Here is a 144,179-nt window from a genome sequence, read left to right on the forward strand (position 1 = left end):
TTCCCATCATAGTCTCTCTCTCTCTCTCTCTCTCTCTCTCTCCCTCTCTCTCTCTCTCTCTCTCTCTCTCTCTCTTTCTCTCTTGCTCTTTTCTTGGAACAGTGATCCTAATCAAATAGAGCAAAATTTTGAAACATGAAAACAACTCACTAGAATCATCAGTGCATGAAAAAACATACAAGCCAAACAGAGATTTTTGACTCAATACAGATGTTTATTGGAGCAAATGTGTAGTTTCCCATAAGAACAGCAGCTTCTGTTGCTAATGAAATCCAGGGGCGATCACTAGTGCTAATAACAGCATTCATGGTATGAAATCACAGCTTCAGTTATCCAACTATATTCTAGGGAGGTGGATTTTGGTTGCATGGAAGAGAGACCTTTTTAGTTTTTGTTTTTGTTTTGGTACCGGGGTTGAACCCAGGGGTGCTTTCCCACTGAACCACATCCCCAGCCCTTTTAATTTTTTATTTTGAGCAGGATCTTGATAAGTTTCTTAGGGCTTCGCTAAGTTTCAGAGGCTAGTTTTGAACTTGCAATGTCCCTGCCTCAGCCTCCCAAGTCACTGAGATTAGAGGTGTGCACCACTATGCCCAAAGCGAGACCTTTTTAAGAGCAACATATTTTAAAGTTGGAACGGGCTGCATTTGGAGGTAGTGAGTTTCTCATCAGAAAGGCTCTGGGATGAGGTCATAGAGTTAGGATGGCCCTGACACGCCTATTCTCTACTGCTGTGTCTCTGTGAGATGTGTGGGTTTGCTGGACCTTAGCAGCAGTGCAGGACCTCACATTTAGTAAATGCTTATAGGTCAAGGGGAAGCCCAGGTTCCACTGCCTATTTCTACATTTTCTCTGAATAAGAATGAGGTTGCATTTGGAATAAACAGGATAAACTGGGTCCAGTCAGAAATCAGTGTCTTTACATAAGTCCACAGGCTATGTCCTGTTTAGTACTCTGACTCTAAGGATAAAGGCTCTTTTAGATATTGGTTCTCATCACAGGACACTGGTCTCCTGGATGTGCCATTTCATGGGAGAAGCTTTGGTAATTGAGGCAAGCATGAGTAAATGTTTACTCATGTAAATATTTCCTCCATCTGGAAGGCCTCCCTCTGTCTTACCCATTGAGATGCCTGCCCTCCTCAAAGCCATCTCCTCCTGGAAGCTTTTCTGGCATTTCCTTCCCCAGTACCTCCATAGCAGAATGGTTTTTCTTCGACCTCCGTGCTCTTCTAAACTTAGCACTTCGTGGGGTACATTCCCGTACACTGCAGTCACTTATCTATGTGTCACTGTCTCTCAGGAGGAGCTCCTGGAAGGCATGACTCACTGTCCCCTCATCCCACTACCCCTGCAGCAGCAGCGCAGTCTGAAATGGGAAAGGTACCGTGTCTTGGAATGCCTTGGGGTGATTTCAAAGCTTGGTGTCACAGTTATTCCTTGGTGTTTTATGCAGAGATCCAGCTCGCTGATTAGATCTGATGAAGCTGGGCCCCCTCATGATCTTCCCTTTACAGAAGGAAAAGCAGGGCACACAGAAGTAGAAGGACTTGCTTAGAGCAGAGGCAGATTCTGCATCCCTGTTCTGCACGTTCAACTGAGGGCTTAATGCCTCTAAGTACTTGCTCACTCCCTGTTGTCTTCCTCATTCAGCAAGAGACCCAGAATGACCATAGCAGCTGCAGTGCAGGTCAAGAGCTCAAATTCCCCATCAAGAGACATTCTGACAGAATGGAAGATAGGGACTTGGTGCTTCGGATCCCTGGAAAGCTTGTGTCTTGGAGTTCTGGAGTTGAGGAGGTCTCTCCAAGCTCGCTGGACGAGGAAGCAGTTCTTGGATGAGGGAGGAGTACTACTTGGGAACATTCATGACCTTGCAAAGCTAGGAGGCTCAGGGTGACGCACAGGGGGAGAAGTGGGGGAATGGCTGCCTGGGGCCATGTGTGGACCTGTGGACAGAAAGTGCAGGGGCCCTGCCAGCGCTCACCTGCCGCAGCCCAGTTCTAGGGAAGGCAAGGAGTCCAGGGACCAGAGCAGGTGCTCTTCTCAGGAATAAGGAAAGATCCCTTGGCTGCTCTTTGCCTGGGCTGTCTTTGGGAGGCAGGGTGTGGTGGGCAGCGGTGGAGGTCCCAGGAGCAGCAGCATTTTGTTTCCATCTAAGTTCTTTGGAAGTTAATGAAATTTTTGCCTTTGGGTTACTTTGGCTTTAACTCATCTCATCAGGGAAAACAGGACTTCATGGGGTCGTGGATTGTCCGAGCTGGGAGGGCCCTCTGAGATGAGGGGAAAGGACTTGCATAAGGACCCAGGACGAGCTGGGAGGGGGCACGAGCTGGTTCTAGCACCAGACATCTGACTTCCCAGTCCACCCTCCCCAGTCTCTCTCCTGGCCCTTGCTTCTCTGTCACTTTCATAATTTGGTACCTAGCTCAAGTGCATAACTGCCTTGCTGTGGGGCGTGCCGTAGGACTACATTGTCTGTTTTACCTCTTAGGGTGGGGGGCAGTTGGGGTTGGGAGAGCTGCATGTGGCAAAGAAGCACAGAACATTAGAGAGGGCAGCTTAGGAAGATGGTCAAGGTGTGGGGGAGGGGGAGGGGCAGCCTGTCACTAATCAGGCTGGAGACCCAGCCAGGGGCTTGCAAGGCAACTTCGTTTGCCTATAGACAATTGATCTAAGTCACATCTATTGGACACTTCATTTAGGCTATGCACTGGGTTAAGTGCTATGTATATATTAATTAATTTCTTTCTCATCAAACTTTTGTGAGGTAGGTAAGGTGTGTCACTTGCATCTTATGAATGAAGAAACAGAGTCAGAGGCTAAATCAGCTGTCTAGCATCCCTGAGCTTGTGCGTGACTGAGCCTGGATTTGGTCTTGAGTTCTGCCCACTCTGCTACTTTGCCTCTTTAAAGAGAGGGAAAGGAGGAAACATGCTGCCACTCTTGCTCTTTAACAGGAGGACTGAGGAGGTGAAGGGCGAGGGGCCAGGGAGAAATGGCTGCGTGCATTAGATCACTTTCTCTGCTGCTGACTGACCACAGAAGGTGGTGCTGGCTGAGAGCTGAACTCAGTTGCTCACCCCGGTGACCCTCTGGATCCAGTCCTTGTTGTGGTAGATGTCGGAATACACTCCGTAGCGGTCCTTCTTTCCACAGTCCTCGCCCCAGGACACCGTGCCCACCAGGTACCATTGGCCTGTCTCTCTATCCAGAGTCACCATGGGGCCTCCAGAGTCACCCGCACAGGCGTCCTTCCCCCCTGGATGTAAAGGAGGTGCAGATGAAAGTTAAGGTGCTCCCTTTGCCAGCCCAAATCCAGAGGAGGCATCCTTCTCCCCATGTCTGACTTGTACTTTAGAGAATTTGGCACTAGGGGGCGCAGCAGACCGTGTGACCCAAACCTGGGCTCTGAGCCTCAGAGCTCAAAATAATTTTAGAAAGTGCTGGTTCAAGGATGAAAATTCCTTAGCACTTTTCTCTTGGATGCAACAGAATCTCTCCTTCGCTGCTGGGTGCTGGTGCCCATGTTGTTTGTCAGCTTGACCTACCTTCCTTCTCCCCAGCACAGATCATGTCCTTGGTCACGTTCTTCTTCAGCGGAGCATAGGCTTCCTGGCAGGTATGGTGGTCAACAATCGGGATTTCAATCTGAAACACAAGGCTATTTTTGGTTCCCTCTTCCCTTGCCGTACTGACACCCCTGGAGCTGGTGTGGTCTCAGACACTGAACTGTGGTGCCCGTGAAGGAACAATTGAATGGAGCACCAGGGCTCATTCTGGTCCACTCTCAGCTCTGAACTTGCTACGTGACCTTGTACAAGTAACTTGCCCTCCCGGGGACTCAGTTCTTACATCTGTAAAATGGAGATACTATTACTTGTCTAGCACATGTATCAAATATGACATTATAAACAAAAAGCATAGTCTGTTTTCTTTCCCTTGCTCTTACTGTGAGAAGGGGCATATGACTTAATCACCATTTCTCCAAACTCCAAGGTTATTTCCTCATTCAAAAAGTGGGAGCCATAGTGTTTGACATACTAATCACATGGAGTTATTTGCATTTGAATGAGAGCTTTGTAAAGTATAAAAGCTGTAGCTATCAGGTACTTTAGGGGTCATCATGGCTTACTTTATAGCAAACATTCACTTGTGTTGTTTTCCCTCACTCCAGGATGAGCTTCTAGACACCAAGTCTGTATGTTGTCCATTTCTACGTTGCATAACTTGGAAAATAGTGGGCGCTCAATAATTTTTGAAAATCAGGGTGATAAATGGATACATAAAAGCAAGATATCGTGATCACCATCATTCTTGATTCAGCATGGGGTAAATGTCAGAGTAAATATCTGAACTAAAAAGGGGAAACGTGAGTCTCAGGACAAGAACTGAATGGACCCTGTGCTCTAACATACATCTTCTGTTGGTCCTTGTTAAGAGGAAACCAGAGCTGGGCACAGTGGGGCATGCCTGTAATCCCAGCAGCTTGGGAGGCTGAGACAGGAGGATTGAGAGTTCAAAGTCAGCCTCAGCAACAGTGAGGCACTAAGCAACTCAGGGAGATCCTGTCTCTAAATAAAATACAAAATAGGGCTGGGGATGTGGCTCAGTGGTTGAGTGCCCCTGAGTTTAATCCCCTGTATAAATAAATAAATAAATAAATAAACAAATAAACAAATAAGAGAGATCCAGAGGCCATTCAGATTCTTCTGGGCGGGGCCTTGCCTGGGTAAGTGGGAAGAGGAAGCCATGTGTGAGGGCATGTCCACAGTAAACTGTCGAGTACCTGATGAACCTCTGCTCATCTTTGAGCATCACTTAAGTGTCACGTCCTTCGGGAAGTCTTCCTCAACCCCCAAGACAAGATTGGATCCTCTGTTATACGTTCCAGAGCATCCTGGTCTTCTCCGTCATCGCCTTTATCACACCCATAAGTACTTTCTGCTGGACCCACTTGACTGTAAGCCCAAGGAGCCTGGGAACCAGATCTGTCCTTTCACCTGCCTTCCACCCAGCACACCTAACAGCTGCTATACAGGAGACACTCAGTAAATACCTGGGAGTTCAGGAAGGAAGGGATGACTGGTTGTTGCAGATACAGAATTTTAAAGTGTGTTAAAACAACGTATGGGTTTAGAAGCTAGCCGTGTCACAGAAGTCAGAGATGTTAGAGCCAGGCAGTTCTCAGAGATCACTAGTGTTGCCCATGAACTTGGCAGCTTGAAATTATATGCTATGGCCTAAAGAGGTAAAATGACTTTTTCATATAATCCAATAAATGAGTAGGAGCCAGGATGTGCAGCCATTGCTTGGCTCTCTATGTCTACTTCAGTGTTCTTTTCTAAAATGACAGGAGTGTGACCAAATTCAATAGTGAGGTCTAGTTCTGCAAGGACTGTGGTTCTCAAGAGCCTGTCCCATTCTTGGCTAAATTGGCATGTAGTCCTCATGATGTAGAGATGAATCCTGAACCTTTGGGGTGTCCAAACCTGTTGTTTTCTTGGAGAAGTTCCATAATCTGAGGCTTTACTAAGCTACCAAGGTCATTGAACAGCGTTTGAAGGTTAGAGTCCACAACCGGCAGAGTGAACAAATCGAGGTTTCTGAACTTTGGAGGGGAGCCTGGGCTTCTAGCATCTCTTTCACCAGCCTGCCCAAGTCTCCAAATCCCAAGGACTCATGTGAAGCACAAAGGCCAGGGAGGGCCAAGATGTCACTGTTTGTAGGATATGGATTGAACTTCACCTCCATCAGGGTCTCTGGGAACTTCTGCAAGAACTGCTTCCCCCAACCGCTGACGATGACCATGGTTCCTGGAACAGAGGAGGCACTGTCAGGACAAGGTGGCTGTCTGCGGGGTGTTCAGAGGACTGCATCTTGTAGTTTGATCCCCCTCTGCCTATAGAGGAAGGGCGGAGTTTGCTATTTAGAGAAAGGCAGCAAGGTGGAGAGGAAGGTGGGAAAGGCTGCTGGGTTGGAGGTGATCTGTGACAGAAGGGGGGATGTTTGTTTTTATGATATGTCACCTGATTGATTTGTTTGTCTATTTTCTTCCACCTGCAGCTAGCATGGAACCTAGGCTCTGTGAGAGCAGTAATTTCATCTGTCTTATTCACTATTGTATCCCCTAGCCTCTTATTTCTTTTAATTTTATTTTTTATTTTTATAGACTGCATTTTGATTCATTGTACACAAATGGGTACAACTTTTTGTTTCTATGGTTGTGCACCATGTAAATTCACACCATCTGTGAAATCATGCATGTACATAGGGTCATGTCTTTCATTCCACCATCTTTCCTACCCCCGTCCCCTCCCCCTCTCATTTCCCTCTACACAACCCAAAGCTCCTCCATTATAATGTTGGCACATAGTAGGTGCTCAATAAATGATTGTGAATAAATAAAAATCCTAGCCTAGCCAGCAATATGCTATGCTACCTTTAGGAAGACTTCTCTGCTCTTCTCTCCTAAGCCTCAGCCTCCTTATCCATAAGATGAGGAAACTAGACCTTCCATTCTCTAAATATTTTCTAGAAGCTATGAAGTTGGCAAATCTGGGGGCAATGTGGAAAGGGATTGAATGCTCACAGAGCAACTGTAATCTTGAGAAAGTCTGGATACTGAAAACAGTACTGGGCTTAAAGTCAGAAAACCTGGACACTAGCCTTGGATCTGCTTCTTATAAACTGTATATTGGAAGAATTACTTTACTTTGCTAAGTTCCAGTTTTCTCACTTATAAAATGGGGCTATACCACCAGCTTACAAGACTTTCATGAGTAGTAAGTGAAGGGATACAAAGTAACTGGCACGTGGTAAGTGCATGGCACCCAGTTAAAGTCAGCTGAACCCGTGCCTTTCCTGTCAGCTGACTTCCCCTAACTACATCTCAGATTCTATCTTGGCAAAATTTTTTATGCCTTTGAGCTAGTGGAGTGAATAATGAAGTGGTACCACTGAATTTAGAATGAAAAGGAAATCAACCAGCATGAGTTGGCCTCTTACTCTATGTTGGATTTATGTTGTCTCATTTATATTATCTATTTAAATATCACAAACACCCCAAGGGATATTGTCTGCAGTTTGGATGTAAGGGGCTAAGCATCTTCCTTAAGATCACCCAACTAGGAGAGGACAGCAATGGGATTGACTCTGTGCTGGTTATTAAGCTATTGTCCCTCAGCTTCAGACTTACCCATCTATGCTCTGCTTTGCTAGGAGTGAGACCCTGAAATGACTGACTGGTGTCCTAAAAATAGGGGCATTTTCAGGGAAATTGGAGGATTTGCTTAATGGTTTCTCACTCTGGTGGTGGTAATTGGTTTCAGCTTCTTTCCTTAACACATCAGCTTCTTCTGTAGAAGTCTATGTTCTAGCTCCAAAGGACCCCTCTCCAAGCCTCTAGATTCTATAATTCTAGCCTCTTCCTTTTTTCCCCCCAGACCTAGAGGTGGAAGTTTCTTTCTGTTGATAGTCAGCTTTACCTTATTATTTATTCTGCCAATACCCTAATAAATTCTGTAGCAATCACTAGTCTGGGTTTTGGCTTCCTATCTGGATCTGCAGGCCTTCCTGTCCACTATGTGCCCACCACTACCTGTACTACCTCCAAACCAGTCCTGACTTAGCTGTTTCAGGCCAGGCAGCCAGGGGAATATGCAGACACCAACTGCTGACTCAGTTGGCACTAGAGCCTCCCCAAGACTAGAGAACTCCCTGCTAAGATCCTAGTGACCCTGCAGAGGCGGGATCAGGGTCTGGGGAAGGTACCTTCCTGCGAGGGCTCCTTAGGCAGACATAGGGGCATCACGAAGTCGTTCAGCATTGGGCTTTCCAGCAGCTCCACCAGAGCCACATCATTCTCAAATGTGTTGGGGTTATACAGGGGATGGAGGATGACGTGTTTGACACCGAGATGCTGTTCATTTTCATCCGACCGGAGCCTCCAGTGCTTGCCTGTGTAAGAGGACACGTGAGGCATGAGGGTAATGGACCCTTCCCCTGCTCTTCACCCACCTTTACCCAGCCATCCTGTGTCACCCACCACTTCTCACATACTCCCAGATTCTCATCTCTGTTTTCATGTGCTGATCCCATTGCCTTAGTAAACTTTTCTTATGCCTCTTGCCACAGTCCAGTATCATTACCTCTCAGTGCCTGGGTCATGCACTGCCTCCTCCATGAAGCCTCTCAGACACTTTGGTTAGAAATCTTCCCCTTATCAACTCTCATGGCACTTCACCTGTCCCTCTCCTACTGAATGGATGGCTTCCTACCTTGGATTAGAAGGTCCTGCGCTTGTGTGTTGTTCCTCTGTTATTCTGTAGCTCCTTGTATGCAGGAGCTAGGTTTTAATGACACCATGTCTTTCAACCCTGGTAGAGTGCAGGTAGCTCAATTTTAATTGAATCAATAAATACCTGAATTGAATCAGGTATCAGTGTTATAAAGGAAAGCCTTGAAAAATGTCAGAAGCAGAACCCCATTCCAAGAACCACTACTGGTTTACTCCTCACTCACCCAAAATGATTTGAAAGTCAGAAGGGTTGAGCAAGTATGAGTCATCCAGGGTCAAGTCCTCTGAATCCAGCACCTGGTGGAGGCAGTGAGCAGCAGTCACAATCCAGCTGGAGCCTGGAGAACAGAACACACATCTGCCATGTCCTACACCACCCTGTCCTGCCTCCCATTGTCTTGAGTTGATGGACTGAAGACTTTTCCAGGGCACCCCTCCAGACCTTGTAAAGGCCACACCCCTCTCCATTGCATCTCACGGTCTCAAGTCAGATGATGACTTGATACTTGTTGGAAGATAAGGTGTAAAACCTGATTTCAATTCTCTGTCTCAACTCAGGCCAGGATTGAATGGTTTAAAAAGAATTTCAGGGTTCCCTTAAACCTATGATGGGGGTGAGTGCTGAATAGCCCAAAGTGGGCCCACAACGACCCTGTGTCCACTGGCTGCCTCTCAGGCCTTACTTCTCAAAGTGTGGTCCCTGGAACAGCAGCATCAGCCTCACCTGGGAACTCCTTCAAATTGAAAATCTCAGGGCCCACCTCAGATCTACCAAATCAGAGCTTATACTTTAGTAAGATCCCCAAATAATTCCTATGCTCATTAAAGTCTGAATAGAATGGTCAGGAGCTAGCAGCATGGTTTCACACTGAAATTACCAGGGGAATCAGAACAGAAAATGATTTGGTATTTGGTTCTGCATCCATTAAAGTTATGAGGGGCGGCCCAGGTGCAGACATGATTTAAAGGTTCCTTCAGGGTATTCTGCTACAATAGGATGAGAACCACTGTTTAGACCAAAGCCTCCTCTTTATAGTCATGGGCCCTGAGACCTGGAAGAGAGCAGTGTGGTCAGGGTCACCAGCAATGTTAGTGGCCCTGGGTCTCCTTGTGGTCAGCTTAATGTATTTCTTATGTCTCGACTATCTTCTTACTCTGGACAGACATATTTCTGACCTTTGTTTAATATAGGCCAGGCTGTCCTCTGAGTGGGACAGATGACAAGCCCATAAGTAGCTAAACTCAGCATACCCAGGATGAGTCAAGCAGAAAGAGGGGTCAGGGTCAGGGTTATTAGGTAAAGTTCAAGTCAAGGGCAGAGGTGCTTTTCTGGAGCAGACTGTAGTCTCCCCTCCCCTCTCAGAAGCAGCTATGTGCTCTGGTCCCTGGTTCTAAATAGAGCTCCCCAAGACCACCCTTTTTCCCCTCTAATTCTTGTCTGCTGTCCATGGTCAGGAGCTGTTGAGTTGAATTTGCAGGCAGGTAAATTTGGCTAATGTACCCAGGTTAAGGGAGCCTGCCTCAAAGTGGGACTCCGGGCTATTTTGACGAGACCAGCATTTTGCACTGACCAGTCTGCATGGCCTCGCTCTCCAGCTCTGCCAATCCCTCTGCCCAGCCTCTGTGTGGGTATCGAGACTGTGCTTTGTCCTTCAACTCCCTTCTGGGCTCCTCTGCCCTCTTCTACCTCTCACTCCCTCCGTAAGACGGAAGAAGAGCGGAAAGAGATTCTAGACGGGGAGAGCTCTGGGAGGGTGAAGTGTGAGGGAGCTCTTGGCTGAGGGTAGAGAAGTGAACTTCAAACAACTCTCACACATGAGTTGTAGGGAATAAATGCAAGAACGTTGATTTAAACACTTGAGGTTTTAAAAAACCAACTTAAGTTTAAAACAGAGCTCACATATCCATTTCTTTTATTTGCCTTCTAACAAAATTAATAAAATTGGGAATATCTGACGAGCAGCCTTGCCTGGCTTCAGCTTGCCTATTGCTCTTCCTCACCAGCTCTCCTCTCTTCTGACTCTGCATGTGGGGGTCTACCCTCCCTTTCTTCTTTCATAATTTCTCCTCTCCCTTGGGTATCTCACATCCTACCAGTCTGTCCTCTTCTTGTATCGAGACTTTTAATTTCTCTTATTCACTCCCCAGTCTCCTTTCTCTTATTTCCTAGGTCTCTCCTATTGTCCTCTGTCTCTCTTTCTGTCTCTTTATCTTCTCTACTGCTGACCCTCTCCCTCTGTTTATCTCCCTTTTCTCCCCTTTCTTGGTCTTCTTCCCAGCCCCGTTCCCCACTGGGTGGCCCCCAGCCACAGCTGGCCTTACTTCCCTCTCTTTGACACATTTGCTTGTTCTTCCTGTCTCATCAAGGCTCCATAGAGTGAGATCATTCATCTTTGCTCTTATGGGAATTAAAGTGGGGGCTCACATATCCCATTTGTGAATTCACCCATCCCTGGAGGTAAGAACCTGAACGAACCTGAGATCATCTACATCTAGACAAAACTGAGCAGGGAGAGCCACCAGTTGCTCCTTCCCCACCCTTGCTTTCACTCCCACCTACATTCAACCCTTTACAGAGCTGACCATCTTCTCTTCCAGTGCTTTCTAATCCGCCACCCTCATTTCCATCCCTCATGCCCTTACTTCTTACTTTGAGATTCATGACTTATCTTTCCACTATTGCAATAGTTACCACACTGAATTTCTGGCTTTTAGACTCCCTCCTTTTAGTGTAGATTGCCCCTAGAAAGAACTTTCCAGAACATGCTTATAAATCTGCAGCAATGCACAGGATCTGTTGTAAATTTCTAAATGTGGCATTCAAAGGTCTTTATAAATCTACCTTCCCTGACTTTCTGAGGGTGAGCTTCCTGGTTCTTCCTAATCATACGACTCTGTCATATACTGCCTGTGATTCAAGGTAAGTATCTTATATTGTAATCCATGTTTGATAGTCTGATTCCCTTCTAGGGTCAGAGACTAAGGAGGATTCAGGAGGTGTTTGGCTGGTTCCAGTGAAGAGGTCTTTCTACCACAGCAATTCTCAACAAAGAGATCTTAGTTGGCCTTCAGGAAGAAGATCGGGTCCCTTAGTCCTCACCCTGTCCTAGGTCCTTCACCCCTTCCACTCCTCCTTACCTACAAGGGTGCCCCCACAGAAGGGTTGCCCATTTGGATGAGACAGCATGGCAATCCAGGGAGTGGTGCCCTTCTGGGCTGGGCGTCCATTGAAGATCCTGGCCATCAGCTTCCGGGAGAACTTGGGCAGACCACACACTGCAGCCAAGGGAGGGAGGGACACATCACACTCTGGGTTCCATCTTGCCCATCACCGGGGTTACCAGCTGATCACCCTGTTAGGAACACCTGTTACTTTTGATGACCCAATATCCATTGCCCCTTCTGATGATAGACCATGAGTTTTCTTCAGAGTCCATTCTCGGCCTATGTAGCCTGAGTTGTACTGACCTCATCTCTGGTTTCAGTGAGAAGAATTGTGACTAATCAAAGTCCTGGATCCCCTGATCACAGTAGTTGCTCAGAGATGGGATGTGACCTTGGCCAATGAAAGCCTAGCTTGAAAATTTTGCTAAACATATTACAAAAAGAGAAGGTCATTTTCTATGGCAGATTGCTTGGCTGTTGGCCATAAGCCCACACCTGCCAGTGATCACTTCATGGAGAATCCGCTGAAAGTAATGCTATTCACCTGGAGGAAAGTGGGACTGGAAACGGGGAGAAGAGAGAGATTGTCTCCCAATGTTTGAACCCTTTGAACTAACCTTATTGAGACCATTTGAAGAAACTTTTTGTTATGGAAAACTATATGCTCTCTCTTTTTCTTCTTATGCCGTTTATGTTGTGTTTCTGTCATTTAGAAATGAAAGTCCTGACTTATAAAGAAACTTCATGCTCCAACTGCAGGGGCCTCTTCTCAGAGAAACCTGTGAGGTTGAAGCCCCCACAATGAGTATCTGTCTGCTCCATCCCCTATCTTCCACTGACTTGAGTTCACAAACATCCATGTGCAACACAACCTGACAAAAATCACAGATGAATAGGCTGCAACCTTGACTGAATCTCCAGCGTCTCCCAGCATCATTCTCTGTGCCCAGGTTCAGCTGCCCCACACTGATGTCCTGTCCCCATTCCGACCAGATGCTCAGGAGTCCATTGGGTGGGAGTTCCTTGGCTGTCCTCCTCCCCGTGTCCTCCTCCTGTCAACTTTCTTCTCTTCCTAACCAATCCTGTGCTCTGGATCTCCTGGGGACCTGGCCCAGCTTCTGAGTTTTCCATCTCTGCTTCTCCTATGCCTCTAAAACACAGTCAAGCATTTTCATCCTAAAAACCAACTTCTGTTTCCTTTCTTCCCTTTCATTTCACAGTCTCCTCTTCTCCTTCCCACAGTCAAGCTTCTGCACAGAGGGGTGGACACTCAGTCTTCCCTCTCCTTTGGAGCTGAATTTGGAAGAAGAAAGTGCCATATACTACACAAACTTAAAAATAAAGCAGTCGTTTGACTATTTACTAGATCTATACTCATGGCTGGCCCTGGGACCATAAATGAAACTTCAACAGTGGTATGTGCAGATAGAGGTTACTGCTGAAATTTGATTTGATGTATTCTTCACACCTGGGAGTGAATTCTCCTTGTCCCGTGGTTCCCCAACGATTGAAGCTGGGACACCCATTACAGTAGGGGAAGAATGGATAGGCTTTTGCCTTTGAAAGAGCAAAGCAGGAACCGAAGTCTAGAAACAGACTTTCATTTGCAGAGTTAGGCATTGTGGTAAGAATAAACAAACAAACAAAAAGTTGCATAGGCTGTAAGGAACCAAAACCCGGAGGGCTGAGTGCATAACTTTGACTGTATGTAATTGAGAAGGATGCAAGGACAGTTTCCTGCTTCTCTGGAAAGTGTTAAAGGCTCTTCTCAGACCCAGTGAAAAGGCTGGAGGAACAGAGGAGGGAGATACTCCCGGTGGAGGGACAGCAGGAGAGAGACATAATGCAACTGGAGGTCCTGCTCTCTATCCTTCCTGAGATGACCATTGAAACTGGGCCTGTGCTGGGGAACGTCCATCCCAAGGCCTTTGCCTGGCCCCTCAATGCCACTGAATTCTTCATCCTTCTTGACAATTTCCTGTCCCTGGATTCTGAAGCAATCTTCTTATTTTGGACCCCTCTTTTCTTTTTTTTCTCTCTCTTCTCCTTTCTACCTTCCTCCTTTTATGTTGTCCTTTCTTTTGGTCTATTTCTTCCTTGGGGCATCTCTTCATGATCTCCACGTTGGTATTTGCCTTGTTCAGCCCTTGGTTCCTTTTTCCTTTCTGCACATTTCCAGTAGATGACACCCTCTGCCTCTGTGCCACAGTCCACCTACATGCTAATGAATTTCATACCAATGTCTTGAAATCTGCCCTCTTCTCTGGAATTCACTGATCTTTACTGCCTACTTAACCTCTTCAAAGTTAGCGATGCTAAGCTCTGGCCACCAGCCTTCACGAACCTTCTCTGCTTGTTATCCAGACTTCTGTTAATGTCTGTACCCACCACATTTCTGTGGCCTCTCTTTTCTTCAACCCCCATCTCCAGTCAGTCCCTAAGCTGGTGTTAAATCAGTAGGAGAAGCAGCCCAACACATCTCTCCCACTCCATGTCCCAGCGTGCTCTCCATAGCACCTCAGTGTCTAGTATGGCACAACATAAAGTCCACATATCTAGAAGGAAACGAAAATCAGAAATGTAATAGAACACAAGATCTGACAGCCCTTGAAACTAGCAACATACAAAGCACGAAGTCTAATTAGGATTCTTTTAGTTCTTAATAGTGTAAAAAGCATGACATCAAACAGTGAAAGCATGATACAAGCTCAGAACAACGGCAAGCCATCCTTGTGTACCCTGAAGAGCCCTCACTCTCAGGTTGATTTGCATGGCCCTGTACCACCAAGCGTGCACAACCTCAAGAGATGCCTAAGTCAACCTCTGCTGGGAAAAACACTTAAACGGATTTAAACTTCCAGTCCCATGTCTGTACTGTCACAGTCCCTTGGTCTGGTGGGTTCTCCCCATCTCTTGCCAGTCTCAGTAACTTCCCAACCACTTGCTCTAGCTCAGTCTCCTTCCCTCCACTTTCCCCATCACACTGTCTGCTCTCAGACCTGCCAGATTCTCAATTTCCAGTGGGTGAGACCCGGGAATCTGCATTCCTAACAAGCACCTACCCCTATAATTCTGATGTACTCCAAACTTAGAAAGTCCCTTCTTACAGGACAGAGTGAGAGGACAGTTTTTAGATTCTTTCATCTCTCCCAGTGCCTACTGCTTCCACTCCAATCGTGGCCTGCTTTCCTGTTTTGATAACTGTGTTCACTCTGCTCCTTCCCGCCCATCTCCAAATGCATCTTTGAAGTCTCTGCAAAGCCATTCTGATCCCCTCTAGCTGTATGAAATTACACCCTCCTTTAATTAAGTTCCTATGATACTTAAATAGCAATTTCTCTTATGACATCCAACTCCTTTTTCCTATTTAAGACGTAAATAAACATGACTTTTTCTCGGGTGCTAGTGTGAACTCTTTGAAGTCAAGGATTCAAATGACAGGCACTTAAATGGAAGAGTGTTCCGCCTCTGAGAAGGGAACATATTAAAAACAAAGTCCTCTCTTCGACACCTTCTTGGATGACTCCCAGATGCAGATTTTGGCTTAATGAGGGGGCCAATTTAGAAAGTCAAAACAAATGGTCACACTTCAACAAATAACAAAAAACCCAAACTAAGGTTATTGGTTATCCACAGAGGGTTTATTTCCACTTTGGACCCCTGACCGCTGAGACAGAGTGCAGAGGCCCCCTTACAGAATAGCGAAGCATATGACATTAAATATACAAAATATAGCATCCTCTACATGCACCATTCCTAGGTATGGGAGTGTGTTTCAATGAACTTATGGGAAAAGTGGACATTTCCCAGTTGTTCTCTGGCTGCATTTGTCTGATGAAGATTCCCAGGGAAAAGAGCTCTGAGAAGGAGGGATGAACAATCAGCTTGTGACAGCCAGGGGGAGGCTGCTGGTAATCAGAGAAGTGCTGAATGCAAGAGATGGAAAGACCCTAAGAGGCTCTAATGACTTCCTTTTACAGTTAGGGAAACTGAGGCTCAAAGGAAAAATGATTTGTCAAAGGTTATATAACCAGTTGGGGTCAGAGATGGGGATAGAACCCAGGATTCATGTCTCTCCCCTGTCACAAATGAGTCTGCTTCCCTTGACCTCTGGTCCCTGGAAAACAAAGGACTGGATCCCTCTGAATGTCCTGCTGGGTGGATTCTCTGCTAAGCTCAGGTCCCGTGGTTATAGAGCAGGATGTGGGTGACTCCTGGAGTCCTGAGTTCACCCTTTCTTCTTTTTTCCTGCCCAGAAGCTCAGTGGGATGCACTGTGCATCTTCTCTTTTCCCAAGTAACAGCCATGTCTCCACATTTGTGCTTGGGGCTCAGGTAGTCTTTTCAGATGACCCATTTCAGGGCTGGAAGGCTACTTCATGCTTGTCTGGAGTGGTAGGTATTGATAGCTTGTGGTGTCAGCTGGTATTCAAGAGTGGCATATGGGCCCAGATGCTGTCCTGAGCCAAAAGTAGGAATTTTAGAGGCTTGGGGAAAGTCCCCCGCTATTGTCCTCCCTCGTCACCAGATTTCTCTTTGTCCTTTGACATTTCTTTAAAGGGGAATGTTTGAACTGCTAGAAGTTTGGACAGGAACCCCAGGAGCAAAAGTGCTCCGAGTTATTATACAAAAAGGTCCCTCAGGCTCTGATATCTGTCCCCCAAACCTGAATGGTTTTCTCCTAGAGGAGGGACTAGATTTGATAAAGGCCCAGAGTGCAGAGCTGGGCCAATATATGAATGCAGAGTTAAGTTCTATGCAAGGAGTCATTTCCTAACAATCAAGCTCACATATACCAACGGTGGGCCAATGGGTTTGATATATGATTAGGAGTGAATAAAGGCCACTGGCATAAAGCTTGCTCAGAGAGGAGTGCTAGATTGGTCTTCTGGTTCAGCTTCCCCTGTTGTATTACTGGAGAGAGTGAAGATCAGTGAGGGGAATGGAATCGGCCATGGTCATGGACCCTAGTCTCTTGCCTAGAACCTTTCCCTTACACACCACACTGCTGCCTCTCAGGGTCCTGGGGGCTGTCTTAGGAGGATGAGTGCCCCACTAGGTCAGTGTATTCCATTCTATTTGGTCTGGTAAGTAACATGGAGTGTGCTGCCGGAGGTGTGTGGTGTAGCCTCACTTGAGCTGGGGCGGGTAGACAGACCCTGAGGAAGTAAGTCAACTCACCGCTCCACCTGGAGCTCTCCCAAACCCTGTGGGGAGCCCATTTGCTCCCACACCCAGTCCACATAGTTGGAGACCTTTGTGTAGACTCCATATACTTGCTTGCTACCACATTCTTCAGGGCCCCCCCAGGATACAAGGCCTTGGGCCACCCAGTGCTGGCTCAAGTCATCAAGGATGACAAAGGCCCCACCACTATCTCCAAGGCATGTGTCCTTGCCACCCTCATAGTAGCCAGCACAGAACATGTTCTCTGTGACGCTGTAGTTGCCTGAGCGGGACTCATAGCTGGCTTTGCACTCAGCGTGTGGCACCACTGGTAACTTGACATACTGCAGGACATCTGACAAGGTTCGCGTGCCACTGCTGATGATCTCATCCACTGTCACATTGGGATTGGAGATGCCCCAGCCGGCCACCAGGCCCAGCACGTGGGGAGCCGGGCCTTCGGGCTCAGGCCTTGGCAGGCAGATAGGCATGACGTGGGGTCCCAGGGGCACAGGCTCCTGCAGCTGCACCAGAGCTATGTCATGATTGTAGTTCTGGATGTTGAAGTCTGGGTGGAGTACCACTCTGGAAGCTGAGCTGTTGACAGCTCCTGATTTGTCCCGAACATCATGCAGGCCCAGGTAGACAGTGACATGCTCCTTGGAGACCGGAATCACCGTGTTGTCCCTGCGCTGTGAGCGCAGCACATGAGCTGCTGTGAGAATCCAGGACTCAGAGAGTAGTGCTCCACTCCCGAACCACTTGTCATTCGGCACCCTTGAGGTATCCTCCACCACTATCAGGGCCTGCCATGGAAAGAGGCCAGGCTCAGCATTCCGGCCTCCAATGATTCGCTTGACCAGATTTGGCAGTGAGCGTGAGGGCTGACCACACACTGTAAGGAGAAGGACGGAGTAGGGACAAGAGACAGAGACTGGTTAAGACAACCATTTGAAAAGAGCCACTAAGAGAAATTCACATCTCACCCCTTGTGGATTATGCCACCATGGGACCCTAACGTATCTGAGTCATGCTAATCTGGGAGAGCTCTGTCCTAAGACAGTTTGCGTCTAGATCTCTATAGGATGACCCATTTCCCATGGAGATGGCAACCCAGTGGTTCCCAGAAGTTGTTCATACTATAGGAACTCAGAGAACTTCTGGAGGTTTTCTCTCCATGTTCATGAGCACAGAGAAATGAAAGGAACATAAAAGACAATCTAGCAGGCTACAGCAGTTTCTGGACTGGGTACCAACATACTTGGAGCCTTGACCTGGTTTTTCTATTTTCCATGTGATTTTGAGTCAGAACTTTTCCTCTCTTAATTTTAGTTTTTGATTTGCCAAATTAAATAGTCCATCAAGATGATCTCCAAGGATTTTTATATTCCAAATTTCTTTGAGTTTTATTTCATTTTCCCTTACAACCCCCAGTTTTTATGACTGAAGAGAGGTTAAGAGACTATCCCAAGATGACATGATTATCAAATTGAGTAGCAGGGTTTTAACTGGATTCTTAAGACAGTGCTACACATTAAGACCCTAGACTGAACTCACAAATCTTTTCTTCTCTGACAAAGGACCCATTGATGCCTGTGGTTAAGTCTCAGGACATAGTATGTAGGGGAAAAGTGGCATAATCCACAAGCAATGATGCATGGGCCCTGTTTAGGACCACACATCATTGCACCCAGGAGCCCTGTAGTACCTTCAAGGGAAGGAGAAAGGTCTGAGCAAACTTCATTCCACTGAGTTGCACCCCGAGCAGAGCATGCACATGCACCACCGGCCTCCTGCAGCCAAATGCCCCTGGCTCAGGAGCAGAGGGTCTTCAGTACCAGCCCTCCCACTGGCTAAGAACAAGCACACATGGGCAGGGTGCTTGTATCTGGGAGGTAGGCCTGCTGTGTGGAGGTCTCCTTCTGGTTACAAATGGCCAGGCTATACTCCTTGGTCCTGGATACGCTCAACAATCCTTTAGAGACCAAGGGACATTTGAGTTTTCTTTGTGACTTTAAGAGGGAAGGTTTTCAACAGCCTAATGTTCTTTGGATGCTCTTCCTGATGCCAAATGTTTCTTGTTTGATGGTGGAGCACCCTGACATTCACTCCAGGTCAGATGTGGATGGGACTTTGTGACTCTCTGAGACCTGACCTTTCAAAGTTGAGGGCTAGTCTCCTATTGGAAGCAGCAGTGTACAAGGTGACATCTCAAGGCAGGTCTATTCTTTTAGTGCTGAAAGGCCCTTATCTATTAAGGCACACTTCTGTGGCTCAATTCATGGTCACTACAAAGCCCATGGCCAGCACTGAATGGTATCTTCCTCCAAAGAAGGTGCTGGGGGCATACCCCAGGTCAAAGATCAGAATCAGAGCAACCTCACAGGATAGCTAATTTACAGATGGAGAATGGAGGGTTAGAAAAGGCAAGTGATTTACTCAAAATCATTATTGGTAGAGAAAGAAGTGGAACCCATTTCTCCTGACTCCAGCTTCTTTTTTCTCTTTGATATGCTCTTATCTTCTCATCAGGTTGAATGACACAATTCCTTGGGAGAGCTCATTGAAGTGGGGTCATTTTTGGTTTTGGGTTTTTATTTTTTAGATGGAGTCTTGCCATGTTATCCAGGCTGGCCCCAGACTACTGGGCTCAAACAATACTTTTGCCTTGAACCTGTGGGTAGCTGGAACTACAGGGCATGCCACTGCACCCAGCTGAAGTGGGGTCATTATTGGCTGTTGCCATTCTCCTTCCTGTCTTTTCTGGGACAGAGGTATAGCTTCAGCTGTGCTAAAGCCAGATTTGGACTGTTTAAGATGGTAGGCACTGAAGAAGGGCCCTTAAATAAAAAACTGATACTCTAGGACTCTGAGGATGGCATAAAAATGACTGACTCAAAGAGGGATCAACATTGCTTGTGTTGACATCAAAAGTCTCAAGTTCATCCTCCAGTTCTGCTCCTAATTCTCTTGCACAAATCGTTATACTATTCTGATCCTTACTTTTCTAAGTTTTATCTGTGAAACAAAGGGGCAACTCATATTTGCTTAGCAGTCCCCATGAAAGAAATACGATGCTAGGTAAAATGGCCTTCTCCCTCCTGGTTTGCATCACAGTTCCATTTCAGTATTTTGGGAGGAAAGAATTTGGAAATTTCTGGCCTGGTCCAATAGTACATCATAGTTCTGCCAAACCCTAGATGTTAAAAAAAATTTCATGACTCATTGTATCCTAGATGCTTTGTGTTAAACATAAAGAGTGATAATCATTACGAGTCATATAATGTGGTGGATCTGGCAGAATGTGTGGCTCCCTTACTTCTGAGGTGTGGAATCCCAGTCCTAGAGAGGTGAGATTACTTACTAAGGATTATAGTTAGGAAGCAGCAACACATGAGTAGCCCCAGGCCTCTGACTCCTAGCCCAGTGCATTTCCTTTCTAGCTGTTGCAACATGGCCTCCCAGGATGAAATCATCCCTAGTTTTCTTTGTCTGACATTAGTCTTTTAGCAAAAGAGAAAACTGAACCACCAGTTTGCCACATCTCCACTATTCTCTTCTTTGAGGCTTCTCCACCTGGAGTCCTTGGGTATGTTCGTGGTCAAGCCAAACTGAGGTGAGTGGGATCAGTGGAATGTGACCATGATGACCTTTCTTATTCCCCTCTTCATAGGTTCTTTCTTGGGCATAAAGACCTCTTATGTGAAGTCTTCTTTCCGGTGCTCACCTCTCCATTTCATGCCTATAACCAAGTGTAGTCAATTCCTCCTTCTCTGGGATGCCATTGCACCTGTGATGGCTGAGAACTGACTCTCGAAAGCTGACATGGTCTTCACTTCATGGGATCAATGGTAGAGAACTCCTGTGCCTTCCTTTTTAACATCTAACCTAACATCTAGAAGCCTACAGGGTGAATGTGTGCCATTTACATAATACACTTAGTGTACCCAGCTCTGTAAATCAGGGAAAAACAAAGGCTACTCCTGGCTTCAGCATACTCCAGAGCTCCTGCTGTTCATGCAAATGTGCATATGGAATCAGGAAGGACAATTAATTTTCAATGTTCTTTAATGCTGTCTGGGATGATGTATCACTTAATTACTGCTATTCTTGATTTTTTTTAAATTAAAAATGTATAAATTACTGTGTAATAAATATTAAATTTAATTTTTGTGAGTTATCTGTTTAACCCTACCATGTGCATTTTGGGGCTATAATTTTCTAAAGTTTATTTAAATAGTATGCATTTTGCTTGAAATGCAAATCATCTATACTTTTAATGCTAAAGAAAATATCCCCCAAAACTATATGCACAGTGACACTTCCTATTGCCACAAAATTCTCTTTCCATTTTTAAAGTGGGGTCTGCAGATAAAACACAGGGAAGGCAGAAATCAAAAAGACTTTCATGCATTGTTCTTTAAGAACTTCTTACGCTGTTCTACAGTTGTTTCTTATTTGAGCCTGGTGAGTGCTTGAGGACAGGGAGCCAGCTCTCTTCTTTGGCACAACACCAGGGTCACATACACAATTCGTGTTGGATGAAAACACCTGGTGGGAATGGAGAGGAACTGGACAGAAAGGCTCCAGGAGGCTCCAGGCACAACACACCAGGCTGAGTACAGAGGCTGGTTAGTTTGAGGTGTGAGACTAGGCTTCTCTGATCTTTAACCTTCTGAAGACATCTCTTTAAAAAATCAAAACATCTTCCCTCTCAACTCTCTGCTAACAACCTGGACACCTGGACCCCAGGGCTTTGAATGGGAGACTTCAAGGCAGAAGACTTGGAGGGTAAGGTACCTGGAAGACAGGTGGGCAGGCTTCTTCCCAGTAATTCATTTGTCCAGACTCCTTGAGCAGAGCAGGCATACATTCCTGGATGAGTGAAAAAGGGTGGAGAAGAGAAAGCAAATGATTGACAATTAGCACATGGAAAATAGATTTGGATTCTTAATTCCTCTGATGTGGATTATTGCAAAAATTCTTTCAAATTGCCTCCCTGAGCCAGTCCTCTTTGCAACGTACAGGATCTTTCTGAAATGGGAATCTAACCACAGTTCAAAATTACCAGTGAATCCTCACCGTCCTCAAAAATAAACACCATGCTCTTCAGCATGGTGTCCAACGCTCTGTGCAGTCTGACTCCTGCCTGCGCTTGAGGCTGCTCTCCTCCTGGCCCTGTGCTGTCCATCCCTTGGCAGGTTTCTCCTTCTCATTAGTCACAGTGACCTTGGTTCACACAGCTCTCTGCAGCACACATGTCCCTCAGCACTTAAACTCTTTAGTAAACCACATTTGTGTCCACCTTCTCATTTGAGTCTCACAGTAGCTCTGTGAGCGATATCACTGTTCCTTATTGAAAAGTGAAGGCTTGGAGACATAGAGAAATTAGGAGAGTTTTCTTAGTGCTCATTTTCCACAGAGGTGGGGAAGATGGGCCTTTCAATCTCTGAGAGGTTCTCTTTTCTGCTAGGACTGTGAAATGTGCAAGGGTGTTAGGGTGCCTCGAAGACTCACTCTAGGGTGAGGTGGGATACAGCTCCACGTAATTCTCTTTCCAGTTCTTCCCAAACCTTCCCTGTGACCAGTGGATTGGCCACTGCTGGCCCTTCAACCTTTGCCTGTTGTGTTTCTGCCAGACCTCTGGGGCAGCCACGAACCCTGCAGGTGGTGTGGATGATGACTGGACTGGGACACCTACAACTGTGTTGGAGTCTTGGTCAGGGCATGCACTGGGATACCTGGTGAGACAGATGGATCTGCTCCTCATTCCCCACTCCACCTGGACCCTGTGCATACTATAGGAATAGGTCTTTGAAAGAAGATTCCTACCAGGCCTGCCAAATGGCTCTGGTTTGGTCACATGTTATACTCAGCCTGAAACCAAGGCAGAGACTGGCTGAAATAGCAATGCTGGCCATTTTCTGGAAACTTCAGCTCAGCCTCAGGCAACCTGAAGCAATTCACTTTGCTCAGGTTTCCTTTAGGTTCTCATATCTTCCCTTTGTTGTATGTTCATGACTCCTTCATGCTTCACCAACAAGATCTATTTATTGGTAAAATTGGGGCTAGATTTAAAATGAGAAGAAGAAAAAAGGGTGGGGTGTTGGTCCTGAGACTCACTCTCTGCATCTTTAAATGAACACAATTACAGGAGTTCACAAATGAGAATCAGATGAGGGGATGAGTGAGAGGACAATTTTTGCATTGTGAGGAACCCCATACCTATGAGAACCTTTTTACAGAGATGTTTCAGCTCCCAACCTGCCCTAAGGCCCAGAGAGGGTGAGGTGGGAGTGGGGAGAGTTTAGTACGGAGGGCTCACCTGTGATGTTGTGAAGCATCTTGTAATAGGGCTGCTGGCAGGAGTATCTGATCTCAGATTTGTATGTGGTGAGGTTGTTCCTTGTGAAAAAGGTGACCAGTCCATGTTCCAGCTCTGTTGGGGCTCCACAGTCTACAACTGAGAGAGAAGGGAGACCCCTTAACAATCTTTTGCTCTTCCTCTTGGTCCCATCTGTTGGATTTGTCTTATACAGATGTGCAGGTTTTGCAATGGGCACAACTCCAGAGAGCAAAGTTATAGTCAAAGATGCCCCTAGAATTGTATAGGGTTCAAACTCTGCAGCTCTCAGTACCCCGACTTTAGGGGTCTTTCCATCATGACATTACTCTATGATCAACTCACCTGCTCTGGTGTCAATTTCAGGGCAGAGACAAGTCTGCTGAGATTTAAGCGACCCAAGTCTTTTTCCTACCATAACCTCTTTCCTTGACTTCCAGTTCTATTGTGAAATCCTTTCTGCTAATTTTGTCCAAGCACGAAGCCCATGCTCAGTTTGAAAATTCTGGCTGACCTGAACCAAATAATCTTCCATTCTTCCAGTCCCAACCACAGGCTGACTAAGATCAGTTAATGTGCTCATATTGGAGCTTGGCACACACACATACACACACAATACCAAACAAATAAAAAACCCAGTTCCTGCATCAGTACATAGCCCCACCCTGCTGGCTTTCTAGAGGCAGCTTGCTTGGCCACAGAAGGCAGGAGAGGGTCAGGGGTGAATCAAATCTTGGTCTCCAATTTTCTCCAGTTTTTGGTGGCTGGATATTGGGGCTGGTTGTAGTCACAAGTATAGGACATGACCAAAGATGCCTGCTTCTCAGAGATGGTCTTTGGGGAGCTCATGAGTCCTGCCAGGTCTTAGAGGATTTCCTGGCACTGAAGGAGCTCAGCATGAGTCAGCTCAGATTCAGGGCATCTCTTCATGGCTACATCAGAGGCTGAGAACCCAATTCATCAACATCTTCTCAGGGGACTCCTTTAAACAATGCTGCTAATTTCTTAGGAAATCTTCATATTTGGCATAACAAACCATGCCAAAGTTGAAGAAGCCTAGAGGAATTGTAGAGTTTTACAATTGGAAAGGAGTCTGGTGTAGCAGGAGTTTGATGGTAGCAATCTAGAATATCTTTTTTGTTTTGCATAAGCCCACAGAGAAGACTTGGCTATTCTAAAGTGACCCCAGTGAGTGACTGACAGAGTCACTCTGAGAGAGAACGAGCTCTTAAAGTCAGTGATCTTTTAGCAAATAGTATTGATATTCCCTCAGGATTGTTTTCTAGTTAAATGGCCTATGATGGATATTAACTGGTGAGTAGTGAAAATTTCTTATCAATATTTCCAGAATCCTGCTGAAATTTCCAAAGTTCTACCTCTTCCTAAATATCACCTGCTCACCTTGGGGAACAGAGTGGAGCTAGTCAGACTTTGTGATTTTAACTTCAGGGCTTCATATTCATCTTTTAAAGTTGACTAGGGAGTTATCTAAGTTAAAATATGTATGATTCCAGGTTTGAGGAAAGGGATGAAGGAAGGGCATAAATGGGTGTCCTTCTTATCCACAAGGGGGAAAAAAACAACAAAAAAATGACCTCCAGTCCCCTTGGACAAATCATTTCTACTTTCTTTTGATCACCCAAAAGTAGAAACGTTATAGTTTGTGAGATAAATTTGTGAAGGTTAACACCAGGATAATAAGAGGTAATAATATTTATTATTTAAAATCACAAATAGTTTTAAATTTATTTTTTTACTGAGACTCAAAGTGAACTTTCCCTCCTCTTTAGGAAGTGCCATCGATGGGTACCTAGATGTTGAGATCACTCTTGTCTCCCTTAACTTTCTGGCAATTCCTTACAGCATCATCAAGACCTAACTACCTGGTTCCTAGGGGAGGAATTCTAGGGCTGTCCTTGGGCTTGTGTGGCTGGTGCTGGTGGGGAGATATTTTCTGGGTAGAGGGGCTACTTTCACTTTACTCCAGAGAAACAGCTCTGTCCACTGATAGAACTGATCCTACAACCAGAGAGAGGGGGCCACAAACATTGGAAAAGAGAGGGTCATGTCAGCTAGTGAGTGATGAAAGGGCACACTTTTCTTCCTAGGTGTACAATGACAGGTCACAAGCCATGTCTCTTTGGGACCTTGAGGCAACTTCTCCTCACAAGGTCCCTGAGGAACTCTGCCTGGCACAACCAGCAGGTGTCAGATCCTGCATCCTCAGTTAGTCCATCTTTGCTTTACAAAGAGTCCCCTTGAGTTTTTCTCTGACCAATTCCACACACTGGAATCAAAACACACTTCTCTTTCCCATTTCCTTGCTCAACATTCTCTGGTGTGGGTGACATTACCCTACATCCTGTCTCCTCTGTCATCTCTTGCTGCTGTTTATTTTCCTCCAGATACACCTTTGTTAGCCTGCAGATACTTCTGAGCATCTTTACCACAACCTGGGGACTTCCTAGGAACTTCACATAATTAGCTCACCCTGGCACTCAGTCCAGGGATGAGGCTCCAGCCCCCGTCCCAGCCTGAACTTCTTCCCTCCCTCAGTGCACCCATCTTCCAGTGTCACCACTGCTGCTTTCTCCCATTCTGCCTCCCCTTCCATGGCTCCCTTGTGCCACCCTGCTGCCTGGGACACACCCTGTGATCAAACACTGCTTCTTCTTGAAAGCCTTTTTAAATCCTTCTAACTGGACAGGGCAGCTATCTTGTTCTGGAATTCTTTATCCATATCTCTCTGACGGCTTGAGCTTAAGTTCTCTGATTTTGCGATTGTTTGGGTACATATCAACTCTTCCTCTTAAATTGTGATTCTATTACACTGAGTATGAAGTCTGTTAATACTTTGTGAGTTCATGAACATTCATTCATCTGGCACTTGTCTTTCGTAGCCAGCCTATTTCCTCTTTCAGTGTTGTCTCTACCCTAGGATGGTACCCCAGTCTCCAGACTGCTCAATGTCCACACTTGGAGGGTTCTGTCTTCACCAAGTGGCCACTTAATCTTAAAATTTATTGGGTAGCCACCCTCTAATGCATTAGCACCCTTTAAAGATATTTGTGTCCAGACCTGTCCAGGCTGCGGATCCTCAGCCCTTTCTTCATCACTGTTTATGATCTAGTGATATCTGTGGTCCCAGAGCTGAGGACCATTGCTTCATGAGCAATTCCTGTGTTTCGAAGTTGTCAGTGGATTTTAGGAAACACCCAACTTGTAATCCCCAGGGGAAAGTACCTCTAGTGATGGAATTTCAGTGCTGTATGAAGTATGGGTGGAAGGGATACTTCTGTGAATGAGAAAATATCCAGATTCTCAAAACGCTTACCATTATGAGTTATTATTCATTTTACCTACTCATGGTTAAAAAAGTAACAATAGACAAAAAGTTTAATGTCATAAAGTAACTGGCATTCTGGCCTATTTGAACTTGAAATGTGGACCAGACTAGAAAACCAGTGCCCACTTTGATCTGGCTGACCACAGGACACATGATTGGGTATTAAATCTTGTGTTTCTAGAACGGAAGGAATTTTTCCTTTGAGAAAAACACAATCCACCTATAGATCCTAAAAAAAAAAAATGTTCACTGTCTTTTCATCATTTTCTGGAGTAATTTTGAATGGTGACCAAACCCTCAAGGGGATAATTTATTCTCATATGCACAGCAGCTTCCACTGCTGGGGCTGTGTGGCTGCTCTCAGCCTCCATCCTAATCCACACTGAAATGGGCAGTGGAGTGTTGGTGGGTGGGGGAGGGGTGGAGCAGCTCTGGGACCCCGGGGTCTTTGTGAGTGATCCGTTCCTGGATGTCTGCACTGTGTGGGGTTCTTGTCATTCACTCTGTCACTTGCTCTGACTCAGGTTCGCTCTCCAAATCGATCTCGCTTTCTGTCACCATGGTGAAGTCAAAGTGGGACCAGGAGACGCACAGAAAGGAAGCAGAGAGAGGAAGAGAAAAAGAGAAAGAAGAGAGAGAGAGAGAAAAGTTAGCAAGCAAAGCAGAAACAGTTCTTGCAGGAAATACAGAAACCATTCCATCAGAATTGATTAAGAATGCAGATTAGGGACAGCCAGTGTGAAGGAGAGATTGGGGTTGCTGAACTTGTACCATTCTGAGAATTTGCAATCATACTTGGTGGCTCCTAAGGATTATAGATTCTTTCTCTGCAGGGAGATTTGCATTCATCTGGTCCAAACCCTCATTTGACTGACAGCATTCAGAGAATAACAGGACTTGTCATCACAGTGAAGTGGAGGCAGGACGTGGACAACCATCCATAATTCCCACTTCCTGTTCTGGTGCACCTTTCTTTACCACAGACTGCACACTCCTTGTTTGTCCCCAGCCCCTTCTCCTACCATCCCAGAGACTTTTAATCCCTCAGTCTTGTCTTTGCATCTTCCCTAGGATCTAGCATAGTACATGGTACAGAGAAACGCCCAACAGTTAAGTACTGAGTAGGCAAAGATGCTGGGTGCATCTGAATGGGAGCTCTCCTAGTCCTAATCCAGCTTGCTCTTGAGTGCAAAATGACAAGGTATTCTGTTGCATTCTCACATAAGTCAAATAAAATAGTGCTAATACAGTAGTGCCTTACTCTATCAATGCTTTCATTACAACACAAAGCGTGTGTGTATTTCATCAGGGAAAAATGTTAATAATGTTTCCTACTTTCCAAAAGTGTGAATGAGAGACAACAAACCTCTTGGTAGTTAGGGGTGATGCTGGGGTTTGGAAAATATAAGCTTTTATTAAACTTTTGCTTATTCTCGGCACACTGCAGGTATGGTGTATATATATGTAAAACCAGTTAGTCCTCATCATAACCTTGAGGGAAGGAGACTGAGGCCAACAGAAAATGAGTAAATTGCAGAGGAATACTCAAATAGTAGAATCTGCATTTTAAATCTGGAATTTTCCAACTCCAGAGCCAGATTCTGAATATCTCAAATCCTTCTTTACCTTCTTCAAAATGACCCTGGCTTTGTCTTGCTGAGTGACTTGCTCAGGATCCAGTCACAGTACTACTAGAGGAGCAGTTGAGCCCCGTCCTATCTAGACCTTGACTTTTCTTTCTGAATTCTGGATTGAACTCAGCCTAGGCATCCAATAAATGTCTGCTGAAACTATGTTGAAGTCATAAGATGCCCCTCTTTTCCCACAATGGGACCTGATTGCAGCAGCGTCACCATATAAAAAAGAAAACAAGCACATTCTGCTTTCAGCTCTGCTTGGCTTTTGCCTCCAGAAGCCCTACTGCCTGCAAGCGCTCCCTAAGGGCAGTGGGAAGACATCCGTCTTCCTACTGGATGGGAGCCATTTAAAAGAAAAGAAGAGAATAGTACTCCTGGAATGTGGATGGATGAGAACAACTCCCAATTTTTTTTTTTTTTTTTTTTTTTTTTTGCGGGGGTGAGGGAGTGAGGGGGAGGGAGGGGGGAGGTGGTACTGAGGATTGAACTCAGGGGCACTCGACCACTGAGCCACGTCCCCAGCCGTATTTTGTATTTTATTTAGAGACAGGGTCTCACTGAGTTGTTGAGCACCTCACTTTTGCTGAGGTTGGCTTTGAACTCTCGATCCTTCTGCTTCAGTCTTCCTAGCCACTGGGATTACAGGCATGTGCCCCCATGCCTGGTTCCAACTCCAATTCTTGACTTTTCATTTCTGTATTCTAAAGCAAACCCCTACCCTCCTTCCTTCCTTCCTGACTCTTTCTGTCATTGTGTCTCTTCTCATTACTGTTTTGCCATACCTAAGTTTCTAAAATTGCTGTCCTTGCAACTCTTGTATTGAAATCACTTGGATGAGGAGGGAGAGTGCTAGCGTTTGGAAATCTGTATTTTTACAAAACTCAATAGATGATTTATATGGGCTATATTATTTTAGAACCACTGCATATGTTCTGCTAATCCAAATTCTTTATTGTAAAGTTTAGGTAAAGGATCTTGTTCATGATCTCAGAATAGGTCAGGGTCAAAGCCACTGCAAGAACTCTGGATCCCAAAAGTCAGTGAAGTTCTGTGTTCCCTGCCTCACCCAGGTCCACTATGCTGACCCCACAGTCATTTCTCCACAGCTTCAAACCAACCCAGAAGAGTTAGTGGACGTGGTGGTGGCTATAGAGAGATTAGCATGCTTACTGAGCTCTGGAAACCTGTACCACACTGTTTTCCTGAATTAGCAATTGCCAGAGCTGGCTTTAGACCTGGAGACATGTATTCCTCTAGCAAATCTGGCAACCTATCTGCAGGTTGAGGTAAAATTAGTGTTTGGAAAGCAAACTGGGGCCCACAAAAAATGTTTGTTTGGGGATGCTAAAGTCTTGCTGCTGAAAGGGGCGTTAATACTGTCTGTGTCTGGCTCCATGTGTCTGTCACCGGTCCCTCTTAGAAACTTCCTGCCAGGCTGTCACCTCTGCATGATTTTTGCTCTGATCCCAACAACAGGAGGGAATTCATTATCCTTATATTCAAGTCATTTGGTTTTCTTACTTTTACAGGTGGGAATCTTGTTACTCCATGTCCCATCCTTCAGACACTCGATCTGGAATGTGTCCATCTCCACATTATCCTGGAAGGAAACCAAAGAAGGGAATGGGAACAAGGAAGGGGTGGGATCAGTTGTTATTTCCCAGAAAAACTAAATCAAATTCCAAAACTCACTGTCCTTAACTGGGATTTTCCACCCAAGTCTCCAAGGTCAAGTTTGAAGATAAGGAGAGGCAAGGGCTGTGCACAAGAGGGGCTTGGGCAATTGTCTCTGAAGGAAAAACTTAGCCTTGACTCCTTTTCCAGAGCACTGGTTCTAAAACTGGAGCAAGAGGTCTCAGCACCACCTGGAGGGCTTATTAAAACAGACTGCTGACCCATGTCCTCAGAATTTCTGATTCAGTGGGTCTCACCCATCCAAGAATTAGCATTTGGAAACAGGTAACCAGGGATTGAACTCAGAGGCACTCAACTACTGAACCACATCCCCAGCCCTATTTTGTATTTTATTTAGTGACAAGGTCTCACTGAGTTGCTTAGTGCCTGGTTTTTGCTGAGGCTGGCTTTGAACTCTGGATCTTCCTGCCTCAGCCTCCCAAGCTGCTGGGATTACAGGTGTGCGCCACCACACCCACAAGAATTAGCATTTCTAATAAGTTCCCAAGTGATGCTGATACTGCTGGTCCAGAGACTTTCCACTGAGATTTATTCCTTGAGAGCAGTGGTCCTCTAGCTTAGTTACTTTAGGCTCATCTAGAGAACATTAAAAAAAAAAAAAAAAAAAAAAAAAGGCCAAGCACTGGTTTCAACTAAGACCTAGGAGACAATTTTTTAAAAAATAAATCTTTAAAACTAAGTAGGAAAACCACTGTTTCTTCAGGTATAAAAGTAAGGAGTATCTATCTGTCACCTTTGAAACCTATATTTCCCTTCCCAGGCCCCAGCCAACCCCATAAGCCTGATGAACTGTGTTGAGGTTGTTAGCCCTGATTAGAGAGCTGTGTAGACCCCCCCCCCTTTTTTTTAAATCCAAGTCAGCCCATTCTCTGATAAAAGACTTTTGTGTCACTTCCAGAAGTGAGAGACAGTCGGGGACACATGCTTTAGAATTTCTGGAACATTTGGGAGGCTTTTGTGGCAGCTAGGAAATACTGTGCTGGCACTCTGCCAAGTTCCAGCAGCCCATCTGCCCTGGGGAACTCTTGAGATTTTCTCTGGCCTTCACCCAGGCAGGCCCTGCACCTTCAGCACTTTGTAGCCTGTGTCACAGCTGATGAGCACTTGATCTTTGAAGGAATACGTGGCTTGCAAGGGCTCAATTTTCCCATGGACAGGAGGTTGTAGCTCAGGGCACTCGTTTCCTGGTGGGAAGCAAATGAAAGGACAGCAGGTGAGAAAACAAGGACAAGTGTGGCAGTCGAGGGCCAGCACCCACCCAGCAAGGCCTAGGAAGGAGGACAATTAATGCCCTGCGTGCTGGAGGCCTGCACCTCCTAGGCCTGCAGCAGACTCACTCTGAAACCAGAAGCAAGTCACTTTCCAAATTGCACGCCGCCCCCTCCCATCACTTATTATTAAAATTAAATGGTTGACCAGATGATTTCATTATAACTCAGGGTTGGGTGGAATATTAAGTGTCCTTGATTCCAACACTTTCCTGATGTTTTCTTTACAACATTCTCCATAGTAGACACCCAACATCTTTTTGCATTCCTATAGAGACAGGGAACCTAATTCCTCCCAAACCTATAACTGCCCCACATGGACTCCTCTGATTAAATGAACAGTGTCTTCCCATTTAGCTGGAATTTGTTCCACTGTACATTTTCCTCACTGGACCACTCAGGACCTCAATTGTCCTTTTTTCCCCAAGACCCTTCTTCAAAGCATTTAGAGACTGTGAATCATATACTTCTGAGTTCTCTTTTCAAAAGGTTCAGTCTGACAATATCCTCATGGCCTGAACTTATCCCTGACACTTTTTCCTGGACAAACTCTCCTTTGTTAATTTCCTGCTCACTCCTCTCCCCAGACCGGGCACTGGATGGGCGACCGCAGGCAGAGCCAGGGTTTCAGGGTCTATGAAGTCACACCTGGCTGCTGTCCACCTTCTTTCTTCTTGAGTTATTACAGACCTCTTGGGTCAAATGGCTCCAGCAGGGTTGAGCCAGGACTGGCTGCCTTGGGGTACTGAGGAATGGAACCTGTGGGTTTTGCCAGTTGAGGGGCCCACAGGGGCTCCACCATAAGGAAACATTGGAAATTACAGGCCCATGCTCAAATTCCAGTCTCAGACTTAGAGAAGGCTGGAGCTTAAAGGTCCCTTTCCAGGCCTAATGAATCACCGTGTGAGGGGTGGGGTTCAGGAAACAAGATTTCTTTTTTTAAGTCTCCCCACATGATGCTGAAATGCTGCCAGGTTCAAGTCTATTTCAAACCCAACATCATTGCTGTCCTGGTCCCCCTTTTATAGATAGGAAACTGAGTCAGGAGAGAGCATATGCCTTGGTCCCAAGTTACTCAGATGGGAGTCCTATCAGGTCCCCAGAGGAGTCCCAGGCTTGCATCCCCTCCCAACCACCCTCCCTGTGAAGCCTGAGCACAGAGGCTTGCTCAGGTGCTCGGAGAGGGGAGAGGTTACCTGCAGCCCTGTACGAGAGCCTCCAGCCCCGGTTCTCCCCCGAGTTGTCACTGCGGAACAGGATCTGGACACTGTGGCTCTGGGTACTGATGGGTTCTGGGGCTTTCTCTCCACAGAAGGGTCCCAACACCTTTGCACCAGCTTTAATCTAAGAAATGCAATATAGAGGAAGAGAAGAGTCACATCTGAGCTGCTGAGGGGGCTGCTGCAGGCAACGTTGCACTCTGGAGTTTTCTGGAAGCCTCGGCATGAATCCACAGTTTTCAGTCATGGTTGTAGTGGGCCTTTGCAGTCACCAAACGGTTTCATATCCACTCTCTCATTTTGTAATTTACAATGGCCTGGAGAGTGGACAAGTTAGGTTAAAAATCCTCTGCTCGAAGACAAACATATTGTGACTCAGAGGGCATCACCCTGTCCAGTGCACGAAACGGACGAGGTCTCTGCTATCAAAGAACCCATGGTCTTGTACAGGGAGACTAACAATAAACGATAAGCAAGGTAACTACAGGCTGTGATGTAATAGATATCTACGCCATCATTTATAGAATAGACAGTAGTATAATAGCTGGTAACTTTAAACGGTGTTCAAAGAGACTCTTACGATGAAGTAGCATTGAATCTGATGTTTAGGGTGAATAGGGACTTATTGTTTGAAGAGGAGGGAGGAACATTTTCCAGGCAGAGAAAATAGCTATGCAAAGGCCAAGGCTAAAGGTGGGAAAGAGCTTGGCAAGGGTGGAGCACAAGAAGGAAGCCCGTGTGGCTGGGGCAGAGGGAGAGGCATGGCCTGAGGTTGGAAGGACAGGCAAGGGCCACATTGCACTGAGCAATTTACGTATAATTCCAAGTAAAATCTTGAACTAATCTACTTCTTGAACTCTCAAGACTATGGGAAAATAGATTGTGTAGAGTGAGGCTGAAAGTCAGAAAACCGGTCGGGAAGTTTTGCAGTTGAGCAGAGGAGAGGTAATGGGGTTTGAACCAGGACAGAGGCAGTGGAAAAGGAGAGAAGGCAAAAGGCAGTATTAGATGACCCAGAGTCCCCACTCCCAGTCCTGGGTCCTCCCTGTGCATTTTAACTCCTTTCCTTCCATCTCTGGGGACCAGGACCCCTTAGGAGGCCTTTGGTGCTTCCACAATCCTGAGTGGCATCTTCATCTTATCTTGGAGAGGGGGAAAAATGAACCCCCAGGAAGTTAAGTGTCTGGCTGAGGCTCCCACACATAGTGCCTGGGAACTCTGTGTGGTAACCAGAATTCTAAGACAGCCCATGACCTTTGCTCCTGGTGTTATTTTGTGATTATATTTTCCTACATGGCAAAAGAGATTTTTTTCCCAGGGAACAGCAGAAAAAGACCTGAGAGCAAATTCTAGATGCTGAGAGACTCTAACAGAAAGAAGATGGGACTTCAGTCCTACAACAGTATGAGCTTTAGTCCTACAACTGCAAGGATTCCATCAGTAATTTAAATGATCTTGAAAATGGATTCTGTGCCAGAGTCTCAAGGTTAGAGTCCCATCCAGTTGAACCTTTGATTTTGAGCTAGTGAAATCCTAAATCAGAGAACCCAAGTGGGTCTTCTGATCTACAGAACAGTGTAATAAGAATTGCTGTAAGCTGTTGTGTTGGAGCAATTTATTACACCACAGTGAACACCCCTGCCCTGTTTCCTGCTATTCCACCCGTGGCCAAGCTGCTTCTTAACCTCTGAATTCAAGTAGGGCACAGGCCAGCCTCTAAGTTCTTGAGTTTCCTTTCATAGACTCTCAAACTTCTCCACTGTGAAGCTGTTCAAGCAGGATCAGCAGTATAACTTATGGGGTCCAGTGCCAGATGAAAATTATTCTTTGTTCAAAATATATTAAAAGGTTCAAGAAAGCAACAGCAGAACTTCAAACCAAGTATGGGTTCTTTCTGAGTATGGAACCTTGGGATACACGGACAGATTGCAGGTCCATGAAACTGAGGGTACCCCCAGGGACTTTTGCTAATACAGCTGTGACTCTTGGACTGTCCGTCTCAAACTACCCTGATGGCCAGGGAGCTTGTTCTGGATCATGGAAGACTCCTAGATTAGATCCAATTAAGCTGGTAGATGTTATTTTAATAATGACTTTGATAATCTAGCTGCCTGGCCTTCTATCTTGGGACAAGGAGAAAAGAGCAGAATATCAATTTCCCCAATTTGACCAAGATTTTCCAGCATCTCCTGGACAAACACCTCCTGCAGGCTCACCTTGATGTAGTCGTAGGGGCAGGGCACTTCAGGATGGTCCTCAATGTCAAAAATGTCCTCGAATTGCAAGCTGACCATGAACCCCTCCTCCAGCTCGATGTTGTAGAGGCATTCCGAGCTCTTGGGGTAAGGGTTGGGGTAGTCAGGGCTGGTGATCAGGCCGGTCCTCTGGGTAAACAGGTTGTCGCTGCACTCCACTGTGGGAAACATAGCAGAGAACATGGCACACCAACACCATAGCCATAGCAGACCCTTGCCTATGTCCCTAAGACCTTTTCAGTGGCAGGGAAGGAACCAGTATCCTCATTCATAGACGGGAACTGAGGCTCCATGAAGGGAAGTGACTTAGCCAAAGTTAGACACCTCATAATTTGCAGTCCAAACTCAAATGTGGACTTTTCTGTCTCTGTCCAGAGCTGTTTGATGGCACTTCCGTGGTACTCGAGCTGCCTGGCACCTGTGTGATGGCACCTCTCGGCAGATTCTCTGCTACTCTCTGAGAAGGGAGGGGTTGAGCTAGAGATGTCTGGACTCTGGCCATGCTCGCCCCTGGCCCAGACTTCATTCAGGTCTCTGCTCAAACCCTTCCTTGGTCCTTATTTGAATACAGGCCCCTCGCACATTCCCTCTCTCCCAGATCTGTCTTTCTTCTTTATTTTCCTTTATCATAATGTTCACATTTTAATTTTGCGTATTCATTTTGATTGTCTGCATGCAAGAACACCAACTAATCTATTTCAACATTAAGCCCATTTCTTTTGAAGCCAAGATAATTTTGTTATTTTGTGAAAGCAGTGGAGACTCATTTTTCAAGCCGCTTAAGGCATGATGCTTAAGGGTCAAGCTTGCTGCTCTGCCTGGCCCTCTGCTTCCTCTGAACCAAGTGGTGCCATCGAGTCTAAAAAGGCACACACTACACTATTTTCTCAGGCGTCAAAGACGGCATCCTAGTCTCCACAATACTGGCTTCTGTTGAAAATCTGAGGTGGTTGGTCGACTCTTTTCAGGAGCATTTTCTCTCATCCACTTCTGATTCTCTTCTTTGGCTGCAATACCTTTCTCTACAAAGCCGATTTTGTTGGCTTCTAAGAAACCAAGCACATCTTGCTGTTTCTTCTTAATTACCACAGAGCCAGAGGAAGAGGCAATGTATACAGGAATCACCATCCTGGGAATAGCGGTTGTCTGTCCTTTGGGTCCTGGAAAGGACCAAAGGCAGAGCAGCTGCAGCGATGGCCAGAATCCAGCCTGGACCGGAGCCCCACCCCGTCCTCCTTATTTCTCTCTTTGGTGTTGTCCATTGCCTGACATTATGTCACATATTCATTTGCTGATTTCTTTGGCCCACTAGACGGTGAGTTCCATCAGCTCAGGGATTCTACTTGGTTCTGTACTATACTTATTGCTACCAGAGACCTAAGTTCTGGCCTGGCCCTGAGTTAACCCTGCCCAGGCACCTTTATTTGCAGCTGAACTCTTGCCCCTGGCTGACCCATCCTAGAGCTGGGACGTCCATGCTTTCTAAGCCTTTGTTCATCCTACTCATTTGCAAATGAAGGAACTGTAGCCCAGAAAGGCGGGCTTGACTAACTGGAAGGCCCACAGAACAAGGTTTAGACTGAGGTCTCATGAAGGCTCAGCTGTTTTCATTTCTACCCAAGCAGCCTCGTGGGGTAATCTCACCCCAAAGAGGTTAAATTTTTTTCGGTAGGAAGTCTTACTGTTCTTATGCATAATGCATAGACATACAGTGCATTAGCAGGTAAACAGCAGATCTGTGGTATCAACAACAAAACAAAACAAAACAAAACAAAACAAAAGAGAGAAAGAAAGAAAAAGCATCCTGGGGGCTGAAAATAAAGAAAGATTGAGAAAACTTACTCTGCCTTCAACCCTCACTAGACTCAGTATATAGTAGATAGCTAATAAACACTTATCGAATAAGAATAGAAAATACAATCCTCCCCAGGAAAATATGCCTGTTGTTTTTGTTTTATACTGCTTTATTCTGATGGGTAGTTATGAGGGCTTTATTCAGAAACAAGCAGTTTTTGAAGGAGGAAGAAAAAGAGCTCTTGTCGACAGTCTTGTCTTCCTCCAATGTTACCTCACTCAGGTGCCAAGTGAGATCCCTGGGTCGCCTCATCTGCTGGCGGTTCCCCATGTGCCTCAAGTTCTATCACACCTCAGACTATTTGCAAAAGCTGTTCTCCCTGCATAGATCGCCCTCCTTCTCCTTATTCTTTCAACTCTGTCAAGGGTCATCATCTCGGGAGCCTCTGTCTAGTTTTCCAGGCCAACTCAGCTCTGGTTGAGCCCTGTCTACACTTCCTTCACAAAAGTGGAGCAAATGTAGTACTTACGGCATCTAATCATTTGCTTATGGGACTATTACCCCAGCAGCCTAGGGACTACTGCTGCAGAGAGGCTGAGCCTCCCTTCTCTCCATCCCTGCTGCGGCCCAAGACCACAGCACGGGAGCCACGTTGATGGGATTTGAAAACAGAGAGAGAGAGAGAAGGGGTGGGAAGTTTTCTTGCTGCTTCTATCTTTGCCTCTCTCCTCCTTCCTTCTTTTGCCATGAGTTTCTCTCCGTCATAGAGAAACTTAGAGGCTATCAAAAGCAAAGAGATGGATCAACAAATACATGAAACATCTCTAGCAATCAGAGAAATGCAAATCAAAACTACACTGAGATTTTTATCTCACTCCAGTCAGAAGGGCAATTATCAAGAATACAAGCAACAATAAGTGTTGGTGAGGATGTGGGGAAAAAGGTGGGAGTGCAAATTGGTGCAACCACTATGGAACTCATGCAATATGGAGATTCCTCATAAAATCTGGAATGGACCCACCATTTGACCCAGCTATCCCACTCCTTGGTTTATACCCAAAGGACTTCAAATCAGCATACTACAGTGATGCAGTCACATCAATGTTTATAGCTGCTCAATTCACAACAGTTGAACTAGGGAGTCAAACGAGGAGCCCTTCAACTGATGAATGGATAAATAAAATGTGGGATAAGCTGGGAGAGGTGGCACATGCCTGTAATCCCAGTGGCTCAGAGGCTGAGGCAGGAGGATTGTGAGTTCAAAGCCAGCCTCAACAACAGCGAGGTACTATGCAACTGAGTGAGACCCTATTTCTAACTAAAAATACAAAATAGGGCTGGGATGTGGCTCAGTGGTTGAGTGCCCCTGAGTTCAATCCCCAGTACCCAACCCCCCAAAAATGAGGTATATATACACAATGGAATATTACTTAGCCTTAAAGAAGAATGAAATTATGGCATTTGCTGGTAAATGGATGGAGCTGGAGAATATCATGCTAAGTGAAATAAGTCAATCCCGAAGAACCAAAGGTAAAATGTTTTCTCTGATATGTGGATATTAATTCATAATAAGGAGGGGGCTAGGGAAGAAGAGAGGTATTTTAGATTAGACAGAGGGGAGTGAAGGGAGGGGTGGAAGTCGGGGGTAGGAAGGACAGTAGAATGAACTGAACATTGTTACCCTATGTGCATATATGATTACACGACTGGTATAACTCTACATCATGTACAACCAGAAGAATGAAAAGTTATACTCTATTTATGTATGATGTGTGAAAACACATTCTACCGTCATGTATAACTAATTTGAACAAATTAAAAAAATATAAAACAAGATTTACATAAAACAAAAACAAAGAGAAAAAGAAACTGCTAGGAGAAGCTTATTCCATGGCTCAGAGAGAAAGGACTGGGGACCCCGGGTTTCTCCCTTCCTTGGTCAGGTGGTTCACCCGCTGGAGGAGAAGAGGCAGGGACCTATTCAGCAGACATTCTGCCCAGGAATAAAGGTGGCCTAGTAGTCAGACCTTTTCTTATGTTTCGTTGGAAACTGGAACCAGGCTTCCGGACGGAGGGAGACTTATTGCAGCACCTCGGTTCACATGGCATCTGAAGTGCACCTCTAACTCCATTGTCAATTGTCTCTGCTGTGCACCTGTCCTCTGAGCCCCTCCTAATTGAATTGGAAGGGGTGGCATGTCACAGCATTGTGTAGAATCAGCCCCGCGCCCTACCTCGGCAAGTCCTGTTGTCTGTGTGGAGGATGTAGCCGAAGCGGCAGGAGCAGTAGTAGCCGCCAATGTAGTTGTGGCAGTAGTGGTCGCAGGACAGCTCCTCATCCTCCCTCTCCTTACACTCGTCCACATCTGCAAAGCAGGAAGAGCCTCTCAGTCAGTCAGGGCATGCCTGACGATGACGATGACAGCCGACATACAGAGCACTTAGTGTGGGCGGCTCCCGGCGGGGGGTGTTCATGAGGTCGCATTTAATCATTGCATAAAGCCCAGAGCGAGCCACTGTCCTCATTTTACAGGTGAGAGAACTAACTGAGAAAAGTTGGTCCACTGATCCCGGATCTCAGAGGCTCAGTTCAAACCTGGGCAACCTGACTCCTGGTGGAAGCGCTATCCTTTAACAGCTGGGATAATTCTGCATGCCAGGCAGCAAGCTCTGGGCTGTTCCTACCCCATTTTATAGATGATGAAACTGAGCCATAGAGAATCGGGTGGGCTGGCTCAGAGCTTGAGCTCTTGACTTGGGCTCCGTGGAGCCTCCTTCCTTCTTTCTAAGCCCCCAATATGAGTCAAATCCTGTCCCCAGCATTGAATATACATTGCTCCTAAAGGGACACACGAATGGCCAACAAGCACATGAAAAGACATGAAAAGACACTTGACATTGTTAGTCATCAGGGGATGAGACTTAAGCCATTAGGAGGTACACTACATGCCCAGTGGAGTGGTTGATATTTAAAAACTGACAACACCTAACGCTGGTGAAGATATGGAGCAGCAAGAACTCCCAGACAGTGGTGGGCTTTCATGAAATGATGTGATTGCTTTGGAAAAGATCTGGCAATTTCTTATACAATTAAGCATAGCTATCCCATGACTCAGGAATTCTATTTCTAAATATTTACCCAATAGAAATGAAAGCATATTCATTTCTATTTACCCAATAGAAATGAAAGCATATTCAGTTCACAAAAAGACTTGTACAAGAAGATTCATAAAGATTTTATTAATGGAAACCAAACAAAAAAAAAAATGGGTAGAGCCTAGTTGTCTCTCAAAGGGAGAATGGATTAAAAAATCATAATATATTCATACAATGGAATACTATTCTGCCAGGAAAAGGAATAAATTACTGATGCGTGCAACAATATCAATGAATCTCAAAACCATAATGCTGAGAAAAATAATCTTTATCCCCCAAATATACTTTTTGTGTTCACTTATGTGACATTTTAGAAGAGACAAGATTAACCTATGGCAGAAAAAAAATCAGAACAGTTGTTTCCTCCAAGGGAATTGGGAATAGGGATTGACTGGGCAGGAACATGAGCCAACTTTCTGGGTTGATGGTTAAGTTCAATATCTTATTGGGGGTTTGGTTTACACACAAATACAAATTTTTCAAAATTTGACCAATATGTACTAAGATTTGTGCATTTCATTGTATGCTAATTTCACACTAAAAGAAAAATCTGTGAACAGATATCAAACTCTAGCAAAATTATAGTGCTGTTAGAGTATTTAGGAAGACGTGTACTGATGTTCATGATTACTTTGAAATGTATCAAAAAAGATGAGTTGATGGATGAACAGAAGATGGAGGGGTAGACGTGATGACATTTGCTTATGCTGCCTGATGTCCTGGGGAATCTGTGTGGTGAGTAAACAGGTGTTTGCTGTCTGGGAGAACAAGAGACCTGGGGATGAGCCACCCAGTCCCCCCACTTACCCACAGCCATGTAGTGGGCATCAAAGCCTGTGTATCGCTCCTCGTTGGAGAAATCTGACCGGAAAGTGACGGACATGAAGGAACCAGGGGAAAGGACCACTTCTTGGCCGGGGGTCTGCTCTGTGTCCGTGGTCTCCCTGCCACAGAAGGTTGCCAGCACCTGGTCTTCAGTTTCTACCTTTGAGGTCAAAGTGAAAGGGAACAAGATGAGCAGCTTCACAGTTAGTCCTGATCTCTGGGAAGAAAGAGGAAGGGGCTGCCCACAAGTGGACTAGGCAGCCTGGGAAACTCAAGGAAAGGGGATTAGGGATTCTTAGATTTGAGGAAAGATACGCGACAGCTTAAGTCAATGTGGCCGTCTGCTCAGTTGCATTCATACTGTTTAGTTCCATCAGAGCTAGCTTGATATTGGTCATTGTTGCTGCAATCAAGTATCTCAGTTATTGAAAATAACTCCATGTTAAAATTCAAAAAGGAGTGCTGTAACTTTGCAGATGGATTCTCTATACAATAGGGAAAACAAAAGGGACTTCATGTATAATATAAATCAAGCATTGGGCATCCAGCATGCCTGCCACTGACAGAGCATCATGAGGTGGGGATGGTGAGAGAAGAGGAAGACAGCGCTGTGCTCAGGAGAGCAGTGTCCAGAGTGAGGGCACAGAGCCAGCAGGGCTGAGACGCAGCCTGGCAAGTGCTTCCATAGGAGCACCAGGAGGAGGCGAGAGACCCCCACCAGGACCCGAGCTTCAGGAGATCAGGACTGGTCTTTATAGTTGTGTCCTTAGAGCGTGCAACAGGACATGGCACACAGCACTTGTCCCATACATATTTGTTAACAAGAACTAAAAGTGCAGACCTATTCTGAGAGCTACGAGAAGCCAGGGAGTCTGTGAAGACTGTAGGAAGAGAGGTACTTGGAAGGAAACGTAGAACGCAGATTATAGTGGATGCTGAATGCTGTTCATTCTGTGAGTAAGCTGGAAACTTTTGAACAGGAAGTCATGTAATTTAATAGGTAATCTTAAAAAATACAGAAACTGCTTATTGGAATCATCCAGAAAGTGTGCATGTGTGTGTGTGTGTGTGTGTCTAAGATCAGATGCAAAACGTTTGCATCCTTGCTGACAGAATCCCCTACTTTGGAAGAGCCCAAGGTTCTGTTTGTACTCAGAATGTAAAGCAGGAATCCTATCTGGTTTCCTAAAGCAGATTTTTTTGTGTCTGGTTTGGGAATCACAATGTGGAAGCTGGCTGGTATAGTTATTTGACTATGAATACCTGACCTACTCTATCATCTTACACCTAACTTAATTTTTTTAAAACTTGCATCGGTGTTTGCAGTCACTGGACTGATGTTTTAACACGATATAGGTGAAAATCTTCCTGGGAATAATTGTGGCTCCTTTTGAAGTCACTGAACGAAAGTTCTCTAAGGCTGTCTCTCTCTAGTAGCTTCTAATAAATTTGTTGTTCTGTTCATTAGCTTAGTATGCCAGAAGTATCTTGACATTTGACACTTCTGTTTTGAAACTAATGGTTTATTTATTTAAAATAAGAAGGAGTTTTAAAGAAAAACAATCTGCCCTGGCAACAAAACACAAGGACAATTAATCACTAACGCTGGGAATTGAAGTGTAAACAGAAAATGAGATCATGGCTTTGCTATTTTTTTCTCTGCAGATAGCAGCGAACTCACACCAGTCTCCTTATGCAGAATGTGCCCTTCTTCACACAGCTGAAAAGTCACTTCCTTGACTGTCCCAGTTGCTATGTTATTTTGGTTAACTGACTTGTCCAAATAGCCAAAAGTTCACCTAACTAATTCTTTTAGGTACAATATTTCTTTTTAAAAAATGCTTTATTCAAATCCCTGTCTGAAGCGAAGCATGCTAACCCTTTCTTGATGATCCATGGACATGCTATGGACTTCAAGTATCCTGATACTATGGTCCAAGAAGACGATTGGGGATGTTTTCCCTGCTGGAAATTACTGCCAGACATCATGTCTTTAGAGTTCTTATATCCTCTTTATGTAGTATTTCATTTTTTGTCTTTGAATCAACCAGTAGCTGCAGTTTTCTGTTTATTTTTAATATGCTATGAATTAGAAACCACTTGAGTTGCTCTTCTTGGAACTTTATAAAAAGAAGAGTAAATAAATAGACAGTGAGGACTTGGGAAAGGGACTCTTCCATGCATAACTGCATGAATCATGTGCTCCTATCTTGGTGACCTCGGCTTTGGAGTAATGTGAGTTGCATGAACCTCGTACTTGGAGGTCTTATGTCCTATTCCTAATTCTACCCCTAGACTACTCTATGACCACCCTGTCTCTAGCTCTAGCTATCCACCTGTAAGACAGGAGTTTCAACTTGTTGAACTCTAGTTTCCCTCCCAAGTGGGATATATTAGCATTCTTACAAATTGTCTTTGTCATATGTTTAATCAACCAACAATGAGCAAGAGCTTCAGCATAGATCGCTGCTGCTTGCTAATGAATTTAAGTTTATTTATGATTTATATCCATGTATTATGGTTTGGATGTGAGGTGTCCTCAAAAGCTCATGTGTTAGACAATGCAGGAAGGTTTGGAGGAGACATGATAGGGTGATGAGAGCCTTAAGCTAATCAGAGCGTTAATCCTCTGGTAGGGATTACTGGGTGGTCACTGAAGGCAGGTAGGGTGTGGCTGCAGGAGGGTCCCTGGGGCGTTGCCTTTGGGTATACATTCCGTAACTGGAGAGTGAGTCTCTCTGCTTCCTGATCATCATGTGAGCTGTTTCCCTCTGCCACACTCTTTTGCCATGATGTTCACCTCATCTCAAGCCAGGAGGAATGGTGGCGGCTATCTGTGGGCTGAGACCTCTGAAACTGGGAGTCCTCCAAATAAACTTTTCCTCCTCTGATTGTTCTTGTCAGGTCTTTTAGTCTCAGCAGTGAAAAAGCTGATAATGCACCATGTAATATAAAATTGGTTACCAATGAAGAGTCATGCCTTGAGCATTAATAATTCCAGCCACAGTAACTTCTTTCCTGTAACTCGGCATCCAAAGCAGTGTCTGGAACAGGGATGCTTTCAAATGAAACTGACCAGAGATTATTTAAATTGAAAAGAGACCTACTGAGGGTCTGTGATGAATATCTATCTTCCTCGTAACTTCTGGGCTTAAGGACTTTTTCATGATGAGAGATAAACACTCAACACCTGCAGAGCCACCCTATTCCAGAGGACAAAGAAGCATGTCCCCTCGAGAGCCAAAACTGAGTCTTATAAACTTGAGAAGCAGAGGAGAAGCACAGTAGCCTAGGACCATAGGAATTCAATCTGAAGCCCAGAATAGAGTCCTGGGATATCAGGGCAGGGAGGGACCTTTAAGAGTTATTTTAATCTCCCTTCTTCTAGAACAAACCAAAGTTCAGAAAGGCAGAGTGATTTGCACAAGGGTAAAGAGATAACCTGAGTATTTTCTGATATCAGTTTTGCTTTTGGAACTGTTCTTAGACTGGGGAAAGGAGCCACCAACCCAGAGAGTACATGACAAAAGACACAGACACTTGACCAAACAATTTTTTCTGGCTCAAGAGCCTCTTGAAACGTTATCTTGGGTGCATGGATTGTCTCCCAAAGAGGATGTGGCTCAGTGACAGCCTTAACCTAAACAGAGGGGTCAATGGCCCTGGTTAATACTTGCATGCCCTGCTATGGATTACAAAGTTCTTCAAAGATCATTTGTCTATGAGTAGGGATGAAGGATTGAGCCCTGGCTTCTGTTTGGCTTCTCCCATTTCTGAGGTTATCAAATCAACATGGAGGAAACTTATCTATTGAAGATGAAAATTTATAACAATAGAGAACCATGTGGCTGAGGACCATAGACACTTTGTTTTTGTATTTTTTTTTTTTTTTTTTTTTGTGGGCAACAGTATCCTTGCAGACTATTATTATTGAGGGTACCAGTATGTGGTTGTATGTAGTGAATTTGTTTTCTTTTAGCTCCATTTCACAAATATCTAGGCACTAAGTTTTGTCTGAACTGCAATGTGGACGATGTCAAAAATTACTTATTTTGTGATATGAGCTTAATTAGCACATCCCCTGCCTCTGGGAATGTGACATTTAGTAAGAAAAGATAAGTACTCAAATGTGTATATTAGGGTATTGTTGGTAAATAGTGACTGTAATGAAAGATGGGGAGACTCAGGGGCACATGCAAAGCCCTAGGTTTGATCCCCATCACCCCCAAAACCAAAATCAAACAAACAAAACAACACACGCGCACACACACACACACACACACACACACACACACACACAGAATTCAGAAAAAGAGAAAGTCCTCAGAGGTGAGGAATAACAGGTGAGTAGTATTTATCAGGGAGGAAGAGTAGGTGGAGGGTTGGAGTGGTGGGGAGAACATCTAGGCAGAGGGACTAGAGAAGCCTTGGGGTATCCATTGTCCCCTGCCCCAAATACCTGGTAGGAGAGGGGTTCTGTTGAAGGGAAGAGCTGGGAAGCAGGTCTCAGGACTAGAAGCCAAGGTCTTTGTTTTCCACGAGTTTTCTCAAACACAAAGTTCCCAGGAAAAACCGTGGCAAGGCAGCAAGAAATTGGTCACGTGTCTCTGGGAAGATAACTGCAGCTGCTCTCTAGACATGCACGGATTCATCATTTCATACCTGTGTTGACACCTACCAATCAACTCCTCAAATATATAGATAAAGCAGTTCAGGAATGATTGTTTTTATTTTATCGATAAAGAAATTGAAGCCCAGATAATTTAGATGAATTGGGCAAAATGAATGTGAATCCTGTAAGCAATGAATGATCTAGTGGTGAATGCACCTTTTGATTGGTAGGTCCAGGTCCCCAGTGGAAGCATCCAGATTCCCTAGAACTCCTTACATTTTAGACAAACAAGCTCCCCTACAGTCCAGATGCCTCAGGGTTTGGCGCATCAACATTTGAAAGCTGTACCATAGAGCCTTTCTGAAATCCACTATTGACTCTTGAAGAACATTTCAGACTTAATTTAGGGAGAATGGTGAATAATTTCATTAACAATTTGATTTGGGAGTCATATGCCCCAGAATTTACTCCCCTGTATGTTTCCAGGTTAGAGTTGGCCTAAAGAGGAATTTGTGCAAGTTTGGAAAGCACATTATTCAGTGAAGCTTGTTTGGACAGATGCAGTTGTGCCAATAAGTTTTAAATTGTCTTCATGTTCCTCTACTCTGCATCTCATACTTCCTTTCAACCACTGGCTCTGATGACCAAGAGTGGTCCATGTCTACCACCAGATACTTGCTTGTGGTTCCACAGAAGCTTCTTTGAGCTAACAGTTTTCAGGGACTTCTTTCCTTGAGTTTTTCATTCAAAGAAATTTGGCCCTTTAGATAGATTTGACTTACCAGATTCCCTTGCAGATGCCAACACTTTCACCCATGGCAGACAAAACCTGTTGGTGACCTTTACTGTGTTCCTCTACTTCCCATCACCAATGATAACTTCCCCAGCTCTTCCAAGGATTACACAAGTTGTAATGCTCATAAGTATCCATTATCTCATAATAATCAGACACTTTGTTTTCATGATTGAACTTGGACTGGTAGAGTTATTGATACCAGAAGAAGGATGCTATAACAACACAAAACTAGAAAATGTGGCCCTGGTTTTGGACTTGGCTAACGAGTGAATGCTAGAATATAGGTGAGGATCCTGCTATAGAAGATTTGAAAAACAGTGACCTGAGCTCTGTAGTGGTGACACAATTGGCAAATATGTCTGGGCGACTTAGAAGGTAGAAAAAAGTACACAATGAACTTGTGGATCTGACTAAGGAGATCTCTAGAGAGAATACCAAAAGTACAACATGTGCTTCTATCTTGGATGGCAAGGTCTTTGGGAAGAAGTAAGCTGTCTGTGCGTAAGAAGGACCTAGGGGACAGAGAGGGCCCCTAGGCTGGGTTGGAAAATAACAATACACTTTTAAAAACATGAAGAGATTCAGGGAAATATCACGTCAAATGTGTGACTCTAACAACTGTAGGTTAAAATTAAAAAAATTTAAGCCAGTGCCTTGTACTCTGTATTCGCCAAACTAAAAGGCACCTAAGGATTTTAAGGACCTTGACATGCTCAGCAAAGTAGAGAAGTCTACTTTAAAAAGAACACTGAATGTGTGTGTGTGTGTGTGTGTATGTGTGTGTGTGTGCACATGTTAGTGTGTTTGTCTAATAGGAGTCCCAAAAGAGATTTTAAGGGAGACATGTCAGCCTGGACTAGAAATGACTGAGACATTTCTAAATGAGAAGAATCCTCTGGGCCCAAGTAGGCTGAAAGGAGCCCTTTCCTGCCAACATGACCCATTTCTTGTGGAAAGGGAGGAATGTCTCAGAAGGTAAAGCTAAGAAGACAGGCAGAGTCAAGGCAAGAGTCATGAGCCACAGAGAGCAATGAACTGGGAACCACTCCCAAGAAGCAGAAGAAGGCTCTAAAGAGCATTCCCAGTTTCTGGAGAAGGCAATGTGCATGTGGCTGAATTTCAGAATTACTATGGGACAATAAATGTTATGTAACTCCCATTTCTCCCATTTTTCAATGGGAGTTCTACTGTGGTAATCTTATATTTGTCTCACCAAGACAAGAAGATATTGAATATGTGGAGGGCAAACAATTTTCCTTTTGGGCTCAGAGGTCTCTAGACCAAGAGGAGCTGTATCAAAGAAGCTACACACTTGATGTCTCATCTGCTTGTAGACCTGATATAGATCACGAGGTCCCAGACTTCTAGACTGACCTGCTAATGCAATGCAACTTTTGGAAGAGAGGGCAAAAGTATATTTGGCATATAAAAAGGAAATGAACTATTTTACCCAGAGAATGTGATGTATTGCAAATATACCCACAATAATCCCTTCCATTACTATACACAGACCCTTTAGCAACGTGACTATGTAGAAGTGGTATGTGATTTCCAAACTTAGGATTCAGGAGCCTTGTAGTTATCAGTTAAAATTATTTCCTTGACCAAACTTTAGTCAAGCTTCTGAACTTTTTCCTAGGCTCATCTTCACACTACCTTGTAAAATCCTGTATTAGGAAAGACCCATGATAAATCAGTTTATTGAGAACACTCTTTGGGCCATTGGTTAAAAACCTTTGGGTTCTATCTCTGGTATCAAAAGAAAAAAAAAAAAAAAAAAACCCTAAAAAACAAAAATCAAAAGACCCAATAAAAAACAAAACAACAAAAACAACACAACAGCAACAAAACACAAACGGCAAAACCCTGATATGTTCAACCCTAGATATCTAACTGGGTTCCTTATCCTCCACTGTCACCCAGATGATACTTGATTACCCTAGCCTTTCTTCATCAAGGATTGTTTTAGATCAGTTTTTCTAGAATCTCCCTTAATCCTGATGTTTCCTCCTAGTGCTTTTCCCATCACTGCCTTTCTGCTCCTTGGCTATAAAGTCCCATTAACCCTTGCTGTATTTGGAGCTGAGAGCAACCGCTCTACCAGCACCACCGCAGAATCCCACTGTTGTGCTCCTTATGCTTACCATGTTCTTTAACAAGGATCATTGAATAACTTTTTCTTTAACACTCCTTCACAGGTACCCTGAGGATAGAGTGTGACCAAGTCTTAGGAAGCCTACTATAGAACCAAAGCCTACATAGTGCATAGAAGAACTATCCAGTTGAGATATCTAGACCAACCAGCTGACATTTGCAAGCAGCCACCAGTGGGTAAGTGAGGCCATCCTGGACCTTTGTTCTTTGATCGAGCTCTCAACAATGATATGGAAGACCCTGGGCAAATACAAAGGAAGGACCATCCCACTAAGGCCAGACCAAACTGCTGATCACAGAATTATAAGCATATGAAATGGATTTTTTTTTTTTTTTAATTACCAAGAGTTGGAGTGGTTGATTGCAGTTACCGATAACTTTCATGGGGGAGTAGGGAAGTGATTTTGGACAATCAGTAAGCGTGGCATTTGTGAGTAGAATTTATGAGTATCATAATATAGTGGATTCTCAGGGCCTTGAAAGTCACCTAATCTTCATCTTTTTACTACACCTTTACCAAAAATCATACCACCTTATTAATATCAGCTGCAGAGATAAGAAGTTAAGTACCTCCCAGCATAGATCAAGACATTTTGGATTATACTTGCCTTAGAAACTTACCCCTTTGGTCTCAAACCTGAGAATGTAACCTAGGGGAAAATACTCCAAACATGGAAAAAAGTTTCACGAACAAAGGTAAAGTAATCAAAAATATATAATAATAGAAAATGAGAAACAATATATATATCCAATTTTAGAGGCATAAATTGGAATTAATTTAGCAAATATCTGGCAGTCATTAACTACCACATGACTAGAGAATTTATGATGATCTAGAATATTCTCACTAGGTGATTCTTGCTAACTGAAAAACCAATAAAATTGTATATGTTGATAGCATTCATTAAAAGTAAATTGTGGAAGGAATGTAGGCAAACTGTTAACAATGGCTAGTGGATCTATAGATAATTTTTCTTTTTCCTCTGTTTTCTCACTTGGGCCCAAAGATGCTTCCTCTATCTTCTTCCATATGATATAAAATTAGTCAGTGCTGACCAACAAACCAAAGGAACACAGAAGTGTAACTAACCCAGATTGGAAATTCAGGGTCCTTCATCTTTCGTTATCACCAGAGTCTTTTCTTATCACTCTGTCACCCCCTTTCATTTTTTTTCTACCCACTTGGTCCCAACAAAGTCGAAGAACAGGTGGAAACCTTTGCTTTATAAACAATAAAGTTAACAATAAAAATTGTGATAAAGCGATCAAGAAACTCAAAATAACTAAAATCCACATATGGCAATGTGTTGCCAGGAGGTCTCACATGAGGGGGCAGTTTTTGTGCTTGTGATCCAAGAGCAAGTGAGTGGATGAGGACAAGTGGGTGGATTATATGTTAGTTAGCGTTTTGCCTCTGTGACAAAATGTCAGATAAAAATAACTTAAAGGAGGAAAGATTTATTTTGGCTCCTCATTTCAGAGGTTTTGATTCAGCCAGTTATTGGTGACGAGTTCTGCTTCTTGAATGTTGAAGTTTGAACATCTGAGACGAGCATAGAGAGCAGGTTTTATTTAAAGGTAATAATACAGACTTCTCCCAGGAGGGAGACGGGGCCATAGCTGGTATTCTGGTTCCCCAAGAAGTGAGAGTAAAGTTTCCTTTGTTCTCCTGCTCTATCCGCTTATTTTTCTTCTTCCTGCCTTTGTGATTAGGCCCAGGAGATGCTGGTGGGATGGCCAAAAGGTGGGAAGCAGATGGGCAAGAGGGAGGGCCAAATGGAGTGATCCAGGCAGGTAGCAGCCCAGGGGGCATTAACAACTCCCTGTCTGCAACTTTTTGGGAGGGGTGGTATAGGCAGGAATCTTGGTAATCAAAGGGCTCTGGAGACATTGGCATTCCAGTCTCCCAAGGGTGGTCTCCAACTTCCCAGATCCAAACTGGCCTCCATTTTCTTGATTTGACCCATCATCTATCTATCCTAACTGCCTTCTTTAATTCTGGCTTCAGTTTCAGTCCATCGTCAGCTGGCTCCATTACTTTGTGTGAGGTGAGGCAGAACGTCATGGTGGAATGGTATGGCAGAGCAAAGCTGTCAGCTCATAGGAGCCAGAAAGAAGGTGAGCATGAAGAAGGGGTCAGGAGAAGATATGCCCTTCCAGGGCAGGTCCCCTGTTACCTATTTCCTCCCAAGAGGTTCTACTGCCTACAGTTTCCACTACCTGCTAATAATGCCATCAAATGCAAATCCCTCAATGGATTAACCCATTAATGGGGTCAGAGCCCTTATGATCCAATCATTTCCCCAAATCCCCACCTCCAAACATTGCTGTTTTGGGAACCACACTTTCAACACATGAGTATTTGAGGTGTACTTGATATCTAAACCACAGGAAAGAAAGAAGAGTTTCATAGTCTGGAATCATGACGACTTTGGAAGGCAAAAGAGAAGACAGACAGACAGACAGACACACATACACACAGAGAGAGACAGAGAGAGAAGAGGACTGATATTGGATACTAAAGAAAGTTGCAATAATAGCACCACTCTTTTGTTTTACCTTGTTTCCAAGAGGGTTAATGCAACTGTGAATTGCTTTCAATTGTTAAAGATTTGTATTTCTTAGATCATAACCCCTGATACTGGATTATCTGGGATTTCATTTTCATATGGTTTGCACATGATCTTCACCAACTATTAGAGATTGGAAAATCACTTACACCCTGTATGTCATAGACAGAAGATGTTGAAGTCTAATCCTGGTGTCTCTCAATGTGACCTTTATGCAGCTTGCTTTTGCAGATATCATCAAGCCAAGATGACATCATGTAGAGTCAGGGTGGGCCCTGACCCAGTGACTGGCATCCTTACAAAAAGACAAAAAATGTGTCATAGAAACACCTAGAGGGGAAGTCAGTTGTGCAAAGACAGAGGTAGAAATTGGAGTTTTGCTGACATGAGCCAAGGATGGCCAAGGACGGCCCACAACTTGTAGAAAGCCAGAAGAGGCAAGGATGCTCCCCTAGCACCTTCAGAGAGAGCAGGGTCCTGCTGACACCCCGACACCAGAGTTTCAGCCTCCAGAACTGCTTGAGAATAAATTCTTGTTGTTTTAAGACATTTGGATTGTGGTTGTTATGACAGCTTTAAGAAAATAATACACTCTATGTAGGTTTTCTCATAAAATAGTGAAAATAGTGATATTTGTGTCACAGGACTGTCATGCATGTGACGTGAGTTAGTCCATGTAAAATGCTGGGGTACAGTTGACCCTCAGAAAATCAGTATGGAAAGGATTGCTGAGATGCGGTCACAAGGAGGACACACTCTGGGCTCCCAGCTAGTGGGGCCTGGATAACTTCATGTGTATGAAGACGCACTTAGAGACCCAAATTCTTCCTGGACATACTACTTTCTAGATTTCACTTCTTTATAACTAATCTTCCTGAAGCCTTCAGCATTGGAAGGGAACTTAGAGAGACCTCTCAGCCTAACCTCCTCATTTGGCAGATGGCTCTTTAGGTCTGCTTGACTTTTTACACTTTAGAAAGTCTCCAATGATGCTGGGGTGGGGTGAGAAAGTCATTAACTTTATTCTATAAGAGAAGACCAGAGTAATGGAAAGGATCTCTGACGGCCTTTGTCCACAGGAATCTCTCTCTTTACTTTCCTGTGCTTGCAATAATTTTTCTAATTGTGTGAATGTAGACCAATAGCAGCCTTGGGCACGGGACTCCTGCTTACAAGTGAATACTCTGTATTCCCCAGTTTACCTTCCCCAAAAGTTCATCCAGGGGTGCGAGGGGTTGGGCCAAAGATTGACTGACTCAATCTTGCTATTTGCCAAGTAGCCTTAAATTTCAGTTATAGAGCATAGGTAGGAGTAAATTTAAAGTACCAGATAACAGGCAAGAATCTGGGCCTAGGAAAAAATGGGAAGCACCTGATATGTGTTGGTTTTTGGCAGGGGGCAGGTATCTGGTATTGAACCCAGGGACACTTAACCACTAAGCCACATCCCCAGCCCATTTTTGCATTTTACTTAGAGACAGCATTTCATTAAGTTTCTTAGGGCCTTGCTAAATTGCTGAGGCTAGCTTTGAACTTGTGATCCTTCTGCCTCAGCCTCCGGGGCTGCTGGAATTAGAGATGTGTGCCGCCACGCTTGACTGTGTGTTGGTTTTTGTGCTAAGTTTCAGAAATCATGTAAGTGAAAGTAACAGAGCTGGCAGATCTAAAACTGCAGCTGAGCTTAGATAAGGGGTGCTGACCACAATCCTGGCCCATGTCATTTGGCCACATGAATAAATAATGACAATAATAATGATGATAACGATATTTATATGATACCTCCTTCTTTCCAGCTAATGGAATATTTTCACCTTCTCTACTTTACTTGCTCTTAATAACAATTATGTAATGAATGCACTTCAAGCAAACATTGTAATTCTGAGCCCAGAGCAGTAATGTGACTTCACCAAGGCCACACAGTCTAGGAGAAAAAACCCAGATATCTTGACTCCCAGGTCTGGTTCAGAGTTGGAATCAAACTATAGAAGGTCAGAGCTGCAAAGGGCACTCAAGGCCTTCAAATCTATACCATTCTTTTCTTGGTGGAGAAACTGAGACTCATTCAAAGTCACGTGGTCAGCAAGGGCAGAGCCAAGACTAGAGCCCAGCTGTCCGCCTCTTCCCAGGACAGCGTTCTCATTTGGTATTTGTTAACCAGAGTAAAAGCCCCCGAAAGAACTGGGTGAGCCCCTAAGAAGGTATTGTGCACATGCAGAAGCGAGACACCGTAAAGAATGAGGGGGCCTGAGAAAGCGCTCACAGGTCCCGAGAATCCAGAAATCCCACTGCAGCCAGGAAAAATGGCCCGCTCTCAGGGAGGGCTGGACAGAAAGGGCAGCGGGGCAGGCAGAGAAGAAAGCACTGGCAGGGAGGGGTCCTGCCCAGCGCCTGGGAAGCGGGCATCCCGCAGGTGGGAAACCAGTGGTGCCCACCGTCTCAGCAGGAGCAGGGGTACAGCTGGGCTGGGCGGGAAGAGTCTGGGAACTGGAACTGGGCAGGAGGGCCAAGGAGGATTTACACTCCCTTCCCTTGTGAATGGCTCAGACTCCTCCATCCCACCCATTCTGGGGCTTTGGAGCCTCTCATTCACATGCAAATCCCTTCAGCGACTCTGAGGCTGGGCCCCAAACTGTTCAGGACAGGAAAATAGCTCCAGGACAGGAAGGAACAAAGGGTTGCTGTGTTCTTCTGCAGCAGAGGCTGCCTGGCTCAAGGTATGTCACTGTCAGGACTCTGGTGGAAGCATGGTAAGGCCAGTGCTGGGCCACAGAAGGGACCTGCCATGGGTAGGGTGGCACCCTGCTGCAGTTTTGTTGCACAGAAATTCTCAAGGGACACAGCAATAGGGACCAAAGGACCCTGGGTACTGATCACAGCTCTGCCACTCATTTGTCACTTCCACCTCCCCAGACAGTAGTATGCTAGAGCTGGGAGCTCCAAAATTAGAAGAGCTGCCAACTTTGAGGGGATTTTACTATTCTTAAAACTTACACTTAAATCAATTGTATTAGAAACAAAGAAATTCTATGAAAACTCATCAGTTCCTGATTATTTTAATGTTGCTCCTTGATCCACGCTCTTGAGGTTATTAATGTGTTTGGTATCTGGATGGCGAATGGTGTACACAGCACACCTTTTCCCCTCCCCTGCTCCCCGACCTGCTCCCAGTGTGGCTGCTAATCATTTCTAGTATACATATCACTGTCTCCAGGCATGATTTTCTCAGATATAAAAGGTGGGCATGAATGCTGTCCTCCAAGAGCCAGGAGGTCAAAGGAGACTTTGGGGGCGGAAGCAGCTTGTGGAGCCAATCATTACCTGGCAGCCTTTTGCAGAACACCATTCCCAGCCTCCCTCCCTGCCGCCCACCTGTGTCTGTTGGTCTTCTACCCTCACGCTATCCCTCCGGCTGCACTGCCATCCTGGTGTCCTTCAGACACATCAGGCTCTTTCCCACCTGAGGGCCTCTGCACTGCCTGGCCCCTCTGTTGGAATGCTTTTCCCCAGAAAGCTTATGACCGACCTCCTCCCCTTCTTCAAGTCTGGACTCAAATGTCACCCTCAGTGAGGCCTAGCCTGCTCACCATGTTGAAATCATAAAGCCCCCTGAGCCTGTGCAGATCCTCTTTATCTGCTCTGCTTCATTTCTTTGCCTATTGACTTTGTAATCACTGCATAATTCACCTGCGAATTACGTGTGGTGTGTACTGCCTGTTCACCTCATTGCAGTGTGAACTCCGCACTGCCGGGATTCTGTCCTAATTGCCGTTGAACTCTATGCCTTAATAAGTGGCAGGTACTCAATAAATACATGTTGAGTAAACCATAATCTTTCCTTCCCTACCTTTTCGGCTCCATAGGAAAAGTAAATTCAAGCTCTGTTCTGTACCTGGATGTTTCCAGGAGTGTCCCGTGTGAACACGAACACACCCATGTGCCCCCGCAGCACTCCTCACACACTGGTCTGCACTCGCTTGCATTTCCTGACCCAGCATGGGCCCCTTCCTTCTGTTTTGCAGCCCCTAAGATCCAGTGCTGTTCGCACTTCCTGCATAAAATGAGGTTTTTTCACACTTTTCTGAAGCTCATTTTCACTTCCCGATTCCTCTGAATCAGCTGGAATTGGTGTTTGGGACCTGGTGTCTTTGGAGGGAAGAATCCTGCTGAGGACCACAATTGAAATTCATGAGAAATGTTCATCTATTTCTCATTTCCTTGTGGGGCCAAGGCCTCCTGTCCACTCCCAGAGAATTAACAGAGCTGCTGCAGTAGCTGGGGTCAGTGCAGACAGAAGGTCGAGGGCATGTTCTAAGTAAACAGAATACTGCACAGAATTAGGAGCCCAGTCAGAGGATTTATCTCTCAACTACACAGCAGGATGTAGACGGAAGGATAAGGCCTGGGGAAAGGGACGAGGGACTGGGGGTCACCGACCAGCAGAACTGGAAGGGCTTAGAGAGGTCGCTTAATCCATAATCTAATTCCCTCATGGGGGAAACTGAGGCCCAGCATGGATCTGTGATGTGCTTAAGGTCTCTGCAGGAGACAGTGACTGAATTCTAGGCCAGAGTCTTTGGTTTCACACACAGTATGCCTTTTCCTGTCCTTCCCCAGGATTGTGCTTGCTACTGGAGAAAACACAGACATGGGCCTTGAACTCATGGGGCTGGCAGTCCAGTGGGGTTGACCTTGAGCTCATCCTTTGAACTTCTGTACCACAAACAGATAAATAGAGTGCTTTCCCATTCTTTGTAGCTCAGACTCCATTCCTTATTATTTTTGTAAAATGCTTTTCTCTCAAAGTCAGGATAAAAGAAAGTCCTTTAACAAAATCTAGACATCATAGGGACCCTTAAGAACCCCCAAAGTCCTTTTGTAAACATTACTAAATCACTATGGCAGGCAGTGTTGTCTGAGAAAGAATTCATGACCAGGAAACATAGCAAGATCCTTTTGAGAATACAACCTGCTTGGAAGGACACAGGGAGACAGCACTGTGACTCGGGAGTAAGAGCACCAGGGATGGAGACCTGGCTTTTCTGTAGAAAACTGGACAGATCCATGTGCACCTCCATTTCAGTTAAGCATAGTAATCCCTGCCATTCCTATTCCATGAGAATCACATGAGGAAACAGACTAGAAACTGCCATAAAACTTGTGAGGCTACACGGTAAACACACAGTACAAATAAACAGCTTCCTGTGTTCTAGCTATCCTTTCACAGAGCACTTCCAGGAATCGATTGAAGCACTGAAAGCCAAGAGCACGGTCGAATGTGGCTAGTTGATGGGAGAGTTGGCGTAGAGGGGAAAGCTGATGTTCGTCAAGCGTCTGGGGAGGCCAGGCAGGCACTCCATTGCTCACACCACCATCGTCACCGCTGGTACAATTACACTATTGAGCTAACAGCATATGTGTCGGGCACATGTGCAGGGACTTACATAATTTGGCATTCACAATAAGCCCATGAGTAGGGAGTCATGATTCTCCCCATTTTACAGATGCGGAAAGGGAACGAGAGGGAGGAGAAGCATCGGCTGCAGTGAGAGGCGGAGGTAGGACCTGTCCCTGGTTCTGTCTCTAAATCCTGTGCCCAAACCCTGAAGCACCACTGTCTTCCACAGTACTGAGTCCACCATGTCCATCATTTTATGTAAGCCTCTCATAATCTACAAGGAACACGCTGTATCCAACTTTCCTTCTACTGATGACAAAGCCGCCCATGTTCAGGGAGATGTAGAAGCTTGGCCAAAGGGGACTCACTCCTTAATAGCCGAGGCAGAATTTTGTCCTTAGAGGTCTTTAAGCCTTGTCACGAAATCTGTGTTAGCATTTCCCAGTCAGCTGGATTCCAAACTCCGTGCACTTCCACAGTCTTCTATACCTTTCTAAATCTATTTGTCCTCTTCGCGTTCCTGATCTCCATTTCTGGGAAAGTACCCACTCTGCTGACCTGACCTAATCTGAGTTTGAAACCTCTGATTCTTCCTTTCCCTCGTCTGTGCACGGCCAGTCCCTGTGACATTTACCTGCAAGGATCGCTCTCTGCCTGGGCTTCCACAGTGCCCCCGAGGCTCCTGCGGTTCCTTAAAACATGTGTCTTGTTCAGTGGAGCCTCATTCAATCTATTCAATACACACCCCAAAATGACCTCTTTCAGTGACTCCAGTTTCTTTTGGCTTTACTCTGCTTAACTCTCCTTACCAATTCTTCCAGATCAAACTTCCCCCTGATTGTGTCACCTCCCTGCATCCTGTCCCATGCCCCCAAATGTTTTATAACTTCTAATTGGAGCTCCTAGACTGAAATGTCAAAAGAGGCCAGGCACAGAGCACAAATGAGGGAAACAGGCTGCTCTGTGCTCTTCAGAGAGAAACACACTGCACATTAAATACACTGTGATATTTTCTTAGAGAGTTATCTTCACGGATTTTTCCTGAAACATGTTGTCCTCAATTGCTTTTACCTTTTCTGCTTTTTGTGAAGACATTGGGGGAAAATGTTTCATGTTCTTCACTGCATGAGAAGCAATGGTCAGGAGAGAGGTGAGGATTAGCTTTAGCCCGCTGGAGCTGTCCAGAGTCGGGGAGCCCAGCTGGACCAGGGCTGCATCTACCTGGTCCAGCTGTGTTGGCATACAGGATGTCACCAGAGTTGCCAGATTTGCTAATGAAATTTGGAGATGTGAAATTTTGTGTGAGGTCAGAAATTTTATGTTGACATTAATTCATTTTGTTGCTGTTATTGTTTTTTTTTTTCAAAACTTAAAACCAGGCAATTCTAGGTTGACGAATAATATACATCTACAGGATTAATTCAACCTGTTGACCATATGTTTGTGGCTTTGGGCGTGCGTGCTGAGACCTGCATTTACCAACCATTTCTTAGTTTCTCCTCAGATAATCTTTCTGGGCTTGTACCTCCCTAAACCATGCCAAAGCTGACTGTTCTCTGTCTCATTCCATCCTTTTCACCCTCCATGCCATGGCAGCTCTGCTGAGACATCCCATGTAAGGAATGACACTGTTGACTTCCTATTTATCCTTCAGGACTTAGTAGAAGCATCAATTATTTCTGAAGTCTTTCCTGACCACACAGAAATGACCACTCCTAAACGTCTATGTTGTCTTATGCCCCTTATGCTGCTTTGTTTGACTTTATCAATTACATGGTTATCTCATTACCTACTATGAAACTGAATTCCCAGAGGACAGGGCTACCTTACTTATCCTTGTGGGGCCAGTTTGGGTACAGTGTGCAGCATGGGATAGGTTTGCAATAGAATGTTTGATTTCACGATAGAAAATGAAAAGTTTTCAGAGTGATGCAATCGAAGTGATGGTCAAGAATCCTCTGGAGCGTGGACTAATGCAGATACCTCATAGACTTTGGGGAGCTATTGCAATACTGGGTAAGAAGAATAAGAATTGGAACCAAGAGCTAAATAAGAGCGGAAAGGATGGGAGAAATGTTGACCACATTAAGGACAGCCTAATAGGAGAACAGTGGCATTGCATCATAAGAGCATGTAAAGATGCCAACTGAATTTATAGACAAAGAGAGAGAAGGGAAGGGAGGGAGAGTGGCGGGGGTGGGGAGGATAAAGACAAAACTAGGTGTTCCAGTCTCCTTTTTCAATGAACAGATGCCATGAACCGAACTTGAAAATGAGATGTGTAAATCTGCTGTTCTCTGGGGGCTTTGCTTTCTAAAAATTATGCCTCTTTCTGTAACTGGTACCCTGTGGCTCCTTTCTAAGTCAACTACTTTATCTGGTGGTCAAACCAAAAGAACTGTAGTTTGTTCCATTTCTGAGAAAATAATGTCCCTTCTGGGCATGCTAAAAGATAATGCTCTACATACTTAGGGGATTTTTAAGCCTACATTTGACTATAGTCAGTGTTTGCCTTTTATTACAACTTAAAATCTTATTCATTCACAAGATGGCAATCCACTAAAAAATTCATTAATTTACTTAAAAAGAAAAGACTGAGCATCTTAAGATGCAAATTATGCTCCAAGAATAATGTTGGCCAGTGAACTGCCCTTCCCAGGGCTTTGAACAAGATGATGATGGAGTTAGACCTTGATTTCTAAGGTCTTAGATGCATAGAATATCAGGGTTAGAGGGACCTTAGACACCATCTGGCCCAACTCCTTGTATTTGACAGAGGAGGAAAGAGTCCCATCCGGAAGTAGTCACTTGCTACTGTCAGTTAGTACCGAGCAACTAGCAGAGCCTAGGCCTCCAACCCCTAGGCCAGCGCCTGTGCTCTGCCCTTCGCCTGTAGCATCAGCCAGCCGTGATTCATATGCCTCAGCTCTGCACTTCAGAAATCCACAACTGCAGTCACATTCCAAGGAAGCAGATGCTGCTGTGCAGATGTGCACGTGCCTTGAAGACCAAGGGCTGCGGGACACCAGGCGGGGAAGGAATTTTCATAAGTGTGAGTCTCCAGTCCACAGCCTTGGCCTGGGATCCTGGTCTCATTCAAGCTACCGTGGTGCCGTCAGCAGTTCTGCCATCGCCTCTGTGATGGGCCTGGGTGGGAGGGCAGATTCTGGGCTTGGACTAGTCTGGAAAGGGTACCTACAAGCTAGAAGGTTCTTTAAAGTCACTCCTCAGCTGCCTGGGGAATTCAGTCATGGAGTAAAAAACCTCAAAACAGGGGCTCTTATCCTGCCAAAGGGAAATCAGTGATATTTAAAATGCCTTTTAAAGCACAGTGGTGGTATGATATGTTTACAAGTCTCAAATAACATGCCACCAAGACATCTTCAGCAGACGCTAAGTTTCGACTGGAGTGTTAACAGCCATGGTACTTGGAGAATTGACTACAGTAAGTATGGTATTACCATTTTCTGGGATTATCCTACCTAGGATAAAGAGGGTTTGGTGGGTTCATCTGCGAAATTCTGGCAAGGAGAATTGGAATTTGAATTCTAGAATTTAAGGTACCTTGGGGATTATCTCACCTACCTTCTCATTGACAGATGACGTAAAGGAGTTTTAGAGAGGGGTGTTGACTTTTATCCTGGAATCAAATGGCATGCTTACTTAGGCTGTCATTCGGATGGAAAGAAACCACCTTCTCTCTCTCATTCAAAACCAGAAAAAAGAGCTAGGGGCTAGGGATGGGGAAGAAATTAGAAAAGGTGAACTGGTTTCACTATGTGTGTAAGATTTCTGGATTAAGAGTTCAGAGGTGGAGGGCTACAGTCTTTTTCATTCAATGAGAATTTGACCAGAGCAAAAAAACTCAAGCCACAGGTCTCAAGGTGCTGCAGAGTAGTGACCAAGAAGGATGAGCAGGCCGAGTGAGCTTCAGGGTCACCTTCAACCCAGGCAACTCCACTTCTGTCTCTTTTCCATATTGAGCCTAATTGAAGAATGTATTGGAAGAACACATTCACGAGGCAGAAAAAATTTTAAAACAACAACCTGGGAGTAGATGTGCGTTCAGAAGGCCCCTGCAACCTGACATTCTGTGAGCTTTTGATTCTTGAGGGAAATTGTTCAGACGTGTGTGAACGAGGATGCAGGGTCCTGTCTCCCTGTGAGCACCGTTGTCAGCTGAGGAGGATGCAGCTTCCTACAAAGGGAGATCTGTTGAACCCCTGCAGGGAGGATAGTGCCATGCAGAGAGGGCATTCAGGTAGCATCAACTATAGAAGCTCCCTCCTCAAATTAGTCAATTTCCCCAAAGGAATTAGACAAATGCATCAGATTCAGAGATGCAAGATCTGTAGGTCACTTCAGGTAGCAGCTTAATCCACGAGTTGCCTCAAATAGACTGCTTCTTTGCAATGCCAAGAGATCATATTGTCTAGGCTCATCTCTCTTTGTAAGGGACAGGATCTTTTGCATCCTGATAAGGCCACAGTCTCTAGCATGGCCCATCCAAAAAAGGGTGGCACCCCATGTGGCAGTGTTCTAGGATATTGACAATGTCTGGAGACAGTTTTGGTTGTCACAACTGGAGGGGGGTTGCCCCTGGCATCTCACAAATAAAATCTAGGGACGGTGCTAAAAATCCTACAATACCCTCGGCAACTTTCCTCGGCAAAGAATTCTCCAATTCAAAATGTCAGTAGTGCTGAGATTGAGAAACCCGGACATGGAGCATCAAGGGGCTATTTCATGTGGACTCAGCATATTTAGTGGCAACACTCCACATATAAAGTGACTTTAAGGGGGTTGGGGCCACAGCACCTCTTAGTAGGTCTTCCCCTCCTGTGCCCTTGGAAACACGTGCAGTTTCCTAGGACTTGGTGAAGCATGGCTTGTGGACTCTTTGGTGTAGCCAAAAGAGCATATGATTCAAAGCCAAAAGATGGGGGATGGGACCTGCACCTGCCATCCATCAGCTGTATAATGTTAAGTGAGTTACCAAGCCTTCCTGGGTTTGTTTCTTTGCTGTGAAATGGGAGGGTAATTACTATCTTACAGATTGTCAGAAGGTTGGAATGAAATGATAAGTGCAAAAGCATCTTATAAACTCACTACTTTACTGTGGAAAAAAACGTTTTGGGTAATTTAAGGCTAACTCTTGCTGAATGATTGTTGTGGGAAAATAAGACTACAAAAATACTAAAAACACGTAAGGTCCATTCTAAAGTTATTTGATGAGAACCTCTCCCAGGAAGCCAGGGAGCGTGTGGAAAGTGGGTTCCTGAGTCTGCACACCTTTTTGAAGTAGGTACAACTTTAATAAGCTTGATCTCTAGAACACTGATCCTTCTCAGTGAGCACACTGAGAACATCTTCTCACTCATGGCATTTTTGTGTGTGGGTGTGAGTCCTCTCTAGGTTCTAGGAAATATTGCTGTATGTTATATCCTCTTCAGCTCTCCCCGAAGACATTTTTAAAATACTCTTTGATAGTGACTCCCCTCCCTGCCCATGCCCTTGGTGATGAGATGCCAACTCCTCAGCCTAACATCAAGGCCCTTCAGAATTGCACCCTAACCCTCCCTTCCAGCACTGACTCCTCCTGCAGGCTACAGCATACCCTGAACTTCCCAAATGCTCATTATTTGGGGGAATTGGGCAATACTTTCTAATACTTTAGCTTTGGGCACAATTATGGCTGTGTTTCTGTCTGACTGCTGCTTCCTCTGGGGTTTCTACTCCTTTTGCCTTGGAATGTTGGGTGGGAACTAGTGAAAACATTACAGACGAGAGGACAGATCTGTGTTTGTGTGTGTGCGTGTGTGGTGTGTGTGTGTGTGTGTGTGTGTGTGTATGTGTGTGTGTATGTGTGTAGGGGATCAAACCCAGGGCCTTGGATTTGCTAGGTAAGTGCTCTACCACTGAGCTACACTCCCAGCCCTGAGAATAGAAAAAATGGTAATAAAAAGAATGGAGGAACTTTAGATTATGTAGAGGGAAATGAGAGGGAGGTGGGTATGAAAGATGGTGGAATGAGACAGACATCATTACCCTATGTACATGTATGATTACACGAATGATATGAATCTACATCGTGCACAACCATAGAAATGAAATGATGTATCCCATTTGTGTACAATGAATCAAAATGCAGTCTATAAAAAATAAAAAAATAAAAAATAATAAAAAAAGACATTGTGTGGCCAGCCTACATTACAGCAGCTCCAGTTTTCCTGATGGTCTTTTCTAGTTCTACCTACTCAACTTGAACTTGGCACACCATCCCTGGCCTTCATTGACCACATTTCCGCCTTGTGTGGCTCTCTCCCTAGTTGTAACCCTGTGAGGGTAGGAACAGTGTCTAATCCACCTTGTCTTCTTTAACTCCTAGAAGAGAGCCCCACCTAGTTAGGGGAACATGTTGGCAGTCTCACCTTCACGTAGTCGTATTCACAAAGGTAGGAGGATTCCAAGTTGAAGTGCATGAAGTAAAGCTTGATCCGAAACCCCTCTGGGACGGTGATATTCCAAGTCACCTCTGAGTCACTGGGATAGGAGTCTGGATATCCAGGTGACTGGATCTGGCCAAACATGTCATTCAGCTCCACAGTGTGGGCCGAAGCCTTCAACAGGGAGAAGCACAGAGCGTGACAGAGAAGGAGCCACCTGAAAGACACGAATGTGGTCCTACTTACCTTCCTGAATGCAGGGCTCCAGCATTAAACCGAATCAGCACCTGGGAGACCAATTTCTCAGTGTATTCCTGCTGTAGTGGCTTTTTCCTACGGGCCTTGCCTACCTGGACTATAACATGAAAGCAAGGAACTTGATTTTTAAGGCTGCTTCTAGTTTTGCTCCTTTGAAAGTTCGATAAGAGTATTAAACTTTTTCAGAAAGTTACTGTATTATTATACCATTGAAAAGGTAACTTTCATAATTAGTTAAAAGTTGGTCTCGTTTCTTCAGTTCAGCTTCCTTTAAGAATCATAAATTGTTTATGCATTTTTCTAAAAAAAATAAGTAATAGTAACATGGTAATATTGGGATGAGATTTACACTCAGTGGTGAAATCTGAAGACCTTAAACCAAATGAATATGTTGAAAGACGTGTTGCATTACAAAATCAGTCACTGCATGCAAAATCTTGAATAAAATTGGAATGAGCAAAGGAGTTTTCTTGGTAAGGTTCTAATATAAGGGTGAAAAGCCTATAATGCATTTCTTTAGTAATCCGGTGTAACTATTTCAGAAAAGCAGGAAGGGAAACTCAGTAAAACTCACAGAACAGGCCAAGTGTGGACGATGCAATAAAGAGGTAGAATAACCCAGGCTGGTCTAAGCCCAATAATCAATGGGTGTCCAAAGATGTTGAATGGTCACTGCCACCAAGACCCAGGGACTTTGAATTCAAACAACCAAACACGACTCGACAGTGTCTCTTCTCACAGGTTCCTGCTCCCATTTCTGTTTTCTTTTAGTGGCATCCCCATCCACCCTCCGCCAGAAAGACTGCTATTCCTGCTGCTTTTTATGGCACATGTAATCGTCACCAAGTCTTTTTGACTCCTCTGCCTGTTTGGAAACCCATCTCGCCTCCTCTCCAGGCAACCACTTAATTTAAACCCTCTTATCTGGACTATTTCTATAGCACTCTCACTGGTTTTCCTACGCCCGTATACCATTCAGCAATCTTCTGCCAGACCTGGTTTCCTCTAACACCGATGCCACCAGCTGCTGCACTGTGTCTGCAGGTAAAACACCTGCCCCAGGTGGCTGATGAGGCCCTTTTGGGTCTGGTGCTGACCTGCCCGTCCAGCCCTACCTCAGTGCCAGCCGTGCCATCCATTTCCATGTGCCCCATGGCACATTCCCTGCTCACTGCTCATCTGCTGATGTCCCATTTGTCCTTCCTGGGCTGTGAATGATCTCTTCATCACTCCAGATTCCACAGCCCCCTATGGGAGCAGCCGCCGCACTGCGTGTCAGGGGAACAGCCTGTGAAGCTGAAGGTACTTGGGTTCAGTTCCCAATTCTCCCACTTATGGTTGTGAAAACGTGGGCAACTAGTTTCTCTGAGCTCTAGTTTCCACATATATAAGCGGGGATCATGATCCCTACTTGACAGGGTTCATATGAGCATTAGGGATCACATAGGTAAAGGATCTAGTGTAGAGTCTGCTGAATTGTAGATTATGAATGAAAGAAGGAAGGAAGGAAGGAGAGAGAGACTGACTGAGACTGACACACCAGTCTGAGATTTTAAAAAGTCAACGCTGGGAAACTATGCCAGCATTTTTGGATTAACGGTTCCGTCTTTGCTAATCAGGAAGTTGTTTCCTGGCCAGAACTCCCTGCCATGTATTCAGAAGTATATGTGCCTATACGCATACAGATGAATTTTTGAGTGTATAAACACAGCAAGATAACTACGTGCATAGATTATCTGACTCTTTCATGTAGTCCGTACATGAAAGATAAATAGATCAGTATAAAAAGGTCTGCAAGGATAGACACCAAGGTGTTAATAGTGGTTGTCCATGAATTGGAAATAGGAGTGTTTTTAGTTTTGTGCATGCAGAATATTCACTTTGGTCTGGAAGGATCATATGCTTGTTTTTCAATAAAAAGAAAATAAAGTAATCTAATTTTTTTCCAAGGCTTTTACAATGGCAGCATGTGGGATGCTATTAAGAAAACAAAATATTTTAATCCAATAGCCACTGTCAATATTTTTTTCTTACACCAATCTGTGAAGGAAGGTCCTCAGAGGCAGTGAGCAGGGAAGGCACAGGTCCAAGTTCTGCAGTGAATTAGGAAAGCTGAGTCCAGAAATTCCAATGCACAGGGCTCAGGCATCCTCATTTTTAAGTGAGGAAGGGTGCTGTCACTAACAGACTTGGGAGTTCAGGCTCATCCGTGCTGAGGAGGGGAGAGTAGATCAACTTGAGGCCCTGCCTTTATTTATCCTACCCATTTTAAGGAAGTGGTGGAGAGTCTGCGTTTGTTTTTTCCTTGATAACAATGGCTTCCCACAGGCCTGCTGTCCTCTGAAGCTTTGGAACATATTGGTTAAGTATCCAGTCCTAGGCAAACATTACTTCTGATTACTCCATCATGCTGCTTCCCCCAAAACAGGTGTTAGGCATGAGCTTTGGCTCCCAAACTGGACTTTCCTGCAATAGTGACGCCGGATTACGTAAGGCTGAAAGGTCAACTTTCTCCACGTCTGCTTTTTCCAGACCACATTGAGGAGACTCTCAGACTCCTCAGGCCAAATCTGTCAAAGGCTGGCCGGTGATCGTTCCATCTATCCTAGAGACCCGGTGCCATGTGTGGTAGGCCATTGGTCAGCGGGGGAGGAAAGCCTCTTTGGCGTTCAACACAGTTTCAAATGTATGAAGCGAATATCTCGTTTCACATAATGGGCCTGAGCATATGCTTGCTTGCTTGCTTTAGGGGCTATAAATCGAAGAATCTAAGTGGCAGATTTCATTCCCCATCACACCCTCTGAATGGTTTTGGCTTCTTATACACCAGGCACCAGCTGTACAATTCCTGACACCTGTTATCTATCCTGCAGCTCATCAAAGAGTTTAGCTACATTTGCTTGAAATGTCAAAAGTATCCAGAGCTGGGATTTCATGGGCTCCACCACAGGAGCAGGCCTTTGGGGTGTGTGACGATGCCTCGGACAACTGTGGTGGAGCAATGGGGGCACTTTCTAGCCTCTCTGCTCACTCCTCTCACTTCACCCTACACAGCACCAGGCCTCCCTTTTTAAGTTGAAGAGTTGGAAGGGACCATTTAGCTCCTTATGCTCCACCCTCATTTGACAGGTGATGAAAAGGATACCCCAAGAGATGTCACAGCATGCCCAAGACCATATGGTGAACTCACTTCAATGAGGAAGGGAATAACAAAAGCTCATAGAAGAAGTTGGGTCCATGCCCATATCATGCCCAGGCAGCTGGCCAAAGCAATTAACCCTGTGAAAAATAATTTAAAAATCCATGGCTTTGGGGAAATTTAAAAAATACTAATGCCTGAGCCCCTCTCTCAGGAGCTTCTGGTTTAATTGGCCTGGGCCAAAGCCTGGGCCTGGGCATTTAAAAGCACCACAGGTCATTCTAATGTGCACAGGAGTGATAGTCTAGTGGAACACACAAAAAAATGCTGTCCTTAGAGTCCACAGAAGATCCAAGTTTGAGTCTGGGCCTTTTCAAGATTATCAGCGTGACTTTGGGCAAGTTGTTTAACTGCTTTTATTCTCATTTATCCATAAATCCTTTGTCATTCCAAATTTGAAGATTAGGTGACACAATGCCCATGAAACTGTCCTTCAACCTCTGAAATGCTGTGTGCAGGTGATGCAAGACCATTTCCAGACTTTTCTAGTGAAGCACTTTCCTAGTAACTGCTTTGCTATTCAGCAATCGAGTTCAATTCAACAAATATTTACTGAATGCCTAGCAGGAAACAGACATCATGTTAGGTGCTAGTCCTACAAAGATGCAAACACTGATCTCCTAGCTTGTCACTGAAGTTGGCATTTAAATAAGGAGGTACTCCAAAGACAATAGGAGATATCTCTCCAAAGCACAGAACAGAACAAAGGAGGAGATGTGCACTCTGGGGGATGGAAATCAGAGAAAGGCAAGCGATATGTGAATGGGATCAAACCATCAGATCTTTTAGGTGGAAAATAAAGAGGAGGGTTTCTCCAGGTTGAGGGACAAGCACATGTAAAGACACAGGTTTGTTACTCAGTCCTGTATTTTGGTGTAGCTGGGGCATTGGGGGGGGGGGGATTCATTTCCTTAGCAGGTGATCAGTTCAAAGTAGAAGGACATAAATGCATTTTTTTTTTTTTTTAGGGGAAAGAAAAATGAAGTTTGGTGGCAGGTTTAAAACAACAATGGATTTAATAAGAATGAAATGTTTGAATTAACATTAAGGATTTGATTGGGATTCAGAGAGTTACCAAGCCTAAACTCCCCATTAGTTGGGGCTCAGCAAAGTTGCTAGGTGATGTTGCAGAAGAGAAACAGTCCCCAATTTAGAGGAAAATTAAAGGGAAAAAAGCTGTGTAGGAACGTGTATGTACAGAGTTATTCTGTTTTTCCTTCTTCACACTTTTGCTTCTAGAAGCATTAACACTTATAAGTAGCAAAACTAATCAGAGTGGTTGGTTTTCAGACCCACAGAAAAACCTTGTGAGGAATGTCTGGTAAGGAGCATCAAGTAAGATGAGGAATAAGAAATGATGAAGAGCTTCAAACCAATAGAATTTAAAGTTTAAAGTCCTAGGCTTCAGAATGCCAAATGATCCTTAAAAAAGAAAAAGAATTGTGATATCCCTTTAAGAGTCATTTGGTGCAATTCATAGCCTGATTCATGTCACCAGCTGCCTCTGATTTCAGTGAGAAATGCAGAAATTTATAGGGAACTGTAAAATGGGGACAGGTTTTGAGTTTTCTAAATTGAGGTTTAACTGGAAAACTTCTGAAGGTTTAGGAAACCACAGAGCTGGGCTGTGGGAAGCTGGTTTCTTTTCCGGTCAGGACAAATAAACCTACAAACACATATCTAACTCTCAAAGTGTTGGGAGAGAGAACTCAGTGCTCTTTGCAGAGGAGGAAAAGGAAAAATCAGCCTTGTGGGCAACAGGAGGAGGTCACATTGGCCAGTAGGCAGCACCCTGCGCTGGCAGAGGGAGAAATCCGAGCTTCAGCAGCGCCCGCCAGAGCAGGGCTCACCAACTCCAGCTTTCCAGGGGCACGTCTCCAGAGCCCAGGGGAGGCACCGCGTCCAGCCTCCCTTCAGAGCACGGCGGATGGGGACCCCCACCCCGGCCACCCACAGGACATGCAGGTGAGTCTGCCCAGAGACAGGACAGACCTTCCGGGCCACTTGACACTTGGTTCCTGAAGGGCGCAGTGCCCTCTTCTGCCCTGGCACTCACCTCATTCTCCTGCCTTGCACGCTCCTGGCCGCCTGGCCTTGGTCCCCTCTGCCCGACTTGTCTGTGAGATCGTCCCCGGTGTGGTGTCGGCGATGTCTTATCTTTGTTCTGAGGTCCCTGTGTGTCTCTGGAATTGGCTGGCATTCTCCATTCAGGTCACGCCTTCCCCTGCCTGCAACGGATCCCCTCTCCCCCTCTCCCTCTGGCTTTTCCTCTCTGCTCTCTCTCTTTGCTCTGACTGCTCTTGTGCACTCGGAATCTGTCTTCTTCCTTTAAAGATCTGCTCTGCCAGTCCCCTCCTTTATCCTGTGCGACTGACTCCAGCATTGGAGAGAAAACAACTGAGAGCTCAGATAGGTATTCCACCCCCCACCCTGCCCGTGTGTGTGTGTGTGTGTGTGTGTGTGTGTGTGTGTGTGGTGTGTGTGGAGGAGGGCGGGAGAGGGACAAAGTCTAATTTCTTTTCAGCCTCCCATGCCTGATGTCTAAATGTTTTTTGCTCTTCTTCAGGACATCAGCAAAGGAACATTAATGACAAAAAGAGCCAACTAAGAAGGCAGTTCTAGCATCTACACTAGGAAGAAAAAAGTGATGCAGATGCCAGATTCTCAGGCTGTCTGCAAAGGACCACAGGTCTTCCTGTGAACAGAGCCCCTGGCAGAGAGCGCACGGGGGCACCAAGCTCTGCAGTTAGCTACTTGTCTTTCCGTCCTTAAAAGCAACTCTTGTGCTATTTATGAACTCAGAGTGTGCAGAGGTCCAGTCCAGCCTAGGAAGGACCCGTCACAGCTAGGAGGCCACAGGTGTCACATAGGTGTAGCAAGACCTGGGTCCACATAAGTGTCTGTGGATGGTTTCTGGAGAACTGCAACACTGGACCTGGGCTGAGCTGAATAATAAGAAACACCCTCTCCCCAATACTGATGCCCTCCACGCTGATTGCTCCTCCACAAGAACTTCCTCACAATATAACAACCAGCACTGAAGAGGAAGAGGCAGGTTTGGGTGTGAAACACAGGTTTTATCGAGCATCTTTTCTGTGTTAAACACAGCGCTAGGCACAAATGTCATTTAAATTACTTTCACAAACTTGTGAGGGTCCTACGATTATATATTCTTTTTACAAATGAGGAAACTGAGGCTGAGATTATCTAACTTGCTAAGATTATCCAGCAATATATTTATTACTCCTCACTCCTACTACAACAGATTAATTGTCTTCAGTCATTTTCATATCTTGAGTAGATGGATAGTAATATTATTCCCATTTTTCAGATAAGGAAACCACCCAGAGAGGTTAAGTAACTTGCCCAGGATCACACAGCTAGAAAGTGAGGAAGAATTTGAGCTTTTATATACTGTATATCATTGCCTTTTACTAACACAATATAATGCATGGGGGATTTCAAACATATACATATATACACGGCATTCACAGAGAACCTCAATTTGATTCATTTTTGAAGAGAGCATTAAACTCAGAGACAGAACTTAGCTATAATCTTTTCTTTTTACCCAAGCTGGTTGTGTACTTTGGGCATAACATTTAACATCTCTGATCCTACTTTCACATTTGCAAAATGGAGGTTGTTATGAGGCTTGAATTGAGATTATGCCTGGGAAGGGGGCTATTTTAGTTGTCCAGAGGGCTACCTGCTACTCAAACCAAAGAGGCAAACGCACACATTCTTCCTCTAAGATACCACTCCTCTGGCACATAGCTGGGAGCCATGACTTGACTCTTTCTGTAAGTCCTGCCCCGCTTTTGCTCCAGTCTCATCATTTAACCACTCGGGAATGTCGGTCTGGCCAAGCCTGGCATTATCAGGAGACCGCGGTCAAGAACGCAGGTAGAAGTACATAGGATGAGAACATGTGTTTGAACTCAGGCACGGTTTTCGCAAAATGTTGCTTTCTGTTTCAGGCAGGGTAAGAGAAAACGCCTTTAAAATTCCCATTAAAAAGACTCTCAGGCTCCTCAGACATCAAATAACTCTCACAAAACAACATTTTAATGATTTAAGTGTAAATGAATCAGAAACACATGGACTGCATTTCTTTTGGAATACACAAGGGTTTTAAAACCAAAGGAGAAAGAACTTGGCAAGACGCACGCAGTGCTGCGCCGAGGGCCCTGCCCAGGAAAGACTCCCTGGGTTCATGCTGCCTCCGAGCCTGCCCTCCCTATTTTAGGGCACACACTGGGAAATGCAATCATCTGCTCTGGTTCTGGGCACAGAGGGAAGCGCTTGGAAGAGAAAGTCACCGGCTCCCTCTTGTAAAGTGTCATAGAACAATTAGGCCTCCCAGAATAATTTCCTGGCATGTTTTTTCGAGGCTGCCAATGTTCAATGGGAGGCATTTGAAATATGTTCTAAGCCAAGGTTCTGCCAATATACAGCAGATCTGATATGTGTGCTTCCCTGGGAGTCAGCCAGGCTCAGAGGAAATCTGCATGAGAACCGTAACTGGCTCAGTGAGCGATCTGGGGGACAGTCCGGGCAGATCCCATTGGTCCAACCGCATTTGTGACAGGGTCCAGTGCTTCTGATGTGAACTCCTGGGTGCCATTATCAGATCACGGGTGGGGCAGAGGAGGCAGGCAAGGGACACTGCTCTGGGACTCGGAGAACTGGGCTCAGTGTCTGTGGGCTATGTGTGACCTTAGGAGAGTCACCTCTTTTCTTGGGGGAGGACGTCAGTTTGCTCAGCCATAAAATCCAGGTATTGGACTCAGTTAAGCTCAGGAGCACACTAATGTGAACGTAGCGGTCGGGCACTGATATTGTGAAGCAGGCTGGGCGGATGGCTGGACCTGTAAAGAGAGTCAAGGTGTCTGGGTAGCCCTGGTCATCTTGGCACTCGCTTTTTCTGTGGTCACCCTAGTGTTATCATTACTCAGAATCCCTTCACAGATATTCAGAAAAAAAAAAAAAAAAGTGTTTGAAGGGATTTGAGGATTTAAAAAAAAAAAAGTTTGACAAAAGTGGTTTAAAAATGAATATGAGGAACTAATAGTTTATTTAGAATCATGAAAGTGGATGACGTTGGAGGTGGCCTCTTGGGTTACAGCCAGAGGGGCTGTCAGAGAACTTGCCTCTATGGGAATAAATGCTGCAGCTTTCCTACCGCTGGAGGATTTGGGTTTACATGTTTTACCAAAGTATTTATTCTGTGTAGCTCCTGAGTGCGAGTTTCTGGAATTCCATGAATGTGTCCGACAATGTAAAGAATTTGGGTGATGGGTTTTTTGGCAAAGCCCGAAATCCAGGCTTCCTATAGAATAGCTAAGAAACTGATAAATAGGTCCACAGATCATAGCTAGAATTAAACTTTGGGTCATTCAGCATATCAGCTAACAGTGTGGTGAAAGTCATGGCTTCTGAGCTCATTCATCAGAATAATGTGGGAAATTAAAAACAAAAATGCCAATCCTAGAGCTAGGTCCCAGGAGATTTAAATTCAATGAATCTTGGTAGGGCATCTGAATCTGCAATTGTAGAATCTCCTTTGGTGATTTTGCCATTTTTGGTAATGTAACATAATGGTGCATCTTATACTTGATGGAGTTTTAGATTTGATGAGATATACCTAGTAATACCACACTCTTCCATGTACATTATTGTGTGTAATATTCACATCTTTTTATAGAAGAAGACCCCATCATTCAGAAAAACTGAGTGTGTCTGTGAATGAAGGATCATTGTCTAGAGTCCAGGCCCCTGACCCCCAAATCTAAGGCTCTTTCCCCTCATCTGCAGACTCATAATTCTTGTGGACTTTGAATATTTGTGAGTCATGCTGTCCTATGATTACAGGATTTTTGGAGATGGGAAAAATAGTATATGGTTAAAAGATAAACTCTTAGGCTTTAATAGGGGCTAATTATGCCCCCCTCCAAACTCATATGTTGACTTCTTAACCCCAGGACCTCAGACTGTGACTCCATGTGGCTTACAAAGAGGTGATTAAGTTAAAATGGGGTCTATGGAGTAGGTTCCAGTCTAACAGGACTAGTGTCTTTTGAAGAGATGGAGACACAGTCATGAAGGGGAAGATCACAGGAAGAAGACGGCATCTGCAGACCAAGGGCAAAAGCCTCAGAAGAAACCAATCCTGTAGCACTTGATGCTGGACTTCTAGCCTCCAGAATTCTGCAAGAATACATTCTGTATTAATTAATATAATAATGTTTAATTAATTACTATTAATATATTAACATACCATCCACACCTCCCTTATTTCACTCACCTAATCCATTCTGCACCAATTATGGTCCTATCTACTCACAGTGTCTCCCCTCCCCGGAAGTTCCCCAGGAACTAGAGTCACATGGAGTAAGCTGACATGACCAGACAGGAGCCAGCAGCCACAGGAAAGCAAGCACTCAGCTGGAGTCCCACCATGTTGGGGCAGCTCTCAGATCTGGGAGGAGGTAGGACCCTCACTTCCCTAACTCCCTACTGCTATTTCCTGACCATTACTTCCCACCCTCCTTCCAAATTCTCCTGTTCTTTTTCCACTCTGGCTGCTCCACACCCTTCTCACCTCTGTCACTTCCCTCATTCTTTCCATAAGAACTTATGTTTGTGGCACCGTTGTTCACGCTCCTTGCCAATCTCTCCCAATACCCTGGTGACACTGGGCTCTTGGTTCCTTGAACTTTTCATCTCCATCTTTGAAGAAATATTGGTTTCAATTTTTTGAGAAATGAAAACAAGGACATTAAGTCTCAGTCTGAAAGGATCTTCCAAGACCCAAGTGGGACACATCGTAGAAGAGTTATACCTAATTCATTTACTAACCTTTCCATATATCAAGGAAAAATTTCTTAAAAATTACTAAAGGAAACAGAAACTAAGTTGCCCACAAAAGAATGAAAATCAGATGAACATCAGACTTCTAAGTTGCCATCCAGAAAGAAGGGGGAAATAGAGGATAGTTTAATGTGTATCATGGTTTGAATAGGAGGTGTCCCCCAAAAGCACCCGTGTGAGACAATGCAAGAAGGTTCAGAGGAGGAATGATTGGGTTTTAAGAGTATTAACCCAACCAGTGATTTAATCCCTGATAGGGCTTCGCTGAATGAGAACTGAAGTGGTAGGGTGTGGCTGCAGGAGGTGGGAATTGGGGTGTGGCTTTGGGTATGTATTAATATCCGATGAATGGAGTCTCTCTCTCTGCTTCCTGTTCCCTCTGCCACGCATTCTGGAACAATACTCTGCCTCACCTCCAGCCCCGAGGAATGGAGTTGACCTTCTATGGATTGATCCTTCTGAAACCGTGAGTCCTCAAATAAACTCTTCCTCCTCTACATTGTACTGGTTGGGTCAGTTAGTCACAGCAATGAAAAAGTTGACTAAAACAATGTACAAAAGGCAAGAACCACTTTTAAACTTATAATTGTATATAGGTCAAAAGATACTATGTGTGATTGAAGCTAGAACAAGGATATATTCAGACTTTAAAAATTTACCTTTGAAGACCTTTTCAGAAAGAATTACTGAAGAATGTGCACCAAGAGGGAGAAAAATTATTAGAGGTAGTGTTGGCAATACAATGGAGAAATGACCTTATGGTTTAGAAGATATGAGGTATCTCCCAAAAGTCCATGTGTGAGACATTGCAAGAAAGCTTAGAGATGAAATGATTGGATTATGAGTGCCTTAATAACTTAATCAGTGCATTAATCCCCTGATAGACATTAATTGGGTGGTAACTGTAGACAGGTAGAGTGTGGTTAGAGAAGGTGAGTTGCTGGAGGCATGCCCTTGGGGTTTATAGTTTGTCTGTGATGAGGGGAGCAGTCTCTTTTTCCTGGTGGCCATGTCCAGAACCACTTTCCTCTACCACACTCTTCTGCCATGATGTTCTGCCTGATTTCAGGTACAGAGCAGTGGAGTTGGCCATTTGTGAAATGAAACCTCTGAAACCATGACCCTCAAATACGTTTTTCTTCCTCTAAAATTGTTCTTGTCAGGTCTTTTGTTCACAGTGGCAAAAAAGCTAACTAAAACAAATGGGTATGCTCATACAATGCATGTGGGAATATAAAGTGACACAGTTTTCTAAAGTGCAATCTGGGACTATTAGTAAAATAAAAATGTACTTATCTTGACAATCAACAATTTTACTTTAAAAATACCCTCACATATGTAAACATTTTTGTTGTAGTATTGTTTGTCAGGGAGAAAAATGGGCCTCAACAAAGAATGGTTATAAAGTGCTATATTCTTGTCATGAAATATTAAACACTAATTATAAGGAACAAAAATGTTCTATATGAATCAATATGGATTTGGCTCCAGATCATTTTGCTGCCTGGAAAGAGGAGGTTGAATAATGATACATGTATTAAGTCTACTACTATTATTGTGTTATTGCCATTTATGCATTTAGTTTTGTTAATATGTGCTTTTTACATTTATGTGCTCCAATGTTGGGTGCATTTATATGTATAATTCTTATATCCTCTTGATCCCTTTAACATTATACAGTGGTCATCTTTGTCTTTTGTGACCAATTTTGACTGACAGTCTATTTTGTGTGGTATAAGTTTAGCCTCCCCTGCTCTCTTTGTTCACCATTGCCTGTAGTATCTTTCACCATCCTTTTACTTTCACCTTATGTGTATCATTAAAGGTGACATGAGTCTCTTATAGGTAACAAATTATCTCATATTGGTTTTTACAAAAAAAATCTTGTCATTCTGTTGGCTGTAGAATTTTATCCATTTACATTTAATATAATTATTGATGGGAAGGCTTAAATTATTGTTGTTTTGCTAATTGTTTTCTGTTGTGAAGTTCTAGTGTTTCTTTTCTCTTTCTGTCTGTCTTCTCTTGTGATTTGATTTATCTGTAGTGGAGTGGTATGTTTGTATTCTTTTGTCTTCTCTATTTATATACTTCCAAGAGATTTTAACTTTATGGTTATATAAAGCATCTTAGAGTTATAAAATTCTATTTTAACCTAATAATGACTTAGCTGCAATCACATACAAAAACTGCACTTTTACAACTTTTCTGTTTTATGATATTGTTGTCATACTTTGCATGTTTTTACATGGTGTGTCCACTAGCAAATCATTATAACTATAATTTGAATATTTTTGTCCTTTAATTTTTATTGTACAGTTAAAAGTGATTTATGCACCACCATTACATATAAGAGTACAGATGTTTCTTGATTTAAGATGAAGTTATATTTCTATAAAACCATTGTGAACTGAAAATATCATAAGTCAAAAATACTTTTAATACACCTAACCTACTAGATATCACAGCTTAGAAACATGGTAGACTGCAGAGGATGGGTTGTTTAGATCACATGGTTAAGTGGGCTTGCTGTCACTATTCAGTGTCATGAGAGTGTCGTATTTTGTATTACTAGCCAGTGAGAAGATCAAAATTCATAACTTGAAGTACATTTTCTACTGAATGTGTGTCACTTTTGCACTATCAGAAAGTTTAAAAATCATAAGCTGAACCATTGTAAGTTGAAGACCATCAGTATTCTGAATTTGACTACATGTTTACCTTGGGGTTTGAGCCATAATCCCAAAAGAATCAATTCTGAACAGTATAATTCTGAATGTCAAAAATATGGAAAGATAAAAGTATCAGAAGTACAATTCTAGAAAAATAATTTAAAAATTCCTTAGAAGACATGTTTTAAACTGTTTTTAAAAAGGAGATTTGAGAAACACATAAAAAAATGACAGAACACTTCATAGAAGAACACTTTACACAACAAAATAGGCGAAAATAAAATATTTTTGCAAGCAGAAACACTCTGAAGAATATTAATGATAGCAATAGCCTCACAGGTATAATGGTTATGAATGACTAATCATATTTATAAAGAAAATAGGTAAAAGAGTGAGATATAAATGTATCTCACTCTGGTTGATAATTGTGTCTACCAGCTTTATAACATCTGAAACGCAGTAATGGACAACTTTAGTCTTTTGAAGAGATCAATCAAATACCATGACAATAGATCAAGCACCAGGCAGTACCAGGTGGCACTTACCCCAGGCACCCCAAAAAGCAGAAAGCCAGCTGACTCTGTACCACACACATATGGTATCTCCTCTCTGAGCCAGATGGGTGCATATTTAGATAGTGATGACAGCAGAGGCAGCAACTGAATCCCACTCACACCTTTCCTCAGATCAGGGTGTGGATTCAGCCATGTTGGAGATTGGAGGAGCTGATGGCTGGGTCAGGAGATAGTGGCACTGACCAAAGCCGTGACTGAACAGGTACCAACATCTCCAAGGCTGGTGGGGCCAGCAAGGGCTTCAGTCCAGGAACTTCTATTCCCCATCAACCCTCTTGCCTCCACCTTGCATAGCGTTGAGGTCTATAACACCCCTGAAGTATCTGCCAGTTTTAGCATCTGGTCTTCTCTTGGATGATGCTTGAGACATCAGCCATGCTCTAGCCATGTGGGTGATCCCAACTATTTCCAGTTGATTCTATCCTTTCCCTTCACAAAATTGGAGCCAATAATAGGAATCATTCACTTCCCAACATTAACTCACTCTGGGTCACTACCACATATGCCATCAGGCCAAATACAGAAATCTTGGGAAATTTTATTGTTCATACACGAAGATAAACAAAAAGTCACCCCTTCATTGGTTGACGATGTCTCAATGTTTTTACATGCAGAATGTTTACATACAAAGCCAGCTTGTAATAGGAACTTTTGTGGAGTTAAATTTGCAAAACAATGAATAAAACAAATTAGAACACTAAAAGTCTTTATGCAATTCTTATCCTTGGTATTAGAAATGATGAGATGAAATATTCAGCATACAGAATTGTAAAACATAATGCTAACACTTTAAAATAGTAGAAAAATGCTAAAAATGAAAATGAAAAACCAAAAAAAAAAAAAAAACTAAAGAGAAAATCTGACATATAAAAAAGTATATTACCAGGATACATTATGGGCAGTTGCAGAAAGGTTGTTCATAAGAACTGGTCATCTTTTACAATCATTAACTATATTTTGAAGTCTTGCATCATGATGAGTAACTGTTTTTCTTTCTTTTAGAACATGGAAGCTTGGAGAACACATTCACATTCATTTGTTCTGTGGCCCTGCTCTTTTTAAAACTCTGACATGATTTGAAATACACTGGCATGAACACTCCCTCTTGAATTTTCTCATCTTCTGTTCCATACTTCTATGTTGTGTGGGGCGTACAGAAAACCATTCCTCATTTATTCAAAGATAGACCACGAATTTGGTGGAAACAATACTGGTAATCGAATACCATTGCGTAAGTGTCTTCTTAACCTATCCTGCACACAATTAATTTCAAATTAGTCAGTAACTTTGCTGGATTATTCAGGCAAATATGGCTTTAATTCACTAAGAGCTCCTGGAATTTCATCAGCTGGAAGGAACGCTAATGCAGACAAGTGACACATTTTGAAACGAAAATTTTTGCATTGCTCTATCACATGGTCAATCCATTCATCTGAATTTCCTCCCAAATGCACTGGGATGAATGGAAAAACACAAAACTTTTTTGGTTTCACATTGAAATTTATCTTTATAGGTCTTAATCATATCTAATTCTGACTGTATAATTACAATTTGAGAATTCAATTGAAGTGATTCAAAGTTCTTAAAATCTTCAAATAAGCATTTATAAAGGGTTTCAGTTTTTCTAGTAATTAACATGGAAACAAATGAATAAATTTCAGAGTTTTCAGGTCCAAAAGGGACATAACTTGTATATCATATTTGATTAAAAAAATAGCAAGAGACAGTTTTGAATGTGCCATCCATTAGGCAAATGAAAAGGCACTAGTGCTTTTTTAACGTTAGATTTAGTGTAAGTCTGCTTCTTCAACAGACAAATCCTTAACCAAACCAGTTCACCAAATAATGTGTTCTGTAACACTGGAGGAACCTCCATATTACTAAGTATTTTGGGGTTGGAAGGTTACTGAACTTGTCAAATTCTTTTTATTCTCTATGTGAGCAGGGGCAGAGATATAACATGATTGGATCATTTGGCAACTTTCCTGGTGCAACCAAAATTACCTCCATTCCTTCTCCAGAATTCAACCTTCTACCTACAAGGGGAATTACAATGCCTTATGGATTTTCCTTGGTAGAATGAGGTTCTTTACTTTTTTTTTTTTTTTTTTTTTTTTTTTGTGGTGCTGGGGATTGAACCCAGGGCCTTGTGCTTGCTAGGCAAGTACTATACCAACTGAACTATATCCCCAGCCCTAGAATGAGTTTCTTTTCTCATTCTGCTTTCAAATCTTCTTTTTTTGTCTTTGCTTTTAGATGATTTGATTGTAGCATGTCTTGAGATGTTCTGATTTGATTTGATCTTGCTGAGGGGCCTTTAAGCTTCATGACTCTGGATGTCCAAATGTTTCTCCAAAGATATAGGAAGTTTTTAGTCATTATTTCCTTATATAAGCTTACTGCATCTTTCTCTCCCTCTTCTCTTTCTGTAACCCCCATTGTTCATATACTCTTTTCTTAATAGTATCCTTATGGTTTCTTCACTCTGGTTAATTGTTCTTTTTTTGGTGCCTCTGTTTGACTAATTACAAATGTTCTCTCTTTAAGTTTGCTGTTTCTTTCTTATGCATGTCTGAATCTGCCACTGAAACTTTACTTTGCACTTTTCAGTCCTACTATTGTATTCTTCAACTTTAGGGTTTCTATTTTGTTCTTCTTTATGATTTTAATTTCCTTTTAATTTTGTTTATACATTGTTTTCCTGATTTCCATTGGTTGTCTATGCTCTCTCTCATCTCATTTAACTTAAGAGATATCTTGTGTTCTTTAACTCAACTCATAGCTCTCCATTTCTATAGGAATGATTGCTGGAGTTTTAAAAGTTTCCTTTGGTGATGCCATGTTCTCCTGTTCTTTACTATTCCTGTAGCTTTAAGTTAGTACATTTGAAGGAGCTAACACCTCTTCTCATCTTTACAGATTGTTTTCAGCAATCTGAAAAACCCTCTCCTGTTGGGTCCCTGGACTGATGTCCTCCAGTTGAGTGAAGTTGTTGAGACTACAGAAGTATCTGCAGTTGTTGGGCCTGTTACCAGGGGGCTGAGTGGGCATGGATCATGTGGTCTCTGGGAAGACTGAATGGCCTCTAGGACCTTGATATTGGGACAAGAGTCTGTTTCAGGCTTCCCTTCTGGGTCCACAGATCATGGGCCTATTAGTTGTGACTCTCCTGTTAGCTCTGGTCTGGCCTGTTAGCTGTTTCTCCCTGGGCTGCCGAGGTGGCTGCAGTCAATCAGAACTGTTGCTGGACTGTGGCTGGGAGAGGAACCATTCAGACTGCTGCTTAAAGGCCCTCAGCTGAGACTGAGTTCTGGAGGACTGAGATGACTGTGCCTCTTCTGGGCTCCTGGGAAGTCAGAACTGCTCTCAGACCACAGATGAGAGGGTCAAGAGGTGAGTTTCAGGGTCCTCTGAGGGACTAAGGTTGGAAACCTACCTTCTAGGGCACATGGAATCATTTCTCCCTTCAGAACCCCAGGTTCCACAGATCCCATAAAGACATTTTTGTCCACGTACAAGTACCAAATTCCTGTTGCTATGGGGGAACCAGTCAGGGGACTTCCTATTCTACCATCTTACTGACCCAGACAATTGACCTTTATTATGATCATTGATATTGTTGGGTTCTAGTGTATAATGTTGCTTTATGTATTCTATTTGTCCCATTGGTTCTTTGTCCCCTTTGTTTCTATTTTTCTTTTAGTCCTCTTTTATATTAATTTACATTAGAAATAGTGCACGTATTGGTTTCTTTTTATTTCCTTTATTAGTTTATTAGTTATAATTCTTTGTTTTGTTTGCTTTGTGAATTAACTATCACTGTATAATTTGACCTGATTCATGTGTGCCCTACGAACCTTTTAAAATGTTTCCATCTTCCTGCTCAGCATGATTTTACCAATGTGACAATAATTTTTTTTAATGTTATGAGCCTCAAATGCATTGGTATTATTTTATTTAAGCAGGAAATTATTTTTTAAAGATTTAATGATAATGAAGAGAATCTCATGTATTTGCCCATGTAGTTAATGACTTCTAGTGCTTTTCATTCCTTTGTGTTGCATATTTCCATTTGGTATTATTTTCTTCTGTCTGAAGGACTTCCTTGAATGATTCATTTAATATGGGTCTGCTGGTGATAAATTTTCAAACTTTTGTAAATATGTATAAGTTTTTAATTTGCTTCTGTTTTTAAAAGTTATTTTCACTAGAAGCAGAAGAGTCTATGTAATTTTGAAAGTTAGGAAAGACATAATTAAAACAAGAGTTTACATACATCAAGTGCTTAGTATAAGCCAAAAGTACTTTGAATTAAGCCTTACTATTGTTTGTAGTGCAGACTTGAAGACTGAGACTCCGAGAGGTTAAATAAGTTGTCCAGTATCATACACCTGGCAAGTGACAATGTTTGTGTATATTAGAATCTGTAATCTTAACTACAGTGTTCCATTGCCTATTAAGATAGAGAGTGTGTCAACAGACATTCCAGAAAATGTTTCATGCTTATATTTCTGATAAAAAACAATAAAGTCATTTGATAGTCATTCCAGACTTTCTGAGACAGTGTTTTCAACAGAAAACTCCTGGGGCTCTGTGAATTCATCCAGCTGCCCAGAGAACGTGATCAGCAGAGCTCCATCAAATAGCCAATTGGTCAAAGTCATTTCCCAGCATCTGATCAAAGTAGCCCATTGGAAATTAGGAAGGGAGCCTATGCTATATGAAAGAGCCTTCTCCAAATACCCCGGGGATGTGGCCAAATGGTAATAGGATACAGGACAGAAGACCTGGGGTTTAGTCCTGCTTTTTCCATTATTTCTGGTGGTATGAATCTTTATAGATAAGCTCACCTCCCAGAGCCTTAGTCTCCTTTACTGTGATGTAATGATAACATCTTCTCAACCCATTCTTCAGTGTTTCCCCATGAATCACAGAGTTATGAGCTGAACATTCTGGAAAATCTCAAAATCACTTTGCTGTCTGCCATCTCCTCCAGTAAGTCTTCCTGACTGCTTCCTCCCTCACATGTCTCTAGCTAGAGGCACCATTCCAGATTTCCCGTTTGAGTTAACTATCTGTGTTCACCTTGTGTTATGATCATTTATATCTGTATCTCGGACTTCCTATCAAACTGTCAGCTCCTTGAGGAATGTACCTATAACTACCTCATTGCTGAATTCCCCAAGGTGACTTGCACAATACTTCATATATTTAGGAGTGCTTTTTAGTCCATGAATATGTGTTGAATTGATAAAAAGAGTACCTGAATGAATAATATCAGATATGATATTGGACAGAAAATTCCAGAAAGTCTCTGTTGGACCTTGGTGAAGATCTTTACAAAATTGTCCCTGATAGGTTTATATTATTTTCATCCTCATTGGTTTGAGATTTTTAAAAAATTTTAGTCACTTATCTTGATGTGCTCCTGTGTGTCTGGCTCAAAGCTGTATCTGAAATGTACTCCAGGTCTGATGTATTATGCTCAGAGAAAGGTCAGGAACACCCTTCACCATCTTGTTCATGGTTGATATTTCTTCCTGCAGAATGTATACTATGGGTCATGCGGACTTCCCTGTGAATGATGGCATTTATCTTCTTATTAATATCCATGCCAAGTCTCAGCAGTGAATGGGACAAATGCTAAAATGTCTCCACCTGTCTGTCATTCCTCTGCTACTGTTCTAGATGAAGCTCTCACTGTGCTTTCTGGAAATTTCTGAGCCCTTCTGAACTGGCTTTCCTTTTTATAAGCTCCCACTTTGAATCCATCTTTTACTATGTACACCAGCAATCCTTCTCAAACACAGATTGAGAAGCAGTAATGGATGGAGCCAGAGACAAGAACTTGAAGCCTAATATATCTAGTGGTGAAGGGAGACCGCACATATCCTAGACCTAGGGGAAATCTTCCCTCACTCAACCTTGCTCCTCATTTGTTGGGAGAAATGGGAGATATTACAGGATAATCTCTTTTTACTGTACCTGGTACGTGGTTTAGTAATTAAATGTTATTAACAATACCTTTATCATAATCAAGTTTATGTGGGTTTGAACAAGTCACACTTGGTCTTTGAAGTTCAGTTTCTTAAATAGACTATTTAAGATCTCATTCTGCTCCAATGGCTGATATTAATATAGAATCTAGGTTTGGATCATTTTCTTCTTTTGTTTTTTCATGTTGTTCATGTATCTTCCCCTCTAGCAGTGCAGATCTGGGGTATTGTAGTTTCCCCCCATAGGCTTATAGTGACCTTATAGATTTCTAAAACCTTTTCTTTAAAGGGGAGATCAATATTAGCAGTGCCCAGTACAGACAATATGCAACCCTAAACCAAATAGCCCCTATGAAGATGTTAGCAATGTTGTCATAATAAACAGAGTGAGTTCAATTATTATCTACAGTATAACAAATAGGTTTGCAATAAGTCTGCAGTTTCTAATGGAGGACAAAGAGGATGGGGAGGAGTGTAGGATGTAGCTGTTAATGGGATAAGAAAAGAATATATATAAGTTCTTGATTGTAGAGAGAGTGAAAGTTTAACCAAAGAAATTGGTTGTTAGCATGAGAAAAGGGAGAAAGAAACTCTCAGGAAATAGGTAAACAAAAGGAAAATAGAGCAAGAAAAGTAAAGAAATAAAATCTTAAAAATTTTCAAAAAGGAGGAAAAAGAAAAAGAAAAAGAAAAAAGAAAAAAAAAACTACACTATAATGGTCATATAGTATTCAAACCTCCTATTCTTCAGTAGCCTAATGTATGAGAGGTACCTAACAAAGAGCTAGTCTCCAGCAGGCATCTCAGGATGAGCTTTGCCCCACCTAAAGATGGGAGCTACGGCTTCCAGTATTATCCAAGATGGCCACACTGGCTTCCAAACATGTTGGCAAATGGGGAGCTGCAGCTCAGGGGTGTGGGCGTGGTCAGTTGGAGGTCCTGGAGGCGGGGTGTGGCCAGTCTGGTTGTGGGATCCTGGTGGCAGGGTGTAGTCAGTCTGTCTGGGTGTCCTGGTGGCAGAGCATACTCAGTCCGTCTGGGGGCCCGGAGGCAGGGAGTGGTTGGTCGGGCTGAGGGGTCTTGGAGACGGGGCTCGGTCAGTTCAGCCAGGGGTCCAACAGGTCCTGGCTGTTGTCTCAAAATGGTGGCAGCCACGTGTAACCAAACCTCCAGGTACTGTGACAGTGGACTTCCAGGCAACAGCAGGCAGCTGGCGCTCCCCTGGTGATCTGCGGTCAGTCCGCTGGCTGCTGTTGGATGATCAGCAGGTGAACCTCGGGTTGTGGGTGCTGGGTAGGTGATAGGCAGGCGATGGACAGGCAAGAGGCAGGCAAATGGTGGATGATAGGCGCCAGTCAGTGAGCTGCCTGCACTCTAAAAGTAGTTGATATGCTGACAGACTGCAAGTGATCACAGTAGACAAAAGGGGTAAACAGCAGGGGATCCATAAGCAGCAAAAACTGCCTCACTGAGAAACAGATATCCTCTACTTGAAACCCGGGTTATGGAGTGACAAGGAACGCAGCCTCCCTCTAGTCCGCCATCTTGGATCTGTCCAATGGCTGATATTTCTATGAATCAAATAATACTTCAAGGACATGAATTAAAATTTAGACCCTCCCCCAACATGCATAGTTTTGCACATTATGATGTGATAGAAGCACTCCCGCCAACCCTTGACAGCTGTACCCTGAGTGCCTTTGTTTCTGCTCCCTCTTCTTTAGGAGTGCTAGGACTGCTTGGATGAAATTTCCTCTCACATCTTCAGTGAAGGAAAGTCAGGGGTCCTAGCCCCTTGTGGTAGTGGTGTCTTGCTTTGTCAGAATCTCTGTACCTCAAAGAAAGTATTAGCTGAGCTCCAGTGTCCCCCAGCTCTGACTTGTTTTGATTCTCAAGGAGCATTTCCTGGTTATTACTAATATACACCTATATAAAAGAGAGGCATTTGAAGGGGAGTGGGGTGAGGCCAATGGCACAGTGGGAGACCTGCTCTTTCTTCAAATGTCCTGTGAAAGGCAGCATGATATAAGACAAAGAACACTGGGCCTGATCCAAGCTCCCCAAATGGGTGGTGTTTGAGACATTTTCATGACTGTGACCAAAATAGCTGACCAGAACGACTTAGAGGAGGAAAAGTTTATTTGGGGCTCATGGTTTCAGAGGTCTCAGTGCATAGACAATGGATTCCATTGCCTTGGGCCCAAGGTAAGGCAGCACATCATGGTGGAAGGGCATGGCCAAGGGAAGCTGCTTCCCTTGTGGCAGTCAGGAAAGAGAGAGAGAGAAAGAGAGACAAGAAGTGGCCACAGAAAGAATGGTCCCCCTAGTCACCCACCTGACTATAGTTACTATCAATCAGTCCATTCAAAGTAGGATGGACACACAGCACTCATAATCTAATCATTTAAACCTGACTATTCCTGCATTTTACAGGAGATTTTGGGGACACCTCATATCCAAACCATAACAGGTGGATATAGCTCTAGTCATGCCTAATATCGAAAGTGTCCCTTGTAATTGGCCTGAGCTGTTTCCAAATCGATACTGAGGAAACTCCAGTCACTGCCCTGCCTGCTCTTTGACACTGTACAAATGTGAACAACTGTTACCATTACTTTTCTGCACATTTCAGCATTCTCCACAGAGATACAATGAAAACACTGGATATCACCCATTGAAAAATTAAATGTACCAAAATAACTTTTCGTACCAAGTTAGAATTTAGAACAGAAATTATTTATAAAACAGGCATTTGAGCATGTTTTGGTCTTCAATTAAATTCTTTTCAAAGTCAGGCTCCATGGTATAATGGCTCTGGAATTAGTAATAATAAAACATTAGTTACACTGGTGAGTAATGGTTTTATTTAAAACAGGATGAAAATGTTAACTCAGTGATGTCCAGGGTTAAATGTAAGATCTCTAAGTGTGTCCTTGTGATACATTAGGTTGGTGTTTGAAATTCATATAACAACATGCATTTTGCTTAGTAGTTCTACTTGCTATTTTATCGGAGTCTCAAAATCCTCTGGGAATGCTTGCCATATTTCTTTTGCTGGCAGAGGAACTGAGGCTCAAATGAATTTGCTGAAAGTCACAAAGCTTATAGGAAAAGTCAGAGCCCAGAAAGTTAGGAAGCAGGGTCTGATGCCAGCTTTGGATACCTGTGTAACACTCAGTTGCCATGAATGAAGGGGGACCACACCCACTTCATGAAGACAGAATGTGTGAAGTACTTAGCATACAGCCAGGCACTTACTTAAATGCCTAATAAACGTTAGCTATTCTTATTCATTTTTTACCTCCTTTTCCTCCTTTTCCACTACAACGAATGGGTGTTGACAGATACAGCCACAGGCTTGCGCAATTCCCCATACCACCCAGGAACATTTCCCCCAGCAACCCGGTCTGGAACTGACCAAGTTGTCATGTCCCTCCCAGCTTGTGCATGCTGGCTTTTGAGGTTTTCCTCCACTCCTCCCTTTCCTTCCTCCTGCCCTTAAAGCCAACACTTCAGCCTGACCCCTATCTTTACCTTTCTGTATCTGAGTCCCAAACTCACCTGGGCTCAGGAGCTTCTTAGGGGTGGGGCCTGTGTATGTGTGTGGGGTCTGTGTATTGTGGGTCAGAAGGGAAAAAAAGAAAAAACGCTGATCTACTTCCTCCACCATTTCTCTCTGGGGTACCATTTTGGTCAGTTTTTTTGCGGTTGTGACTAAAAGATCTGACCAGCACAATGGTAGAGGAGAAAAAGTTTATTTGAGGACTCAGTTTCAGAGGTCTTAGTCCATAGAGGGTTGACTCCATTGCTTGGGGCTCAAGGTGAGGCAGAACATCATGGTGGAGGAATGTGGTGGAGGGAAGCATCTCACATGATGATCAGAAAACAGAGAGAGGTCTCAAATATATACCCAAAGCCACGCCCCAATTCCCACCTCCTCTAGCCACACCCATCACTTCAGTTACCACTCAGTTAATCCTTATGAGGGGATTAATGCATTGATTGGGTTAAGATTCTTAACAACCCAGCCATTTCTCCTCTGAACCTTCTTGGCATTGTCTCAGATGTGAGCCTTTGGGGAACACCTCACATGCAAACCATAACAGGTACCCCAGCTCACTCTCTCCCTGGACTTGGGTCCCCAGTTCCTTTGCCCAGAGCTCCTGCTTCCAACCCTATCGCCAAGCTCCCCAGAAGTCTGCTTTCTCTCTGAGACCTGGGAAGGTAGCCGTCCTCTGGGTTCAAGCACTATAAGCACCACCTGGGAACTTGCTAGAAACACAAATTCACACGATCCCACTCCAGATCTGTGTGTGGAATGAGAACTCTGGGGATGTGACCCAGCAACGGGTGTTTTTACAAGGTCCCCAGGCAATTCTAAGGCACACTCAAGTTTGCAAACGGCTGTTCTAAGGAAACAATGTAAAAGGAAGCAGAGGGCCCCAGCATCCACTTTGCATCTTGCCAAGCACCCGCAGGACCTTTCAAGTTTCTATCAAAGGCTGACTGTATGCTGGCTCTGGGGACTGGGAGCTGAGGCGCAGGGAGGTGCTTGAATAGCTGAATTGTGCTTTGTGAAGAGGGAGGGGGACAGGGGCAAGGACATGATGTTTACTGAGCACCTAATGTGGGCCAGGCTCCTGGAATCTATTGTTCCTTTGATTTTTAGCCTGACGATTTGATAAAGTAAGTGTTATTTATTCCTTCATTTTTTATGGGGACTCTGAAAAGTTAGCTTTGAAAGAAGATGAAGAGGGGAGGAGAGATTTAGATGTAGGACCACAGAATGGACCACGCGTGGGATAGATTGCACATGAGGAAGGGGACGAGATCATCTTGTTGAACAATTTCATGTTGCAGATGGGAAATCTGGAAGGTCCACATCTACAACTCCTAATCCAGTACTCCCCTCTACTTTATTAATAAATATTGTCTGCATTTTCAAAAAAAAAAAAAAGAAATTAAAAAATTTTTATGTTAAAGATTTTTTGGATTTAAGGAAAAGTTTCCTTACATTCCCTCTCTTCTTCCTGTAATGGTAACATATTTTGTACCATGGTATAACTATTAAGAACTTGTGGGCATTTATATTTTTTATTTTGAGGTAAATTGTAGATTTGCATTCGGTTATAAGAAAAAACACACAGCACTCCTGTGTGGCTTTGCGCAAGTTTCCCCGATGAAGACATCTGATCTAGAACTTCTGTATTTATGCTCTGGTTTTATTCTTCTGATTCATCCTCACTCTGGAGAAAGTTCTCAAATCTCCTCTGAGGAAACAGAGAAGCCGGAAAATAAAGAGAAATGATAGTGAGGAGGGTTTTTCTCAGACAGGAAAGTGGCATCTGCTTCTCTAGGATCAGTCATTGCTTCTCCGGGGACCACCACAGAACCTCTGACACCTGGCTCCTGCAGGTGACACCAGACACCTACGCTGGTGAGAGGAGGTGGGAGGGGAGCAGGGGCAGAGACGAATCCCTCCCACACTGAAACCTTGCCTTGGGAGAGTTCTTGAAGGTCAACCACCCAATTCTTCATCTGATGCTGAGTTTCAGTCGATCTGTGCTATACACCTTCAGTGCTGGGAACTCAACCCATCCAGCAACTTTGGACTTGAGAGTAGAACTCGGTTTCTGTGTTTGCTGCTGTATTCCTGCCCTCAACACAGTGCTCCGTGAGTACCCGCCAAATGGGTGCCTGAGTGAATGAACTAATGCAGACATGCATGCTGCCCTGCTGGAGAAGCAGCAGGCATTGACTTCCTCTGAAGGGAGGTGGAGGCCTGCCTGGGATTCTTGCTGTCATGTGCAAGGCCAGCCTGTTAGGGATAGAGCCAAGCTGGTCACCGCTCTGCAGGAGCCCTTGGAACTTGAGAGGAACCAGAGTCCTCCAGGGTAAGAAGGCTCTGGGGATGGGAAGATGACAACTCTTTTGAGTGTTTTGGGTGCCAATGCTAAGCGCCAGCCTCTCTTCCAAGCCCTGACTTATTGCATTGCTGAGCAAGTTGGGGAAAATTCAATTTATATGTTCCTGGGCTATTTACATAATTCTCAGCAAAATGCCACCATTGTGTAAGAGCCATTTGACGTCGATGGCTCTGCTACACGTTTTTTCCATTCTTAAAAGAGTCCCTGAAGGAAAGCCAACTCCTCCACCCTGTAGAAGGAGTGGGTAGGAGCAAAGGGTGCAGTTGTCTGGGGCTGGATCTGCCAGGTGCTGCAGTATCCAGGAGACTTTCAGTGAGGCTCAGAGGTGAGTTGGAAGATGGGGCAGGACAGGAGCACTGTGGGCCACCACCCAGCCCTGTGCCACGGGAGCTCTGCCAGTTCTGCTGCAGGACCTTCCTGAGGGGGAAACAGCTCGAAGGGTTGCTGAAGGCGAACGAGGCACTGTGCAAGGGGAAGATGGGCCTTCCAGGGAAAAGGGAACCTGGGCTTGCTTTCTGCTTCCTCCCTGTGTGCCTCGGTTTCCCCTTTTGCAAAGCCTGAGTCTGTACTCTGTTCCATGATCTTCATGGGTCCCAATAGTCTATTTATTCTTGAACTTGCTGGGCATACACCTGTAATCCCAGAGTCTCAGGAGGCTGGAACAGGAGAATTGTGAGTTCAAAACCAGCTTCAGCAATGGTGAGGTACTAAGTAACTCAGTGAGACCCTTTCTCTAAATAAAATACAAAATAGGGCTGGGGATGTGGCTCAGTGGACGAGAGCCCCTGAGTTCAATCCCCAGTACCAAAAAAAAAAAAAAAAAAGTAAAAATATTTATACTTGGACTCTATTTTATGTTTCATTATGAATATTATTCAGCACTGCCTAGACAAATATAATTCAAAAAATATTGTTACCATGATCCTCAATAAGAGATACAATTCACAGACCAACTTAGTATATGCAACAGAAACAATGGTTTCATAAACCAATACTTACCCTTCCTATGGGGACAAACATGTAGATCAGTGGAACAGAAGAGAGTCTAGAAATAAGCCCACTCATTTATGGTGTGTTGATTTCCATCAAGGTGCCAGAGTAATACGATAGGGAATGACAGTCTTTTTGAATGGTGGTGGGACAACTGGATATCCATATGTGAAAATAAATGCATATGTACATAAGTACATAAACTTAGACACTTCACATGATGTACAAAAATTGATTAAAAATGCATTGCAAAGTCTAAAAGCTAAAAATAAGGAATGAATTATGTATACATGTAACAATAGGGATGATTTTCACAGACATTATGTTAAGCAAAAGAAGCCAAAAACAAAAGACTAAATATTTTATGGTTCCATTTATATGAAATTTCTAGTAAAGCAAAACAATAGAGACAAAAAGCAGATCAGAAGTTTGCTGGCATTGAAAGACTATAAACAGGAGGTTGGGAGAGCTTTGTGGGGCAATGTAAGAGTCTGAAACTGTGGTGATGTTTGCATGGCTTTGTCCATTTACTAAAATCCCTCAAATTATACACATAGTAGAAAAACTTAATGGTATGTAAATTATAGCTCAAGGACTTACAACAACTAGAAAAATTTAAACCTAAAGGGTCAAGATAATAAATGATTTGTTCATTTGCAGTGTGTGCTCTAGATACAATGAATTAGTTCTCAACCTCCTTTACTACTTTACTAGTTTCTCTTCACATCATTATACATAGATGTCATTTGCAAAATGACTGGTCACTTTAAAACACTAAAAAAAAAAAAGAATAGGTATAGATTATACTGATCAGACTTATTTTGAAAACTAAATTTTTTAAGAAAAAGTGTTATAAATCTAAGTAACTTTTCCTTTTTTTTTTTGTCAGTGTTTTTGAGATACATTCTGACTTTCTGGGCTCAAGGGATTGACCTTCTGCCTCAGTCTCCTGAGCAGCTAAGACGGCAGTGTCTGGTTCTCTACATTTTTACATAAATATCAACCAATGCCCCTAATAGACCATCATTAGTCAGGGTTTCAAGTGTGTAAGTTTGTTATGTTCACCGAAGGCCCGATCTGATGGTTCTGAATGTCTGTGGAGCGTGCTGAGGATGAGAACCCATGGCCTGCAATCTAGTTCACCTGTCTCTTAACCAGCTGAGTATCCCAAACCTAACTGGCCATCAGGATGATTCAGGGAGCCCCACCCAGACCTAGGCAATCAGAATCTCCCAATATGATAGGGAGTGGGGTCTTAGGTTTCTATTCTTACAAAGTCAGGGATGTGTCTGAGCCTCTTTCGTGGTCACATCTTTTGCTGGAATCAGTTCTGAGATAGATCACAGAAAGCTAGTTTCCAACTGTGGCTAAAATACCAACGCTAGCAAATACATGTCTTTTTAAAAAAATGTACAAAGCGGAGCGTAGGCTGAGTTGTCTCCACAGTGACACCTTGTCATCGCTTCACCTTCGTCTCTTTAGAAAGGAGGGAGGAACAGGGTGGGCTCGAATCTGCCAACTGAGAACCCACACAGAACCCTTGAATTCATAGCCTTTATGAGCCCCATCATGCTTTCAGTCAAATGGGGTACACCATTCATTCATTCTTTTAGTTGTTGGCTGCTGTTAGGTCCCATCAGCCTCCTGTACTTACACATACCAGTTTTTTCAATTGTTGCCAACCCAATTTCACCTTGCTTTTATTTTTTCTTTAAAATTTTTTTTTTAAAAAAATTAGAGCCTTATAATTACAAATAGTAGTTGGGCTCATCCCAACAAACTCACACAAGCACGGAAGTCAATTTCAGTTCATGACGCCCTTTTCCTCCCAGGCCCCCTCCCCTCTCCCCTTCTCCATCTTTACTAGACTACCTTTTGCTCGTCTATTAATTTATATTTGATTGATCCTTTATGTCATCCTATCCTTCTTTCTCCTTTTCCTTTATTTTACTCTAGTATATGAGAGAAAACATTTGATCTTTGAGTTTCTGAGTTTGATTAATTTTACCTAGCATGATATTCTCCATTTCTATCCATTTACCAGCAAATTCTTTTTTATGGCCAAGTAGAACTCTATTATATATATATATATGTATATATATATATATATATACATATATATTTATATTTATCTATGAATATATATATTTATATAAATTTATATATTTATCTATGAATATCTGAATATATATGCACACGTATACACACACACACACACACACACCACAATTTCTTAACTCATTTATCTATTGACAGGCATTTGGGTTAATTCCACAGTTAGTTTAACTATTTCTTTTCTTTCTTTTTCTTTTTTTTTTTTTGGTACTGGGCATTAAATTCAGGGAGGCTTAACCACTGAGCCACATCCTCAGCCCTTTTTTATATTTTATTTAGAGACAGAGTCTCACTGCGTTGCTTAGGGCCTCACTAAATTGCTGAGGCTGGCTTTGAACTCATGATCCTCCTGCCTCAGCTTCCTGAGCTGCTGGGATTACAGGCGTGTGCCACTGTCCCTGGCAATTTAATTATTTTCACATGATAATTTTAAAATCAATGGCAGAGGAGGCTGAGGCAGGAGGATTGCAAATTCAAGGCCAGACTCAACAACTTAACAAGGGCCTAAGCAACTTAGTGACCCGGTCTCAAAATAAAGTCTAAAAGGACTGAGGATGTGGCTCAGTGGTAAAGTGTCCTTGGGTTCAATCCCCAGAGCAACAACAACAGCAATACCGCACTAGCTGTGGAGTTTACAGTTAGACCATGGAAGTGGGTTTGACTAAGCCAGTTAGTAGCCTTCCCTCCAGAGTCTTAGGTATTTTTGAATCCTCACACAGTCGTTTAACCTACCCACTATTTCTCCCAGATTTATATCAACTCAAATTCTACCCAGAGAGCTTTTGTCGTCTGGACATTTGTGTTTTCTCCACCTTTACTCAACCTGCAAACCTACTTCCACTCCCACGTTCCCTGTTCTACCCACCTGCCTCGGGAAGGGTCCTCCTCCTCCCTGGGGGCTCCGGACTCCTTCCCCACCTCTGGTCCTCAGGAGCTTGTCTTCTCCAGTCCTGCACCCCGAGTCCTGCATCTGCTGTGTGGCTCGGCCTGCTCAGCCTCCAGGCACAGGAAGACGCTGCACCTTCACGCCTGGAACACCAAACCCTTCTCCAGCCCGGCACCTCCCGCCCCATCCAGCCCGCGCTCCTCGCTTTCTCCCCGTCAAGCGTCTGGAGAGAGGCGCTTCTCCTAAGCTCGGTGTTCCTCTTCTCTGGCGGCTTCCTACCCTCTCTTGTCTGGCCTTTGTCCCAGACAACATTAGGACCCAGTGGTTACCCAAATCAATCAACCCATTTCCTGCTCATAGCTAATTTAACTTTTTCGTGGACTCTTTTCTCCTTCTTAAAACAATCTTTCTTCAGTTTGGGGCACTGCTTGGCCCTTGCCTTCCCACACCGCGGACGGCTTCTCTTTGGCCCTTTCACTCCCCATCCCTGACCCACTGCCTTCCGTCCTGGGCTCCCCGCCTCCCACTCTTCTCGGTGCTTCTCTAAGACCCATCTGTACAAGAAGCACCCGAAGAGCTTCCTGAGCGATGCTGGCATGTCCCGGGCCCTTGTCCAGATCCTCTGGCGGAGGCCTGGGAGTCTGCATCGTAAGCCACCTTTCCAGGAGACGCCACCCCTGGGCCATGTTCTTTGGTGTTTGCCGGCCCATCATCTCCATTGCTGCCTACGCCCCATCTCATTGCTGTCTTCTTTCTTTCTTTCTTTCTTTCTTTATTTTTCCAGATAAGTTCTTTATCAAATATATGCTTTGCAGAGACTTTTTCCCAATCTGTGATTCATCTTTTTTTCTCCATTGATGATGTTTTTGCTTTTATTTATTTAGACACACACATATGTGTATATATATATATATATATATTTATATATGTATTTGTTTTACTTATATATGTCTCATATATATGTATTTGTTCTTTGGTCCTACATGACAGTACAATGCATAATGACATATTACACGTACATGGAGCATAACTTCCCATTCTTGTGGTTGAACATGATGTGGAGTTACACAGGTCATATATTCATATATGAACATAAAAAAGTTATGTCCTATTCATTCTACTGTCTTTCCCATTCCCACCCTGCCTTCCTTCCCCCCATTCCCACTGACCAATTTGGTGATTCTCCACTCACCCTGCCTCACACTGTGAGTCAGCATCCATGTATCAGAGAGAACTTTTGGACTTTGGTCTTTTGGGGATTGGTTTGTTTCACTTAACCTGATAGTCTCCAGTTCCGTTCATTTACTGACAAATACAATAATTTCATTCTTCTTTATGTTGAGTAATAGTCCATTGTGTATATATACCCTATTTTCTTTATCCATTCCTCTACTGAAGGGCACAGCACCTAGGTTGGTTCCAAAGCTTAGCTATTGTGAATTGAGCTGCTATAAACATTGATGTGGTTGCATCACTGTAATATGCTGATTTTAAGTCCTTTGGGTCTATGCCAAGGAGTGAGATAACTGGGTCAAATGGTTTCATTCTAAGTTTTCTGAGGAATCTCCATACTGCTTTCCAGAGTGGTTGCACCAATTTGCAGTCCCACCATCATTACTGTCTTCTTAAAAATCCTTCATGGGGATCTGATCCCTAACCTCCATATTCTGGCTAAGTACCTTTTGTGATTTGGCCCTTGCACAGTTCCTGGATTGTCTCTTGAACTTTTGAATGTAGTCTGTACTCCAGGTACACACTTAACACACCTGTCCACTCACATCTCTGAGCCTGGCTGTTTCTATTGCCAAAATGCACTCCACCAAGTTTCATCTAAACTCACCTTCAAATCTTAGAAACTGTTGTCAGCTTCACAGCTTGAGCCTAGTGTGTTCTCTTTGCCTGTAGGGCACCTGTGTAAGGTTTTTGCTCAGTACTGGGTCTCCTATCAGCAATGAGCGCAGTATGATGTGATCACATCTTCTTCTCTCCAGGCTCAGCACAGAACAGAACAGGAAGGCAGGTGTGCAAGGAGGCCGTTGACCCAAAGGCATGTTTTCCTGGGTGAGGGGTGATAACCACTCATTGGTGCATGGGTGTGAGGCTCCAGGACAGGCCCTGGGGGATAGAATGTGAATGCTTTCTGGATCAAGTGTCTCTTGTTAAGTGAAAGTCAGTACTGATCACATGGTGGGGAGGAAATGCATTGTGCAGAGTTGAAAAGAGTTCTGGAATAAGAGGGAAGGCCTAAGTCCACTGGGCTCTGTCATTGGAAAGTAGTGTGACATGCTGATCACACAAGGCCTAAGCCCGGACTCACAAGTAGGAAAAGGGGGGACTCCAACTTCAGCTGGGGGATTCTTGAAAAGATCAGAACACAGCAACCTGGTGAAAGGTGCAGTAACAAGTTGTGACCACCAGATGGCAGCAGAGTATTTCAGTACAAGCTTGGGCCTTTGTCTCCATTATACCTCTCCTGGCTAGTCTGCTAGAATTTGGAGGCTGATGGGTGCCACCAGCTTCACCCTAATCTCTCTGGAATATACAGGTAGACGTTCTCATTTAAAAAATGTGTTTTGGTGGACTCGATGAAACTAGTTACTTGTTGTCTTTTGATAAGCAGACTTAAAAGCAGTCCTTTTATGCCTACCTGTACGTTTTGGAAACTGTCTTAGTATTTTCATCCTGAAGCTCTGGTTCAGGTGCCAAGTGCTGGACATGTGGAGGAGAAGCTCGGTCCTGGTCTCTGTGGGACCAACTCCCTATTCTTCCCTCTCTCGGGAACAGGTATTGATCATAAGAAACTGTATCAGTGGCCTTGCAAGAACCCACTTCCCATCCCTGGAGCTCTGGGCAAAAATGGGAAGTTGGGGGAACTGAAGAGGTCATTCTAGATGGTCATGAAGCCCGATTTGAATCAGAGACCTTTCTGAGGATCTGATGAACCTTATGAACCCTCCCTTCCAGGATGTTCATCATCTGCATGTTGTTTTAGCATTTCCTCAGACTGTTTGTTCAGGGATCCAGACTATAGACGACTTAGGGTTTTTCTCAGTCCTTAAGAAACCAATGTTTTGTAGTCATGTTTCACGACCAGCTATGTATGGCAGCAGCACCAGCAGCGGCTTCCTAATTTGTAGTAAGACTAGACTCTTAGTTATTGCCTCTGGAGAAGAAGTAGCGGAGGTGGTGAGTCCCACTGTTTAGGTGATGGTATTCAGAGAGTGAGGCATCCTTTGGATCCTGGCTTTTCTCAGGCCTGGAGAGAGGCTGCATTCTGAAGTTCTGCTGCAGGGGAGGCTAAAGAGCCACACATATCTCCAGCCGGCCTGCAGGGAATGTGCCCTGGATGCACGGAAAGGAAATGGGGCTTCCTGCCAGCTATGGGTTCACAGCTCTGTGCTGAGTCTTATTTGTGGATCTTTCTTTGTCCAGGAAGCCCCAGAGACTTCTGCAGGGAAGCCCCTGCTTCTCTCTGTTCTGTACAGCTGCTCTGGACCCTCACACCTGTAGGATTCTTTGCATTCTGAAGCTAGTAACCTAGAAGCATGATAGGACAAGAGAATGGCCTTGAGATTAAGAGTCTCAGTCTGGTCCTGGCTGCCATTTATTAACTGTGGGACTTTGGGCCACTGATATGGGGATTATGACTCTTATCTTCTTCTTGTAAAGTTCCTTTATCTAACACGTATACATCAATTGGCTCTTATGTGCCACTCAATGAATGCCCCCAGTATGGTGGATATGGAGGTGATAGTCAGGGTTGTTAAAGAATCAAAACAGGGAGCATATTGGAGCACCTTCTCTTAACTATGAAGTACTCTAGTGACATACTCTTCCTTCTGTTTTTGTTTGAATGGTTTTATGGATGCCTGTGGCAGGAAACACAGACTCAGGGTTGTAAATGTCACAAATATGAGGAAGGTATCTCCAAACAGAGTTGATGGATCTTGACAGGCCTTGCCTGCCCACTTTCTTCCTTTGCAGTCTTTCTCTGGGAAGATAACTTGGTGGCACTGGGACCATCATTGTTCAAACAGAACACAAAGTCCTCCCTGTGGTTTGGGTGTGAAAGCGTGATCACACAGAGAACGCAGGCAAGAGGGTGTTGCTGGTCTGGCTTCCCAGGGCCTCTTTCGAGCCTCATCCCCACAGGGTTTCTCCCTCCGACCCCTCACCGTGTCCGCTTGCTGGGTCTCCAGCTTCATGCTCTGACCCAGCTGGAGCGGGGTCCTTACCTCTTGTTTTCTCTAGCCTAGTTGATTCAGTAGGGTGTAAAATGATGGAAATAAAACAGAAAATTACAACCTGTACACAATGAGACATGTTTCTAGGGAACAAGGAATGAATTTCAGAAAAAGCAGTGAGGAGTTCTGAATTCCCCTTTCCAAAAAACCTGTTTCCCGTCTGGCTTTTCATCTTCCACACCAGTCCCCTACCTCACTGCGCAAAGTGGTGACGAGGTCTCACCTTGTTTCCTGGTCCTGCAGGCTTGAGGCTGCCTTACCTCATTCAAGGGCAAATTCCAACTCACCTAAAATGAAACCTCTTTTTTCTTGAAACCCCCTTTCGCAGTCCAGGTTTTCGAGGTGTGCGGAGGTCACAGCTGGTTTCCACCTTCTGCCTTTCCCCTAGCAGTTCTTGCATTTGTCCTCTCCTTGGCCACCTTTGTAGAGGATTGATCACTTTAACTCTGTGTCTCCCTGCATCCGTGCCCTCTGGTTGTACCTCTCACTGGTACTTCGGGCTTGGCTATGAGACTTATGGAGACAATTTCGTAATAGGAGAAAACTAATGCCAAGAGGCTTTAATAAGCACTTGGTTTCTCTCTTGGACCTCTGCCACTGCCATGAGAGCATTTTTGGCCTAGTCTCTTGGAGAGCAGTGACGGACATGTAGAAGAAAGTTGACCAGGGTCCCCACCAGCCTACCAGCTGACCAATCACACATATAGTGACCAGTCAAACCTGGTCAAGTTCAGCCCAGAGTCCAGCAGAACCAGCCAAGGTGACCTGTAGATTTATGAAAAACACTGGATGGTTAGTTATAGTGTGACTTATTACGCAGCAGTACCTAGCTGATGTTAAGTGTGCTCAGGTCAACATCTGGTCTTCCTTAGGTTAGAGTAATGGCAACTCATTGTTAATTCAACATAACCCATCTCCTGACCGCCCAGCTAGAGTCTCCTGATCCAGCCTCCACTCTGCTGTCAGACTGAACTGAATTATTGCCAAAGAGACCAGAGGAGCCTCTGGTCCATTACACAGATGAAGAAACTGAGGCATAGAGAAGCAAAGTGACATGTCTATAAAGATTCAGTGCAGCCCCCATCAACTTCAAAACTGGAAGTTTGCATTTGAGTTTCTTTCCCTGCACTGGAGATCTGCTACCTGGTCAGAATCACTCATCATTTCACAAATCACTCATTCATGTCACGTTCTGAAGTGTCTATTCCACAGCAAGTTTCCTGATAGAAAAGAGCTATTTTCTTTCCATAGAGGAACATTTCAAAGCTTCAAATACCTTTTATAGGAAGTTAAAATGGCTGGCGTGCCAAAGAGCAGCAAGCTTCCCGGTGAAGGCTTCATCTCTGCTTCCAGGGAAGCACAGAAGAGCAGAGCTTTCCAGTGACCTCTTCTCCTGTCACTCACTCCCTTCTTCTTTGGTTTCCCTTTGCTCTGTTTGCAGAAAGACCCGGGCCTCTCGTGGTCTGAGAGGCAGGTGGGTCCCTACATCCTGAGATGGCTGTCCTCAACCTATTAAACAATGCGTATGAGACCCCCTTGCCTGGCACGCTCATGGACCTTCCCAGCGTTGCCAACACTTGCAGTCTGAAGCATGAATTCCATATCTTTTGCTTCTTTAAGAAGGTAAACAGGATGAGGGTGAGGGTGAAATTATTAAGGAACCACCTTGACTGCACCTTGACTTAGCAGAAAACGCTCTGTAGTACAACCCCCTTCTGACTATGGGCTGCCACACTGCTCTTGTGCAGGCTCTCCGGGGTCACAGACTGGAGCCGCTGGCTCTCTCCTGGCCAGGGCAACTCATGTGAGCCCTCCTGGGCATTGGCCATACCACGCTTTTATTTTGTATGCATTGTTTCCCCACAATGTCCCGAGTCTCCCAGGCAAAGGGATAACCCCAAGCACTCTATAAAGGTTTCCATTGAGTCCTGCTGCTTCACATGGTCCTACATTTCCATAATTATAGACTGTGTGGGTAAAGTGAATTAATTCTAGTAATGAGGAGTTGGAGGACCCTGAATTCCCATTTCCCACTCTTAACTTTTCTTCATCTTCAAGAGTCCCCTCCTCTGAATTGGCTCTGCCTCTGGGTCGCAGCTGTAAGTGAATGGGCTGCAACTGATCGGCAGCCGAAATCCACCTGCCCAGAGGACTCCAGGCTAGAGAACAGGGCTCCTTCATATCCCAAGTGTTTAGAAGTAGAAAATATTACCCCTAGTCTTTCCTCCACTCCTCTCTCTCAAAATACCCAGCCCCCTTACTGGGTGGCTTTCGATGGACATGGGGCTTTCAGATCAGACCTCCTGTGAGGGGCAATGTTCACCCAGGAGAGAGTGTGGGTATGAGTGCTGACTTTGATGTCCTGTGAAAATCGTCCAAAAAACTTATTTTCCTGGACAGAGTGAAAAGACAAGGAAGGGAAGAATTAATGAGTGAGGATCTGAGGATGGATCCTTCTCTTATTTCTAAGACAATGGGAAAACGTGTCTGGAATGAAGGACCTCCATGTTTATGTACAAGGCTGACCTCCAATAGTGTCCCGAGGTCCTGTGAGCTGCTCCCCTCCAGCTTAGCCTTCCCCTGTCCTTCTAGGAGCTCAGCCCCCTAACCGTGCTGTTGTTTTTGACCCCTTGTGCCACAGGTCCAGCCAGTCATGAAATTCTGAAGGACTCCACCTCCGTGACGCTTCTTGAGCCTGGCCATTTCTCCCCTCTTCCACTCCACGGCATCGGGGCCACCATCATCTCAGCAGGATGATTGTGATGGCCTCCTCGCCCTCCTCCCCACGTTCACCCTCGCACCCTACTCTATTTTAAAATCACAGCCAGAGAGGCCCTGCAAAATGTCTGTAACACTAAGTCAATTCCCTTGTAAACCTTTCCATCAAAAATTATTAAACAATTATTTGGATTGTCTACTGATCATTAGAACGATCATACAGGCTATGCTGAATCTGCCTGCCCTTTGTTTAGTAGCATTAACTGCTAGAAGTTCTTAGGTTTGGACTTAATTCTTTTATTTACTTTTAATGACTAAAAAATCCTGGAAATGAGGTAAGAGCAGAAATAGGCTGAGATTTCTTTGAGGTTATTAATTTTTATTTCCTCCTAGCTAAATTGGGCCTGTGGTTCTCCTGAGAAGCAGAGCAGTGATTTTAGCAGAGTCCTGCCAGAGTAGATCCAAGGGATCCATCCCAGGCTGGCACAAGAGAGCAGTTTGACAGAAACTGAAAGAGCCCAGCAAAGTCAACGGGAAATAAATGAGGCTTGGACAAGCTTCATTAACCTGCCCGTATTCCCAAACCTCCCCGCTCATCCATTGTCTTCCTTCCTGGGGTGTCTTCCTTCCTGGGGTGTCTTCCACCAAGGTTCTAGATCTTTATGCTGCAAAATCTGATCTGAAGGACGGTGGTAACGCTGATGATGGCCCATGATTTTTAACCATTTATTTGGTGTCAGACCCTGTTCTAAATATTTTATATTCACTCATTTGCTTATTCACTCATTCAGCACATATTTAAGGAAGTGAACGGACTGCAACTGATCGGCAGCCGAAAACCACCTGCCCAGAGGACTTAAAGAGGTGAAACAGAAAAACCAGTCCTTACACTCTGACATAGAGAGACAGAACATGCATAATTACCATAGCGAATAAGTATGTTATGTTAGGAGGTGATGGGGTCGGGAAGAGGAGGGGAGCACTTGGGAGCAGAGATTGCAATATTAAACAGGTAATCAGGTAGAACTTATTGAGGAAACGATATTTGGGTGGAAATGGAATGGTAAGAAAGTGACCCCTATGGAAATCTGGGGGCATGGTGTTTTGGACAGAGGGACTCACCAGCGGAAAGATGTTGAGGTGACAGCAACTTGGGTACTGTAGGACCAGGGAAGATCCCTGTGACTGGAGGGAAGGCAGGAGAGAGGTAGGGAGCTCAGAGGCATAAGGGCTCTCAGAGTCAGAAGAGAAGAACCTGTGGGAAGATAGCAAGGTGCCAGGGTCAAGGTAGGGAGACGAGTTCAGAGGACCTCAGGATAATTCAGGGGAGAGATGATGATAGCTCAGCACAGAGGTTGAGAAAGGTTTCCATTTCAGATGCATTTAAGCGTAGAGTCAGCAGGGCATCTGGACTTGGTGAATCTGAGGCATGACAGAAGACAAAAAGCTAAAAAATGATGCCAGTTTGGCCTAACCACCTGGAAGAATGGAGCTTCCCCTTCCTGAGGCGGAGAAGAATGCTGGAGGAAGAGGGGGACTTCTATTCAGGACATGCCAAGTTTGTCCCATTAGAGGGGACAGCTGGCCATGTTGGTGTGGAGTTCAGGGAAGAGAACCGACTGAAGGGATAAATTTAGGGTTCTTTGGCACAAAGATGGTAGTTAAAGCCTTGAACCTAGATGAGCTCACCAAGGAAATGTGTACAGGGAAGCACCAAACCCAGGGCCCTGGGGCCTTTTCTAAGTCTGAGAAAAGATGAGCCACCAGCTTGGGAGAATGAGAAGGAGCAGACAGAGAAGAAGGACCAAGACAAGAGGCTACCATCTCCTTCTCAGAAGCCAAGGAAGGAAGTGCCTCTGGGAAATGATCCTCGGGTCCAATGTCACTGGTGGCTCAGGTAGGAACAAGACTGAGAATGGACCACTGTGTTTAGCCACGGGGAAATCACTGGTGACTTGGAGAAGAGCCCTTTATGTGGAATGCGGAGCATGAAAGACTCATTTGAGTACATTTAAGGGAAAAGAGGAGCAGAAGAATTGGAGGCAGGGAGTACATCAACACAAGAATGTTTTGCAGCAGTGTTGCAGAGAAAAGAGGTGGTGCAAAGCAGAAGAAGGGGCCAAAGAAGTGAAGCGTTACTTTTTCTTAAGATGGGATAATGAGCATCCTATGTGGATGCTGATGAGCAAGACGCAGTAGAGGAAAAGTCAGCACTGCCCGAGAGGAAGGCGCATGCGCTGGAAGGGCTGGACCGCTGAGGAGTGCGAAGGGGCAAAGCTAGTCACTGAGGTGACTGAAGGCAGCGTTGGCTTCTGTAGTTGTCCACTAGGCTGCCATACAAAGTATCAAACCTGGGTGACTTGAGTAATACTCAGTTCTCATTCACAGCTCTGGAGGCTAAAAGTCCAAGATCAGGTGTCAGTGGGGCTGGCCTTTCCTGTGCCCGCGCGGGAGAATCCAGACCTTGCTTCTCCACTGGCTTCTAGTGGCTTGCTGGCCTTCATCGCTGTTCCTCAGCCGGCAGGCTCATCACTCCGATCTCAGCCTTCATCCTTACCGGCGTTTGCCCTGTGCCCCCGTCTGTGAATACAGTTCCCCCTTTTTAAAAAGGACTTGTCATAACGAATTAGGGGCCCACCTCACTCCAGTGTGACTTCATCTTAACTAATTACATCTGCAACAACTGTATTTCCAAATAAGGTTACATTCTGAGGGGGGAGGGGGTGGTTTAAGACTTTAACATAAGAAAAGAAGAAGATTTTTTAACATATGAATTTTTGGAGGATGCAATTCATTCCGTAACAACTTCAGATAAGAAACGGACTATTCATCATGAGTAATGGGAAGGAAGATAGAGTAGTTGTTTGAAAATGCTGGCAGGTTTATAGATATATTTGTGAGAATCCATAAAAATGCTTTTTTGATTACTTTCATTTTCTCAGAGATGTGAAAAGCAAGGTCATTAGCTAAAGGTGTGAGCGACGGCAGATGGAGAAGAAGGGAAGTTGTGAAATTGTTTCTAGCAGGTGGGAGAAGGAGCAGACGAAGGAAATACTACAGGCAGCTGGATGGCCTTCAGGGCACAGCCACTGTGTCTTGTATCTGAAGCAGTTTGTGTGGTCATGAATTTCTTTCCAGCTCACTCAGCAGCCCAGGGCAGAGAGCGATGATTAAAAAGGTCTGTGGTTTTTGCAAAGTGAGAGCAGCACTGGGGGTGGGGTGGGGGAAGGAGAGGGAAGGGAGCCCAGAGTGAGCACAAGGAAGCCGTAGTGATAGATTCTGGAAATAAAATTAGGGAGTTGGGAGGCCAGGCCTCTCTGCTGAGATGGTCTGATCACTTCAGTTTTGGAGATGAGAAGTCAAGTCTTCCTGAGGTTCAGTTAGTGGCAGAAGCAGAATCCAAACCCAGGCAGTGAGACTCAGAGCCTGTGCTGTTTGCTCCCTAGGGACACAGGGTGGGAAAAAGTAGGGGCAGCAAGTTGGATCTGGGAGGCTATTCCCATCAGCAATGCCTTCCTGTTCCCTGTTATGGGATATTCCACAACTCCAGTGACTCCTCCCTCTGAAGAAGGATCTTTTCTCTTTTACTTTACCAATCTCACATCCTCCCTGTCTTTTTTCCCATAAAGGCATACAATGTTGCACTGTTGACAGTCTTTTGTATTTTTTTTTTATCACACTCTGTAACCATTGTCATTTTCTGATGACAATTATCATTTCTACTTTCAAGACAAGATAATGAGGTTTAGAATCCTGAAGAGATGAACCCAAAGATTGGTCAACAGCAGACCTAGACTTCAAATCTAAACTTCAAATTTTATTTATTTATTTACTTATTGGAGTAACCTTTAATTTATTAACTTGAAACTCTTGCAGATTTTATTGGGCAGTGAAAAGTAGTACAGAGAAATCCCACATACCATCACCCCCTCTGTCCAATGGTTATAGCTATACATCACATACTTATACATGACTTTATGTGACTGAGGTATGCTATGGAAAACTGGCATGGGAGTTAGGTGTGTGTATATAATTCTATGCCATTTTATTCATGTGTAGGATCATGTAACACCACAGGATCAAGATGCAGAACTATCCCATCACTACAAAGGTCTTCATGTTACCCCTTTATTGCCATACCCAACCCCTTACCTTACCTTACCTCTACCCTGAACTCTGGAAGCCATTCATGTGTTATCCATCATTAAATTTTATTTTTTAGAAATGTTACATAATTTTTTTTAAAGTGACAAAACCCAAATGCTGGCAAGAGTACAGAGAAACTGGATCACTTGTATATTGCTGATAAACACATAAAATGACATTCTGAAAATAGTTTGACAGTTTCTTATAAAGAAAGCATACTTACCCGTATGCCCCAGGAATCACACTCCTGGCCATTTATCCCAGAGAAATGAAAGTTTAAATTCAAACAAAAATCTGGACATGAATGTTCATAGGAACTTTATTTGTATGTGGAGTGTGATGGTGCACACCTGTATCCCAGTGACGTGAGAGACTGAGGCAGGAGGATTGCAAGTTCCAGGCCAGCCAGGGCAACTTCACAAGACCCTGCCTCAAAAAATAAAAAAGGGGGCTGGGGAGATAGCTCAGTTGGTAGAGTGCTCGCCTCGCAAGCGCTAAGGCCCTGAGTTCAATCCCCAGCACCGCAAAAAAAAAAAAAAAAAAAAAAAAAAAGATAATGAAAAAATAAAAAAGGTCTGGGAGTGAGGCTCAGTGGCTTCAATCTCCAGTACTGAAAAAAAAAAAAAAAAGAAAAAGAAAAAAAAAGTTTTGTAAACATCCAAACCTACAACTAGAAACAACCATGTGCCTTTATTAGAATAATGGTTAAAAAAACTGGTACATCCATACCATGGGTTACTACTCAAAATAAAAAGGAACAAATGATTGCTGCACATGATCTGGATGGATTGATCCTAAGGGCATTATGTTGATTGGTGAAAAAAAAAATCTCAGATCACATACTGTATGATTTCATTTATATAACATTTTCCTCCACAATTTTTTATTGGTGCTTCATAGTTGTACATACTGATGAGATTTGCTGTTACATATTCATACATATATACAATACACAATATAACAATATAATTTAACCAATATCACTCCCCTATCCCCCATCTCCCACCCTATTGGTCCCTTTCCTCTACTGAGCTCCTTTTGATTAAATTTATTTATTTTTAATATGCATAATTCATTTTTTATTATAGCATTATAGTTACACATAGTAGTTGGGTTCTTTTTTGATAAAATCATATATGCAAGGAATTTGATCTTAGTTCCCACTTTCCTACCTTTCCCTTCCCTCCTCCTTTCCCCTATTCTCCTTCCTCTGTTCTACTGATCTTCCTTTTGCTTATTTATACTTTCTACATATACATAAAGGTGAAATACTCTTTGGTACATTAGTTTATGCATATAACATGATTTGGTTAAATTCATTCCATATTTTCTCCCCTTTCCTTTCCTTCCTCCCTCTTGTTCTCTACTGATCTTCCCTTTATATTTATGATCTCTGACCCCTCCTTGCCCACCTTCTTTCCCTTATTTTGCTCTAGCTTCTACATATGAGAGGAAACATTCAATTCTTGATTTTCTGAGTCTGGCTTATTGCCCTTAACATGATATTCTCCATTTCCATCCATTTACCAGCAAATGCCATTATTTCATTCTTCTTTATAGCTGAATAAAGCTCCATTTTTATGCATACCACATATTCTTGATCCATTTATCTATTAATCTATTGATGAGCATCTGGGCTGATTTCATAATTTGGCTATTTATTGTGCTGCTATAAACAGTAAAGTGACTGTATCAGTATAGTATTCTGATTTTAGTTCCTTTGGATACATACCAAGGAGTGGGATAGCTGGGTCACATGGTAATTTCCTCCTAGATTTTTGAGGAATCTCCACTCTGCTTTCCAGGGTGGTTGTACTAATTTGCAGTCCTCCAGCAATATATCAGTGTACCTTTTCCCCCACACCCTCACTAGCATTTAAAATTATTTACAAATATTTATGTATATTTGTCAATGCAACCCCCATCAAAATACCAATGAAATTCTTCACAGAACTTTGGAAAAACAGTCCTGAAATTCATTTGGATGAACAAAAGACCCCAAGTAGTCAAGACAATTCTGAGCAAAAAGAGAGATGCAGGAGGCATCACAATATCCAACCTCAAATTATACTACAGAGTTATAGTAGTAAAACAGCATGGTGTTGGCATTAAAATAGACATGAAGACCAAAGGAACAGAATAGAAGATACAGACATACACCCACATGCTGACAGCCATCTGATACTTGATAAAGTGCCAAAAATATATATTGTAGAAAAGATAGCCTTTAAATAAATGGTGCTGGGAAAACTGGGTATTAATTTGCAGAAGAAACTAGATCCTTATTTCTTACATTACCAAAATGTCAAATCAAAATGAATCAAAGACCTTGGAATTAGACCAGAAACCTTGCCACTGTTAGAAGAAAACAGGGTCAACTGTCCATCACATAGGTACAGACAATGACTTCCTCAATAAACCTTTAACTTTAAATTCAATGCTATTTCTGTCTTCAGAAATACTTCCCTTTAAACATAGTGTTTTCCTGAATTTGAATTAAGGTGAATTTGAGAATAGATTCATCCTTGACTTAGAGGACTCATGAACTGAGGTGAGCAACATTTCTGGAATTTTGCAGAATAAATTCAAGCAATGATTATGGTGTTAGAATAATTAACCACTAACACACTCACATGCCTTTCATTCTTGATTCTAGATACATCATGGAGTAATACTTAATATAAGAAATGCTGGTTAAATGATTGAGTAAAGAGGTACACCATTTTTTTGGATCATGTTTTAGAACAACAGGTCAAATCGTCTTATTTGTTCTAGGGACTATCTTTCAATATCAACAGAGATATTTCTGAAAATTTGGTAAATATCCCTGGTAAAGTTTTTTCAATCGAACATTCAGTTATTTCACTAAACTTTCATTGAACCCTTGGTATGTGCTTGGAATTGTTTTAGGAATTACATCTTTGCGGTTCATAACCCATCAGGTAAGATGGACCCATAAACAAATAACCTGTATATGCTACAGGAGAGAGGGTTGCTAAGAAGCACTGAGGTGGGCTCGAACAACTGCCCAGGAAGAAGGCTGACTTCATTTTGGAGGTGACATTTAAACATCCTGAAGGAGATTTCTAGGCTGTGCAGGGGAATAATTATCTAGCCTTCATAGCTGTCTTCCCCAGAATAGTCTTGGCAGGACCTCCATACCTGTAATGGCAACCCACACAGCACACTAATACTTTAAGACAATCAAAGAGCAGAATGATTTCCTCAGCTCAGGGAGGCCATGAAATTCGGGAGACAGACACTGTGACCAATGTGATTATGGGCAGAAAAGATCATCAAGTGGAATAGAGAGTTCATCGGGGCTTATTGTAGGAGACAGTAAATCTACCCAGGTTTGCAGGCAATCCTGTCTTTCTCCAACTCCTAGAAAAAAATCAAAATCTTCCTGATTCAGAGACTAGAGAACACTGGTTTTGGAGTGACTTGGCCAGTGACCTGTTCACTGATAGATTGCTGGCCCACCATTTTTCCTTCCTGAGCCACAATTCAGAAATTATGAAACTAATATTAAGAGAGAATAGATAGTAAAATTGTCAGGCAGTCAGAGTCATGAGCCTGATTAAGTCTCTTTTTACTTTTAAATATAAAGATCTCTCCATGAAGTTAACCTGTGGAAGCATTCCACACATTCCAGTCAAACTTTTGTCCCAGAGTAGCAGGTAGAATTGGAGCAGAGGCAGATCTGAATAGAGGCTGCAGACAAGTTCAAACTCAAGGCCGCAAAGAGGCACAGCCAGTCAGAATGTCAGGGCTGAACCAATATCCTTAACACTTTCCCAATATCTATCTAGCGTACGTTTTGATCTGGTGGCTGTTATTAACCCCAGACTAGCACATCTAAATGAAAAGCTGCTACCAGAACCCTCTCATTCTAGGAGAGCTCTGCTTCTTTTCTTCTTAGTGGAATAAATCCTATTCTTTTACATTCATCTTTCATTGTTTGTGGATTTCATTCTTCAAATCGATGAGACAAGAACCTGGAGAGAAATTCACAAGATCTGTAACTTACACAGACTCTATCCACTGACAGAAGCAGAGAATCTGGTTTTGTCTCAAATTCTGGTTTCAATATTACTAATTATCTCTGGCAGTAGGCTTTTGGATTTTTTCAATATTTTATTTTACTTTTTTTATACTTTCCAAATTTTCTTCAATGAAAGTTCTTTACTTAATCTTAACATATTAACTAACACTCAAAAAGTAAAAAGTAAAAGGAATTGAAATAAATGGCTTCTAAATCAATTTCAACTCAACATTTGATTTTGAAGAAAGAAAGAGTGGAGACAGAAGAAATAAGAGGAGAGTGTACAACTTCTTGTGACAGTAATACACTCTGTCAAGAATGCTTTTTTGAAGTGACTCTCTTTTATTTAGTGTCAGGTCTTGTCACCCTAGAATAAGGAGAGGCAATACAGCAAAATGTTTAAAGATCCTTTTGACTTTGAGTTAAGTGGTGGCTGGGTTCATATGCTTCTCATCTGTCTCTGAGCCCAGTACTAGTAAAATTTGGAAAGAGGCCCAGTTCCTCTTCAGGTGACTGACAGGATATTAGCCAGACCAAGGAGGTGTCAAGACCCACTGCTAGTGCTGCCAGTCCTTACCTCCAGCTGCCTTCACTGTGCCAAGCAGCAAACTGCTGACCCAAGTGCCCTCCTACAGGACAGCGCCTTTGAGTGCTGTGGCTACAGAGGCAGGGAAGGACCGGTGACCCCCCTAGAGTAACCAGAAGCCCCACAGCTAGAAGTATGGCCACAGGTACAACTCATTTCCAGGAGCACATTTTATTTCTGTACCACAGGACTAGAGTCAGAGTTTGGTAATGAAAAAACACTTTCAGATGACTTTGAAAGAAACTTCTAATACAGATTTGAGTATGTTACCAAGAATTGATGAATATTTGAGAAAGACATCATGAAAGAAAGGGATGAAACTTAGCCAAGAGAAAAAGCATGTTAAAAGAGAGAAAATTCAATAAATAAAATACAGAAAATAAAATTAATATTAACATTTATGAAATAAGGAAATAGGCTGATCTGTAAAAAAAAATAGATCTTAGAAATGAAAAAAAAATTGTTAAAGAAGAAATCAGTAAATGAGTTGCAAAGCATTCTGAACAGAAGCAAAGAGAAAGTTAGTGGCTGTAAGACTGAGTTGAGCACCCTGACAAAACTTGGAACAGAAGGACCAAGAGAGAACACATGGAGAAACTAAGACTATGAGTACAGGGCCGAAGTGCCAGTGTCTGTATATGAAGAGTCAAACATGGATAGAATAGACAAAATGAAAAGGAGAAAAATCAAAGATGTAATAATATAAGAGAATAGCCTGGGGCTGGAGCTTTTAGATGAAAAGGGCTCACCAAGTTTCTGATAAGAATAAGTGAAAAAAAATCAACCCTAGTCATATTTTAATGAAATTTTGGAAAATCGAAAGAACAATTTAAAAGTTTCCAGAAAAAAAAAAAAAAAAAAAAAACTACATATAAAAGAGAATGAATCTTAACAATGAACTACAAGCTTTTGATTGTGAATAATGGCTACTGGAGACATTGGAATTATGTCTTCAATGTTCTGAGTAGAGCTGACTTTGACCCTAGAATTCTGTACTTACTCAAATGATCATTGAAATGTAAGGTCCCCAAAATGCATTACAGAAATACAAAGCCTACACAAAAACTCTCATGAGAATTTCTGAAAACTTTAGCCTGTCGAAATGCAAAAGGAATATAAGGGGAAGTCAGAGAGAAACAGTCCTGAGTAAATCACACACACACACACACACAAACACACACACACTTACTTGTAAGAAATCAAAATAAATGATATTAAAAAATCAATATTATGCCAGATCCAAATATAAAATATTCCCTTTGTAGGACGTAGGAAGGAGGAAATGAGCACTTTTATTGTTAAAAGTGGGGAAGAATATACCTACAGTTTAATTTTAGATTATACAAAAATGGTTATTGTATTGTTTGGACTGCATCAAGAAGTACAAACTGCTTTTGTAGTTTGAGAAGAAAATGAGCAAAATATGTAGTAAAGGAATTTAAAAACTCCTTCATTAAAAAAGGACTGGCATTCTTGGCTACTATCTTATTTACTGAATTACTTCTTAACTTCCTTCTCATGCCTGTCAGGTGTCCATCTAAGGGTGACCGTGGTTCTCCAGCTTTGCTGCACACTAACATTCACCTTGGTAATGTTTACAGTGCTCAGTGCTCAGCAGACCCCCCCATTAATTAAGAATCTCTGGGGGAGCCACGCATCAACAGTTTTTAAAACCCCCAAGTGAATCCAGTGTGCGGTAGAGTTTGCTAGCCAGGAGGATTGATGACAGGTATTAAAGGAAGAAAAATTGCAAGTGGGACTAGATGGCAGTGGCAACGGGAGGGTCCCTGCACTTTCGGTCCTTTGCTTTTGTGAGTGTCGTTATGGAGGAGATCAGTGGGCACTGCTGCAGTCGAGGAGCGCAGATTCGTTAAGATCGGTCTCAGAAAAGATGGAATCAGCTGACTCCCTTGTAAAATCTACCCCATGGCACCCTTATGAGCGGAGAGCTGACCTGCTCCTGGTTGCCAGAGCTGGTCACTCTGCTGCCTTGTTCTGCAGTTGCAGCAAAACAGTGCCTCCTTCTCTTAGGAACTTGATAGGCATTTGCCCCCAGTCAAAGGTAAAAAAGCCCCGTCACCCCTTCTTGGGCTGCTATAGTGGTGAGGGCCCTGGCTGAGTGCTGTGGCTGGCCTGGTGCCCAGTCTTGCTCAGTCTGAAACAGCTTCTCCATCCTGTCTACTCAGGGTGACTGTGGTTTTCCAGCTTTGCTGCACACTAACATTCACCTTGGTAACGTTTACAGTGCTCAGTGCTCAGTAGACCCCCCCATTAAGAATCTTCTTTAGGAAGATGTCACTTCTTTGAACTCTTGGTGTCTCTCTCTCTCTCTCTCTCTCTCTCTTTTTTTTTTTTTTTGCTTTCCCTTATTCTCAACACTTACTGTCTTGACTCAGAAGTAGACATTAACTCCCTCTCTGGCCTCTCTTTTAAATGATTCAAATGCTTATTTAGTCCAAATTCAACATGTTGAAGAACATTTAAACCTGCAGTCCCCGAATGCATTCCTACCAGAACCCACCAATGTGTGGGACGGAAGTCTGGATCTCCTGAATCTTTGACCTCCTCCCTTTCTTGCTGGTGGTCACATCCCATCAGGTGACCGAGCTATACTTTTCTTTCTTTCTTTTTTTTCCAATAATTTCCTTTTCACATGACAAATTCCACAGGGCTTTGATGGCACTGATGCTCTTCACCCTCCAGGACTCACCCGCCTCCTAAAACACCCCCCTCTCTGTCCTGCACTTCAATCCAATCCCCAGCTCTGTCTCCAGGGCTCGGCATCTTCATTGCTGGAGGAACCCAAGCTCAGCCGAGTTCTCTGCTCACTGCAAAGTCTTCCTGGACCCTGTGTAGAGTTGAGTCCTCCCTCCATGGCAACAGTCATCACTCTGGGTTGTTATCACATTTCCTGTTTGTCTGCTTCTCCAGCTAGACCTCAAGGAACTAGAAAGCAGAGACAGGTCACTGTCTTCATCTATGACTAGCACAGGGGAGATAAACATTCATCAGATGAATGAAATCATCTAAGACTAACTGACCTGGCAAAACGAAGGTCTTGAGCTGGTTAAAAATCAGAATTTACATGAGAGCTTGCCAAAATGTTTATTCCCAGGCTTCTGCTCAGAAGACTTGGATTCAGTAGGACCAATTTGCATTTTCAAAAGCCTCCCTATTTAACTGTCATTTATCAGCTTTGGTCTCAGGCGACCTTGGGAGTTCTTCCTTGGGAAGGTTCTTCTCCCGGGGCTTACAGTTCAGAACAACATGACTGGTCCCCAGATCTGTTCAGCCCCTCCCTCTTTAGGAAGGGTGAAGAGGCCAGCTGCCCCTCCTGTGTCCCATCCCTGCATAAAGAAGAGTCCTCACAGCCTGAAACCCTCAGGGCTGTGCCCTGAGCGAGGCAGTCTTGTGCCCAGTCATGAAGCCCAACCTGGCAGGAGATTTGCATTTTGACTAACTCCTAAATCCAAGAGGATTTGAGGAAAATAGAGCCACCCTTTGCAATTGGGGTCCTGTCATCTCATTACTTTCTGATGTAATTGACAACCCTAGGATGAGTCCTCTGCCTTTCAGCCTCAATCTTTTCCTAAATGAATATTGATGCTGTGTTTACCTTTAATTAATATTCATTGCGATAAAGGAATCACGCTCATTCACTTATAATTATAGCCTTCCTGCATAAACAGGCTTTTAATAACAGACCTTCCTGAGTTGAAAAACAAGCACTCTGCCCCCAGCCTTGTCTGAATTCAGGAAAACCCCTCTGCTAGGGACAAAGGGGATTTCAGTTGTTACTTGGTGCAGAGGAAAGAGCTGTGGGTAGAAAGTTAACCCTTCTAACTTGTAGATCCAGCTCTGTTGAAGTACTGTGGATTCTTGGATTAATGCCTTTCCCTCTTGTGCCTGGGCCTTTTATCTGAAAAATGATTCGAGCAGATCAATGGCTGCCTTTTGGGATCACCCAGAGGAATTATTTAAAGAAGCCAAAGGAAGCCACATTCCAGACCAATTAAATAAAAATCTCAGTGTGTAGGGCTCAGTCACCAGTATTTTATGAAGTATCCCTAGAGAGAACTCTTTTGAGAATTTCAGAGCTGCTAACTGTTCATCTGGGCATCATTCCTACCAGACTTCTGGTTGCTGGTGGCTCCTGCTTGAGATACATATTGCACAGGGCCCAGAGGAAGACTGGCATGAGACTCAAGCACAAACTCAGCTCTGCTCTGTGCTCCCCAGTTCTGAGGGCTCACCTCCTGGGGTCAGGAGGGAATAATATTCACTGAGCACCTTCTATGTGCAGGTGAAACCTAACATTTCATCTGTTGGTCATCAGATATGTATTACAAGTCTACCAGGTGCCAGGCATGGGGGATTTAATAGTGGGAAACAAGGCAGTTTCAGGTCTCATGGAACTTGTGATCTGGGGAAAGACCTTAAGTGGATAATTTATAGTTACACAAGTTTGAGGAGTTTCAAAGGGAAAGTTCATGTTGCTATCGGAGCACAGAATTGTGGTGATAGCATGATGCAGAGGGAAATCTCCAAGACCAAGCAATGTTTAAGGCCTAAGCCTGGAGGACAAGAGGTTGGTTTGCTAATAGATGGCGAAGAGGAATGGAGTCAGACAATCTTCTTAAAAGCAGATGTTGTCACTCGTGTTCCACAGGCGAGCACGCTGAGGCCCAGTGAGGCCCAGAGCCTTTCCTGAATTTCAAAGCAACCACTCTGGTTTTGACTTTTCAGAATATTAGAAACCACTGAAATCACATGGTGGGGCAGTACGGACCAGGGTGACCTTGGCTGGGTACGAACCGAGTGTGTGTGGGGAAGGAATGAAGCCACAGGCCTGGAGAAGGTAGTCTGCAGGCAGAAAATGCCACCTGCTTTTTCAGGCCACAAGGCACATGCAGTCCTACAATGGAAGTGTATCATGGTGTCCAACATGAGCCTAGGAGGGGTGTGGGCTTCTCTGTGAGGCCGGTGGCATGACAAAATGAGGGACATACAACAGGCGATGTTTGGATCACCCAGCAGGTGATCCAAGGTTGGTCCAGAGCAGGGTAACCTTGTAGCTAATTGCAGGTCTCCTCTTAATAACATGGGATTCAGATTCTGCAAAGAGCAAGACAATGCCCTACAAGCAGGGCTGGGCAAGGTCACTGCGTAGCGCCTCCGGAAATGAGGTGAGTGACACATCTTGACACTGGCCAGGGTCAGATGTGAGCCTGACACAGCAGATCAGAGGCAATTCAGAAGCAGTTCAGCACCAGGGATCTTGAACAGGTCTGGAGTTTTAGACTGAGGCTGTTTAAATGCCTCCGCCTGAGGACAGTATATGGCTGGAAGCTGTGGTCAGCCATCTCCTGAGGGTGGTTCCAGCTGCTGGGGGAGCAGATGCACAGAGGAGGGAGGAAATCAGGGCTTCATCGTCCATTCCTATAGTTCTCAGTGGGTACAAGAGTCTAAATTAGAAATCTCCTAAAAATCAACTTCAACATATCTAGGGTGGAGCTTGGTTATTTTTATTAAGCTCATGTACATTTCTGGTTGAGGATCCCTGATCCAGACCAAATTTTTGGTTTTCAGATGATGATACTGAAGCATAGAAGTGACTTGCCCAAGGTCATACAACTATTAGTGGCAGAAATGGAACTAGAACCCCGTTTTCTTCATTCCTAATCCAAAGCACATGAATGCTCATATTAGGAAATGACCTGAATGGCCACAACAGCTCCTCAAAAGAATCTATCTTTTACAAGGTGCCTCCTCGCTCCTGCCATCCACCTGATCTTCACAACCAGGGATGAGTGATAGAGGCTGGTATAGTGAATGATTTCCTTATCCAAGGTCATATGATCAGGCTGAAACAAGAACTGATTCCTCTTTCCTAGTCCCTTCACCTTTTCCTGCTTCTAGTAGCAGATTACAAAACTATTGCCCAGACTTTTCCCCTGGGAAGCAAAACCTGACCTTTTCCAACCTGGATGGTTTAATGGCCTCCAATCCATTTCCTGTACATGTCACCCACTGGCCTCTAATGGAGTGTAGCTGTAAGGCTAAAGGGGACCCTGGTAATTAGTGGCCCAGAAGCATGAATGATGTTTGGACAACTGGTCAGCTGGATACAGTGCATTTGGCACCCCAAGGGCTCCAGGAACTGAAGCCCAAGTGCCAAGCACATCAAGCTCAAGTGTCACTGAGGTCTGGGCTCAGCTGCTCCCATAGCATTTGCAAAATGTCCTGCGTACTCTTTTCCCCTCGCCTCCTCCCTTGGCCATTTTCAGGAGCAGATGAGTTGAGGTTACATACAGCTGATCCCAGACTTGCTGGTTAATTATCTTGGCCTGTAATTAGTGTTTCCTTTTCCTTACTCCTTGCCAACTCCTGCAGTTAATGCATCATTTTTCTCCCTGCAGAAATTCCTTTGAGAGGACTCCAAGGAGTCTGCGGAAGAAAAATTTCTGGTGGTGGCAAACATTTGGAGATGATCCATCTGCTCACTGTCCCATCACCCCAAGCCAGGTCCCTTGGTACCATGCCTGATTCCTCTGTGTCCTTCAAACTATACATCAGTCACCAAGGCTTGCCAAGTATCCCCCTGGACATTCCTTAAATGTGTCTCTGTCTCTCCATCTTTTGTGTCCTCTGATTTGCTTGGGTCTTATTCTCTTTCATTTGGATTCTTATAGAATTCTCCCGATAGACCTTCCTGTCCTGGTCCTACAGGCATCTTCTCTAAAATACAGACAGAATAATCCTTCCAAACTGCCATTTTGGCCATGTCACCGTCCCACATAAATCCCAACTATCTTTGCTTGATTTATCACATCCCATACAGTTTGGCCTGCTTCTTTTTCAGTGCCCTCTTCCACTTAGATTTTATGCTTTACTAATTTGGAACTGCTGTACTTCCCTCTCTTTCCCTCCCATATACATCCAAGTACATATGTACATGTGCACACACATGCCTACCACATGCGCAGGCACATACACTTGTTGCTCCATGATCAGGAAGTCAGAAGATGCAGTGGGAAGGGCATCTGATTGCCTTAGGCATACACTTGATGAACCATGATGACAAAAGGCAGAACTTACTCTATGCAGAGATAGTACTAGAAGCTATAAGTTCATTTCTTTTCTGCTCTAGGCTCAGTCTGCATTAGTGGCCCTCAAATGACATTCAAATCCCAAGACTCTGTAAATCTTGGATATAAAACCCAGCTCTGCCATTTCCAGAAAGACTTTTCCATTCAGAAAAATCCCTAGCCTCTCTGAACAATTGTGCCTCACCCCCTACACACACAACACACACACACACACACACACACACACACACACACACACGATCCCCAACACAATCTCTACTAGACCTTGAGAATTTTAACACGCACTACCTCATTCTCAAATTGCTTCCAATACTCCAAGGAGTCATGCTTGCATTCATTTAACTACATGAGCTTTAGGGGAAAGAAGAATGGAAAAGTAATTTGAATGGTGTGGGGCTGCCACCTGGCTTCTATTTGGGAAGCAGAGACCCCGGTCAGTTTTCATGTGTGCTGGGGGTGACAGGCTGCCCTATGCTCACTGAGACTCACTCTCTGGGTGCCATTAGGCATCCTAAATTATATGACTGCTAAATGCAAGCCAGAAACTTCATCTGAGTCATTGCCATAAAGCAGAAGTCATTCCCAACCCTGGAGGGATGACCACTGGCTTTGGTCACTGAAAAATGCCCGCTTCCACTGTGGGGCCCTCCTTTGAGAGTGGAAAGGGAAATTTTGAGGGTGAATGATCTTCCTGCAGTTGCTGAGGGTGCTAAGGTGCAGTTCTACTCTATGAGATCTCCTACCACTTCTGGAGTAGATCACATTGTTACAGGGCTGGAGCCTTCCTGGAAACTGATGCTGCACAAATCTTCTCCCCTATTCCTGGCCCCACTTCACTCCTGGTTCTTGCAATCAGATCAGAAAGACTTCAGACACGTTGCTCAGAGTTACAGGCATGAGATGAGAAGGGATGGGAAAGGGGAAATGGACACTCTCCAGGACAGAGTTGATCCTCCCAGAGAAGAGAGGGATGTGCTCCCCTCCTGCCCTCCAGTTTTATTGAGGGCAGAGAAGTTTCCAGAGTCCTGCCCAAGTCTACCTCTTTCTTTTGACTGACAACAGAGAAGCTGCATGGACCACCTCAATGAGTATGGTGTGGTGCTCAGAGTTGGAGTTTTAAGGAAATAGAGTCCTCTATTTTCTACCCACTTTATTCATTTCTTACCCTTTTTTTAAAAAAAATATTAGTTGTTGATGAACCTTTATTCATTTATTTATTTGTATGTGGTGCTGAGAATTGAACCCAGTGCCTCACACATGCGAGGCAAGTGCTCTACCACTGAACCACAACCCCAGACCCCATTTCTTACCCTTTGAATAGTCCCCATCAACTTTTCTCTGAGAGGGTCTTGATCTTTTGGTTATCAGAGTGATGGGGTTGTGACGTAGTTTCAGTGATGATGGAGGGTCCAGGCCACCTGGCAAGGTGTAACATAATCTTGAAACCATCTTTTTCTTAAGAGGATGTAACTGTGGCTGGAGAGGTTTTGACAACCCAGTCTCATCTTCCACGTGCTTGTCTGTCAGATAAGTTTCCCTGTGACTTTCAGTTGCCCTCCATAGTCTTTCCCTGCTTACCCACTCATGGTCAAGTAGCTACCTAACACCATCAAAGGAAGGCATCCAGCCTTCAGTTACTTGTATTCTCCACAGCACCCTGAGAAAGCATGGTGCTGGGTGCCCAGTGTCTTCAGAATTATTGAGTGATTATTTAGAAAATAGTTACTTCACTCTATTAGGATTGGTGTGGTAGAAGGAACATTAATGTTGGGGAAGGGAATAGATTAAATGATTGCATTCTTTCTTCCAATGGGAATATGCTAAGATTTTTCTATTTCAGAGGTTGGCAACTTTTTCTGAAAAGGGCTAGATACTTTAGGCTTTGTGGACCACATGGTCTCTGTTGTAACTGGTCAACATTGTCACCATTATATGAAAATTAGCCATAGACAATAAATTAATGTGACTTTGCTTGTTTAAAATTGTTATTTACAAAACATTTTGACAAAATGTTATTTGCAACTCAACTTGGTTTGCTGACCCCTGGCTTGTCCACCCTTGCTCTAGACTCTTGTATTTCCCACATAGCAGAGTGTAGAGACATGTTTAAGTAGCCCTAAGATGGTGGCTGGCATTGGGCCAAGAGGTGGTGCATAATTAGTGTTAACATGGCATGATCTACCTTTGCCTGATTGGTTAATGTCTCCTCTGTACTAGTGGTCAAAAGATGTTCCTCATTCTTTATTGATTGGTACCGTGGGGCATGCTTCAATTGTGCTAATCCTAAGCTGATTGGCTGCCTTAGTGTATATAAGACATTCTCTTCACCTGGGAGGAGATCGCAGGACGGAGGACTAAGGACACACTTCTTAGCTTCACTCCAGCCACTTATTCAGGGCTGAGAAGCATGTGGTAAAGAAAACACAGCAGTTGATTTCCATTTCTGTCAAAGTCCAGGTTTTCTTTAATTTTTTTTTTTTTTAATTTTGAGACAGGATCTCACTAAGTTGGTTAGGGCCTCACTAAATTGCTGTGAGGCTGGCCTTGAACTTATGATCCTCCTGCCTCAGCCTCCTGAGTTGCTGAGATTACAGGCATGTGCCACCATACCAAAAGTCCAGGTTTTCAAGATCTCCCAAGCCAGAGTTGTGGTTTGGATAACACTCATGTGTTAAAGACTTGGTTCCTAGTTGTGTTACTATTGGGTGGTGGTGGAAACTTTTAAGAGGTAAGGCCTGTTGGGAGGAGTCTGGTCACTGGGGGTCTGCCTCTGAAGGGATTATTGGGGACCCCAACCCCAACCTATCTGTCTCTTGGCTTCCTGGGTGCCAATGGGGGAGCAGGTTTCTTTGTTAAATGTTCCCTGTCATGCTATGTTACCTAGCAACAGTCCAAAGGCAACAGGGCCAAGCCACTCTGGACAGAAGCATTGCAAACTATGAGCCAAAATAAGCATTCCTCTTTTCAAATTGGTTATCTCAGGTATTTTGTTACAGCAACAGAAAGCTAACACTTTAACGAATGGAAATATAGCCACAATATAAAAGATACATTGAATCTTTTTAGTAACAAGAACTATAGAAAATCTTTTAAAAATTGGATATATTTGCCGCTTAATCTTGGCATGTAATATCCTCATGATCTAGCATCTGTAGCTATTACTTATCTTCCCCAAACTACAATCAGACATTTTATCAATTCTATCATTTCTAAGCTATGTGACTTCAAGCAAGACAGTAGATGTCTCTGTGCCTGTTTTCTCAATCAAATGAAATAATTATTTCAAGAGCTTTGCACAGCTCCCAGCATGCAGTGAACAGGTGACAAATGTGTTAGTTCTGTGTCCCATGAACATGCCCATACTTAGTGCTTTCCAGGTAAGTCCTTGGCTTATCTTTATCCTGGCACATCAGTGTTTCCCATTCCTCAAAACTGAGCTCAAATACTGGTCAGAAAAATTTCCCTGATTCTCTAGTAAGAAACAATCTCCCTGTGTTCTGCTCCCCCTTAACTGAATCTCCTGCTTCTTATCACAGTTACTTTCTACTTTGTCATAGTTTGTTGGCACCTGATACTGTAAATACTTTAGGGAAAAAAACATGTCACCAGTTCTTTTCTGGATCTGCTCTGTAGTGATGAACTCTGTAGTGAATTATTAGTTAGTGTTGGTTGAATTAATGAGTCAAGTAACTCAAACAAGGCTCATTAGTTTTCGGATTATATTGGCTAGGATAACTGTCAAAGATGTGATTTTTGCCCAGGTTTCACTTGAGCCTGGGTAGATGAATTTTCTTAATAACTTGTAGCCTATAAACTTATCAATTTATACCACATCTAGGCACAGACAGGAGACTTGGAGTTCTGAATCTGTGAAGCAGTAGGAGCAGATGGGCTTGGAGGCCAGGGTGAGAGAATTTGTCAAGTTTTGCTAATTAAATTTGGGATCCATCACTCCCTCAGCCTGCCAGGGTGATGCCAATGGGCTGCAGCTGGTTATTGATTGAAGAATTCCCATCATAATTTTTTTCTGTCATTAATGAAAAAGAAGTCTGTGCATTAGCCACATATTGAGACCATCCTTTACCCCAATTTACAATATATATTTGCTCCTACTTGACTTCAAATGTATTGAGTTCAGATTAACTTCAGGGAAATTTTGATTTCCAGGCCTACGACGCTTCTGAGCACTAGATGAATCATAGACTTTCAGAAAATTGAAAACGGGACTCTGAGATGAATGATTCTGATGTCCTATGCATAAATGTCCCCAAACATCCCTAGAAGGTTATGAACTTCCTCATGAATACTTCCAGTGGCAGGGAGTTTTATTACTATTTGAGGCAGTGCATTTCTTTTTTAATATAACTCTAGTTTTTGTTGATACTAATAGTAACACTAGCTTTCATTCTTGTGGTGATTTGTCCCAATATCCTGGGATCTGGGTACATGAATGCTTGCTTCTGGGAGATTAGGAGTGAGCCGGAGAGGAGCCTGGCTCCTGGCAGCCTGCAGTTCACAGCCCCAGAGGAACTTGAGTGCCCATGGCAGCTCTCCAGGAGGAGCCCTGGGTTGCTGCAGGGCCCTGGTCTTTTCCGGTGCTCATTTTTCTTCTCAATTTACCTGCAGATATTTCTGGACCAAGTGGCCTTCCCCATTCCTCAATTTAGGAGTTCCAGCATGTCTGCCCCATTGCTATTAACCCACCTGAAAAGGGATCAGCTCCTGAAATCCCCAAAGCCTGACCCTGACAATGTTGAGGAAACTTACACAACTGACAGGGCTGGAAGGTGCCCGCCTAGGTTCATAAGAATGAAAACACACACACACACACACACACACACACACACACACACACACGAAACGCAAAATATTTTGAAATAAGTACTGATTTGAGAGAATGAGAAGTCCAAAGGGAGAGATTTAACATTGACACATTAAAATAAAGTGGGTTGGGTTTAAACAAAATGGGCAATGAGGAGAACAAAAAAGAGAACTCTAAAAAATTCTCAATGAGGTTTTAGAAGATAATGCAAGAACTCCAAAAGATAGAGAAAATTATTTAAAAAGTGATTTCTGAAATTAAAGCAATTTATAGAAGTAGAAAGATATGGAGGAGCTGAAATCAAATTATTGATCTAAAATATATACTTAAAACATTCTTCAGAATATAAAGGAAAAAAAAGACTAATGAAAAAATTAGTGAAAATAAAGAGAAATGGAGAATAAACTCAGGTCATATAGTTGAATAAGACATGTGCCTCTGAGCCGGGCCTGGTGCTGTACACAGTAATCCCAGCTACTTGGGAGGCTGAGGCCAAAGATCAAGTTCAGACTCAGTAACTCAGTAAGACCCTGTCTCAAAATAGAAAATAAGAAGGGCTGCAGATGTAGCTCAGGAGGAGAGTGTCCCTAGTTCAATCCCTAGTACCCACTCCCTCACATACCACAAAAGACATGAAGCTCTGGAGGAGAAAAAGGAAAGAATGAAGAAATAGTGATTTTAAAAAGTTAAATTCCTGGAGCTGAATAATGAGCAACATTTTGAGATTGAAAAATAAAAAATTATGCTGACAATTAATAAAATCACCCAAATGTTTGTTTCTTAAATTTTAATTTTCAGGAATGAAAAGCACATTTTACAAGTGTTTAAAGAGAGACTAAGTAACCTTCAAGGGAAAGAGAATGATTTTGGATTCAGGGTTGTTATTTACAACACAGGAAGCTAGAAGACTTTGGGAAATATTTAAAGAATAACAATGGAAAAGAACTGATTCCAGAATCTTACACAACCTAGGACTGCAATGTTCAAAAAATATGAACTTGTGAACATTTTACAAAGAATGTGAAGCATGCCTTCTAAATTAGAATTTAATTAGGAAAAAGATATCAGAATGAGGAAAAATATGATCCTCAAGGATTCAGTAAATCTCATTTTTCAATATAAATCAAGTTTCTTAGAATAGAAGAGGAAACACTAAGATGAATATTGAGTAACTCAAAGTAAAAATTCCAATCATTTTAAGAGGCAGAAAGAGAACAGAGAAGGGGCACCTATTCTAAGAATCTGCTTAAATGGAAATATCAACATAGTGATTTACCTTTTTAACTTTTGCATTTTGAATAGGTGTAAGTATGATTGTTAAATGTTAAAAATGAGCCATCAGTAAAATAGAGAGGCACAGTAGAATTAACAATCTATCAGGAAAAATGAAATAAAAAAAGCAAATAAGGGTGGTGCGCGCCTGTAATCCCAGCAGCTCAGGAGACTGAGGCAGGAGTATTGAGAGTTCAAAGACAGCCTTAGCAAAGGTGAGGCACTAAGCAACCTAGTAAGACTGTCTCTAAATAAAATACAAAATGGGGTTGGGGATGTGGCTCAGTGACCGAGTGTCCCTGAGTTCAATCCCTGGTACTCCCCACCCCACAAGAAAGCAAACCAGATTAAGTGGGGAAAGGAAAAAGAGCAATTATAAGAAATTATATAAATGGAAACTATAAAGAGTGCAAGATCAATATGATGTTGGTGAGTAATTCAACCAAACATTTAAGGAAGAAAAAAATGCCAATTTTAACACAAACTATCCCAGATAATTGAAAGAGGGAGTACTTTCTAATTTATTTCTGAGGTTGACATAATTTTGACACCAACATATGAGAAGTATGGCATGAAAAGGAAAGTGAAAAGTCACTCTCACTTACAGATATATAGTCCTAAAATGGAACAATGAGTTTACCTAAGTAGGAAGTTCCTAAAATAGGAACGCATAGGCTCTAGCAATATTTGACAAAGGATGATGCATCCCAATCAAGGTGACCTCGTTTTGAGTATGTTAAAATGAAGAAAACTCTGTTTATTCAAAGAAATTATTAAGAGAGTGGAAAAGACAAGCTGTTGAGTGGGAGATGATTTTTATACTAGACTCACTTCCAGAAAATACAATTTAAAAAACAATTAGAAAATGACAGACAACCAAGAGAGTTGTCAAGAGTACTGAACAGGCATACACAAAAGAGTAAATTTAGGGAGAAATTAACTTGTAATAATAATAATAATCTCAGTAGCAATCCCAAAAATGCAAAACTAAAATCATAGAAGAAATCTCTGCATAGTCCTCAGAATAGTTGTAATTGACAGGACTAATCATACTTCCTATTGGAGAGAATGTGAATCAGTAGAAACTCAGACATGCTTTTGAGTTGTAAATAGGCACAATCCCTTTGTATAACAGTTTATTAAATCTCATATTTGATGATACCCACCGTTCCTCAATGATTCCACCTATTGTTACATAACCAATGGAAACTTGTTCAAAAGTGTTCACAGCAGCATTCTATGAAACAACTCCAAAATAGAAGCAACCCAAATGGCAGGTAACAGAGGACGAGGAAAATAACTGTATGCTTAAATACTGGAGTAGTGCAAAGCATCATAAATAGCAACCTCAAAAGCTGTAAGTACAGACAATATAAATAAATCTTTAAAACATAATATTGAGCAAAACATTAAGACAAAAGAATTTATACTAATTTTTAGTGGAAGTTTTAGAAACAGACAAATCTAAACAATAGCTGAAGGAATGCAAACTTAGGTGGTTAAAATATGAAGGAGAGAAAGGGGGCAATTCCTATAAAAATCAGAGCAGTAATATGGTTGGAGGGTAAGGTTGAGAAGAAGTAGTTTTTGGAGATTGACCAGTATTCTGCATCCTAGCACAGGACCTGGGAAGTTGTCAGATGAGTGTACTTTACATTATACATTTGTTTTATGCATTTTCTTCTATATGTTACTTTTCATGATAAAATATTCATCATATGTCAGTAAAATACAAAATAAATGAATAAAATGCCCCAATTTTTTTTTCTGCACCTGGTTTATTTATGTCTTGGCTATTGTGAATGGTGTTACAGTGAACATGAGCGTGCAGGTGTCTCTTAAATGTAATGCCTTTCTTTCCTGTGGATATATACTAATGGTGAGATTGCCAGATCATACAGTTCTATTTTCTAGCTCTTTGAGAAACAACCATATGGTTTTCCATAATGGCTGAACTAATTTACATTTCCACCAACAGCGTACAAGGATTTTTTTTCCCCACAACCTCACTAGCACTTATCTTTATCTTTTCAATAAAACCAGGTGTGAAGTGATATCTTGTAGTTTTCATTTGCATTTTACTGATAATTAGTGATGTTGAGCACTTATTCATATAATAGTCAGACATTTGGATGTCTTCTTTGAGAAGAAAAGGGCCATTTTTAAATTAGGGTTTGTTTTAGTCAACTTTTTTTTTTTTTTCGTTTGTTTGTTATTTCCGCAATGTAACAGTGCTGGGGACTCAAACCCAGGTCTCGAGCATGCGAGGCAGGCACTCTACGTGATGGGCTATATCACCAGCACTTAGTCAACTTTTTTTTGATGCTGTGACTAAAAGACTCGGCCAGAACAACTTAGTAGAGGAAAAGTTTATTTGGTGGCTCACAGTTTCAGAGGTATCAGTCCATAGATAGCTGGCTCCATTCCTCCAGGCTCGAGGTGAGGCAGAACATCATGGCAGAAGACTGTGATGGAGGAAGGCAGCTGACACGATGACCAGGAAGCAGAAAGATACTCCATTTGCAAGATAAAAAATATATACCCTAAAGGCATGCCCCATACCTTATCTGCCTTCAGTCTCCTCTCACTTAATCCCACTGGGGAATAAGTCACTGATTGGGTTAAGGCTCTCATAACCCAACCATTTCTCCTCTAAACCTTCTTGCATTATGTCACACATGAGTTTTGGGGGACACCCACATCCAAACCATAACAGGTTTTGTTTTATCCCCCTTGCTATTAAGTTCGTTACATATTTTGGATATTGACCGCCTATTAGATATATGGTTTGCAAATATTTTCTCCCAGTTTGTGGGTTGTCTCTTCACTCTATTGATTGGTACCTTTGATGTGTAGTTTTGTGGTTTGATCCAATCCCATTCAACTATTTTTGCATTTGTTGCCAGGAATTTTAGGGTCATATAAAACAAATCTTTGCCAAGATCAATGAAAGGGAGCTTTCCCCATTTTTTCTTCTAGTAGTTTTACAGTTTCAGGTCTTATGCCTAAGATGTTAATCCATTCCTATTTTTGTATATTGGATGAGATGAAGATACAATTTCATTCTTCTGCATATGGGCATTCAGGATTCCCAACATCATTTATTGAAGAGATTGTCTTTGCCCCATTTTATGTGAAATCTATAAAAGTAGAAATCATAGAAGCAGAGAATAGAATAGTAATTATTGGAGGTCAGGATGATGGTGAGGGGTAAAGAAGAAATGTGACTCAAAGGGTGCAAAGTTTCAGCTAGACAGGAAAGAATAAGGGACATCTGTTGAACAGCATGGTGACCATAGAAAAAAATAATACAGTGTCTGCTTGAAAATTGCTAAGAGAATAGATTTTAAATGTTCTTACCACAAAAAAGTGATAAATATGTGAGGTGAGGGCTATGTTAATTAGCTTGATTTAATCCTTCCATAATGTATACATACATCAAAACATCACATTGCACCCCATTAATATGTACAATAAAATAAATAAATATACATGCATGTATAAAGACAAAAACTTAAAAATCAAAACAAAACAAAAACATATCAAAGGTGGCAATGTAATATCAGATCAAGTAAATATTGAGGTTAAGGCTAAAAATGGAAAAGTAGTAGTGGTGAATGCCTGCAGTCCCAGATACAGAACTAAAGATTTTTAACACCCTATCTTAGAATTTGACCAAACAGACAAAAATCTTATAAAAATGAACATGTTATGGTTTGATTCTTAAACAACCTGCAAAAGTTGTGGTGCTAAAGGTTGGTCCCCAGCTGACAGTGCTATTGGGAGGTGATGGAGCTTTAAGTGGTGGGGCCTAGTTGGTGGGAGTAAGTCATTGGGGGCAAGTTAGAAGGTACAATGGAACTCCTACACCTTCCTCCCTCCCTCTCTCTGCTTTCTGAATGCCAAGAGGTGAGAAGCTCTGCCCTATCACATGCTCCCGGCCATCATGTTCTGCCTCACCACAGGCCCAGAAACAACAGAGACAAATGACCACAGACCGGAACCTTTGAAACTATGAGCCAAAATAAACCTTTCTCTTTTTGAATCATTTCTCTGAGGTATTTTATCACAGTGACAGAAAACTGTCTTACCTAGTTTAACCACATAATAAGTTGGATAAATTTACAGATACTCTATACTTGGTACTTTGTGCATAATCTGTAGTCTCACATCCTCACAGAAGAGGGAGAAAAGCATGATGTACTTGTCATGAAGAAGATCCTTAATCATATATCTTGAAATTTAAAAAAAAATATGAACTAAACTCTGGGAGTGTGACACAATCAGGCTGGAACCATAGAAATGGTAGACTGAAGCTGAAATCTTGGAAAATTTTAAAACAAATGAAACTTCAAAATTTCTTTAAAGAGAATAAAAATCAAATCAAAACTACAGTCTGAGATTATCTAAAAACCAACAAAAATGAGAAAAGATTATGGACTGATGCCAAAAAGTATTTTAAGGATTGTTCACGGATTTAAATGTGAAAGACCAAAAATAGCAATCAAGTTTTCAATACTTAAGACTGTAGAAAAGTTAACAAAACCGGTTAAGTATACATAATCACATAATTAATAAAATAAGAACAGAAATTAACTCACACTTGGGTAATTGGCTTTCCAAGATATCTCAGAGTAATGAAATGAAAACTTTCCAAAATCTTTTCCTGACCTGACACTAAAACTCAATAAGGAAAGCACCAAAAAATAAGATAGAAGTAATTCTAGTTTGAGAGTGTGATAGTAATCATGTCAAACTGATTTAAAAAGAGGGATCATATTTGTTCATGTTACCAAAAAATATGGGAGTATGTCTTTGGTTTGCTAGGAATAATCACTTAATCTTTGCCTTTGTTCTTGTTTATTTTTTAAAATTTATTATTATTATTATTTAAAAATTTTTTTAAAATTTTTACAGACTGCATTTTGATTCATTGTACACAAATGGGGTATATCTTTTCATTTCTATGGTTTTGCACGGTGTAGATTCATACTATTATTTTATTAATACATGTACATAGGGTAATGATGTCTGTCTCATTCTACCATTTTTCATACCCCCTTCTTCCCTCTCATTTCCCTCTATGGAATCTGAAGTTCTTCCATTCTTTTTCTCATTCCCCACCTCCAACCCCCATTATATATTATCATTCACTTATCAGAGAAAACATCCGGCCTTTGGTTTTTGGGATTGGCTTATTTCACTTAGAATGCTATTCTTCAATTCCATCCATTTATCTGCAAATGCCATAATATTATTTTTCTTTATGGCTGAATAATATTCCATTGTGTATATATACCACGGTTTCTTTAACCTTTCATCTGTTGAAGAGCATCTATGTTGGTTCCATAATCTAGCTATTGTGAATTGAGCTGCTACAAACATTGATGTGACCGCGTTACTGTAGTATGCTACTTTTAAGTCCTTTGGGTATAAACTGAGGAGTTGGATAACTGGGTCAAAAGGTGGGTCCTTTCCAAGTTTTCTGAGATTCTCCATACTGCTTTCCAGAGTGACTCCACCAATGTGCAACTCCACTAGCCTTGTAAAAGTGTGCCTTTTTCCCCACATCCACGCCAACATCTATTATTGTTTTGTGTTCTTGATAATAGCTATTATTTTTTTTTTCTTTTTCTTTTTGGCTTCAGTAGTAACTTTAATTAAATTACAACTTTGGGTAGAATACACTTTTGCTTTCCATGAGCTTAGAATCACATGTTGAGATTTGCCAGGTGACCTAAGTCTACTAAGAAAAAAATAATTGTGGTAATGATTTTCTTTTTTTACAGACTACATTTTGATTCATTGTACACAAATGGGGTACATCTTTTCATTTCTATAATAGCCATTCTAATTGGAGTAAGATGAAATCTTAGGGTGGTTTTGATTTGCATTTCTCCAATCACTAGAGATGTTGAACATTTTTTCATATGTTTATTAATTGCCTGTATATCTTCTTCTGTCAAGTGTCTGTCCAGTTCCTTGGCCCATATATTGATTGGGTTCTTTGTGTTTTTGGTGTTAAGTTTTTTAAGTTCTTTATAAATTTTGGGGATTAGTAGTCTGTCTGAAGTGTGTGTGGAAAAGATTATCTCCCACTCTGTAGGCTCTCTTTTCACATTATTTATTGTATCCTTTGCTGAGAAAAAACTTTTTAGTTTGAATCCATCCCATTTATTGATTCTTGCTTTAATTTCTTATGTTTTGGGATTCTTGTTAAGGAAGTCTGATCCTAAGCCAACATGACAAAGATTCGGGCCTACTTTGTCTTCTAATTGGTGCAGGGTCTCTAGTCTAATTCCTAAGTCCTTGATCCATTTTGAATTGAGTTTTGTGGAACAAGACAGGGATGCTCTCTTTCACCACTTCTATTTTTCATTGTCCTTGAAACACTAGGCAGAGCAATTAGATAGACCAAATTAAAGGGATATGAATAGGAAAAGAAGACTATTTGCTAATGACATGATTCTATATTTAGAGGATCCAAAAAACTCCACTAGAAAACTTCTAGAACTAATAAATGAATTCAACCAAGTAGCAGGATATAAAATCAATGCACATAAATCTAATGCATTTCTATACATAAGTGATGAATCCTCTGAAAGAGAAATTAGGAAAATTAGTCTATTCTCAATAGTCTAAAAAAATACAATAAAATACTTGGGAATCAATCTAACAAAAGAAGTGAACGACCTCTACAATGAAAACTACAGAACACTAAAGAAAGAAATTGAAGAAAAACTTAGAAGATGGAAAGATCTCCCAAGTTCTTGGATAGGCAAAATTAATATTGTCAAAATGGCCATTCTACCAAAGGTGCTATACAGATTTAATGCAATTCCAATTAAAATCCCAATGACAGTCCTCATAGAAATAGAGAAAGCAATCATGAACTTCATCTGGAAGAATAAGAGACCTCAAATAGCCAAAGCAATCCTGAGCAGGAAGAGTGAAGCAGGAGGTATCACAATACCAGACCTTAAACTACACTACAGAGCAATAGTAACAAAAATGGCATGGTATTGGCACCAAAATAGACAGGTAGACCAATGGTACAGAATAGAAGACACAGAGACAAACCCACATAAATACAGTCACCTCATACTAGACAAAGAAGCCAGAAACATACAATGGAGAAAAGGTAGCCTGTTCAACAAATGGTGCTGGGAAAACTCGAAATCCATATATAGTAAAATATTCTTGTTTTCTTTTCCAGTACACTTTTCCTGGCTCTGGCAAGCTATCTACCCAAAGGGATAAAACATTCTATCAGCTTGGAACTCTAGCAAACAAAAGCATCTCTCTACCAATAATTCCAAACCAAGTCCTAAGAAGGGAGTCTCACTGGTCAGCTTGGCTCCCATACCCAGCATAAACTCATTCATTGCGGCCAGGAAATCTAGTGCTCAACTGATTAGGGGTGAATTTTGTGTCCACCCCTAGAGTGTGGTTCAATATTAAGAAATTCATGAATGTAAATCAGAACATTATTTTAAAAAGTAAAACCATGTAGGGGAAAAGTCCTGGACTTGATTCAGCATCTACTTCAATATTCCTCTAACAAATATTTCTCAAGTACCAATGACATGCTAGATGCTTTTGTAGTTGGGTTGGTAAATAAAAACGAGCAATCTCCCTATGTGGTAGAAGTTGCATATTAATAACTAAACTATATGCAAAATTGTGAAAATATGAACCATCCTAAATATGTTAAAAAATATATCAGGTCTAACAGAAAAAATTATACTAAACACCAAAATACTAAAGACATCCCTGTTCTATAGTTTTTTTTGTTCTTATTATCTTCATAGCACATTTTAAATAAGATTTCTGGGAAGTGTTGATACGTGTATCGAGTTTATATTGTTAAGAATTTTTCTCCTCTTACAACTGAAAATGACTTGGTAGCTTTTTCAGTCTTGAATATATTTCCTTTAAACTCTGCAAATGTTACTTCATTTTCTTCAGGCATTGAATAGTAAGAATGATCTGAAACCTGTTGAATTGTTTTTCCTTCTAGATAAGACATTTCTTCCATCCCTGCCTGGGTACAAGTAGGCTCTCCCACTACCCATCCATATGTTTTTTAAAAAATCACCAAAGTATATGCATGGATAGAAGTCTATTAATTAATGTTTTATCAATTTTCATGAAATCCTTTCAAAGTGAAGTATATGTCTTCTTTTCTTTTTGCTTTTGATCAGGAAATAATTAAATTTGCACTTTTTTCTTTCACATTTTATTTCACACTTAAATGGGATCCTCTGCATTTTCCCTACATCTTTTTGTCCCTTGTCTGTATTTTGGTGGTGGCATTCTTTGTTTTCAGACAGTCCTTCCCTTATAAAACTACATGATATTGTTCAAAGAAATATTTACATGCCTCAGAATACAAATTAAATGTCTTTTCCTTAGCAATTTTATTTAATAGACAGATGTTGCTCTGATTCCAGAAGTCTAACTTTCCCAGTATCAAATGTTGAGCCTGAAATTCTCAGTAAATATTTGTGGACCATTTAAACGTTTTGGTTTAAACAATGAGAGACTGACAAGGCTTGGATTTACAGAGGTTGTCCTCTGCCAGTCTGCATTCCTGAGACCTGCAAGGGTGGAAGGGGGTGGGGTGTATCATTTTCCCCTTTCTTATGTCCTGTGCAATCTGAGCCTCAATTGGGTGATGGCCTTATTTTCCTGCCCTCAGGGTTCTGTACCACTAGCTCTGTCCTGGGACAGGCTCCAGTGTGTTGGTATGTCCTTTATGTTGCAAGGATCAGGAAATAATTCAAACAGGCTCAGACAATAAAGACAAACCATGTGTTGAGTTAACTGAGATAAGCTGAGCTCTACAAGGGTTTTCCCATGGCCAGTGATGTTGTCACGCACCACACGAGTCTCCTTTGATCTCTTTTCTCTGCCTCCAGGATGTTAGCTTCAACCCAAAGACTAACTTTCTTAAGGAGACAACATAGTTGCCTCAGTTCCAGAGTTCCTCTCCAGGCACCACATGACCCGGCAGCTGACGGGTTCAGACTGGAGAACTCAAACTTCTTGTAGTTGAAGGGGAATAAAATTTCACTAATTGACTTAGACCCATTTTGGCACCCCTGCTACCTTCCAGGGTTGAGAGAGGGTCAGTCAGTTGTGCCACACCATTCACCCACTGCCCTGAGGAAAGGGCTACATGGATGGTAGGAGGAGGGAGTCATCCATAATACATGCCAGTTGTTAATGTCCCTCTTGGTGTGTTCTCAGAGTTGCAGGCAAGTTCCAGAAGTGGTATAGATACAGTGGGAGAGATTTTTTTTCTTAGCTTTGTGAGTTATTCTATTAATCACAGTTTACTAAAATTGTGTAATCCAATTTTGAAAGCAAGTTTGAGTATTGGGCAATCCACTTAGCTGTTGGTTGGATTTGAGTTCACTTTGAGGCTCTCTTAATCCCAATCAGTAGCAGGGGAGTAAGTAGTCCAAGAGAAGCTCATAGAATGACACTAAAATTTGATATTAAAAAAGGGCAATTGGATTCACTTACTCATGTGAGAACTACTCTTTTTTTATTTTCAGTGCATTGCAGTTATGATAATAATGGGATTTATTTTGCCACATTCATAAATGTGTACACTGTTTTCTCTGTTTTAATCCCCAGTGTTATCCCCTTCTCTCCCCTCTTCTCCCCCTCTAATTCCCTTCCTCTACTCTATTAGTCTTCCTTCTATGTATTCATCTATTTTTAAAATTGGTACATTGTAGTTCTATGTAAAATGGAATGCACTGTGATATATTCATACATGCACATAGCATAATTTGGTAAACTTCTTTCCCCAGTTCTTCTTTCCCTTCCCTTCCACTTCCCCCTTGGTCTCCTGCTTCTATTCTACTTCTCTCCCTCCTATTTTCACAAGATCCCCCTTTGTTATTGCTTTTGTCTGTTTAACTTCCACATATGAGAGAAAGCATTCAACTCTTGACTTTCTGAGTCTGGCTTATTTCACTTAGCATGATGTTCTCCAGTCTCACTCATTTACCAGCGTATGACATAATTTTATTTTTCTTTATGGCTAAATAGAACTCTATTGTGTGTGTGTGTGTGTGTGTGTGTGTGTGTGTATGTGTGTATCACATTTTCATTATCCATTCATCCATTGATAGACATCTAGACTGGTTCCCATAGTTTGAATATTGTGAATTATGCTGCTATAAACATTGCTATGCATGCATCACTAGAATACACTAATTTTAGATATTTTGGATACCAAGGAGGGGGATCACTGGGTCATATGATCTTTCTATCCCATAACCCTTTGAGTATCTCCACACCACTTTTGAAGGTGGTTGTACTAATTTGTAATCCCACCAACAATGTATATGTATACGTTTTCCACCATATTCTCACCAGCAATCATCGTTATTTGTATTCCTGTCATTCTGACTGGGGTGAGATGAGATTTCAGTGTAGTTTTGATTTGCATCTGCCTCATTGCAGAGAATATTGAGCATTTTTTTCATATACTTGTTGGCCAATTGTATTTATTCTTTTGAGAAATGTCTTTTTAGATTTTTTTCTCATTTATTGAGTGGGTTATTAGTTTTTCTGGTGTTGAGTTTTTTGAGCTTTTTATATATTCTGGATATCAATCAACTGTTGGAAGAGTAGCTGGCAAAGATTTTCTCCCTTTCTGTAGGCTTTCTCTTCACATTCTTGTCTCCTTTGTTATGCAGAAGTTTTTTAATATAATGCTATCCTACTTATTTTTTTTTTTTTAATTTCTTGAGCTTTAGGAACTTATTGAGGCATTTGCTGCCTGGCCCAATGTGTTAGATTTCTAACTCTACGTTTTCTTTCATGTTTTAATTTGTTCTTTTTAGATATACATTATAGTAGAGTGTATTTTGACATATTATACATACATGGAGTATAACTTCCTATTCTTGTGGTTGTACATGATATGAAGTTTCACTGGTAGTATGTTCACACATAAACACAGAAAAGTTATGTTCAATTCATTCCATTGTCTTTCCTATTTCCACCCTCCCTTCCCTTCATTCCCCTTTGTCTAATCCAATGAACTTCTATTCTTCCACCCTCCCCTCTTATTGTGAGTTAGCATGCACATATCAGAGAGAATATTTAGCCTTTGGTCTTTGGGGATTGGCTTATTTCACTTGGTATGGTCGTCTCCAAGTTCATCCATTTACTGGCAAATGCCAAAATTCCATTTCTCTTTATGACTGAATAATATTCCATTGTGTTTATATACTACATTTCCTTTTTCCATTCATCTGTTAGGCATCTTGGCTGGTTCCAGAGTGTAACTATTGTGAATGAACTGCTATAAATATTGATGTGGCTGTGTCACTATAGTATGCTGATTTTAAGTCCTTTGGGGATATACTGAGGAGTGGGATAAATGGGTCAAATGGTGATTCCATTCCAAGTTTTCTTACATCTGTGTTTTCTTCTAGCAGTTTTACTGATTCTGGACTAATTCCTAGATCTCTGATCCACTTTGAGTTATTTTTTGTGCAGGATGAGAGATAGGGATATAGCTTCATTCTTCTACATATGGATATCCAGTTTTACTATTTGTTAAAGAAGCTATCTTGGGCTGGTGTTGTAGCTCAGTGGTAGAGTGCTCACCTAGCATGTGGGAGGCACTGGGTTCAATCCTCAGCACCACATAAAAATAAATAAATGAATAAAATAAAGGTACTGTGTTCATCTACAAGTAAAAAAATATTTAAAGTAAGAGGTTACCTTTTCTTCAGTGTATGATTTTTGTCAGGGATCAGATGACTAATTTATTTGAATTTGTTTCTGTGCCTTCTAGTTTTTTCCAATGTTTTTTGTATTTGTTTTGATGCCAATAACATGTTGTTTTTGTCATTATAGCTCTAATTTGAGATCAGGTATGGTGATGCCTCTAGCATCATTTTTGTTGCTCAGTATTGCTTTGGATATTCCTGGTCTTTTATTCTCACAAATGAATTTTAGGAATGATTTTTCTAGTTCTGTGAAGAATGTTGTTGGTATTTTGATAGGGATTGCACTGAACCTGTATAACATTTTTGGTAATATGATTATTTTGACAATAGTAATTCTTCCTATATAAGAACATGGAAGTTCTTTCCATCTTCAAACTCATCTTTAATTTCTTTCTTTAGTATTCTATAGGTCTGATACTCCCCTAGTTGAACATATTCCCAAGTTTTTTTGTTGAGGCTATTGTGAATGGAATAGTTTTCTTGATTTCCTTCTTGGCAAACTCATCATTAGAGTATGGGAGAGCTATTCATTTTCATATGTATATCTTATATACTGAAAGTTTGCTGAATTTATCAACTCTAGAGCCTGGAGAGTTTCTTAGGTCTTGTAAGTACGGGATCATGTCATCAGAAAACAGAGATAGTTTTACTTCTTTTTCCATTTGTATCACTTAATTTCCTTCTCTTGCCTGTTTTCTCTGGCTAAATTTAATTAACTATATCGAATAGGAGTGGTAAGAATGGACATCCTTGTCTTATTCCTGATTTTAGAGGATATTCTTTCAGTTTTTCTCCATTCAGTATGATGTTGGCTATGGGTTTGTGATATATATATCTTTAATGGTATTCAAATATATTCCTTTTATCCCTAGTTTCTCCAGCATTTTTAACCTGAATTGATGTTGGATTTTGTCAAAGGCATTTTCTGCATCTATTGAGATGATCATGGAATTTTTGACCTTGATTCTATTTATGTGCTGAAGTACATCTATTAATTTACATATATTGAACTAACCTTGCATCCCTAGGATGAATCCAACTTGATCATGGTGCATTATCTTCTTAATATGTTTTTGGATGTGGCTTACTAGTATTTTATTAAGAATTTTTGCATTTGTTTATTGGGGCTAGTGGTCTGTAGTTTTCATTCTTCGATGTGTTTTATCCAGTTTTGTAATTAAAGTGATGCCTTAGGTGTACACATGAACACTGCTTCATACAGTGTTTTCATAGAGTGTTTCCTCTGTTTCTATTTCATAGAATCATTTGAGAAGGGTTGACATTAGTTCTTTAAAATCTGTTAGTCTGTTGCACTTTTCTTTGTTGAAAGACTTTTTATTACTACTTCAATTTCATTGCTTGATATTGGTTTGTTTAGGTTTTTTATATCCTCTTGGTTCAATTTGGTTAGGTCATATGTGTCTAGAAATCTGTGTGTCTAGAAATATCTTCTAGATTTCCAACTTACTGGAATATAAAGTTTCAAAATAGTCCCTTAAGATCTTTTGAATTTTGTTGATGTAGGTTTTCTCTCTTTAGGTTAGTTTGGCTAAGGATTTGTTAATCTTGTCCATCTTTCTTTGTTACACTAATCCTTTGTATTAGTTTTATATTCTCCATTTCAATAATTGCAGCTCAGATCTTAATTATGTCCTATTTTCTACTGATTTGGGGATTATTTTGTTCTTTCTCTAGGGCCTTCAGATATAGCATTAGACTATTTATTTTGGATCTTTCTGCTTTCTTTTCTTTTCTTTCCTTCTTCCTTTCTTTTCATTTTCTTTCTTTTTTCTTTTTTTTTTTTTGTGTAGTCACTTAATGCTATAAACTTTTCTCTTAGAATTGCCTTCAGTGTCCCAGAGATTTTTGATATGTTATATCAATATTTTCATTTGTTTCTAGGAATTTTTAAATTTTTCCTCTCATTTCTCATTTAAATGAGTATTAGTCAATCTCCATGTATTTGTGTGGTTTCTCTCTATATATTTGCTCTTGATATCTAATTTCATTCCATAATTATCTAATAAGATATGTGGTATTATATCAATTATTAATTTTTGCTAAGTTACATTATGACCTAGAACATGGTTGATTTTGGACAAGTTTCCATGAGCTGCCAAAAATAAAGTGAATTTGGCTGTTTTTGGTGAAATATTCTACCAATTTGTGTTACACCCTTTTGATTTATAGATTATTTAGGTTGGAAGTTTCTTCATTGATTTTATATTGGAATGACCTGACTATTGGTGAGATAGGTGTGTTGAAATCACCCACCATTATTTTATAGGGTTTTATCTGGGATTTAAAGTCAAGAAGTGTTTGTTTTATATATTTTAAGTGCACTGATATTTGAGGCATAAGTATTTATTATTATTATTATATCTTTGTGTTGGATTATCCCCTTTACCAGTATGCAATGGCCTTCTTTGTCTCTTCTGATTAATTTTTGCTTGAAATCTGCTTTGTGAGATATGAGAATAATAGCTACTCCTGCTTGTTATTAGACTCAATTTGCTTGGAATATTTTCTTCCATCTTTTTACTTTCAGTCTCTGAATGTCTTTGCCTATGAGATAAATCTCGTGCAAATAGCACTTTGTTAATAAAAATAAGCCTTATATCCCAGCCACTTGGGAACTTGAGACAGGAGGATCACAAGCTCAGAGCCAGCCTCAGCAAAAGTGAGGTGCTAAGCAACTCAGTGAGATCCTGTCTCTAAATAAAATACAAAATAATAATAATAATAATTAATAATAATAATCTTTCTACACTGCATCAGTCAACAAGAAATAAGAAAGAATTTACTTTTTTGTTTTTCTATTCAAGGTAGCCATGTTTATTCTCTGACCTTCTCAATAATGGAACCAACTGCAGAAACTACACTGCTTTGTCCTTACATGATCGTGAACTTCTGGACTGCTCAAAGATGGGTGTTGTGGGGTGCAATTTTAAGAACAGACCAATCACCACTGAGAAGTTCAAATCTGAGAGTCTTTATTAGCTGGCTGGCTGACTGTCTCACACAACACCCAAAATGGCTATTGGGAGAATAGCCCTGACCATAGGGTTGTAAGAATTTTTATACCATAAGTCAGTACATCAACCATAAGCATCTGTTGCTATGATTCAAAACTACAAACTAACATCATGAGATGTAAAATCATAAGCAGAAGGGGAAGTGGGTCAAAATGACCGTAGTTGGGTACAAGTTAAAGAATGGTTACTAACATCTAGATAATCACTGTCGACATGGTACATTGTTTAAGAAAAATAGGAATCAAAAAGAGAACAATTTTACATTATATAAGAATTGTCATTTGTGCTGCCAAACCTGCTATGCTAAGCAACTGTTGGTGGGTACAGAGGTGAGGTGTTCCCATGGGAGAAGCATTTCCTACATAACATGGAGTCTCAGGGTAAAATGGAGTCTGTTTAGTCATTGCCCATATAGCCTGGCCTATAAAATTTCCATGAAGTCAAATATGTTAACCCATCCCAATGGGCTGAAGCACAGGATGAGAAGAGAACAGTGGGAATGGGGAGAGAGAAATTCAGTCCGTAAGTCCACATGAAGAAGGTTAGTGGGGAATCACAGAGAGGTATATGTGTACACCTAAGGTAAAAAGCAGAGGCAAGATGATAATGATACAGATAGGTGGTAAGAGAGACTGAAAGCAGGTCCTTGTTACAGCTTTGATACCCTGGGAAAAGGTGAGGCCCCATCTCTGGGAAGACTGATTAGACCAAGCTAGGCCTAGATCCAAGAAAGTCACAATACCAGACATTATCTAAGCAATAACCCATTCTTTTTTTCATGTAGATAGCAAAAACTTTATTAAAATTCTTAAATGTAACAGAAAACATGCCAGTTATTGAAGGTATTACTACAAATACATTGACTCTACAAAAATTTTTAACTAGAGATGCTCAACTTATAATGTGGTTATACCCCAATAATCTCATCATAAGTTGAAAATATCATAGGTCAAAACTGCATTTAATACACCTAACCCAACTCATTATAGCTTATTCTATTCTCCCATAAACATGCTCAGCACAATTACTTTAGTTTACAGTAAGACAAAATCATCTAAAACAAATTATTTTATAATAAAGGGTTGAATATTTTATGTAATTTATTGAATATAATGCTGAAAGTGAAAACTGTTTGTATGGTAATCATCATTAATGTATGGTTAATGCATGTTAAAGTACAGTTTCTACAGAATGTCTATTAATTTTGTACTCCCATAAAGTAAAAAAAAATGAAAAAAAAATCAATTAAGACACTGTAAGTCAGGAATCATCTATAGTGAGAAAGACAAACATTATATTATCTGGTGCTTTGGCAAAAATATGCATAGGAGGACACTATTTTAACAACTCAAAAATTCTGACCTTACAAGCTTAGTTGTAGTGATTGGGGAGAGATGAAGAATAGGGACAAAGTACAGAAAGAGGATTAAGAAAGTTTTCACTGAGGAGAAACCCAATTATTAACATAAATCAGGGCAAGGTGACCTGACAAAGCCCTCCTCCATTAATGTGCCTTTGTTTCTAGATCTGAGGGTAAAGATGGTGGGTTGGCAGCGTGCTGGAGACAATTGTATAATGAAGGTGAGGGCAGTGTCTGAATGAAAGAAAATACATGCGGAATTTCCATAAGATAGAAACAAAACTCAGAAATAGTTAAGCAGTAAAAAGGAATAAAATAATGACACACTATAAGATGTATGGACCCTGAAAACATTCTAAGTGAAGGAAACAGTCACAAAAAAACACATATTAGGACTCCACTTATATGAAATATCTAGAAAAAGCAAATCTATAGAAAATGAGAGCAAATTAGTGACTGCCTAAGGCTGGGGGAGTTGGAAGAAAACAGGGAGTGACTGTTCATGGTAACGGGGTTTCTTTCCAAGTGATAAAAATGTTCTAAAATTGAGTTTGGTAATGGTTATGCCTAAAACCTCTGACTTACACACTTTAAACAGATAAATTATGTGCGCTGTGAATTACATCTCAATAAATCTGTTTTAAATATAAAAACTGGAGAAAATAAAATAAATAAAAGTGGTTCATTAGTTGAATGAGAGAAACTGACTATAGTTAGAATTTCAAGCATACAGGGTGATGTACCAAGAGATTGGTTTAAAGCAGTGACTTTCAGCTGATGTTAATTTAGCTCTTGGGGGGGGTATCTGGCAATGTCTGATAACATTTTTTGCTACAACAGCTGGGGTGGTGATGCTCCTGGCACCCAGTGGGTAGAGGCCAGGATGTTTTTAAACATAGCACAATGCATAGGGTTTGAAACTGGAGACATTGGTGCTACACATGAGCATCAGGTGTATAATACAGTCACCTGTGGGAGTGTGCAGAATATCTAAGGAAAGCGTGCATGAGATAAGAAGGCAACACTGTAGTGAAAATTAACAGGCATAGAACAAATAAATGCCAAAGAAAACTAAAAGAGTAGCCAGAAACTTGGGGAGAAAAACAAACCCATAAAGTCAGAGAAAGATGGTTTCAAAGTGACCCGCAGTATGTGATCCTGTGTAGGGTTTAGATAGTGTGAAGAAGGACAATCAGCAATCCAGCAACAAGGAGTTTGAGGGCAGCCATGGTGAGCCAGGCTCCAGTGGTGTTTGGGCTGGAAGTCAGAAGGAGCACGTTGGGGTGTACAGGGAAGCTGAGGAGGTAGAGGCAGTGCGCATGAGAAACAGGACTGTGACCTGTAGAAAAGAGATGGGTGGTAGCTGGAGGAGGATTCAGGATCAAGGTTAGAAGCTTTTTAAGACAACAAAGACTTCAACATGTTTAAATCCTGAGAGGAAGCAGCTAGCAGGGGAGAAAGAGAGATGTAGAAAAGGGTAAATTAAAATGCCGAGGGTTTAGAGAAGGACTGAAATCGTTGACCCCATCAAGTTGAATGGTCACTCTACTGTCAAAGCAGGGGCAGAGAAGGGAGGGGTGGGTGCAGATCAAGGGGAACATCCAGGTTTGCTCCCTACAGTTGAGAAAACGCTCATTTGAAGAGTCCAGGTAAGATCTGCTGAGAGAGAGCCAGGCAAACAGCAGAGATGCAACTTGTGGAGCATGGACTCAGCTATAGCAAAGGAGGAGGAAATGATTGAGAGATATTTTGTTAGTGCAGGTAGATTAGCTAGATATGAGCAGGAATGAGAAGAGGGAGAGAGGAGCAACTGTAAAAAGTCCCCTGACCAATAATCAGCCCAGAGGTACCAGACTCCAGAAAAAGGCCCAGCACAGGTCATGTTCCCAAGGTCACACATGCACCCACAGGCAAGGGTCAGTTCACCATTATATGACTGCCACCAGTGGCATTAGGCCAGAAAGGCAAAGTATGCAGGTGCATGTAGTGATGGCATAGGACTTCCCCCAAATGGGTGGCAGCCACACAGAGCACTGGGCCCAAGGAGTATGTGTAAGGTTCGCACCACTACAAGTTCTCACCTCCTATCTTAACAAAAACCAAAATGTCCTAGTCCTTTCAGCATATTTCAGCTCCTCACCCACCTGCGCACCACCAACCCTCTCTGGTGGTTATCTCACTTTCTCTTGCCTTTCTCTCACCTTATAATAAACCTGCCCCAAACACTATTTCTGCCTCACTGTATTTTTCTGTCTCTGCACCAGGGTAATTACCTCATCTTAGACAATTATATCCAAGGATCAAGTATCACAGTGATTCTCAACTAATGGTAACAAGTTTTGGTCAATATGGAAGGCTCTTTTGAGATTGGGGAACATGAATGTACAATGGCATCAAGTGTGTGTGTGTGTTTGTGTGTGTGTGTGTGTGTGTGTGTGTGTGTGTGTTTCAGTGTTCAACAGTATTCTGCAGGTACTTACATAAGAGAATAAAGGAAGTGAATTCATCGCAGGTTCAGATTTTTATAGTTGGGATGAACTAGACCTAAAGTTAGATTATATTACCTAAACTGGAGAGAGAAGAAGGTAAAGATTTCAGGGTACTGGTAGATGAGGGGGTCAGGGGCTGATGAGGTCTAACAATTGGCTTGGTGGGGATAGCTGAATGTGTTTAGGAAGATGAATGACCAAGTATATGACAAGATAAAGTATGTGGCCACAGGACCGAGTGACTTAAATGAGTGGAGTGAAGGTCATTGGAAATGAACGGATTCAGGATTGGAAAATGGATTTTCTTCATCAAAATTGTCTTGAAGAATAGAAATAGATAATGTCTCCTAAGATAACTGTAGTTCTGAGTAATGTTTTCATTTCAATTCTGAATTGTTTCATCCAGAAAGCAAGACTCAATAGTACTTGTTACACTTCAAATTTGTCTAGCACTTGCACTTAAGGAAATCATACAGGGAAGAATAGAAACATTTCAGGAGGCCACAAATGAATACAGATCATTGTGTACTCATTGATATGAAGGTTAGCCTAGACTTTATGGTAATCTGCAAACAAACACCCACTTAACCCACTTATGCTAAGAGTTTGACTTGTATCAGGCTAAGCAAGGCAGTGCTGATTTCTCTCATATTTTATTTTCAATTTGGAGGATGGGGAAGATACACCCCAAGATTTTCATAGATCTGGGATTGGAAGAAAGAGGCCTTAAAGTTATTTCCTCCAACTGATAATTGGCATAGGTCTTTTCAATATCCTCACTTGGCCACTACTACCCCATCCTGGCCAAGCTTAGATTGAATCTAGGTCTTTAATTCTAAAAATTTGGCCTTTTTATGCTACATCAAAATTCCTGGGATGCAGGGCTGGGAATGGAGCTCAATGGTAGGACATTTTCTTAGCATATACAAGGTCCTGGGTTCTCTCCCCAGCACCGTGTATGCACACACACACACACACACACACACACACACACACACGCATACATGTGCACATGCTTAGATGATACTAGATAAAGGAAGTTGATGATTGTGATCACCCACACCAGCTTTGCTTAGCCTTGAGTGACAGTTTTATTCAGTTACCCTTTATGTTGAGAGAATTACTCTTCCCATAGCTTCTCTCTCCTGCATGGAATTTAGCACTTTGGAGATGTCAGGGATTAAATTGCTTCTTCTTGCAAATGAAAGGTGTTCCTTTGATGTTTTCAAGTAGCTGTATTTCTGTGAATCTGTCTTTCCTTCAGGTAAGTAGTCTTCCTTCCTTGCCCACCCTTCCCTCTTACTGAGCTCATACACTTTGTCCTCATCTTCCTCCAGTTTTCTCTGAGGGAAAACTGAGCTCTAGTGGGAGGCAGGCCACCTGACTTCCAGAGGACCACCCTCAAGGTCATTACTCTGTAAGCCCTTGAGAGAAGCTGGTGCTTGTCCCAAAACAAAACAGCACAGTCATGGATATAGTACAACTCTTCATCCCTCACACAAATCCGGAGACCTGTTGCACCCCCAAAATACCAGAACTAGAACTGAGGGGAGAGGCCAGCTAGTCTAGTGTTTAATTATGCAGAAAGGGAAGCTGAGGCAGAGGACAAAGCAATTTGTCCTGATCGAGGCACAGCTGGATTTAAATCCAGGTCCCCTCATGCCTGATCTGGTTCTGTTTGTTTATCAAATTCTCTGGGATAGTATCTCATTTTCTTCTCCCCATGTATTTACGCCTGAATAATTTTTCAGCTCAGTTCTATATATTTTCACTCTGAATATTCATGTCTCAAACCTCAGGAGCTTAACAAAAACAAAAATTGAATTCAAAAATTAATCTGCCACTGGGTGACCTGGATTATAACAAAGCAGGAGAAAACACACACAAAAATAAAACCTCAGCGTGGGTACAGCCTTATGACATTCATCAGACTGCAACCAAAACTGGACTAGAGAGAGCATTATAAATCCTGGGGCTGTGAGGGGAAAACAAGGAGAGAAAATAGTGCGACAGCATTGCTGCCCCAAGCAACATCCATCACCTGTGATCGCCCAGTCGCGGCTTCTTCAGAGTGTGTCACGAACACAGCGGGCTTGTGTTCTGAAGCAGTAACCCTCGTTGATCCCTCTCTATGTTGACATATGTGACTGACACCGGCAATTAAATCTCACAGGACCTATCTATCCCTTCTTCATAAAATAAAATTATAATGTATCTGGAGTTTAAAACTGAAAACAGAAGGGGGACCTCCGATGAAGTGTCTGCAGGGACACAGGGAGAATAGACATCTTTTCTTCCAATTAACAATGGAAGAGGGACTCACACAGGGATAAACAAAACAGGTTGTGACAATGACCTGTTAGGATGAACTTGGGAGAAATCAATGACTTCAGTGGAAGATTCCAGGTCAAATTCTGAAAACACTCAGCATGAATCTTGTGAACAGTCCTTGGGGAAACAAGTTTAAACCTCTGCAAAACATCTGCACTGAAGCCAAGATCAGGAGTCCTTTAATATATTCACCAAGCTAGCTACTCCTCGGTGGGTTGCTTGGTCCTGCTTGTTTCCTGGCATCTCAGTTGCCCTGTGCACAGGTTTCAATTTCTCTCTGACGTCAGGTGGGTCCACAGGTCTCACTGAGGCCTGAGCTGCAGTCTTACACTCAGATCAAGGCTGAGGGGGTAAAAGGGTTACCACTTTTCCGAGATATTGTTGGCACTGATGTGCAATGTCTCTTCAGTTTTACTTTGTAATGGCCTTGAATGATCTGTCTCCATTTTTTATTGCTCTCCTCCTTCACTTTCAATGTGATCTGTTGTTGATTAAATTCATGCATTATGACTGTGGCTGTCTCTTGGACTCTATCCATCAGAGAGCAAGCTGCTTTCAGGTGCCAGGTCAACTCACCCATAATGACTAGATGAATGAAGGCTGACCTTGCTTTACTTAGAATTTCACTGTAGGGGGAAAAAAAAAGTACACAGGGAGAAGTTAAAGACCTTGCTTTAATCCTGTCTCTGTCTCCATATTGTTAGATCTTGGTAAATCACTCTTACTTCCTGAGTTGTAGGATTTTTTTTTATTTCTAATGATTTGTATCCAGGAATGTATTTCAGTATCATTCCTGAAGCTTTTAAAAATACATAGCCCCACCCCAGACCTGTGGAATCAGAATTTCCAGAGGTAGTTCTGGTCATTTTACAAAGCTTCATTAGACTCACCCACTCTGAAACCTTCTTTAATAAGAGTCATAGCCATTGGGGTATTATAAGGACTACATAGATTTGAGGAGAAAGGTGCATTATAAGAGACAAAGGGCTCTAAATTTTAGTTCTTCATTTTATCTTTTGATTTTTTCCCTCTCCAATACAAAGACACACTTTCTTGATCTAAATATCTCTCTCCTTTCTATATGTGTGCCTTTATGTCTTCTTCACTCTTTAAATGTTGAGTTTTACTTCATCCAAATGCCATTATTTCAAGTTTTTTCATATTCTTCCTCTTTTGAAATAATACTAATAGTTTGTCACTGTAATCCATCTCTAAATCATATTAGTATACATATTATTAAGTCTAATACAGTTGGTATTATTATTTCCATATTATAGGAAAAAAACATTAAGGTTCAAAGAGATTAAGCAACTCAGAGAGTGTTGACGGTAGAATTTATACCTTTGACTTCTAATTTTAAGTCCATTGCTTTTCCTTCTGAGTTACTCCAGGCATAGGATCTAGTTTTATATATAATTCAAATATCAATCATAAAGCCACCAAGAAAGGAATGGAACTTACAGGACTTTTAAAATCTCTCCTATAGCTTAAAGGCTTAATGACTCTGTTTGGCCACTTTGATAACTGATTAAATTCTTTATTTCTCCCTCAGATATTATAAACTGAGTAAAAAATTAATCTGAACTCTGTGGGACCTGTTTCCTTCCACAGAGGAAACCACAGGCAACCCTGACTCTTGAGCATAGGCCAGTACCTCTCCTGGTCACTACCAGCTTGATGGACTTTGTTCTCATTATTATCAGAAAGGAAGTCATCCCTGAGGTGGAGTGGGGTGGTTCCTGTCCCCCATATTGAGGGCAGAAGTAGCTGGCATTGAGTATTTCCCTTTGTAAGGTTAGGCTTTGATAAAACTCAGTCATACTCTGGTGAAATAGATTCCCATGAGGACAGATCATGTTAGGAGAGCAGAGAAAGCTCTTGGTGTTTGTAAAAATGGTTCTATTTGTCCTCTCCTGTCAGAAGCACAAGACTTTTCTCAGTCTTCACAGTGAGATCCTTGTGGGGTTTGTGGAGGGAAAACTCATGAAAGTGGACCCTCTTAATTCTCAGTTTTGTCCTCACTGTGCCTCTAGCAATTCTGCAATCACAACATGAAGAGCTCCTACCTCATCAGTGCCAGTTGCAGCCGTGACTTTCATTCCTTGGTTTTGATTCTGGTAAACTGTGATTCTCATTGAAAAGATGGTGCATTCCTTTAGTTTGTGTTTCACAGTCTTCATCTATCCCAGTGAATCTTAAATTTGACCTTTCCGTGTTACCCAGATTTCTTGAATATTCTTTCATGGTCTCTTAACATCTTTTCTTTGTGGTTAACTTTATTTTCAAGATTACATACTTTGTCTTCAAGGCTTGAAAAGTCAATCTTCAAAGTGATCTATTGGTGATGCTATCTATTGAATTTTTAATTTGGTCTATTGATTCTTTTATTTAGAGGATTTCTGTTTGGTTTTTCTTCAGAATCTCTGTATCTTTATTGAAGTGATCTTTTATTATCTGTATTTTTTTTTTCAGGTTGAAAGGATGTTTATTTTGTCCATGGTTTTCTGGATTTGACAGTCTATAAAGCATCTCAAAAAAATGGAGAGTAAAAATAGAAGATGTACATTATGGGTTGTACTTTCTACACATTAGACTCATTTTCAGTAACTACCAGTTATACAAAAGAC

General features: G+C 42.5%; 1 protein-coding gene, 1 long non-coding RNA gene and 1 pseudogene across 7 annotated transcripts; 1 reads left to right on the plus strand and 2 right to left on the minus strand.

Moving 5' to 3' along the window:
- Positions 1–201: 201 nt before the first annotated feature.
- Positions 202–68,017, minus strand: Masp1 (MBL associated serine protease 1). 3 transcript variants are annotated; one of them, XM_047565308.1, is made up of 16 exons: positions 67,656–68,017; positions 62,128–62,359; positions 40,152–40,329; positions 38,423–38,554; positions 34,355–34,551; positions 32,115–32,262; positions 30,716–30,834; positions 29,477–29,555; positions 22,955–23,092; positions 21,430–21,504; positions 11,438–11,575; positions 8,524–8,637; positions 7,774–7,959; positions 5,749–5,816; positions 3,552–3,651; positions 202–3,262 (listed from the first exon to the last, which is right to left on the minus strand). In XM_047565308.1, exons 1-16 carry the CDS (start codon positions 67,658–67,660, stop codon positions 3,072–3,074), a joined length of 2,100 nt encoding a protein of 699 aa, XP_047421264.1. In that variant the 5' UTR covers positions 67,661–68,017; the 3' UTR covers positions 202–3,071. The 3 variants fall into 3 exon arrangements, with proteins under 3 accessions (XP_047421264.1, XP_047421263.1, XP_047421265.1); XM_047565307.1 differs by lacking the exons at positions 202–3,262; positions 3,552–3,651; positions 5,749–5,816; ... (1 more) ...; positions 8,524–8,637; positions 11,438–11,575 and adding an exon at positions 15,076–17,524 and having other exon boundaries at positions 67,656–68,016; XM_047565309.1 differs by lacking the exons at positions 202–3,262; positions 3,552–3,651; positions 5,749–5,816; ... (3 more) ...; positions 21,430–21,504; positions 22,955–23,092 and adding an exon at positions 24,671–26,869 and having other exon boundaries at positions 67,656–68,002.
- Positions 35,194–35,723, minus strand: LOC124993449 (SH3 domain-binding glutamic acid-rich-like protein; annotated as a pseudogene).
- LOC124993451 (uncharacterized) lies at positions 67,086–98,799 on the plus strand. Of its 4 annotated transcripts, XR_007110312.1 has the most exons (8): positions 67,086–67,564; positions 67,934–68,012; positions 71,948–72,090; positions 72,892–72,938; positions 76,722–77,803; positions 78,639–79,112; positions 97,319–97,500; positions 98,519–98,799. It is a non-coding gene; the product is annotated as an uncharacterized LOC124993451 (long non-coding RNA). The 4 variants fall into 4 exon arrangements; XR_007110311.1 differs by lacking the exon at positions 76,722–77,803 and having other exon boundaries at positions 67,103–67,564; XR_007110309.1 differs by lacking the exons at positions 76,722–77,803; positions 78,639–79,112 and having other exon boundaries at positions 67,141–67,564.
- The last annotated feature ends 45,380 nt before the right edge of the window (positions 98,800–144,179 follow it).

Source organism: Sciurus carolinensis, chromosome 9 (genome assembly GCF_902686445.1).
Source record: "Sciurus carolinensis chromosome 9, mSciCar1.2, whole genome shotgun sequence".
Lineage (NCBI taxonomy): Eukaryota > Metazoa > Chordata > Mammalia > Rodentia > Sciuridae > Sciurus > Sciurus carolinensis.

Excerpts from the sequence above, each read along its gene's own strand:
- Masp1 (XM_047565307.1), bottom strand. Across the intron at positions 40,330-62,127 it reads GTGAATACGACTACGTGAAG|GTAGAAACTGAAGACCAGGT; the intron begins GTGAGACTGCCA and ends TTGACCTCAAAG. Across the intron at positions 38,555-40,151 it reads TGCCCACTACATGGCTGTGG|ATGTGGACGAGTGTAAGGAG; the intron begins GTAAGTGGGGGG and ends CCTGCTTTGCAG.